We start from the raw sequence: 144,179 nt of genomic DNA on the forward strand, positions 1-144,179 counted from the left end.
AGTGTTCTAGCTGTGCTGAGGTATTAATAGTGTTCTTTATATGCATACACAAATGTGTTGCCTTTCATTTCTATTTTAAACTGAGTTAGTTGTTTTACAAGGTGAGGGTTTACATAAACTTTAACATACAGCAACTGAGTAACAGTTATCTTTTTTTCCTTCAAACTGCTATAGACTAATGAAAAGTGAACACTTACATGCCGGGTGTGCTCCACCCGTAAGCAGCGAATGATTGGGCTCATGGGAGAAGCATCTCGCTCTGTCTTTCACCCATGTTTGCATACAGTTGTAACAATTAGGGGTTAGGTTGCACAACCCTTAATGTCTTTTGCCTTAAGAGCTAGCAGTGATGTAAGCTACTCTTCATTGCATAACAATCTTGATCCATGTAATTTCTCAACCATGTTGTACACCTCAGCTATCTTTATACCTCTGCGTGGGTAAACTTTTTGCTCCCTTTCTCTTTCATGTTCAGATCTCTGATCAATGTTACACGCAACATTTATGGTGGTGGCTCACTGATGTTTTGGGGGTGTTTGAGTTCTAAAGTCATGGGGAATCTTGTGAAAATGTATGGCAAGAAGAATGCAGCATGTTATCAGAAAATACTGGCAGACAATTTGCATTCTTCTGCATGAAAGCTTTGCATGGGACGCTCTTGAACTTTCCAGCATGACAATGACCATAAGCACAAGGCCAAGTTGACCCTCCAGTGGTTACAACAGAAAAAGGTGAAGGTTCTGGAGTGGCCATCACAGTCTCCTGACCTTAATATCATCGAGCCACTCTAAGGAGATCTCAGTCATGCAGTTCATGCAAGACGACATAACACTTTACATGACCTGGAGGGATTTTGCCAAGACAAGTGGGCAGCTATACCACCTGCAAGAACAGAGGTCACTTCATTTGTTTATTTGTTGCAATGTTTTGTTTTATGATTGCGCCATTTTGTTATGATCTACACTTGAATATGAATCCCATAAGAAATAAAAGAATTGTGTTTTGTCTGCTCACTGTTGTTTTCTTTAACACTTCAATACAGGGCACTTTCACCCTCTGCCTGCCCAGGCCAATTTTCCGCTGTCAGCACTCTCATACTTTAAATGATAATTGTGAAGTCAGGCAACACTGTACCCATATTAAATTTTAATAATTTTTTCACACAAATAGAGCTCTCTTCTGGTGGTATTTAATCACCACTGGGTGTTTTATTTTTTGCTAAATAAACACAAAAGCCCGAAAACTTTGCAAATAAATAATATTTCTCATAGATTTGGGTAAAAATGTATTCTGAAATATTTATTTGGTATAAATAAACCAAATCAGTGTGTATTATTTAGTCTGTTGGAAAGTTATAGAGTCCACAAACTATGGTAAATATACTGTATATGAAAATTGATCAGTCCTGATGTACTGATGGTCTCATTTCTTGAGGCCCAAAAACCCCAAGACAGTATAAATATCCCCCAAAATACCCTTTTTTGGAAAGTAGACAGTCCAAGGTATTTAGCAAGAGGTATGGTGAATTTTTTGAAGTTGTAATTTTTTGTCATAATTTTTGGAAAATGAAGAAGCTTTAAAAAATTGTTTTTTAACTAGTTTTTTTATATACTGTCACCAGTGTAGTACAGCATCATCATATAACTGGTGTGGCAATGATCAGGGAAACTGACTGATTACAGTATCCAAAAAAAAAATGTAATAATTTCTTTGAGTCTTTCATTTTTTTTTTTATTACATTTTGTTTCTTTTTTTAAAGATTTTTTTTATATAAAAATATACTGTGATCAGAGCAATACAGTGTTACCATGATAAACTTCACTGGTATAAGTAACCATTTTTGCTGAATGAAATGGATAAATTCAGTATTTACTATTGTTGTTAGCTGTGATTTGCCACAGCTAATCACATGGTACAGCTTGACTGTAATTGGCCCTATCTGTACCATGTGATCACTGTGACAAATCACAGAAATCAATACAATAGTACACAATGGTTGGCATGAGTGAACGCTATCGATTGTGTACAATTGTCATGTGATCTGCTGTGACTGGTCACAGTAATCACATGGTACTGGCAGCGGCCAGTACACTGATCAGTGTCTGGTGGACACTGTGGGTGACAGATCACACCTGAGCACAGCTCATGGATCATGCGTGAGGCACTTTCCAGGAAGAAGTCATACGATGTCCACCTGGAATGACGAGTGTCTCGTCCAGCCGTCATTTGACAGGCAGGTACTGGTTAAAAATGGTACTGTATATTACCGATTCTCCAAGGGTATGCAAACTTTTGAACACAACAGTATGTAGGAGAGGAGGACAGAGGGGATGAGAGAGGGCACTTTGTGAAGTAAAGTAGTACAGAAGTTATGAAAGTGGGCAGAATACAGTATGCAGGAGAGGGGTGTAGAGGAATTGACAGCAGCCAGTATGTGCAGGAGAGGCATGCAGAGAGTATGACAGTGGATAGTAAGTTCAGGAGTATGTGTAGGAGAGGAGTATGGAGGATATAACATACGGCAGTATGTGCAGGACAGGTGTGCAGAAGGTATGCCAGTGGACAGAATATGTTGGAGAAGAGTGCAAAGGGTATGAGAGAACAAAGAAAATGTAGAACAGGTGAGCAGAGATAATGATAGTGGACAATATGTGCAGGAAATGTTTGTAAAGAATGGCACTGGGCAGTATGTGCAAAAAGACATGCAGAGGGTATGATAGTGTACTGTATGTGCAGGAGGAAAGTTAAGAAGAGTGTAGAAATAGAGGCTTTCCAAAGTTAAATGCCTATTTCAAGTAGAAATGACATAATCACATCCCAAAGCAACATGTAATGAATTTTACATTTTGATGGGAACATTATCATGTGAAAACACTCCCTGATATTTGCCTTGCTTGTGTTCAGTTTTTTAAATTCCCTAGCAATGTACTGTGTTTGCCTGTATTGTATAATGTGTAGGTTTTTTTTTTTCATGGGTTAGCCAGAGCCCACTCTAATGGCCCAAAAGTATTTGTTTTTCTTCTGTTTCTAATTTTTTAACTGTCCTCACCCCATCATTTTGTACCAGTCTCACATATTCACCGTCTGCATCATTCCAATGCTTTTTTTTTATTACTCCATTCTTTTAAGTTTTTTTTTTTCCATTTTTTTATTGGTATATTTAGGGAGTATAGCAGATCATTTCAATACAAGAATTTTTTCAGCTTTTTCACTTTTAACTTATATTTATGTCTGGGAATGATGTACACTAGCACTTATAAACTGTATATTTCTTTGCATTTTCTTTGCTATAATATTATAAATTATTGCACTTGCACTTTATAACACAATTGTAGCTGCCACTTTTGTAACAAACATGCTAAAAACAGACCCAAAACTTTCTAGAGAGAATATATTTCCCACACTGGGGTGTCTGTAAAACACTTTATCTTAACGTATTGTGGCTTGGTCTCTTTAAATCATTTATAGTTGATTGGTAGTTATGTACTTGTATTTTTGCCACAGTATAAGTAAATATTGTTATTTGAGATTTGTCTGGCTGTTGCTCTACTCAATAGAGAAAAATGACTCCCTTGTTTTTACTGAGTTTATCTCTACCTATATTTAAAAGGTCTACTGATACATTATGAGAAATGCAGGCCATTCTGGTTTTCCGAGTATCTTTGTGCTTTTTTTTTTCTTTACTTCGCTTTCTAAATATTGTCCTACTTTCCAGCATCATTCATCTGTTCCTTGCGTTCAAGAGACCAATGACATTTTTGAAATGTACACTTCTACTAGACATTTGTCACTGCAAGTTGTAGGGCATATTTGAGAGAGCTTACAGATGCCTTGACAAATGAGCCCAAGATCCTTTATAGTGCCTGCAATCATTCTAGTTGTTCACTAGGTGGTGGCCTGGTGCTACTTTTTCTTTTTTTTTTCTAGCCATAAATCAAGACACCTTTTTTCTTTGCACAGTATCAGATATCACTAAGGCCAAGTTCACATTTCTGGTGATCGTGTGCAAAATCACGTACGTTCCCAGCACATGCAGAAACACACTGCACTTTGGTAGACGTGCAGGGGTGCCATCTCTGCGGATTGGCACCCATGGTGCAGTTTTGGGCTTGCCAAACTGTATGGTGCTGCATCCAAAACTTTTTTCCTAGTTTAAATGGAGTGGGGAAGTTATCCCTGTCAGGTATTTCCTGCTATGGGGACAGATTCCTTGCCAGATTTTCTGTCTGTGTCCCTGTTGAATATACCTCCCAGCATTAGAACTTGAATTTCTCTTACTTCCTGTATACCTCCCAGTATTAGAACTTGAATTTCTCTCACTTCCTGTATACCTCCCAGCATTGGAACTTGAATTGCTCTCACTTCCTGTATACCTCCCAGCACTTGAACTGGAATTGCTCTCACTTCCTGTATACCTCCCAACACTGGAACTTGAATTGCTCTCACTTCCTGTATACCTCCCAGCACTTGAACTTGAATTGCTCTCACTTCCTGTATACCTCCCAACACTAGAACTTGAATTGCTCCCACTTCCTGTATACCTCCCAGCACTTGAACTTGAATTGCTCTCACTTCCTGTATACCTCCCAACACTAGAACTTGAATTGCTCTCACTTCCTCTATACCTCCCAGCACTAGAACTTGAATTGCTCTCACTTCCTGTATACCTCCCAGCACTTGAACTTGAATTGCTCTCACTTCCTGTATACCTCCCAGCACTTGAACTTGAATTGCTCTCACTTCCTGTATACCTCCCAGCACTTGAACTTGAATTGCTCTCACTTCCTGTATACCTCCCAGCACTTGAACTTGAATTGCTCTCACTTCCTGTATACCTCCCAGCACTTGAACTTGAATTGCTCTCACTTCCTGTATACCTCCCAACACTAGAACTTGAATTGCTCTCACTTCCTCTATACCTCCCAGCACTGGAACTTGGAGCACTGGAGCTTGAATTGCTCTCACTGCCTGTATACCTCCCAGCACTGGAACTTGAATTGCTCTCACGTCCTGTATACCTCCCAGCACTTGAACTTGAATTGCTCTCACTGCCTGTATACCTCCCAGCACTGGAGCTTGAATTGCTCTCACTGCCTGTATACCTCCCAGCACTGGAACTTGAATTGCTCTCACTTCCTGTATACCTCCCAGCACTGGAGCTTGAATTGCTCTCACTTCCTGTATACCTCCCAGCACTGGAACTTGAATTGCTCTCACTGCCTGTATACCTCCCAGCACAGGAGCTTGAATTGCTCTCACTGCCTGTATACCTCGCAGCACTGGAACTTGAATTGCTCTCACTTCCTGTATACCTCCCAGCACTGGAACTTGAATTACTCTCACTGCCTGTATACCTCCCAGCACTGGAACTTGAATTGCTCTCACTTCCTGTATACCTCCCAGCACTGGAGCTTGAATTGCTCTCACTGCCTGTATACCTCCCAGCACTGGAACTTGAATTGCTCTCACTTCCTGTATACCTCCCAGCACTGGAACTTGAATTGCTCTCACTTCCTGTATACCTCCCAGCACTGGAACTTGAATTTCTCTCACTTACTCTATACCTCCCAGCATTGGAGCTTGAATTTCTCTCACTTCCTGTATACCTCCCATCACTTGAACTTGAATTGCTCTCCCTTCCTGTATACTTCCCAGCACTAGAACTTGAATTTCTCTCACTTCCTGTATACCTCCCAGCATTGGAAGTTGAATTGCTCTCACTTCCTGTATACCTCCCAGCATTAGAACTTGAATTTCTCTCACTTCCTGTATACCTCCCAGCATTGGAACTTGAATTGCTCTCACTTCCTCTACACCTCCCAGCATTAGAAAGTGAATTTCTCTAATTTCCTGTATACCTCCCAGCACTGGAACTTGAATTTCTCTCACTTCCTGTATACCTCCCAGCATTGGAACTGGAATTTCTCTCACTTCCTCTATACCTCCCAGCACTGGAACTTGAATTTCTCTCACTTCCTGTATACCTCCCAGCATTGGAACTGGAATTTCTCTCACTTCCTCTATACCTCCCAGCACTGGAACTTGAATTTCTCTCACTTCCTGTATACCTCCCAGCATTGGAACTGGAATTTCTCTCACTTCCTCTATACCTCCCAGCACTGGAACTTGAATTTCTCTCACTTCCTGTATACCTCCCAGCATTAGAACTTGAATTTCTTGGGCTTACCATTAACAGTGGTGAGCCTGAGAAGCGATCCAACGATCCGGCCTGCTGAAGATGGAGGTGGTGAAAGACTCTATTGTCTTTGATCTCCTCTATCATGATGGAGGACCGGAGCAGGGGCATGTTGTTACATCCGGTATGCGGCGGAAGTAAACTAATTTTTTTCTTTTTTAAAGAAAAAGTTTAAAAAAAATAGTTTTCAATCTTTTGCTTTTAAAGGTAAAGAAGAGATTTGGGGTAAAAAAAGACTCCAGATCTCTTCTTAAAGACCACTTATGCTTATTTCTATTACAAGGGATATCTACATTCCTTGTAATAAGAATAAAAGTGATTAAAAAAAATAAAGGAGCAGTGTAAAAATGAAAAAATATTAAAATAAAAAAAAGGGATTTTTTTTTTAAAGCACCCCATTCCACCGTGCTCGTGCGCAGAAGCGAACGTATACATAAATTGTGCATAGAGATGTAAACAGGGTTTGCAGCACACATGTATGGCATCGCGGTGAGTATTAGAGTGAGAGTAATAATTCTAGTGCTAGACCTTCCCTGTAACTCTAAACAGGTATTCTGTAAAAAAAATTTAAGGCATCGCCTATGCAGATTTTTAACCGTAGTTTGTCACCATTCCACAAACGTGTGAAATTTTAAAGCGTGACATGTTAGGTATCCATTTGCTTGCCATAACATTCTCTTTCATTCTCTTGTGTTTGAAAAACCACTACGCAAGTACCACAGTGAAATAAAAAATTGCAACAATAGCCATTTCATTCTCTAGAGTCTTTACTAAAAAAAATATATAATGTCTGGGGGTGTTACATAATTTTCTAGCAAAAAATATTGATTTAAAATTGTAAACAAAATGTCCCATAAAATGCTTGGTCTTCAAGGTCAGGTGCAATGCTTTGGCCAACCACAGCACACGATGATGTCACAGGTAGCATGGTCACCCAGTTGACATCACTGGATGGGCCTGCCCGCCCACTCCTTAGATATTTAAGAACTGTCAGACCAGTGCAACTATCAGACAGCAGGAGCCAGTATCGAGAATGGAGAGGGTTTTTTTTCTTTTGTCAGGTTGGTGGTGGTGGAGGGCATCGTGATTGATGTTGGATCTATTTCAGGGGACATTTTTTTAAATGTTTGTTTTTAATAAAGGACTTGTCAAAGACTGTCTCCTGTCATTTTTTATACTACATTTTTTTTTCTTGTGAATGAGTAGCTGTACCATTTACCCCATACTCATTCACATGGGGGGATCTGGGGGTCACCTTGTTAACCGGTTCCCGCTACTAAAATACCGCATGACTGAAGAATATAACTCTTTAACTCATGTGGTATTTTAGTAGCTGTGCAGTATCTTACTGCATACTTGGATGCGGTAACATAAAACTTAGTGAATTGTCCCAGTTTGAAGTTCGACCATGAACCAAACAGGGGGCTGTTAGGCCTATCACTAGTAATAGGGCTGCTTTTACCAGCAGATAGAAATTTACCAGTAGTTTGCTGGCTTTATCCCTGTCCTACTGGCTAATTTTGATCAAATTTTCAAAAAGAATTAAGACACCACAGAGTTTAAAGCAGTGTAAAATTGGCCAGCGACAGGAGAGTTTTAATGAGTGAACTTGGCTGCAATGAGCCAGAGACACAAGCTGCAGGCAAAGTTTTACTGCAAAAGTTAAGAGACCAGCAGGGGCGGACTGACAACTCATAGGGCCCCCAGGCAATAGGGGATCATGGGGCCCCTGTGTCCTTGCCCAAACAAAAAAAGCCTATGAAAAAGGTACCAGGGGCATCTCATGGGGCCCCCTACTGAGCCCAGGCCCTCGGGCAGTGCCCGAGTTTCCAAATGGTCAGTCCGCCCCTGGAGACCAGAGATAATAAAACAGAGTAAAAATTGGGCAGCAGCAGGACAGTTTTAATGAGCAAGACTAGGTTGAAATATACTAGGAGACACTAAGGACAGGCAGGTGTTTTCATACAGGAATTACAATTAGTTGATAATGTATATGCTGTAGCTGTGAAAAAGCATATAATAATAAGCCCAACTAGTGTATGCCTAACTTTTACTGTTCGGATAGGGGGTACAGTGAATATTAATTAGGTGTTTTAAGTGCATGCTGTTTTTAACTGTTTTTTTAAGCAATGCTACAGCACACTATTCACATTTTGTTGACTAAAAGAAAGGACCACAGCTCACCTTCTCTTTCTAACCTTGAGAGCTGGGTTCTGCTTTGTACAATGTGCCAAGAGTTTAACATGCTTTGCTGTGCCCCTTGCTTGGGGATCAGAAAGTGCAAGTGAGCTGTGATATTTTCTTTTGGTTAGAAACAAGTGAATGCTGCATTTCGGGCACCCAAGCATAAAAACACAAATAGTAGTCCCTATAATGACTTTTGATTTCAATGAAGAACTGTGAACATAGATTGGGGGGGGAGGGTAAACATCCATTGTAGTTTACAAAAGTAAAGTAAGGTTTACAAAATGACAATATTAGCCCTTCTATACCCACTGACCCTTGTTCAAAGAGCATGCATTGCATTGTGATGTAAACAAAATTCATTTGGATCGCATATAAAATCATATATGTAAATAATTCCTTATCCCAACTGTAGATCAGCAGTGTAAACAGTAGGGCCCATTGATTACTCTGAGGACTGAAGAATTAAAGTTGGAAACAATTTTTTCTGGACTTCCACTTTAATTTTTAAATGTCGTGGCATTGAAGAGATAGTCTGTTGGGGCTTCATGTCATAATAAAATTTAAGAAATCCATACTTTGATTGGCTTCCTCAATTTAAAATAAATTTTGAAAAGCATCAGCAACCACAAATCAATTGCATTTGGCCACAGCTTCTTGTATGGATGTCAGAACTCATCATCCCTCCTCTTCTGCACAGGCAGATACTTTTGTCAAAGAACTATGCAGCAGAATAGCTACAATAAAATGGAATATTATCCAGTGACAGTAACAAGATCAAAATGTTGTATGCAGTATCTTGTATTATGCTGCAACATGCTGGATACATATATTACATTTTTGAAGGGCTATTCCAGCCACCATGGTGCAAAGTTCAATGTTTATTCCAGATAGAGCTCTGAACTCAGGAGTATAGGTCAATGTGACATAAACACATTATATATGCTGGTGTTACTCAGGAAGCCAAAATCACTTTCCCACTAGTGAATAAAGGTGAATTCGTTCATATCAAAGGACCAGTGCCGTGACTAGGTCATCCAGTGCCTGGGGAAAAGATGCCAAACTACACCCCCCCTTCCCATCTCATGATATGCAAGCTTAGGGGAGCCTACGCCTAGCAGTCACTCGCCTGTCAAAAGCACTGTTGCTGTCACTACGCCTGTCAGACTTGTGACAGAAGAAAGGCACCCATCAGCAACAGTAAACCGTTGCACCCAGGGCAGCTGCCCCTCCTGCCCATCCCTTGTCCCAGCCCTGTAAAGGACCATTATCATGCAAAATATTGTATATTGATAGCTGTATGGGTTTGAAACATATAATGAAAGCATTTAGTATATAATTTTATCAAACATAACTTAAACATATTTTTGCCTTTCACCCAACACTGCCCTCTGATCCCCAAGCTCTGTGATATTTGAGGGTAACCTTGGTCACCAAACCCTGCCAGGACATTGGTCAAGGTCCCTCAAACATTCAGAACTGAGTCTCTTCCCCTCCTCCGCTCCAGAAGGTTCTCAAAGTTCCTGGAAGGGTAGGAGGGCTCCAGAAGCTCTGACCTGCAAAACCTCCCTAGCCTGTCCTGAGGTGAACTCCTGCCTCACTCAAAGGCTGACTCATCCCAGGCTGCTACTCAGCCTCTATCTAAAAAAGAAAACAAGAAAGCTATCTAGCTAAACCTTGAGGGTGTTACAGTAAGATTTCAATAGAATATAATATGACAAAATAATAAACGAAAAAATTTCATGAGCTACCACTATCCTGTGACTCACTTAACTTAGTGTTAATATAAGCTGCTGCAGACACCAAAATGTGTTCCCACATCAAACACAAATGAAGAAATAATTGATACGTGCAGCACTGCTCACATTATAATGTCACTAACTACCTCAGTAATCACAAAAATATATGCAATAATATTTTGAACAACCATAATGAATGAAAAAATATATATAAAAAACAATTATAAAACACAATCGTAAAAAATGTTTACAACAGAATCTAAAATAATAAAAAGTCTGAAACATCTGTGACACAGCAAAAATGCTTTTAAACTGTTCTAATTGGAATAACAAGTCCAGAGACTCATTCACTTTTGGTTCAGCTTTCAGTCATGAGCGTTCATGTCAGTGATCCACTGCACTCCAATACCACAGTGCTCCACCACCATTCAGATTGCTTCCACATAAGACCCATTCCAGATAGAATCCCACTATCGATTGCTACAAGAGGTACCCAAGAAGAGGAAAATTGCTTAACAGTGTAATCACTTTTTGTTAGTCAAACATGATAAAAGATAAGAAACACACTAACTAATTGCTCTGGTTTAGTCATAAGAGATGAAAGGCTGTCCTTTGATCTACATGTGATCTTAATTATGCAGTTCAGCAAGTTAAAAAATAAATACATAAATATATAGAATGTGCTCCTAATTAACCCCTTTTAAACCTTAGTTAATACTAATCAGACCTAAATAACTAATTTCTACCCTTTTCCTCTATTATTTTGCTGCTGATTTTAAAAATGTGCAAAATTGTGCATGACAGCAGTAATTTTATTTGCTAATAACAATAACTATGCTTTGTAATAGAAATGTTTTTACAGTCATTAAAAATGGTACACATTTTAGAATAAAATGTATACCTTTCACAGTCACCCTAGTTTTATTTTCATTTCATTAAATTTTTTTCTCTATAGGCTGCATGGAAAAAAAATATTTTTTGCAAGAGAAAGCCTTGTTTGTACCAAATAAATACCATATGTATTTCTTTATTATCTTTAGAAATGAAAAAGTCATTGTAGAATCAATAGTTTATTATAGAAATGTGAAAATTGATCTGGTCCATAAGGGGGTACAGGTGCAAGAGTTGAAGTATTTATTTAAGCATTTCTTGCATGTCCTGTCTCCAGATGTCAAGCATGTAAAATACTACAATAGCAAAATGAAAATATAAATGTCAAGACATCAAGTACATGTACTTGTAAATATAAAAATTTAATCTACCACATTGTGATAAGATAATTGCATCATAAGTTTGAAAGACATTTTGTGCCACTCCAAGGGATTGTATAATATAAGATGCATGACCATTTATAATGATTGTAATTAGGATGACAATCACAAGATGCTTCACATCTTGCAAGTGTATTACCTAAAACTTAGTTTTTAGTGTATCCCAGTGCTGGATACAGTTACACCACCATGTGCACATCCAGGGGCGTATCTACCGCAAGGAAAACAAGGAGTTTGCCTAGGGCGGCAATTTTTAGGGGGGTGGCACCACCCCCCCTCCCCCCGGAAGAAGGGACCTTTTGAGCAGCAGCGGACAGCAGGAAGATCGATGTGGTGGGGCGTGGGGGAGGGCAGTTGCAGAGCGACGGTCGTGTACCTCTCTCTCCAGCAGCTGACAAGCCAGGACCAGGGGACAGCCTGGAGCAGGAAGAGAAGCGGCAGAGAGGAAGGTGCCCGGAGGAGGTGAGCTGTGTTGTTTTCTGTGGGCTCTCCCTCCTATCATCCATCCAGCACATTACACACAGTGACAGATTGTACGTGACTGTACACACCTCCCCCCCCCCCATCCTGCTGCCCAGAGATCAGCAGCCCTTGGAGGGGGGGTGTGGTCCCATAGATCTGAGGAAGAGGGGGGGAAGAAAGGGAAGAGAGAGAGAGAGAAAGAAGAAGGAAGAGAGAGAAAGAGGAAGGAAGAGAGAGAGAGGGAGAAAGAGAGAGAGAAACAGAGGGAAGAGAGAGAAACAGAGAGAGGGGGGGAGAGAGGGGGGAGAGGGGGGGAAGGGGAGAGAGGGGGGAAAGAGAAGAGGGAGAGGGGGGATAAGGAAGAGAGGAGAGAGGGGGGAGAGAGAGGGGGGGGAGAGGCGAGAGAGGGAATAGAGGGGGAGAGAGAGAGGGGGAGATGGGGGAGAGAGAGGGGGGAGATAAGGAGAGAGAGAGGGGGGAGAGAGGGAAGAGAGAGGGGGAGAGGGGAGAGAGAGGGGTGGAGAGAGAGGGAGAGACGAAGGAGAGAGAGAGATAAAGAGAAAGGGAAGAGAGAGGGGAAGAGAGAGAGAACAGAAAGAAAGGGAGAGAGAGAATCATATATACATACACACACTTATTGAACTCTCTCACTCTCTCATTGGGGAGGGGGACACAAAATGTTTGTGTTGCTTAGGGCAGCACAAAATCTAAATACACTACTGTACACATCTGGATTTCAGGAAAGGTTACAAGGACCATACCCAAGATACCAAAGTTTCAGTACTTCCCCTTCACTATGTTAATGCATGTAACCCATTTCTAAGCTTGCACAAATAACACAAATGTCTGTTATAAAGTCTACAATGTGACTGTGTACATTGCAGTCACAAGAACTTGTGGTCATAAGAAAAGCTTAAAAGAGTGGTTTGGATAGGGCACATAATTGAAATGTTGCTCTTTCCATGTGACTAACCCAGGGGTGGACTGACCATTTGGAAACTCGGGCACTGCCCGAGGGCCTGGGGTCAGTAGGGGGCCCCATGAGATGCCCCTGGTACCTTTTTCATAGGCTTTTTTGAGTTTGGGCAAGGACACAGGGGCCCCATGATTCCCTATTGCCCGGGGGCCCCATGAGTTGTCTGTCCGCCCCTGGACTAACCATAACAGCAGTTTGATGTATCGTGTCCTCTGTTCTTGTATCCATGACTTGGTTAACAGCTCTGTACTCTCTGACACACCTGGCTGGACTGAGGATATAGATGCAGACATCTGAGCATATAAATGCCCCCAAACATAGCCATACATATAAACCCAAGAATGACACGGACTCGTTTAAGTAGTAGTAGAGTATAATGCAATTGGAGGAAATAAGAAAAACGGTATACAGGGATCAGGGATATATCAGCCAGGAAAGAATATACTGAGTTGGTTCACCATCAAAAATTATAACACAGAAGTTAACAAATCAAACATCAGCAAATAGTTGTATCATAGCAATTAACTGAGATAACTAGCAGGCTGCAAAGTTTGAACATATAATAGTCCACTTCTTTCTTTAACCTACACAGGGTAGCTTAACTAAGGGGAAGGACCCATAGGTGGTTTCCACAGCAACAGTCAGCAGTCTACATGTGCTAATTCTGCTGGCCAGCTCGTCGGGGCCCAAAACCTTGCATTGCCACACACTGGGTAGTGTCCCTTTGGTGCATACAAAGGTGAAGTGTTCCTACCCAGCAAATCTGTCCCTTTGTTAGGCTGCAGTGTATGGTTGGCCAGCAGCTGCTCACCAGTCCTATGTAAGCAGAAGTTTTCCATCCAAGCACCAGGCAAAAACGGATGCCCTGTTTCTCTTTGGTGGAATCCTAAGTCTGCAGCTTTTTACTGCACAGCAGGCTCTTCACAGTCCAGGCTCGAGGATAGTGGCTGCTCTGCTTCCCCTGCACTCAGAGATTTCCAGCTCATTGTCCTCACTGAACTCAGGTGTGTTATGGTCTGTATCAACACTGATCTCCTCATAGAAATAGAGCCTTCCTCTTCCTTTAGCTTTGGAAAACTATTCCTGTCCCTCCCTATTAATGTCTCTAGCTAAGGAATTGTAGTTTTCCAGCCAACCTGTGGTCTTAGCTCAGTCTCTCTTGTAATCTATGTCCTCCAGGAGCCCCCTGAAGTGTCTTTGTTATGGTTGTGTCAGTGTAGAAGTCCTGGGCACACACACAGATGCAGCAACAGCACGTTAAGACTGCAGCTTCTCCCCTCCTGCCAGTTAAATACAGGGCTACATATTTATTGTTTTCCCTCTGCTTTAGCCTCACTGCCTAAATAATGTTGTTGCTACTACCTCAATATATCGCAAAAGATGAAAAAAATGTGGCTACCATGTTGCAACATGGAGACTCTCAAAGATTAGAGCACAGGTGTCAAACACAAGGCCCGCGGACTGAATCCTGCAGGTATCCCCTTGTCTCCACCCCCACCCTGTCTCATCAGTCAGCAGCAGAGAGGAGAATAGAACTCCTCTGCCAAATCCTGCACCTCTCAATGAAGCTACAGAAGCCCCTCATCTCTGTCTCCCCTGGTCTCAGCATTCAGCAGAATCTGGTAACTAACTCAAATCCTCCTCTGGTTCTTCTCCAGACCCTGCACTTTCTGCTTTCCAGCTCTGCCCCCAATGGGGGTGCATGGTGATGTTAGGGAGGGTGTGGGATTCTTGACATCTGATGTAATGGGGGGTGGGGTGCTCTAGACATCTAGTCTTACAGATACAACTGGCCCTTTGAGGGCAACCATAATGCTGATACAGCCCACGATGAAATGCAGTTTGACACCCCTGGATTAGAGATAAGACCATGCTACATATGTACAGCTTGCTTGCTTGCTAGCTGATAGGTATGCAGTACAAAACCATTACATGTGAACCCTACTTAGAGATCTAGTGAAGAATTGGAGTGAGTGATTTCCATTTTTGTTTAGTATGCTGGAATTGGTATGCATTGGATGACTTCAGCTGCAATTGTAATTTGATGGGTTTTTGGTGTGTTCCTTTACCGGTGAGAAGGAATAGGTTGTCTTCAGGAATACCTGCCCTTATTTTATCCATTGTGCTTGAACATGGAGACTCTCAAAGTTTAGCATTAGGACTGCACTACACAAAGGGGCCTTGATGAGGCAAGGTGGCTTCCAAATAAACAATGTTGTGCAACTAAAATCTCTATTATTCATGCATATTGTTAGACAAAAAAATTGGAGCTAGGACAGCAGTTTAGGAGGAGTCTTGATGAGGCAGTGTGGCTTCCACATATATTTGCAAATGTTATGCTGGCTGACTTATAAGTGTGATGGGGAAAGATTTGTTTTTTTTCCTACTTGGAGAAATCTATCATCTATATACCACATTAACTAAAACTAGGAAACTTAACAAAGGAAATTTGTCAAAAAAACAATTCTGTCAACAAAACAAACTTTTTCCTGATGTATTTTCACTTAAGCACCTTTCCTTCTGTGTGTTCTAATCACCAGTGTGGAATATGTATGAGATGTATAATTGTTCCACCCATCCCTGTAGTCTAGTCTTACATATTTTTGTTAGTAAATCATATAGCTAACAACCCTGACTTAAAATCACGTGGAAAGAGAAATAGTCTTCTAAAACTGTTTGTTTTGGTCTTTTAGAATCTTAATGAAAATCTTTCATGACTAGTGATGATAAAAGCTGAAAGAAAGCACCTGTTATGGGTAAGAAAAACCTAAACTAGCTAAGTAACAAGTAGAATTGGTTCCCATATATAATTCATGTATAACAGGGAAAGTTGGATCAGATTAAAGCAACACAGGACGGTACAGCTTCTCCATCTTAGGAGTCAACAGGAACCGCTAGAGTGAATAAAGAAGGATGAGGTTGGTATCAGGAGAAAGTCTTTTATTCTGGAAGACAGGATGACCAGTGGTAGTTATTTGAAGAAAAGGTACAGACAAATCTTTGGCAGACAATTAACAGAATTTGAATTACTGCAAGATACTGTAGGAAAGCAAGTTAATATATTCTGGTTTAAAGTTAAACACTAACAAACTACTTAAATGACAGTGATAAAAGAGGGGCAAGATACATTTTATGAACATCTTAGAATGAAGAGTATGCCACCATTGTTGTGGGGAACATGAAAACAAAAGTCAGAAATTGCAACACCTACCATGATGCTGCCATAATTAGCAATAGCAATGGCCTATCCTGCTCTGGGGTGTAGACAAATTTCTCCCTGGAACCTTGAATATCCAACAGTGGATATTCTCAATCTGGCATTGCATTCACCCAATGAGAAACTGAAACCTGCTTGATTACCTACTGATCATTACTACCTAGAATGTATCATTGCTTGATTGCTTGATGTCTAGGTCAGAAAGAGAAGGTGATGTTGGTGGGAGACCACAGCTATTCATCAGTTTTTGTGAAAATTAAACAAAGAAGTGATTGGCAAAGAACCAAAGTACATGGTCACTTTGATGCTGTGAAGTTTATAGACTCTAAAATAAAGACCGCATTTATTCTTTAGCTGAAGAGCAGGTTTCAGGCACTTCAGAACACAGTTTATATTAACCCCTTTGCGCCAACGTCACGCAAATATGCGGCCTTACAGAACTGGGCTTTTTTCCGTGGGGCCTCATATTTGTGAACTGTCTTTCTGCTGGGTGCGTGCCGCAGGGCACGCTCCCAGCACAAACACCAAGGTGTCACTGAGTTTTAATGATCGGGACCTGGGACTGCCAATTCTCTAATTGGCTATCACAGTGATCAGTCAATGCATAGCCCTCCCCCTTGATATATTGTATCTCTCTAACTCCTTGCATAGAGAAAAAAAATTTGTTAAAAAAAAAAGATAAATAAATAAATATTAAAATAAAGAATAAAGAAAAATACCTAGATCAAAGTTTGATCTAGTTCAGTGTCAGGGTTAGTGTTTCGGTCAAGGTCAAAAGGTCAGGAACAAAGGGTAGGATTTTTAATTTTTTTAAAATTGGTATCAGTGTCAGTGTGTTTTTGGTAAAAAAAACAAAAGAAAAACAAAATGCGCACTATTGTTTCTGGCTTGTACTACAGGTACAAACAACAAATAACATACACATATATGGTATCGCTGCGATAGTCAAGACTTGGAAAATTTATTTTGGGTTGTTCTTTGGTGGTAGGTTATGGTAGTAACAAGAAACACACAGCTAAATTAAAAAAATATATTTTTTATTACTATTTTGTGCCAGTTTTCCTTTGCTAATAAAAAAAAAATCAGGAGATATCCATTACCATTTACCACCAAATGAAAGCCCAATTTGTCCTGAAAAAACAAGGCATAATTTACCTGGATGTACAAAGTAGTTGTGATGGTATGTATGGTTTTACTAACACGTTAACATTGCAAAATTGTGCTTAGGCATTAAGATTTGTTTTACCCTTAGGCGTGAACGGGTTAACAAGAAATTGAAAATATGGTTTTGGTGTACATCTAGAAAGTTGACACAAATTAAGCTGCGTAATGTGTTTCCCAGATTACCAAAATAATTCAAACAATAGTAAAGTACAAGGGAATACTAAGAAACAATAGATTAATGGACAACATTGCAATGTCCTTATAGCAAGCAGCTATTAAAGAGAGCAAGAAGGAAATGTGTACAAATTTAATTCTTTTGTGAAAAAAGAAAACTCACCTCATTTACCCTGGTCAAAAAATAAAAAATAAACATGGCATGCCTTTTTACAACCAAAAAGGAACAGGAAGTCAGCTAGATGGACGATTTAAAATAAATCTTAGACCTCCTGCATAAATCTTAGACCTCCTGCTGAAGAAGAAGAATACGTGCAATATGTGGTGTTTAAAAATGTCTTGGGTTTAACATGCAGGACCACCATCTTTTTTTTAAAGACTATATGTAGATTTGGTCCTTCTGTTTTCAGAGGCGATGGCCCACCTATGTTCAGGGAGTACCTGAACCCACTGACACACTGGCATTGGGTACCTTGTGACTCTGACATTCAGGATGGATCCAAATGGAATGTGAGTCACCACAGCTGGCTAAGGTCATTCTCTTCTTTTAACTCTGCCTTGTGTCACTCTGTCAGTGAAGATATCTGCAATCTGTCTCTGAATAGGGCACAGCAACACACTCCCCCTCTCTTGGAGTGCTCCACTGCAGCCCAACAGAGCACCTGTAATCAGTCTCTGGCCAGTGCAGCTCTGCAGCTCCTTTTGCAGCACTGCTTTTGCGCCAGAAGTGATGTCATACCAGCCTGGGATGTTGGCGGCGGACATCTTTAGTGAGGGGAGACAATTTCTCCCATCCACTGAGTGTTTGATTACTTAATGAGCAACTGGTGTGCTTTTTCATTTAGTGTCGCTGATCTCTAACGGTTATATAAGCTGTTTAGTCCTAGTTCACTTTCGGAAAGTGGGAGCTGTAGCTGTAGCGGTTCTCTGGGCTGTTTCCATCTTGGTATAAGATAGAGGTATACTATCTGTGACTATTAGCCTGTTGTTTGATCTTTATGAATAGCTACATTTCGTATCTTATTTTTTGTATACCTTCTAGAGACCATCTGTGAAAACATTTTGTTGGTCTACACTTTGATACCTTATGCAGGAGAAGCTCATCAGTGATCTAGTCCAGGTATATTTATTGCCTTTATTGACTCATCTATCTGTATACTTTGGATTATAGATTTCATCTAGGACAAGGTTGTTTTTTTATATTTTTGCCTCTCCCCATATGGATATGTCCCTTTGTTTTAGATGTCTGGGTTGATCTAAGTGCTTTATAGAGGGGTGTGTTACTATTTTCAATTTCCTATTGACCTCCATTAGACAATTTTATGTGAGTTTCTTTTCTCTTTTCTCACATATATTACATAGAATGCCAATAAACTTAAATATGTCTGATCTATGGGTTTTATGATCATGTTTAGCATTCATTCACTCAGTTGGACCACTGAGGGGTCTGTTTGCATAGATGATGCCTGGAATTAACCAGCAAGGATACTTTGAATTTCTGCTTTTATGAATGGCGATGTGAGTCACTCTTCATATGGTGTGTGTGTGTGTTTTTTTTTTCTCTTCACTGAATTACTTTATTATTTTCTAGAATATTATTTATGGCATCTCACCTTTTACCCTGAAGAAGATTCAAATCATAAATTAAATTAATTGAAATGCGTAGGAGTTTTTATCTTTGGTGATATATAGCCTAATCATCGCCATCCACATCAAAATTATGTTTTATGTATTGTGTCTATGTTTTTTCATTGATGTACTATGTTCAATAAATTTGTATTTTTTATATAAGATCTTTTTTTCCTTTGTAGTTTTGGTGCTTAAAAAGTCCCTTTTTCTTCTCTGTATGTTTTTTATAGCTGTTTAATCACTGAGTTTGTTTATTATTTGCTAACAAAATGAAAAATATACCAAAAATTAAAAAAAAACATTTTTCTTAGTTTCTGTTGTAAAATTATACAAATAAATAATCTTTCTTCATAAATGTAGGCCAAATGTATTCTGTTACATTTCTCTGGTAAAAATAACCCAAATTAGTATAGTATATTATTTAGTCCATGTGAAAGTTATACAAGTCTCCAAACTATGGTATATATATATATATATATATATATATATATATATATATATATATATATTTGAAAACTGATCAATCCTGATGTACTGACTGACCATCTCATTTCTTGAGGCCCTAATCATTCCTCACCCCTCCCTATTCAAATTACCCCTTTTTGGAAAGTAAACAGTCCATGGTACTTAGTAAGAGGCACGGTGATTTTTTTGAAGTTGTAATCTTTTGTTTTTTTTCCTTACAAAGTTGTCATTTCAACAAGTTATGTCTCACACACAGCATAGCCATACTTATAATTACACCCCAAAACACATTTTGCTATGCCTCCTGAATATTGGGATACCACAGGTATGAGACTTTTTTCACAGCCTAGAAGCATAGAGGGGCCCAAAACCCAAGGAGCACCTTTGGACCTTCAAGGAGCAAAAATTCCACATAAATTAGACATGTAATTACTTGGCTACGTCTACTCAAATTTTTCTGGGGGCCCTTGAACACCAGTACAGTGGAAACACCCACAAAATGACCCCATTTTGGAAAGCAAATACTCCTAGGTATTTTCTAAGAAGCATAATGAAAATGTAAAGTTTTTGGAAAATGTAGGAAAGAAAATGAACATTTTTTTTTTTTTTACACAAAGTTGTCAGATATTTCTCACATATAGCATGGGCATATTTAGAATTTCAACCCAAAATACATTCTGCTACTCTTTCTGAGTATGGCAGTGCCTGGACTGGTTATGTACCAGACATCATACCCTGTGCATCACACAAATCAACCAATTGTACCAAAAGCAATGTACTGTAATGGGCGCCTCCATACAAGTGGTCAGGGAATATAGCTTAGTGCAGCATCACCTATAGCATCCCCAATTACTATAAGCCAAGCAAGCCTAGCCTACTGGTACTGGTACAAGGAATGTCATGTTCACTGGCCAGAAAGTATAGGAGGCTGAAGAAAGAATGAACAAAAGAGTTCCTGTGGTTCTATGAGCGCAGTTGTCCGCAAGGGATGGCTGGGACTGGTGTCTTGCAGGAACATAGTCAGTGCAGATGGATCAGTACATGTGCAGGCAGAGACAAAGGATTGGTCCAGGTAACAGCCAGAGGCATGGTCAATAAACAGGCAAATCAGGAAAATCTGATAATAGCTGCATTGGTCTGGTCTGGGTTCATTCGCACATGAGGATGCAGGTTGGGTTTTTACCACCCCTTAACTGCTACCCCCTTCACCTGCAGAGGAAGCAACTGGGGGTGTATACCTGCCATGGTTGTGATGCTTTGCTTCACAGCTGCGGAAGAAATGATACTCCTTGTACGCTTGCCGATCGTGCCCTATTTAAGTGAATGGGATTGTTTGTGCAGGGTTTAAGAGATAAATGCAGGTAGGGAGGAGACAATACACTACCTCCTCACTGCCTGTCAAATGCTCTCTGAAGAGCGATCTGAACATGTAAGGCTCTTCAGAGAGCATTTCACATGTGAAGACGTCCTTATGGTGACACATTGACAGTGACAGTGATCAGGAACCATGTGACTGCTGTGGCAGTGATCAGGGACAATCTAACTAGTATGGCGTTCATCAGGGATGCTGTAGATGGTGTGGCAGTGATCAGGGACACTGTAACTGGGGTGGCGGTGATCAGAGACACTGTGACTTTTGCGGGGGTATTAGGGTCACTGTAATTGATGTGGCTGTGATCAAGGACACTGAAACTGGGGTGGTGTTGATTAGGAACACTGTAACTGGGGTGGCAGTAATTAGGAACAATATGACTGGTGTGGCAGTGAACAGGAACACTGTAACTGGTGTGGTGGTGATCAGAGGCACTGCAACTTCTCTGGGGGTGTTTAGGGACACTGTAACTTATGTGGCAGTGATCAGGGACACTAACTGGTGTGGTGGTGATCAGGGACACTGTAACTGGTGTGGTGATGATTAGGGACAATATGACTGGTATGACAATGAGCAGGAACACTGTGACTGGTGCAGCAGTGATTTTTTTTTTTTACAGTTTTTTTTTACATACTGTCACCAGAGTAGTGCAGTGTCACCATAATGACATTGTACTACTCTGGGAAGGTGATTGGGATTTTTTTGTCTTTTTTGCACTATGATTGCATGTACAGTGATGACAATTGTAAAAGCAGATGTTTTAAATGTCATGAAATGCTTTCACTAAGCCTCTATGGTTCTCTTCTCCCTCACTCCCCCCCCCCCTTTTCCTTTTCTTTTCTTTCTTTTTCGTTTATGTTTCTCTGTTTTTTTATTTTCTGCTGACTGCTATCCACTCTTTCTACCGGATTGGGGAGCTCCCATTTTTACTTTCCCTCCCGCAGATGGCTATAATTATGCAGTCGTATGGTTTCATCCACTTGAATTTAATTATCCCACTACTGTGCTTATCACAAAATGAAATCCAAAAATTCAAAGTATCCAACACCATAGAAGCTTAAATATGAAATTCAAGCAGTCAATCACAAGGATAAATCTTAATTTCCAGCTCGCCAAAATTGTAGCGAATAATGCCTTTAAGGCTCCATGCACACTAGCATTTTTTATTAGTTCAAAAAATGCTAGAAAAAACTCTGGGTGAAAAATGCTAATAATAGCATTTTTGTGCTGGCTTGTAGTAGCATTTTAGTAGCATTTAGGAGCGTTAGTGTTTTATTAGTATTTTTACAGGACATGAAGATAAAAAAAGTGCTAAAAAAAATGCTAGGAGCATTTTAGTAATGTTTAGATATGTTTCGGAGCATTTAGGAGCATTCAGCGTTTTTTTCCTGCCAGGAAAATGCTCCCAATAACTCTACAAAAAATAAATTTTTCTGCTCCTAAACGCTGAAGTTTGAAAAGCACTTCTAGGATAAAATACTGTTCATGGACACAGAGGGGGTGATTTACTAAAACTTCATGGTGCGAAATCTGGTGCAGCTCTGCAAAGAAACCAATCCACTTCCAGGTTTTATTGTCAAAGCTTAATTAAACAAGCTGAAGTCAGAAGCTGATTGGCTACCATGCACAGGTGCACCAGATTCTGAGTGCTCCAGTTTTAGTAAATCTACCCGATAGGATAGCACTATTAGCTTCTAAGACCTTAAAAAATGCTAGTGTGCATGGAGCCTTAATTCCCACTTATTTCACCACCACAATGTGCTTATCTATTATGTTCACCCAGCAAATAACCTTTGTATTTACAGAAGATCAGATAGGGCTTAATGACATAGGAGATTCCTTGGAATGAACAGCACTCTAATCATAGCTTAATCATTAAATTAATTAAAGGTGATGTAGAGCTGCTAATGAACATCAACCAGTACTAATTAACAATACAGGTGGATAAACTGTGCTCATAATCATAATGTGAATAAATGACCAAGAACATAAATATAAATAAATAATGTGAATATAGATACTAAAGTGCTTTCAATAAATCAGTTCATAAATTTCCAAATATCACATGATCCGAAATATAAATGAATGAATAATGTGAATAAAGATACTAAAGTGCTTTCAATAAATGAGTACATAAGTTTCCAAATATCACATGATCCGACACCGTAACTACAATTCCACGGTGAATGTGAATTTCCATGCTAATAACAGTGCCACCCCCAAATTCACATTCACCATGGAATTGTAGTTTTGGTGTCGGATCATGTGATATTTGGAAACTTATGAACTCATTTATTGAAAGCACTTTAGTATCTTTATTCACATTATTCATTCATTTATATTTCGAATCATGTGATATTTGGAAATTTATGAACTCATTTATTGAAAGCAGTTTAGTATCTTTATTCACATTATTCATTCATTTATATTTATGGGTCTATGTTCTTGGTCATTCATTCACATTATAATTATGACCCAGTTTATCCACCTGTATTGTTTATTAGTACTGATTGATGTTCATTAGCAGCGCTACATCACTTTTAATTAATTTATTTATTTATTTGATATTGTGGGAACACAATTGATGTCAGCAGCAGCACCTATTTGTTTTTTTTTATATTGTATAGTAGGCACAGAAGTTCACTTCACTTATCCATAGTTTAATCATCCATCCCTCCTTGTCCCTGGATACTTCCAGCCTTGATTCCCGGTGTCAGGGATTTCACCTCCACAGAAACACCTTCTCTTCAGTAGGAATACAAAAAAGACAGGATCAAATGCTTGCTGCTAGATTATAATAAAATAAACCTTAAACACATACACACAAAGGAGATAAGGATGTGGCGCGTGTAAATAGAAATGACTGCAACTGTATGTATTGCCATACAGGACGTCCTTTTCCACTACAATTTTTAAACACTGAAAATCAAGATTTATCCTTGTGATTGACTGAGTTTTAAATTTGGACTTGTATGCTGTTGGGGACTTTTAGATTTCACTTTGTGATATGCACAGTATTGAGATAACAATATTTGAATCTTTTTTTCAGTGATGAATATAGATATATTACTTTTGTGTTTTGCACTATATATTATTGAAGCACTGCACTTTTTAATTTTTAGATATTTTGTCTTGTATGTGAGTGCTAGCTAGCTCTTTTGTTAGGGAAAAGGTATATTGGCTGCTCAGTGACACTGTATACGTTAAATTTTTATCTAAGCACTTCCACCACTGTTCTGAGATTCCCCAAGCTATCAAGTAAGCTTGAGTGTGTTGGGTGTTAATTCAAGTCTGCAGATCTAAACTGAAAATGAGCATAGGGTTCCACCAGCTAGCTGGGAAAGAAATGATATGTTATATTAATGGAGAATTGGCCATACATTTGAGGGTTTACAACCACTTTAAGGTAAAAACCATAAGGCTTTAGAATCACTTTAATTGCAAAAGGAAAATAAGGCAATATGTCCAATGCTGGATTTTAAACTTACCACAAGAAGCATTGGGCTAAAGGTAGCACCTAGAGGCCCACCTCTATCACCTGCTTTTATGGCTTTACTCCCTTGCTAAGTGAACCAGCAGGGTGATACACCAATGCTACTCCCTTGCAAGACATAGGAGCAGGTGATTGTTTTTTTTTTTAGTGAGCCCATACCTGGAAATTTGCCTCCATGGACAAGATCACAAGTATGTCATAGTCCTCCTTCAATAGTCACCAGTATATTAATTAAGTAGTTAGAAATGAAATTGCTGCACTATTCAGAGGCATTAATGGGTGATCAAAGAATGGGACGTGTCCATAATTAATACAGTTGTGGCCAAAATTATTCAACCCCCACTGAAATTGAGTGTTTTGGCCAGTTTGACATTGCTTTTGATCATTCAGTCATCTTGCTTACATTTACATTAAAGAGGCACTTGTAGGTCAGACAAATATAACATAACAGTTATAATGAAATAACCACAAATGTCTTTTCTGTGCTCACAGCATTATCAGTTTTATTCAACCCCCAAGTGACATTCAATCTTAGTACTTAGTACAGCATCCTTTTACAGTTATAACAGCTTTTAAACGTGAAGCATAGCTTGACACAAGTGTCTTGCAGCGATCTACGGGTATCTTCGCCCATTCTTCATGGGCAAAGGCCTCCAGTTCAGTCACATTCTTAGGCTTGCGCACTGCAACTGCTTTCTTTAAGTCCCACCAGAGGTTCTCAATCGGATTTAAGTCTGGTGACTGCGATGGCCACTCCAAAATGTTCCAGCCTTTCCTCTGCAACCATGCTCTAGTGGACTTGGAGGTATGCTTGGGATCATTGTCCTGTTGAAAGGTCCAACGTCTCCCAAGCCTCAGGTGTGTGACGGACTGCATCACGTTTCCATCCAATATCTCCTGGTACTGAAGAGAATTCATGGTACCTTGCACACGCTGAAGCTTCCCTGTACCTGCAGAAGCAAAACAGCCCCAAAGCATGATTGACCCTCCACCATGCTTCACAGTAGGCAAGGTGTTCTTTTCATCATAGGCCTTGTTCTTCCTCCTCCAAACATAGCGTTGATCCATGGGCCCAAACAGTTCTAATTTTGTTTCATCAGTCCACAGAACACTATCCCACAACTTTTGTGGTTTGTCCACATGGCTTTTGGCATACTGCAGTCGACTCTTCTTATTCTTTGGAGACAGCAAGGGGGTACGCCTGGGAGTTCTGGCACGGAGGCCTTCATTACGCAGTGTGCGTCTTATTGTCTGGGCTGAAACTTCTGTACCCACATCTGACAAATCTTTTCTCAGTTCCTCAGCAGTCACACGGGGACTTCTCTCCACTCTACGCTTCAGGTAGCGCACAGCAGTCGAAGTCAGCATCTTCTTTCTGCCACGACCAGGTAGCGTTTCAACAGTGCCCTTTGCCTTGAATTTGCGAATGATGCTTCCTAAGGTGTCTCTTGGTATGTTTAACATCTTTGCAATCTTCTTATAGCCATTGCCCTTCCTGTGAAGAGAAATCACCTCTTCTCTTGTCTTCCTGGACCATTCTCTTGCCTTCACCATGTTTGTAACCACACCAGTAAATGTCTAGAAGGAGCTGAGTATCACAGTCATTTTAAAGCTGCCTAATTGGTGCTTATTATGCTTGATTGCTGCTCGGTGACATCCACAGGTGTTTTCAATACCTGATGGAAAGCACCTGTATGAACCTCTGTTCTTCAGAGTGGTAGTCTTTAAGGGGTTGAATAATTGTGGCAATGAAGAAACCACATAAGAACCATTTACTACTGTATTACATAAACAATTGATGTCATTTTAGTTGCATTTGGGTAGTTACAACGTCCTTGTAGGATTTGATTCTGAATACAATTCCAAATGTACACTATAGTCCCTAAACCCCTTTACAGCATTGGGGGTTGAATAATTTTGGCCACAACTGTATACCCAGTACCCATGACAACCAGTGAGAAGTCATTTTGTACTTGTCTGCATTAAGAAACTTGACTTCTGATTGTAGTTTGGGAGCAGCGCCGTGACTTGAGGGCCAGTGTCTATTGGTTGGGCTTAAGGTACAAAACTTTCTGTGCCTGAAGACTTCAGTTTCCCTTATGTACTGGGAGGAGGAGCAGTTCAGGGTCTCAATTTGTGTTCAGAACAAGCAGCTATGCAGGTAGCATAGAGTGGGAGCATGTTCCCCTCTGGGGAAGAAATGCCATGAGGCCTAGAGTCTGAAGAAGAACTATATGGAGCACTTTTCTAAAGTAGGTGAACACCATAGCAATCCCTCCTGAATAGTTTAGTTAGACGTTTAAAACTTATTATCCCCATGTTGTGGAAGTTTACATTATGCAGCTTGGACTCTGAGCGATCACCAAGGCTGCTTTCACACTGCCACGCTGCAGGTTGGCCACAGCATGAGTGCAGCGTAGTGTAACCGCAGTTTTCAAGCAGGTTACCTGAGTTTTCCCATAGACTTCCATTACGTCCCACATTTTTGCAGTGATTTCCCAAAGCGCTTTCAGAAAGCACGCTAAAAACATGGGGCATAATAGAAGTCTATGCAAAACCAGAAGTAAACCACACAAAAACCTTAGGTTTACTGCCCTACACCTCAATTTAGTCAAACTGTGAAATAGCCCTAAAATTGCCACATGTGCTGGACTGTTATGCCAATTACAATTGTTTTACTCTAAACCATTTTAAAAATTTTAGTGAAAGTTTGCAAAAGCCACTGTAATGTCTCGTGATTATTTACTTTGATTATATACAGTACCTAAGCAGAGTCAAGTAATGTGTGCAGGAAGCTAAGCAATAAACCGCTAAGCCAAAAGCAAGCATGTGAGCAGCCAAAGAAATTCTTTATAGTGTGGAGTGTAAACCTAAATGGTCTTGTAGCTGGTGGTGGTTAGAAGTGGTCGCTCTCCTGGCGGTGCAAGAGTAACTTCTCCTCAGTATGTTATGAGCCAGGTGGCTTGGGCACCCATGGTTCATTGTTTCTGCAACTAAAATAATGGTCAAGATAGAGCTAAGATTGTCCATCATGCACAAGTATAGCAATTTTAGGGAGTCTGTGGTGAGCACCTGGAATGGAACAGAAACTTTATTTTGTTTTGGAAGTTTCCTTTTAATGGAGGTCCCTACTGCACAGTTCAACCATGAGTGGCAGCTAGGGGGCACTTACATGTTCTGAAGTCTGAAGTTTATATATTGCCACTGATCTAAGATCTGTAGTACAAGCTGTGGGGTATATCCAAGGTGTGACGTGCATGCACTGAGACTATTCTGGGGTCTGACAAACATAGCTTTTAGGGCTGAAATCTGAAGTGCATGCTTTGTGGTTAAATATGTTTTGTGTGTGCACCAGTTAATCAATTTTATAGTTATATTGTTTATAACAAGTCCAACTCACAAATTGTTATATAATAATTAAATGTTTTTTAATCCTCTCTTATGGGAAAAGCTTTGGCTGCTGCTATTGGTGAATATACAGTTATTGAACTTATGCGAATGAAGAATGGAGGATTAAACACTTATGAGCAGGGGCGGACTGACCATTTGGAAACTCGGGCACTGCCCGAGGGCCCGGGGTCAGTAGGGGGCCCCATGAGATGCCCCTGGTACCTTTTTCATAGGCTTTTTTGAGTTTGGACAAGTACACAGGGATCCCATGATCCCCTATCGCCCGGGGGCCCCATGAGTTGTCAGCCTGCCCCTGCTTATGAGTATTATACGACTGACAATGGTGAGATATTATAAGGTTCAAAAATGACTTAACTTTTATGCCACATAACAAAAAATTGTAAACAACCTGTCAGATTTTATGAACACTATTGCACAGGCACTTTAGATACCAAGCATCCACCTATAGCAAAATCAGCAGGTTTGTACAGATAGGTTTGCTCATCCCCAGCAAAGGCTCCTGATTAGAAGGGTTCAAATTGGTCACAGTGATGGAGATTGTACAATCTATTCGAGTATCCCTTATAAATTATTAAGAACGCTTGCTTCTAGAAAACTTTGCCCACTGCAGATTACGCCACTTTGGCATGTGGGTTAATGATTACATTCCCTGTCTGCTTTCTGTACTTGGACTATACTCATGCTGGGACATGACATCACCCGCACATTTCAGTCATCTATAAAACTTGGCTCTGTGATCTTTAGCATCACTCTCTTAAAAAGGTACATGAAGTCCCCTCTTCTACTGTGGAAACCATGCCTCTATAGTGGTATAGTCTGTGCAATACAGCTATCAAAATAGTACATATACCTAGTCAAAAAGAGAAGCAAATAATGAATCCTCAACTCTAACATTACATTTTTTAGAAGTTCCATACATCCAGTTGTAAAAAGAAAAAGTGGGCACCCCATGAACCTATATTATATTATAATCTCTCATGTAGGCACTATCTTCCAAATATAAATCATTGTAAGTGATCCCTTTAAGTGCATAATAGTTTAAATCATATTGTCCAAAGATTAGTCCCAAAAAACAATCCATATAAAAAGTGCAAGAAAGTTGAACAAAGTCTTCTCCCATGCCAAAACACCAGTGTTCAGGATCACTGTCACCAAGAAAGAAAGCCAAACTCCTAACCAGATAGTTTGACCCCTTTAACAATGGAGGTGAAACAGCAGCTGCTACTATATCAGCCACGACCCACAGACTCCATGGGGTTTATTTACTAAAGCTGGTGAGTCCAAAATCAGACTCCCTTCTGCATAGAAACCAATCAGCTTCTAACCTCAGCTTGTTCAATGAAGCTTTGGCAATGAAACCTGGAAGCTGATTGGTTTCTATGCAGAAGGGAGTCTGATTTTGGACTCTCCAGCTTTAGTAAATAAACCCCCATGGGTCTCCAGACCCATGCCGACAGCACATGGATGACTCACAGAAGACACAGGGGCTTGCTCTGAATCCACTTCTCCAACTCTACAATTCACTCAGCTCAAATCATAAAATTAAAAAGGAAGCACACCACACATAGTGTAATGCTGCTCAATCATTCCCATTTATTGCTATCAAGTGCGCTTTCATAGAACAAAACACATATGCAAACAGTCCAGTATACTTGCAACAAACAAGATGGTGTAATCGGGATCAGTATCTAGCGTGCATGCGCGAAAATGTAATGACATCACAATACGCGTCCTGCTCAACATATTTCATTAAAAATAACATCAAGCATGGAGTCTGACCAGAATGGACCACAATACTTATAACCTACAGCCACCAATCAATTGTGAGACCACTCCTTCATACCATCTAAGATCCAAGGATGTAACAGCACTGATCCAATCATTCAGAAAAGCCAAATTAAAATCACAAATAATCACAATCAATATTCAGTCCAAAGGGTGTATATGTTCTCTTTGGATCTATTTCATAGATCCACTTAATTTCCATCTTAGAAATTTCCCTCTGGCAATCATTACCTTTCCTGGTGACAGTGATCCTGAACACTGGTGTCTTGACATAGGAGAAGACAAACTTTCTTACATTTAATGCACTTTTTATATGGATTGTTTTTGGGACTGTTTTTTGGACAATATGATTTAAACTGATCACATTGGTGTTTGTTAAGCACTTAAAGAGATAATACTTACATTGATTTATATTTGGTTGATAGTGCCAACATGAAAGAGTATAGATATTTTGAAATATCTGTGTGTGGGTATTTGTGAAGGCAGCTTTCCTTTTAGTTTCTTTTATTTTACATTAAAATCGAAAACGTGTTTCATGTAAATAAGAAAAAAAGTTGTTTTTCATGTTGTAAAATGTCACTAGCATAGAGATTTCTCTGATTTATTTATATATTATAATTTAGGCAATAAAAGTCTCTGGCAATAGTCCATAACACTTATGGCAGCTGTCCCCAGAGCAGAAGCAGTCTCTGCAATTTAACAAACAGGGTAAAGAGGGAAGGGCCTCCTAAGAGGACTGTTTATTAAAAACACAGAATTGGCAACACATATTGTTCAAAAGGCCAACAGGCTCATCAATAATAAAGAACTCTGTTCTATGTGTGATGTTTCCGTCCCTCCATGTGCTGGCTGGCTTTATGTATCTGGATAGATGGTGGAAAGATGGCACCTCAAACTTATGGCTGAAGTGGAGCTCTGTAATTACATGTTCGGCTCTGGCGCCATCTTAGACACACACCCACACACACAGAACCAATATTTAAGCTGAAGCCAACAGTGACAAGAGCAGCTGCAGCTGAAAGATCTGTTCCGTATGTTGTATGGCTCAAATCGCACTGCAAAGCACACCGCACCACAGGGAAACCGCATGTAATTTGGACAGGAATCTCACCGCATTTCTGTTCAAATCACATGCAGTGCTTTGCAGTGCAGTTTGAGCCCATTAATTTTGTATGGGCTCAAATCGCACCGCAAAGGTATTGGTAATCGCTCTCGGCGACTACCTGAGCACAAGTATCGCTACTCGCCAATAAAAAACGGTATCATGCAACCCTACAATTAATTATTTTTTGTAAAAGGACAACTTAGCCTTTAAAGTGTTTGTAAAGGCTGAAGGCTTTTTACCTTCATGCATTCTATGCATGAAGGTAAAAACCTTCTGTGATCAGCAGTGCCCCCAGGCCTCTGAGACTCATCACGCTCCAGGGATGTGACTGACAGCCTTGGTCTCTGCCTCCTCATTGGCCTTTGGCTCCTGCTGCTGTCAATCACAGCCAGTCAGCCAATGAGGAGAGGGGCAGGGCCAAGCCACAGCTCCGCGTGTGAATGGATACACAAAGCAGCGGGTGCCCCCATAGCAAGCTGCTTGCTATGGGGGCACCCGACAGAAAGGAGGAGCCAGGAGAGCCTGCGGAGGACCCGAGAACAGAAGGATCCAGGCTGCTCTGTGCAAAACCACTGCACACAGTAGGTACGTATATCATGTTTGTTATTTTACAAAAAAAATTAACCTTTTCGCTTTAGGTTTAGGCTATTCTTACTTTTTTCTCACCTTCAACTTCCTGTCAAAGGTTGTCTTGATGGAGGAGCAATGGAGACATCCTTGGACAGCAGCTTTGTCTCTTTGGGGAGAGGGTAGTGTGAGATGCGCTAGTAGATTTAGATGGTTTTGACTAACAAATTAAAGCTGAAATCCAGCTAAACCATTTTAAATAGTGACAGCAACAGTTTATTTTTCCTGTTTGAAATTCATTACTAAATGACAGGTATATAAATACAGTAGATAAAAGCTGACAATTGTAAGCACCTCTGTTAGTGGCAAGTGTTTGGCGCAACCCTCTCATTGCTATTCTGTCTGGACAGCTTGGTCTGTTAACAGCTTCCCCTTTGTCCTATAGCACAAATACTTCTACAGGGCGGCAGGGCTACGCAAAATCACGTATATACAGTATATATATATGTGTGTGATTTTGTATTTGCAGGTAGGGGACGCGCGTGCGCTCTACCAGGCCGCCATTGGTGGCTACAGCTGTCAATCACTGAGATTCCTCGCTGGGACCTAGTGATCACCGACTATCACTGAAGGGGGAGAGGTCTGTATGTAAGCTGACCCAGCTGCCCACCACTCTCACTCTCCTCCTACAGACGGACACAGACGAACTCCACCACGGCGTGACAGACTCTCCGCATCATCACGCCCTGATGTGAAACGTTTCACCTCCCCCGATTTGACCAGCACTCCGCTCACCCTAACATGTCACCTGCACTCCTCCTCCTCGTATTCCTCTCCTCCTTTCCCAAAATAGCCTCCCTCTACCCCCCTACTCCCCCAAAACAGCTCTACATTGCTCCTTCACTTCTTCCTTCTCCCCACTACGGCTCTCACCACCTCCTGATACTCCACTCTCCCGCCGACCCACACGCCACCACTAACAGATCCTCACGCTCCTGCACATCCCGTTCCCATGTCGCCTTCCTCACCCTTCTCCTTCTCCTAACCGCCAGGGACATCTCCCCGAACCCTGGCCCCCCACCTCCCTACTCCCCCTCTAGGCACCCTCCTGCTCCCACCAGCCGCCACAACCCCCTCAACCTTATACCCGTCCCCCTCCTCCCCGCATTCCACCCCTCCTCTCCTCCACTCCTGAACGCCCGTTCGGTTTGCAACAAGCTCACCGCCATTCATGACCTCTTTGTCTCCCACTCCTTCAACCTCCTGGCGGTCACCGAAACCTGGATCCAAGCCACTGACTCCACCTCCCCTGCAGCACTCACCTGTGGAGGCCTTGTCTGGACCCACTCACCCAGACCGAGCGGTCGCAGAGGTGGTGAGGTCACCGCTGAGCACCTTCCAGGTCCTCACTAACCCCCCCTCCCTATCCTTCTCCTCCTTCGAGGCCCACTGCATCCGGCTCTTCTCTCCCACCCCTCTGAGGATTGCAGTAATCTATCGGCCTCCTGGATCCGTATTCTGGACGTCTTTGCCGCCTGGCTTCCCTTCTTCCTCTCCTCTGAGCTACCGACCATCATCCTTGGGGACTTCAATATCCCCATCAACGTCAACAACCCGACTACTTCCCAACTTCTCCTCCTAACCTCCTCTTTCGCGCTCACACAGTGCACACAGTCCCCCACCCACACCGATGGGAACACCCTGGACCTCGTTTTCTCCCACCTCTGTACCCTCCACAACTTCACTAACACCCCCTTCCCTCTCTCTGACCACCACCTCCTCACGTTCTCCATCTCCCCCTCCTCTAACCCCCCCCCCAAAGCGTCAAACCAACACCAGCCGCAACCTCCGCAACCTGAACCCAGCCCCTCTATACTCGGCAGCTGACCATCTGTATGACAGTATCCTTCCACTGTCATGCCCTGACCTGGCCACTACTGCGTACAACGACTCACTGTCAGCTGCCCTAAACTCTCTGGCACCCCTAACCACACGTAACATCAGACCCCGACCGCTTCAACCCTGGCAAAATGACCATACATAATGTATCAAACGACGCAGTCGCGCACTGGAGCGATTATGGCGCAAAACCAAATCCCCTTGTGTGTTCTCCCTCCCTCAAATCCGCCTTCCTCACCTACACCTCCTCCCTCCATGCCGCCAAGCAAGCATACTTCGTAACCCTCATTAACACCCTCTCCACCTGTCCTCACCGGCTCTTCTCCACTTTCAACTCCCTGCTCTCTCCCCCCCCCACATCCACTCAGTACCCACTCACCGCCCACGAGATTGCCAATCATTTCCAAAATAAGATTGACGCAATCCGAAAGGACATTGTCAATTCACAATCTACCTCTCCACCTAGCCTTCCTCCCTCCATCACCCCCTCAACTCTCCCCTCCTCTGACCTCTCAACCGCACTGCCCCCCACCACACCTAACGTCCCGCACGCTATAACCTCCCCAACACTCCGTTCCTTCAGCCCTGCTACCACTGAGGAGGTCACTAAGGTCTTCACTGAAGCCCGCCTCACCACTTGCCCCCTGGACCCTATCCCCTCACAACTCCTCCGGTTTGCCCCCCTCCTCCATCATTCGCTCCCTCACCCACATCTTCAATCTCTCCCTCTCTACTGGCGCATTCCCCTCCCCCCAAAGCACACACACATCACCCCCATACTCAAAAAACCCTCCCTGGATCCCACTGATCTGAACAAGCTTAGACTAATCTCCCTGCTGCCACTCACTTCCAAGCTCCTTGAGTGCTTAGTCTACAATCGCCTAAGCGCTCACCTCACTGACAACAACCTCCTTGATCCACTACAGTCTGGCTTCCGTCCCCTACACTCCACCGAAACTGCCCTACTTAAAATCACTAACGACCTGCTAACCGCCAAAGCTAATGGCCACTACTCAGTCCTCCTACTCCTCGACCTCTCCGCGACCTTCGACACAGTCGACCACCCCCTCCACCTTACTAAACTACACTCCCTTGGCATCAGGGACTCTGCTCTCTCCTGGTTCTCCTCTTACCTATCCCAGCGCTCCATCAGTGTTACCTATAACGCTGCCACCTCCTTCTCTCTCCCCCTCTCTGTTTTGGTCCCCCATGGCTCTGTCCTCGGACCCCTTCTCTTCTACATCTACACCTCCTCCCTTGGCAAACTGATACACTCCCACGGCTTCAACTATCACCTCTATGCCGATGGCACACAAATTTACCTCTCCACAGCCCACCTCACCCCCTCACTCTCCGCCTGCATCTCCCACCTCCTAAACGACATATCAGACTGGATATCCCTCCATTTCCTCAAGTTAAACCTGTCCAAAACTGAGCTCCTAGTTTTCCCCCAAGCCCGCGCCCCCCCCCCCCATCCTATCCATCACGACTAACAACGCCACCATCAATCCCACCCCACAAGCCAAAGTCCTAGGTGTCACCCTGGAGTCAAACCTTTCCTTCCAACCTCATGTCCAATCACTATCAAATTCATGCAGGCTCCACCTCCGCAACATCTCCAAGATACGTATGTTCCTCACCCCAGACACCACTAAACAACTCGTACACTCCCTTATTATCTCACGCCTAGACTACTGCAACTCCCTTCTCAACGGCCTACCCCGACAAACGCTATCCCCGCTTTAGTCTATCCTGAACTCAGCGGCTAGACTCATCCAGCTCACCATCTGCTCCACTTCGGTCACCCTCCTCTGCCAATCCCATCACTGGCTCCCGATTGCCCAACGCATTAAATTCAAATTACTAACTCTGACATACAAAGCCATTCATAACGCTGCCCCAAACTACCTCACTGACCTGATACCCAAATACCACCCTACCCGTGCCCTTCGCTCCTCACAAGACCTCCTACTCTCTAGCTCCCTGGTCTCCTCCTCCCACGCCCGACTGCAGGACTTCTCCAGGACTTCCCCCATCCTCTGGAACTCCCTACCCCAATCCATCAGACTGTCACCTACCCTCTTCACCTTCAGGCGCACCCTGAAAACCCACCTCTTCAGGGAAACCTACCCCACCCTCACCTAACAGCCATTCTCCTCCACTCCTCCCATGACTCCATCCCCCACAGCCACTTCCTCCTGTACCTCTACCCCCTCCCTCCTAGATTGTAAGCTCGAAAAAGCAGGGCCCTCGACCCCTCATGTATTGTATTGTTACTGTATTGTCTCATGTACTGTCCCCCCACTTTAATGTACAGCGCTGAGCAAACCCTTTGGCGCTATATAAATACTGTATAATAATAATAATAATAAGCAAAACAGATCTCTCCCCTGTCAGCACCACCATGCTGCTTTGTTTTGCTCTGCATAGCAAAGCAATACAAAACAGCATGCCTCCCTAGTAAAGCACACACATAGCACACAGTAAAACAGCATACAGCACTCAGTTAACCCTTTGATTGCCCCAGAAGTTAACTCCTTCCTGCCCAGTGTCACTAGTACAGTGTCAGTCCTTTTTATAGTGTCAGAATGCTGCCATTACTAGTATTAAAAAAAATTCCAGTATATATACCATTTGTAGATGCTATAACCTTCATGTAAACCAATTAATTTACATGTATGGGCATTTTTTTTCACAAAGATATGTAGCAGAATACATTTTGGCCTAAATTTATGACGAAATTTGATTTTTAAATTTTTTTGCTGGATATGTTTTATAGCAAAAAGTCAAAAATATTGTTTCTTTTTCAAAATTGTCTGTATTATTTTGTTTATAGTGCAAGAAATAAAAAACGCTGAGGTGATCAAATACCACCTAAAGGAAGCTCCATTTGTGGGAAACAAAGGACATCAATTTCATTTGGGTGCAGTGTTGCATGACCGTGCAATTATCAGTTAAAGTAACGCAGCACCGTATTGCAAAAAAATGGTCTGGTCAGGAAGGGGGGTAAATCCTCTGGAGAGCATGTAACAGGGCAAGTGGTTAAAGGAAGTAGAAAAATAACAGACTTATTGGCTGGATCACCAGGTAAAAATAAAAGGAAAAAAAGCCTAAAAATAAACTCAGCAACCATACCTAAGAATTTGTTTTTTACTTTAGATACTCTTTAATGACTAAATGATTTAGTCACCACATTTCACAACAGACCTATGCAATAGAATTGATTTTTAAACTAGAAAACATTACATAGTGGGTTTATTTATTTGTTATTTATTTATAACAGGTATTTATATAGCCTTGACAATGTACAATTCTTTATATATATATATGATACATTTATGTCAGTCCCTGCCCACAAAAAGCTTACAATCACTTGAAATGATTATGTGCAGTAGAAATGACAAAAGCAGGATTCTGCCTTGTACCTGGTCAGTTGAAAAAAGAGAGTACAGCTTAACTTTTGAAGTGAACATCTTCCAGGGATTAGTGAGTTAAGCCCATTAAGTTCATTACTGTGAGTTTTGTCTTTTACACAACAGCTGATGAGGAAATAATCTTAGTGAATCACCCCTTCCTATGTAAACAGTAGGGCAGACTAGAGCACAGCACCCACTTTTCCTGACAGTAATGGGTATGGCTGAGAAGACAGGGAGGAGTGGGAGGAGGGAGGCAGTGACAGTCTAGCAGGTTCATGTGCCTTTTAGTCATTGAGCCAGCAGCAGATCTGAAGCAGTGCATGCAGATAGGTATGCAAACAATACTGCTGGGAGGGTGAGCTGCCTGTAACTGCAGCACAGACAAGGCACACATCAGGGCACACTGGCACAAAGGCTGCTGCAGTGAAAGACACACAGGGAAAGGAAGGAGGCTGCACTGATCTCTCTCATGCTGGAGCAGATGCCTGCAGTGTGACATACTGACATTCTCACACCTCTCTGCATTGTCTCCATCCAGATCTCCTCTATCCATCCCTCCTGCACACATTCCCCATAGACGGAGTACTGCAACATGGGGAAGAAGATGAAGAAAGGCTGTGACTGCAAGAGGATACTCAAGAACAACTGGCTGCTCATCGTCACCGTGGTGGCAGTGGTTTTAGGTCAGTGATTGCCATTTCCAAAGCCTATGTGTTGCATCCAGCATTATTTTTAAATATGCGTATTTGCTATCATAAAATTGGCAGGCAGTTCAACAGAGGGGTCAGTTTTCGTGGAGCTGGGTTCACATCCAGCGCAGAAATTATATTTTGATATTCCTATACAGTATATTGCTTGTAGCTAGCAGCAGAATGCATGTCTCTTGGGTTAGATCAAAACCAAAGCTGACCTAATGTGGGGGGAGGGGAGGTATCTCCATATTAATGTGTGGTATGGATGCTGGTGCCTTGGTAACAGATACAGGATGGATGAGCATCATATCATTCCAATTAAGAGAGACTACATCTATCTGACTGCTGGTTCTGTTGCAGCTACTTTATCTGCTTGAGATGTCTTCAAATGGGCTGTAGAATGCAAAATGTGGTGCAGCATGAAATACTCAATTTTTCATTAGAGAGAAAGCGATTGTATACATTCTAGCAGGTGTGCTATGGTTGCTATTAGGAAAACAATATTGAAAAATCACTCAATGTTCATATGAGTGTGTAATGTTTATAGTGCTCTGTGCTGGCAATACGTTTAAATATTTTTGTGCTTCAAATCCAGCCTAAAATCATTTTCAGCTCTCAGAGAACCACTGCTGAAATGACTTCATTGACGGTCAGTGGGAAGAATGCCCCTTACATCGGGGGTCAGTGGGAAGAATGCCCCTTACATCGGGGGTCAGTGGGAAGAATGCCCCTTACATCAGGGGTCAGTGGGAAGAATGCCCCTTACATCAGGGGTCAGTGGGAAGAATGCCCCTTACATCAGGGGGTCAGTGGGAAGAATGCCCCTTACATCGGGGGTCAGTGGGAAGACTGCCCCTTACATCAGGGGTCAGTGGGAAAAATGCCCCTTACATTGGGGGTCAGTGGGAAGAATGCCCCTTACATCGGGGGTCAGTGGGAAAAATGCCCCTTACATCGGAGGTCAGTGAGAAGAATGCCTCTTACATCGGGGGTCAGTGGGAAGAATGCCCCTTACATCGGGGGTCAGTGGGAAGACTGCCCCTTACATCAGGGGTCAGTGGGAAAAATGTCCCTTACATCGGGGGGTCAGTGGTAAGAATGCCCCTTACATCAGGGGTCAGTGGGAAGAATGCCCCTTACATTGATGGTCAGCAGAAAGAATGCCCCTTACATCGAGGGTCAGTAGGAATAATGCCCCTTACATTGATGGTCAGTAGGAAGAATGCCCCTTTACAGTGATGATCATAATGCCACCCATACAGGCAGGTAAAACGATCATTGTTGTCATGCTGCTGGCTCTACCAAGTGGCATTGGACCAAGAATCATCAGGTCAATCAATCACAGATCAAGGAACCAGCAACCTCTGGAGAAACCCTAATTGAGGATGATGAATCTAATCTGACAGATGCAACATACATAGAGTGATATAAAGATATAAAGAACTTATTTTTACCTTTTTATCAAGCTGTGGCTCATACTTGAGTTATATAAGTGATAATTACTCATCTAGATATCCTGACCCTAGCCTCAAAGATGCATAGGTCCTGGAGTGCAATTGGAGAAATGGCTAGCGTCCTTTTAGTGAGCAGAGATTTTTATATCCTGAGGCAGCATTTTGGAAGATTTACAAGGCCAGCATACCATAACTCCTTAACAATCAATGATAGATCCAACATATATCTAGTAGAACTCTTAGCATTAATGTGGATGGCCTTATTTACTGTTGATTTAAGGCACGTTTTAACATTTCCATCCATTTATTAAACTTTGGTTAATAGCAAAAGCGCGTATTGCCATTTTAATTAAGTTGCCTATTTCTCAGATCTCTATAGTGTCTCAGATAACATTTTGGATGTAGCCCCCAAGGACTGCAGTGGGCAATCACTGGGGCAAACTTATTAATCTGAAGTGAAGTTACTGTATATATCAACAAAGTGGATTCAATGGTTGCTGTTATTTAGAGTAAAAGTTTATAACTCTGTTTAACTCAGCAGCTCTGTTTTTCCTTTGCTCTAGTGTTTATAAATCAGTATTAAATAGGTTCAAACACTCATACCAAACTAATTCCCAAGGATAAATCTGTTCTAAGTCAGTGTTATGGCACACAGGTGTTTATTAAAATTTTGAAATAAAGTTAAATACTGTGTGCTATATTGATAAACATATTTAAGGAAAGAGTTGACCTGGTTGTTGTGGGACAGACTAAAATTCTTCCCTAATTCATAATTCAGGCATTTTACCACATTCCAACATATTTTGCCAGTTCAGATAGCCATTTACTAACCAGTGACAGGTATGCAGGTAGAGAAATTTGATGTGGTCAATACATTCTATTAATAGTGCACCTAATGGGGTACATAAACATTGCTTGGTGTTGGAAAATCAGACTGATATTCCTTTAAGATCCTTTTATAAGGCATGTGTGCATCCTTACAAACAAAAACACTGGTGGTGTCCTTATCTATATAGAATGATAATGATCCCCAGGAAAAATCCAGCTCAATCAGTTGGTACCCAGCGTTGGATAAAAGTTGCAGGGCACCATTAGCATAGCTCTCTTGTAATAAAAACAGAATGCATAGAATATGTCAGTACTTACATATTCTGAACAAGCAGTACAAGCACTTTAAAATAAGCTCTTATTCATTTGTCTATCTGTCTATTGTGGAGAAATTGAAGTCCACAACACGGGCAGTGAAATCTGCATTTTTTTTTATGAAAACAGAACCTTGGCAGACCACTAGACCTCTAGTTCAAACAACCAGCAGGTATTTGGCCCCTTTATGACAAATGTTTCATCTGTATGTTTTCTATACCAATGTAGATGGAGTGCAATGTGTCTCTATATGGTGGCAGGTATGTTTATATTCTATCACAAAATATTAGGTCAGCAAAAAAAAAAAAGAAAAGGTTTGCCTCCAATTTGCCTTCAATTTGTTGCAGGATGAATCGGACGAACGTATCTGCTCCATCACATGGAGGAAAGATTGGAACAGACCCAGATGCCACAAATGACATCTGTCCTGTTCTGATCCGATTCAGCAGGGTTCTATTTACACTCCCCCTACTGACCCGGAACAGGTGGTAGTGTGAAACCTGTTCTAAACTGTTAAAAATGGATACAAACTCAGTTAAACTTGAGTCTTAGTTGCCATTTGTGAGGATCATTGGGAATGAATAACTTCACTTTAACCACTTTCCTATTGCCCCATAGTATAAATACTGCTACAGGGCGGCAGGGCTGCATTAAATCATGTATATATACGTAGTTTGCATTCCCGGGTAGGGGGTGCGCTGCTATTAGTAGCTTGAGATGTCCTGGACGATCAGGAAGGGGGGTAAATTCTCTGGAGGGTGTGTGGTTAAAGACACATAGATAAGTTAGGGAGCCTGGGCTTTTAAGAATATGTAAACAGTTTAATGTTGATAATTTGGACACAGTTGCATTTTAACAAGTTAGAAACCTTCTTGCATTGCAAGGTGTGCTATTGAGAAAAAAAAGGAAACTAGTAGTAAATAATAAAGAGAAAAAAAATCACTACGTGAGAAAATGCAGAGATTGAATCTGCATCTGCTAAAGCCATTTTATATAAACTCTAGATGTTTAAAATGTTAGTTAATATGTGACTGCATGGCAAAAAGTAACTATGTATAGGTTACATTTTTCTTTTTAAACCTCAAAGCAAATAAAGTACATATAACCCCAAGAACAAAAATGTAACCTATTGCAGTCAGTTTACCAGTCTTAAAATGTGGTGGCTGCAGTAGTATTCTTTTTCTCAGGCTAAGTACATTTTCTATAAGTACAGAAAAATACATGTTGATCCTGATAGAAATCCATTGTCCTTGCAACTTCTTGTATATTGAACTCATATCTAAAAGCAATACTATCTTCTTTGAACTATATTATGTGAGATTTCATTTTGCTTAGGACTATTGCTATGTCTAGGAGGCACAGGCACCATGAAAAAAACAGCTAGTCTGTAAGCACCAGCATAGAGTGATAACTGCCTGATTCACCACTTTGGGATGTGGCTCATGTGCAATGAGGTGTATGTTTCCTCTTCTGGTACGCAAAGGAAATAATTGCTTATTCAGTTATTAGATTCTCCAATGCTCAAAATTCTCTTTTTATCATGCCAAGTCCTTCAGAGGCACAAAATCACTCCTTACCTCACCTCTGGTTGTTGTGGTTTGTACTCAAGTCTTTGATGTTTTATTTTGTTGTGTAGGACTTTGTTGTACTGCTTCAAGACGTTTGTGGGTAACAGGGACGGACTGACCATTTGGAAACTCGGGCACTGCCCAAGGGCCTGGGGTCAGTAAGGGGCCCCATGAGATGCCCCTGGTACCTTTTTCCATAGGCTTTATTTAGTTTGAGCAAGGACACAGGGGCCTCATGATCCCCTATTGCCCGGGGGCCCCATGAGTTGTCAGTCCGCCCCTGGTGAGTAATATAATGTTATCATAAGTCTATTTTTCTTTTATGAACCTTTCCTGTAAATCAGAAATTGTATCACAAAACTCCATCCTAGATCTAAATTTGTCATAGGAACCACTAATGGTTTCATCTATTAATGTATGCGTTTGGAGTAGAAAAAATATGGCAGTCTTGCATGTACATGTGACATAGTATAAAACAGCTATTTTGTGTAGTCTTTACTGCAACTAGATGCTTCTATGAACTTCACAATGATTTTGGAAGGGACCACTGAATTTAGGTACACATAACTGCCTATGGTTGAATGTTGAATAATATAAAACAGCTGGAAATTCTCATTACAAATTAATATGCCTTTTTTACTATTCGGTAGTAATCAGGGTTCCGAAAAAAAAAAATCAGTGCTACATTTTGTCAGAAGTGCAGTGTTATAATCAACAATCAGTTCTTCCTTTCAAGCAGCCTTTCTTTTATCTATCTTTTTTTTATCTATCTTTTTTTTTCTATCAGCTTTTCTCAGATTACAGAGGACATTATTTATTAATATTATCATTATCAATATCAATTTTATTATAGCTAAAAGCTAATTTTCCTGATCAAAAGCATTTGTATCTTTTGGCCTCATTCACACTGACAGTGATACATTTATATGCATTTAGAGAAAATAGAAAATAGAATTCTGTGTGTCCAGGGGTAGATTAGATATTCTGAACATGTCAAACACACTGATTTGGAAAGCATAAACTTTGTTTAAATAATTTCTTCTTCATTTAAATATACCATATCCAGGAGGCTAGTAAATGTTGATTGATTGAGCATTGCGAACCTCTATTGAAAAACATTTTCATGAAAACATAGAGACAAATGAACATGTATGGGAGCCCTAGGCAACTGTTGTAAATAAATAACGTAGACAGGTACCCCTGGCTTGCATTGCATTTTTTAATTGAATTGCCAGATTAAGCATATATGCGTATGTATGCCAAGCTTTAATTGTATTGTTTAGAAAGCACCAAGGAAACAAAATAATGGAGCTTGCAATCTTTCTTTGTCACAGTAATTATATAATTATATTGTTCATTTGCAATAAATCCAACAATAATGCAAGCTCATTCACCCTGCATAAAATAATTAATTTTCCATGCACCGCTCCAATGACACCATTGTAGATATATTGTTGGCTTAACCCCTATAATTTGCATATCATATCACACTGTTCATAGACTTGAATTTGATATAAGTATGCTGGGTATCTTTGTTACTCAAAGACAGGAGATGTTGTTCTAGTAAACTTAATAACTGCAGCAAGAGCTGCCAAAGCTGTAGTTTAGTATGAGATTCCATCGTGTCATTTGTGGTAAGAGACAGGCAGCTCCTACAGTGCCTTACATACACTTCTGGAATTGCCTATCGATACATAGTTAATCAAGCTGAAAAAATATATATGTCACTCAAGTCCATCCAATAGAAAAAAAAATTAATTAAAAACCTACACAAAATCATAGACCCACAGTTATTCCAGAAAAAAAGCAAAAAAAAAAAGTAAGGTATGGCTCAATTTGCTCCAATAAAATAAAAAATCTTTATAATCTCCATAAGGTGCTTAGACACTCTCTGGATCAACAATCTACGGTGTGCTTACTTATAAATAATAGCAGCACATTTTATTCTGTTCATTTAGGAAAACATCCAACCTTTTTACGATGTATTGATATAAATTGACAATGTTGAAGCCATATCTTATGGAAATTACACAGCTGCTTGTAGTGGTCATTAATGAAAAGTCAACAGGGCAGGACATAAACATACTATAGTATGCTATTGCCATTGCTAATGTATTCTTATAGCTCAATGTAGAAGTATATATAGTATATTTCAGATTCATCCAGCCAATTGCATGATGGAAGTACAGTACAAGTCCTGTCAAGACGTAGAAAGATCTAAAAGGTAAAACCTGTATATACAGTAGAGTGTACACAAAGTTCTATCCATACAGCACAAAAAGAGTTATTATTAGTTTTAAAGCACTTATACAATTGAGCATCATAGAATCTGATTATACAATCACTGAACAATCTCCTACATTCACCAACTACTATTTTGTGTGAAAGCCAACCCAAAAAGCCACAGAATTAATGTGCATTCAGGTACACCTTCACACTACATAGCTGCTGGTAAATCAAAAGAAGATTGTGTAGCCAAATTATTACATATGTGGCCAGCTTGGGCTATAGACAGTTCATTTACAGTGCAACCACAGTGCAGATATTCATTTCCTGTATTCATAGGTGATATTACTGGGTCTAAAATGTAGGAATTAACCTACTATTTATATCTGCCATTAATTATTCTTGGCAGCATGTATATGGGAAAATCAACACCCCGGCTTTGTCATTAAATAGGGAAGGCAGTTTCCAACATAATTTATATGTTTTAAGCAATTAAACCTACTTTTTGTATATGTGTCATAGCTTTCTATCCACACCTAGTATTAACTCACAGAGTACAATATCACTACCTGCAAGATTTGCAACATGCTTGACTTCTTTTTAACAATCTTTAAAGGTTCCCAAATTCACTCTAAAGATACCCCTTATATAATATATCTTAATTGTGAAATATCTGTGATTTTCACAGCTTTACATGATAATCATTAGGTATAAAGAAAATTAAGAGTTTTCTTTTTCCTGAAATATCAATGAAAATCAGATATTGGTGAACTCTCATTACGTCAGCATAATACCTTTTCTTACTCCGTAACCTTTCATACTTAGAGGTCATTGAAGCCTAGATGTCCAGATCAAAATTTAACAACACCAGTTAACTTGAATATAACTTTAGACTAATTTTCACACTGTCATTTTTTTTTCATTTATTTAAGGACATATGGGGATTTCATTTGATACCAGGGGCGGACTGACCATTTGGAAACTCAGGCACTGCCTGAGGGCCCGGGGTCAGTAGGGGGCCCCATGAAATGCCCCTGGTACCTTTTTCATAGGCTTTTTTGAGTTTGGGTAAGGACACAGGGGCCCCATGATCCCCTATTGCCTGGGGGCCCCATGAGTTATCAGTCCGCCCCTGTTTGATACACTGTTTTAATAAAACCATTAGACAATTACAGCATAGTGCAATCTACTGAACATGCTATAGTAGGTTCCACAAGCTGAAAGCAGAGTTGTCTAAACAAAGCATTCAGCTTGTGTTGTCATAGTTATTAAACGATAACTACCCTGATTGGTTCCCGATCCTTTTTAGAGACTATAGCTGTCAGCCTTTTTAGAGACTATAGCTGACACCTAAAAGCCACATGGCTGGTAGCTGTCAAAGAGAGGATATTCAATTACCTATGCTCAGCATGGGGCATTTTATGATACAGATTGTGAACAGAAAGATGTTTTTTTCATTATCTTGGATCTGTTCTTGAGCCAAAAAAGAGGCTCTTCATTACCTTCATTATTTTTCTTGTTTTTCACAAGATAAAAAAAAATCTGAGTGAAAAAAATTAAACATTTTAAGCAGGAATAAACAAATGATGATTAAATACAAAAACAAAAAGAAAGAACACTAGGTGAAATTAACTAAACTACACTATAAACACATCTACCCAAAAAAATTAATAAATAAAAGAACACTCTAAATAAATAACAAAAATGTAGATTTTTTCAGGCAGACTCAAGCAACTAAAACAGCAAAATTAAGCGTTACCACTTTCGTGAACCTTCCTTGACTACTTCTCTTCCTTATTTACCTTTTTTTGCCATTGCATCTATTTTTGCAGTCTGTTACCTGCAGTGCCTACCTGTTTAGCTCAGTTTTTAAATGTTTATAAATGCATACATACCTACATTATTAGCAATAAAGAATCAATGCAGGTGTTGAATCCACAGCGTCAGGAGAGAATGAGTTAATGCCCAAAAAAAGTCTACAGCAGTTAGGGACTTCTTGATGGAGCCACCTTAGCAAAAATATATCAAATGAAAATGTATTTTACACTTTATATTGAGCAGAAAAGCACAACCACAAATCAGCCCATTTAAGGGGACCTACCTCATTTATTATAAAACGTAGCCACGATGAAATAGCAGGTGGCAACAGATCCACTTGCTGTTTCCTAAAGCCTATTTTTTTTTTTATCAAAAATATGGTGTGGAGTTTGTCTCCCTTAAATGAAAGAATATTTGCTGCTGTTTTTAATTGAAAATAGAGTGTCTTTAAATAGTAGGAATTACTGTACAAAGCTAAAACATAGTTTTACAATCTAATTGCTATTTACTTAGGATTTTGTATGGAAGAGATCAAAATTCCGATTTATCTTGTGTTTAAGGAGGAAGTGTTCAAATGCAAATTGTGTGGATTATCTAGTTTCTGTAAAGAAGTAATAATTGCTTTATTATGACACCTGCCTGTTTGTTGGGTTAAGCTTGGAAAATGTTTTAGTTATCTTAACAATATATATTCCATGCTTGGCCACCCTAGTTAATTTTCCTGTAAAACAAGATCTGTGAAATGATCTGTAATAATCTCCATAAAACTCCTGTAGGCCAATTTTAGAATTTTCACTTAAGCTTTTCCTTTGGTTTCCTACAAGAACCGGGCCTTTTGCCAAAGGATTTGTTTAGTATACGTCATTGTGGTTTTATTTTTATTTTTTGCAATGTCTACCACTTTATGTAAGTGTTACCTAAATTACTCATGTTAAACTATACAGCAATAAGGTGATTACATTTTAAAGGAGAGCTCCATAGAAAAAATTATGTAGTGGAGAAAACAGGAGTTGGGGTCCTTAACCAAACTTACTGTGTCCCCAGCAGTGGAGTGATGGGGGTGTGACTTGTGCCAGTGAATGAACATTTGTTGCTTCCTTCTTCAGTTCTCTCCATTTGGGTGTCTGCATACCCTATGGATGTCTATGTAACTCTGCTTTTTAGCATTCTCAAGCAACCAGTGGGTAGTAACATAATGTAAAGGGGAAAGCACTGTGGGCTATGCAAGTGAATTATTATTATTATACAGGATTTATATAGCGCCAACAGTTTGCGCAGGGCTTTACAAAATGAAGGTAGACATTACAGTTACAATACAATTTGGTACAAGAGGAAAAAGAGGGCCCTGCTCTTTAGAGCTTACAATCTAAGAGGAAGGGTTGAGTGATACAAAAGGTAATAGCTGTGGGGGATGAGCTGATGGAGGAAGCAAAAAGCAGTTTACTAGTTAGAAGCAAGATAGGCTTCTTTAAATAGATGGGTTTTCAGGGATTGTCTAAAGGTGGATAGATTAGGAGATAGTTGGACAGAGTGGGGTAGGGAGTTCCATAGGATGGGAGAAGCTCCGTAGAAGTCCTGGAGGCAAGCATGAGAGGAGGTGACAAGGGAACTAGAGAGCATAAGGTCTTGGGAGGATCAAAGAGAGTGATTTGGTTGATATTTTGAGACCAGGTTGGTGATGTAGCTGGAAGCAGAGTTATGGATGGCTTTGTAAGGTGTTGTTAGTATTTAGAATTTTATTTGTTGGGCGAGTGGAAGCCAGTGGATGGTTTGGCAGACTGCCTTACTCAAACTCTCCAATGACCTGCTAAGCGCCAAAGCTAATGGCCATTATTCAGTGCTCCTACTCCTTGACCTCTCTGCGGCCTTCGACATAGTCGACCACCCCCTCCTCCTCAAAAAACTACACTCCCTCGGCCTCAGAGATTCTGCTCTCTCCTGGCTCTCATCCTACCTGTCACAACACTCTATCAGCGTTACCTATAATGCTACCACCTCCCCCTCACTCCCCCTCTCTGTTGGGGTCCCTCAAGGCTCTGTCCTCGGGCCCCTTCTCTTCTCCATCTACACCTCCTCCCTTGGCCAACTCATACACTCTCACGGCTTCAACTACCACCTCTATGCCGACGACACACAAATCTATCTCTCAACCCGCCACCTCACCCCCTTGGTCTCCGCCCCGAATCACACACCTACTGAGCGACATATCAGACTGGATGTCGCTCCACTTCCTTAAACTGAACCTCTCCAAAACCGAGTTTCTTGTCTTCCCCCCAGCCCGGACACCACCCCCCATCGACTTCTCCGCCACATCCAACAACGCCACCATCAAACCCGCCCCGCAGGCCAGAGTATTTGGTGTCATTCTGGACTCCAACCTATTCTTCCAGCCCCAAGTCCAATCTTTAACAAACTCGTGCAGACTCCACCTCCGCAACATTGCCAAAATCCGCACGTTCCTAACCCCAGAAACCACTAAACAGCTCATCCACTCCCTCATCATATCACGACTCGACTACTGCAACTCCCTCCTCACTGGCCTGCCTCGCCGCTGGCTATCCCTGCTTCAGTCCATCCTGAATACGGCTGCCAGACTCATTCACCTTTCCAACCACTCCATCTCCGCCACCCCCCTCTGCCAATCCCTCCACTGGCTTCCGATTGCGCAATGGATCAAATTCAAAATCCTAACACTGACGTACAAAGCTGTCCACCATACTGCCCCATACTACATCACTGACCTAATATCCAAGTACCACCCAGCACACACACTCCGCTCCTCACAAGACTTCCTTCTCTCTAGTTCCCTGGTCTCCTCCTCCCATGCCCACCTCCAGGACTTCTCCAGGGTGTCACCAATCCTCTGGAACTCCCTGCCCCAACCCATCAGATTATCACCTACTCTCCTCTCCTTTAGGCGCACCCTGAAAACCCAGCTCTTCAGGGAAGCCTACCCCACCTCCTGCTAACCTGCCAACCTCCTCCACTCTTCCTACCACTCCATCCCCCACAGCTATCTCCTCCTGTACCACTATCCCCTCCCTCCTAGATTGTAAGCTCAAAAGAGCAGGGCCCTCAATCCCCTCATGTTTTGCATTGTATTGGTATTGTTCTGTCACATGTTCTGTCCCCCTTTGTAATGTACAGCGCTGAGCGAACCATTGGCGCTTTATAAATACTGTATAATAATATAATAATAATAATAAGATAAAGCCTTCTCTCTGTTTCAGTGGTAATGGAAAGTTAGCCACATTCAATAATAGCTCATGTTCATGTACTCAATGTATTTATCAATTTATCAGTGTTATGTATTATTTCTTTACCCAGTAGTGGACATATTTCACCGTCTGGGATTCGTAGGTAATATTACCATGGCAGCACCTTTAGACGCATATTGCAACCATAAATTGGTTAGCAAAGGTGGAGGCATACTATGTGCTTGCCACCTTCTATGCATGTGCTTGTTATGTGCTTGTTATGTTTTGAACAAGTAGGACTGTTACTGAACACTATGATGTTACACAATCAAAGACTCTAAGCCCCTGTTAAAATGGCTCATTACAAGAACTGAAGGAGTTTATAACCTAACTTTGTGGGCTGATAATACTGTATATGAAAACCCTTTTTAAAGCATGGAGTCAAGTAGAGTTAAAGCCTAACTCCAGGTTTCCTGTTACTTTAAATAGTTTGTTTGCCCCAAGCTTGTGGGCAGGGTCTCCTCGACCTGCACGCAGTGGTACCATTCTCCTGTTGTGCACGCACTCATCAATGCCTGGGACCATATGGTCATATTAAAGTCATCATTAAGGGGTACCCTGACTTAGAGATGAGCTAAGTGTACTGTGTGCAGTTATGTAGCCTACAGAGTTCTGTTCCATGTCACTACACACCTCCATGAATGCTCCATGAATGCTGTATTTAAGAGGGTCAACGCTGAGCCTATGCCCTTTCCACCAGTCCAACGCATCTCTGCCACCCCACTCGCAGTGATGGAATGGGGCCCCGCTCTGCACTAGCGTGGACCTTATGCGTGCACAACAATTAACTCCTTACATTCTTCTATACTATGTGGCTAGGTATATCTGCTGGTTCAGTCCTGGATACTTTTGGGGAACTGACCGCTAGAGAGGGAGTCAGCGCACTGACCCCCTTGCTACCTTATGACCTGTCACCTACGCCAGGTACCACACTTTGTAGACTGGCTGTTATACAGTCCCATCAGTCTATGGTTACCTGTGGCAATGACTTTCCTTCTCCGATTCTTATGCTGAGTTAACCGTTATGTGATAATGACTTTCGTCCTGTACCCTGTGTGTGCTTTACAGGCTCTACGCATCTGATATACCATGTACCACCATGCACCCCTTTGAATTACTTCATACTAGGCTTTGAACTGTTAAAACACGTTACTGAAGCTCTTGTAGTGCAAACATCACAGTCTCATGGATAATATCCACATATTTTTCCTAACTAACTATCTTGGGTTGCCTGAGCATACCTTTGCAGGTAGAAATCTATATATGGTATAGTCCTTGCAGGTGAATCCCCTTAGGGTAGTAGTTGAACATTGCTTTGGTCTTCATATTCTTTGTGATCTGGACTGTCTCTATCCCGCTGGCGGCTCTCTGAGCCTGGCCTTCCCCTATCTATATGAGGACAGTGGAGGTCAGAATCTAAAAAGCCTGGGAAACCAGCAGACTCAAAGCTTAACTCTTCCCTTGCCTGGGCAGCTCATACTTTCTAGCTTTACACAATCTTGCCCATAGGCATCTGCCTACAAGCTGGTCCAAAAAAAACATTTTTCTTCACAGTATACAGCACTGTGTTCTGTCAGTGGGATGGGGATTTCTCATCCCGCTACCAGAACAAAATGGAGTTGGACTGAGTGCTGCTCAGCCATTCAGAAGAAATACTGTATTTCAACAGTGAATTCAAGGTTTTCCTGTGAGTGGCGGTGATTTTGACATTATCCAGCCACCTCTTCATTGCAGCCAATCAGAGGAAGCTATTTTCACTAATATTAGTAATTATCTGTTGTGTTACACAAAAAAAAAAATTGTGTAGCGCAACAGAGGACAAGGGGGAACTCTTTACGTCTGGAGGATAAGAAATGTAATCTCCAAACACAGAAAGGTTTCTTAACAGTGAGAGTTGTGAAAATGTGGAATAGACACCCTCAAGAGTTGGTTCTGGCCAGCTCAGTGGATTGCTTTAAAAAAAAGGCCTGGATTCTTTCTTGGATACACAGAATATAACTGGATACTAACATTTAAAGCTAAAGTTGATCCAGGGAATATCCAATTGCCTCTCGGGGGATAAAGAAGGAATTTTTTCCCCTGCAGGAGCAAATTGGACCATGCTTTGCTGGGTTTTTTTTGCCTTCCTCTGGATCAACTGTGGGTATAGGATTATAACTTTTTTTTTTTTTAATGGTTGAACTGGATGGACTTTTGTCTTTTTTCAGCCAGACTAACTATGTAACTATGTAACAGATAATTACTAATAATAGTGAATTGATTTTACTATGATGGTACTCATGGTACTGTTGCAGCTTCTAAATATTTTTTAGCTGTTTTTACGTACAAGCACGATTAAGGCTTTGCTCTTTTTGCATTAGTTATGTATTTATTAATAAAATACAATGCTTCCTGTGAATGTCTGTCAGCCACTTCTACAACACTCTCTGAAAAGCATTCCACCACAAATCGCTTTTCAAAGGGTGGTAAGCAGTATTATAAATGTGAAAGAAACCTAAAGGTTATATAGGGAGGTAAAGAAAGGGGTGAAGGAACTATGCCAGCACTGTTTAGACACTCCCAGAAGAGGAGAAGGCTAGGATGTGAAAGGAGTGAGGGGGCTATGCTATTGATTTCCCAGAAGTAGTCTCAGTTTTTTATGAAGCTCAAAGGCACACGGCAAGTGTCAGTTATTTATGGGAAAAAAAGTAAAGGTTTAAAATATGTGCTTTTTTGTGCTTTTACCTGCATTTTTTAAGTTGATTACAGGGTCTCTTTAATGCTGTCCTGCCCAACTCCAGGATATTGCAAACCCCCCCTCTAACTAGTCCCTAGTATGAAATTAAAAAAAAAAATATCCAAATGCCCATTTTACTTATCCGAAGCCATGGTCAACATAATCCTTCTCTCTTCTTCTATTTACTTCAAGAGGTAATCCTTTGTGTGCTTGCATGATATGGACACCTCCTATTGGAGGAGATAACACTTCCAGCTGCAAGGTTCTCTTTCATAGGCTCCAGAAGCAGGAGAATTTACATAATTGATGCACAATGCAATATTTAGACTTCATTTTGAGTTGGGCTTTAAAGTGGGTCTCCATATGATAAGTGGTTCTAAAAGCAGAAGGTGTTTCTTTTTACGCATTCTCTGCAGAGAGTGAGGCCATGTTGCACTATGTATATCTATGGATGCACACAGTCCGGCTTGAGAGCATGCCCTCAGGAGTGCCTCATAGCAAGCAGCTTGCTATGGAGGGACTTGGAGAAAAGAGGTACAGACAGCACTGGCAGGGGACCCCAGAGGTTCCAGACTGATCTGTACGATACTATTGCACAAACCAGGTAACTAAAAACATTTTTGCTATTAAAAAAAAAAAAGATTTAGCTTTACAAGTTTTACAAACTTTAATGTGACTCACAAACATTTGCCATTTTTGGATGTGGCAACATTTCATAACCACTTGTGGACCATGTACTGCGGACAGGCAACCTATACAGGCACAATGATGTACCTGTGCATCGCTGATTGTTTCTGGGTACAGGATGCACGCGCCTTCGCCCACCTTCTCCCGCTGTGATTGTACACAGCAGGAGTTTGCCAACAGATCCCAGCCAATGTGTCCAAACACAAGGCTCTGTACAGAGGGATCAACTTCTTTGTTTCTTCTCCCTGCAAAGCAGGGAGAGATATTTAGTAAAAAGCAACACACAATAACACTTGTTAGGCACACATTTATTCCCTTGATCACCCTAGATGTCAACCCAATCACAGCCCAGAACCCTGTGTTGACAGTCAACACATGACTCTGTGCAGAAGGAACAAATTCTGTTTCTTCTCCCTGCAAAGCAAGGAGAAGAAACAAATAGATATTTAGTAAAAACAACACACATTAACACTTGTTAGGCACATATTTAACTCCTTGATAGCCCTAGATGTTAACCCCTTCCCAGCCAGTGTCATTAGTACAGTGACAGTATAGTATTATCACTGATCACTTTATTAGTGTCACTGGAGATATCAGTATCAGTTAGTCACATCCCACTCAGTGTCAGTTAGTGTCAGATTACCCTATCACAGTCTCACTATAAGTTACTGATCACCGCCCTTACTACTATAAAATATTGCAGTTTGTTTGTAGACGCTATAACTTTCACACAAGCCACTCAATATACACTCATTAAGAATGTTTTCACCGAAGACATGTAGCAAAATACATTTTGACCTAAATTTATAAAGAAATTAGATTTTTTTTTATTTTTAATGGATAAGTTTTATAGCAGAAAGTAAAAAATATTACTTTTTAAAAAAAAAAAAGAAAATTATTTTTTTATTTATATAATAGAAAATAAAAAACCCAGTGGTGATCCATTACCACCAAAAGAAAACCCTATTTGTGTGAAAAAATCATATAAATTTAGTTTGGGTACAGTGTTGCTTGGCCGCATAGTCATGAAGGGGATAAAACCTGGAGCTAAAGTGATAAGATGAGCTGGAGGCACAGTCACCAACCTCTGTAGGTAACAACCACAACATTAGAACAGCTTCTGAAAATGTATTTCCTTTGTCAATTTTTTTTTCTATCTGCTGTTCCAGTTAATTACTACACAAATCCTATTTGAAATAGATGATGCGATCTGCTCTACCTGAAATATTTCCCACACGTGGATGACGCTTAAATACTGTAATGTCGGTGGTTCTTCAAAAAATGTAATCTATGGGAAAATGTTGTAAACTAGCCATCACCCATTCAGAGTGTCCATGTGTCATTTTCAGAATGGCAATCTGCGGCCAAAGGTTGAATCGTGTGGATCAATACATGTTCCGTGTTGAAGTGGTTAGCTCTTGAATGACAAACATTAACATGAACACATCATTTTCTAGCACCTAAAAAGGTAAAATTTAACTTGTTTATTTAGTCATAGAGAAAGTCAATGTAGTGGAGACAGAACACTTTCATAAATTATAAACCTAAACACGGAACAAGAATGTGGGATGCTTTTGAGTGTGAAACTTCTCACTGGTGAATAATGACTTGGAATTAATGAATTATTAAAGCTTGTTTTGACAGAACAAACAGATATTTCAGCTTACCCCAGATCAGACACTGATGTTGCAACCCTTATTGTTCTTGTGGTATTCTTCCTTTTTAAATAGTGACTCACCTACGTAAACAGGGATTTGGAATTCAGCTGCAAACACTGTAACATTCCTAAACTCTACATGTTATATGGTTAGAAAAAACATAGCCAGTCATACAACTCGGTCATAAATAACCGAGATGAAAGTATTCTTGTTTTGTTTTTTTGATGTACTGTTAGGCGAAAATAAATGATTTCAGAATAATCTAATCCCCACCATAGCTGCTAGTAGCAGCATATTTGCTGAAACAGTCCTGATTTTAACCCTTTCCCTGCCACCAACAAAAGACTTATGTCTGCTGCTGCAGGGACCTTTTTCTGCAGGGATGTCGGCTTCTTAAGTGTTACTAAACCCACAACAGTAAAATCAGTCTGTTTATGCAGTAAAGCATGCTTGTTATACTCATTGTGGAACCAAAAGGGTTAATCCTCTGCATTGTGTAAAAAAGCTGTTTGATTCTGTCTTCTCTGATCCTCCCCTTCTTTCACATTCCCCATTTCATCCCTTGATAGAACACGGCCTCAGGGACACTCTGCACATGCTCAGTTTGGTGTGTATTGCTAGAGAGTTTTTTCTTTTTCATGTGCTCGGCACAGGGCCAATCAGCACTGTCCAGACAGAGGGTTAGGGGTTATGCAATCTCATAGGACAGTGAGAGGAGAATGAAAACTCCTCCTACAAGCTTTAACATGTGCTCAACTGGACACTGATAGAAGTCACAAGATTGCTCTAACTGCTGATGAGAAAAAAGGTATTTAGCAGTTTATGTTTACTAAAATAATTGCACTTCCATGTAGTATGTACTGTGGGAGACCAGATATAGTGGATGCAGGGTCCTGGGTTTAGTAACACTTTAAGCAGGCCATAGCTTATTACATTTTTTTTTCCTTCCATCACAGGCAGAAAGAAAGAAAATTGCTCGATTCCCCCATGAACACAGTCACTCCTGCATCGCTATTGTGTTCTGCCTACCCTGCTGGTAGAATACAAAGGGTTATATTGAAGTCGATCACCGGATAAACTTCAGTACAACCAGCATGCCCATACATTGATCAGATTTTGGCCTGTCCCTGATGAACTGGCTGAAATTTGTTCCATCTATGGCCAACTTTACTAGAAGTGATTCAGGCAGCTGTAAAGTCACATTATCACTTACACAACCTGCAGAAAGTGCTTCCCCTCCCCCTTTGCCTGACCACCCCTTCCACAGGAGATGCCGCTCCTGCCTGACCACACCCCTCATGCATCCCAGGCTCCGCTGACCCTCTTGGGTGCTCATGACATCCATGGTAGGTGTCAGCGAGAAAAGCAGAAGATGCTGAAGTGATATTTGGCTTCATACATTTTATTCCCCAGCTGCTGTGGCTGGAGAAGGAGCCAGCCAAGCACATTATGTGCTTAATTAGCTTCCATAGAGTGCAGAGCTGACATTAGGGGTCCAATAGATCCCTAATGTCTCCTCAAAAAGAATCTGTCATTTTCACTGTGCTATCATATACAGAGCTTGTTAATTCTCTATGTGCTAGCAATAAAGTTAAGTTTAAAAAAATTAACATTAAATAAAATTAATACAAAAACACTCCCATAAAATGTTTAAACCGTACTGCCCCCAAGTACAATGTACATGCACATACTAACACATACACATACATCAGGTGCACCTATGTATGAAATAAACATTGGGTCACACATATAAGGTATTACCATGCATTATGGATTGGAAAATAATTCTAGGGCCATATTTCCTAGTAAACTCTAGATTGATGACCTATATAGGCTTTTAGTATCTCCTATGGGCAGTTTTTATTTATTTCAGGTACTTATATAGCGCCGTCAATTTACGCAGCGCTTTACACATATATATTGTACATTCACATCAGTCCCTAACCCTCAAGGGGTGTACAATCTAAGGTTTTGGGTAGTTTGTTACGGTTTTATTAAGTCATGCAATTTTAAGGCTTGAAATGACCGCATTTTTGTAATATATTGCAGCTTAGCAGCCAGTAATGTCTACATTAGTAAGTGTGCTGAGACTTGCTTTTTTTGAGCATTGTTTACTATGGCTCTAGTCACATAATATTATACTGAGATCACAGATACATTGTAAAAGTCAGTGTTTTATCTGTGCCAGTAACATAGATCTTTAGGCATAACTATCTCTGAGTACTAATGGACAGCAACTGTAATGCTTTATGATTTTAGTATGATAATCTTAGTACGGTAGTTCTGTGTTGGCTAGGTGCTCAGATGTGTTTAAAACATAAGCTGTATCAACAGTTTTATGAGTTCAATGGGAGCTTGACAAATCAGTCCTGTTGCTACGAAACTAATATCGAAGTACTAAGGAATCAGAATTGTACCTCTGACCCTATCATTATAACTATGTTTAGGAAATGTAACAAAGGGCATCCTAAATTTTATACGTATTTCTTTTGGTTTCATTACTGAACTCTCTAAATGTAAGACTCAAAGGGATGCTACCCAGCAATGCCAAGTATGTGAGATACACAAAAGCTAATGTTCTAATTATTATCCTAATAATGTGGCACTGCGCTGGATATTACCACCTGTAAAGTGTAGTCACTGCTAGCCGCTGGAGAGTAATCCCATCTGTTCTGCACCTGATGGTGTGCAGACAACTTGTTTAACAGAGCATATGGGAAATAACAAAAATTCCCCACCTATATGCCTTAAAATTAAATTGAGGATACACATTGTCAACATTGAATAAATGTGTATAAATAAAATAAATGTTTTGCGCTATCTGGAAAACACAAATGTGCAAAAAAAACACAGAATCTGCTCAAAGTGTATGGAAACACCCAAACAACGACATAAAGCAATTAAGTGTAAATGGTGGATCCCAGAATACAATGATATAAAATGCATAAATGAACATATGTGTATAAATAAAGAGTGCGCTAATTACTCACAAAAAATGCAAGGATAAATAATAGAAATAACAAATAAAATCCATAAATATAAACATAAGTCCAGCCACCATAAACAGTAATCCAATATCAACTTAATGTCAATCTTGAAACAAACACCCATGTGCGAATCTGACACCAGATGAAATGAATACACTCACCAGAGCTATATGCTGATTAAATTATAAACCAGCATGATAGCATTTTGCTCTGGGAGCGATGATCTGCAGGATATCCCAGTAGAGGAACAGCAACCAATAGTGATCCAATCAGCACATATGGAACAGCTAGGCAGCACATATGGAACAGTTAAGCAGCAAACGGTCTTCCAATAACATGGGCAAAGCTCGAGGAATCAGAAGAGATATGATGGTGCAGTACGCTTAAAACCAGTAAAATTTTATTAGTAAAGTATAACACTCACAAGGAAGGTGTCTAACCGACACCAGCAATGACAGCCTCTATAATAACTCATCCACGAGGGAAAAAACCAAGGGACGACCCTTATGCACCACGATCTCACAGCCAACAGCTGGGAGGACTGTCCCGACGTCACGTCCACTAGGCCACGCCCAACGCATTTCGTCACTTGACGTCTTCAAGGGGGAGTGAATGAACATATATTTTGTTTTAAGAAACAAATCCAATATTAAAACAAACTATATACTATGTGTGAATTCTGCCTTCTGTTTTCATAACACCATACTGTGAATTTAGCTCCAAAATGCCAGTGCTCTCATAGGTGATTCACCAGACGATAAAGACCTTTGAGATGAGAAAGGTCTGAAGCCCTTTCCTAAAAACACCTATCTGTTCCACCTTCTCCACAATTAGGTAGTCTACTCAGGAGTGCCATGAAAAAAATAATATAAGGTTTCCAGATAGTTTGATATTATTTAAAGTGGAACTCCAGGAATCCTAGCAGAGGGGATGCACTAGACTGGTCGCTGCAGCCGCTTCTCCCCTGCACTCCAGCAGTCTAAGGTCCTCTGACATCATCAAGACTAATGCAGGGTTCACAGCCCTGATTGGATATGAGGATGTTGTGGGGCAGTCCACCACCAAAGCATGAGGGTGTTCCATCTGCCAGGTGAGTGGAAGATCAGGTATGTAAAAGAGCTTTGACTGTACCCTAGGCTAAACAAGCAGTTAACTCTTGCACTGTGGGTGTAGTCCCAATGCGAAGGAGAATATTTAGGGTTCTTGGAGTTGGGCTTTATACATAACTCTTTATTAAAAGCTAAAACACATTAAACTCATTTGTATCTGTGTTACTCACAGCACTAGTTTATATAGATTATATATCCTAATGACATAAAATCCACCTGCTGCTGCTAGCACTTGCTTTAAGAAATCATTCAGCATCTCTCGCCCTTCTGACAGTTGAACTAAATGTCCCCTACCAGTGCTTGTCTGAAATCTGAATGGAAACCTCATGCGTGTTAAAAACAAACAAAAATTCCCAGCTCACTTACCAGCCAGCCTGCAACAAAACCGGATTGACCCTGTTTAACAGTTCACATTAAAAACAAGGGGTTTAGTTGCACACATTTGCAAATATATGTGTAAGCTGCAGTGGCCACATCAAGGCACACCAGTGTACTGCAGTCCTAACTCTATAATTTCAAGGGTCTCCCAAGGTGGAGCACCTATACCTGTAGTAATAGATAGGTTGAGGGCAGGTGTAAATGGAGGGTGCCCACCTCTCCCTAAAGGTACAGGGATGTACAGAACACCCAGCAAGAGCACAATGGTAGCTGAAGGTGTCCAGTGCATCCCTGCACCAATTCACCAACTATGCAAACAAATGGCAACCATCCCAACCTATAATTTCCCTTTGCAGCAAGGAGCACATGGAAGGACATCGCACGTCGCAAAACAAACAAAAACCTCCAGCTCACTTACCAGCCAGCCTGCAACAAAACTGAATTGACCCTGTCTAACAGTTCACATTAAAAACAAGGGGTTTCGTTTGAACACATTTGCAAATATACTGTATGTGTAAGCTGCAGTGGCCACGTCAAAGAACCCCATTGCATTTTAGTCCTAACTTGCCTGAGCCTTTAGTTCTTGTGACTCATTTCTTCCAATGGACTTTGTCAAGGAACTAATGCACACCAAAACTCCAAATGCACACCAAAAACCCAAATAAATCCCATAATATCTTGTCCAATCAATCCATATTAACTTCACATTACCCATATTTGTCAGTCTACTTTGCAATTTGTGTGCTTGGAGCGTGTGACTGCAGAGCGAGGAGTCTCTACAGAGGAAACTAGAGACTGTGTGATCACGAGGAAGCATGAAGCAGAAAGAGCAGTGCATGTGTGCCGGTGGGATCTCTCTATGAAAAGGCTAATCTTTGCCCTGTACCTGAAAAATACATCAACGGAAGGTTGGAAATGAGTTTTTTGAACCATTTGTATCTGATCTAGCCCCAAAATACTGATGGATTATATTTGTCAAGCAGTACTTTCAGTAACATTGCAGCCTATTACCCAAATGTGTCCTTTTTAAAAAAAAAAATAGATAATATTATCTGTGATTTATGGTCATATGGTATAAAATTCAGTATTCGGTATATTGTATAAACTAGTCATTTCCCAATCCTACTGGCAGTGAATGTCTGATACGTAGCAAAAGACTGACTATAATGAGAAATTACCAAAGCAAATTGGATTTGTGATTGTGTTTGCCAGTTATGTGGCAGCAGTCTGAGTTAGGCATTGTGTGGTAAAATGTTGTGTACTATTTGCAAAGCTAAAACCAGTGCCTGGGACACTGGTTAAAGGAAAGCTGTCATGTTCAGCATTTTTTACAGAATTAACATCAGCAGAATTTAGCCATTGGAAGTGTGAATACAGGCCTACCATACAACAACCTTTTTTATGTTTTCCGCATTAAAATTATATTTTAAGCATGCACATGTAGCTAAGAAGGGCAAAAGGAGAGCTGTCAGTTTTAGCTTTATTTTGGAAAAATCAGTGGATTTATGGCCAAAAATATCTGTTTCAGTCTATCACTTATCTGCTTGAAACTGTGGGCCTAAAAAAGTCTGCTGCTTATCATAGACATGGCCATCATTACCATTGCACAGCTCTCATATCACAAGTGTAATAAAAGCTCCACACCCTTAATACTTTAAAGCAGCAATTCCACCTCAAAGAAACCAAATAAATTTCTTAGTGCTGTAACTTAAATAAAGGGGCGGCCCCTTGAAGACGTCATTCATGACGAAACTAGTAGGGCTTGGCTTGCTGGATGCTGACGTCTGTGGAGAGGATTGAGTCACGAGCGCTGTAGTGAGTGTGAGGGGAGCAGGAGACTGCTATACCATTTGCTGTTTTATGCTGTTATACTGGTGTCGGTGAAGACACCCTTTTTGTGAGTGTAAATCTTTATTAAATTGTTGGATACTTTTATAAAAAAACTGGCTGCACCATGATTTTTTTGCTTTCATTCCCAAACATGACCTCGGTGGAGAGATATAAAAAGAGAGAGTGATATAATGCTCCTGGAACCGTTATATTGAGTTGTGGATACCTACCTTATGGATGATTGTGTAGCTATTGATCATCACACCTGAGAAGTTGATTTATTGCATCTGCTCCCAGAGCAAAAAGCATTTTTTGCTGATCTAGAGATTGATCAGCATGGAGCTCTGGTGAGTTACCCAACTTTACTTTGGTTGTGGATTTTGGCACAATTTCTTGGAGAGCACTTGAATTTGAAAAGGATTTGTTTGGACATTTGAAGAAATTCAAAATTGGACAATCTTTATATTCACAATATTTAATTATTTAAATTACTTATGCACTAAAAAATAGTTTTGCACATAATTTTGATTTTTTTTTATATTAATTGAGAATAGATATATATATCTTTTGCACTAAATGTTTCTACACTAAATTAAGAATAGTTTGTGGTTTTAGCGCATTCCTTTATTTAAGTTATAGCACATCTCTCATATGTTTCATTGCCTTTGATAATAGTCAAAACAATGAACTGACATAAAAATACATACTAATCCTTCATTTATTGCCAGCGTCTTCCTCTTTTGTTAGGAAAGCATTGGTTAGACTGTCATCACTATAGAACCACACCGCTTTCTAGAATTAAAGCATATAGTATGTCTCAATTTAAAAAGAAACATATGGGGTAGATCTCTGCAATACATGCACATTTCTCCACATTTTTCTGTTTGAAAACACTAAAAGTACAGAAACATACTTGATGATTCTGCAAGATTTTATAAGCTTGTTGATGATGATGTCACAGGGAGTTAAAAAGTTGTTTCTCTATTCAGAAACCATGTAAAATAAAAATAATACTGGGACCTGATCTAGAAGGAGAGAGAGGTTTGGGGATATGTGTCTTGTCTATAAAAATGTAATTTAGTATAATGGTTCACATTAAGGGAGAGTCACTCTCAAAAAAGTCAGTTTAACAGAGAACCGTCAAAGTATCCTTTATGCCAGCCCCTCGCTTTTTATTATTGTCTCACCATGCACCATGTTAGGTATTAACATTGTAGCTTTCAATGAAAAAGAGAATTATTATCTGTACATGATCTGACATTATACAAGTTTACTAGTTATCTTGATTCTGACCCCAGCTATCAATTAATGTTGCACTAGTTTTATTTATTTTTCATTACTAGAGCCACCTAAAAAAAGAAGTGTTGTGGGGGTATAATAGATTACCTGGTGGTCCCTTTATTCCTCTGTAAATCCTTTTCTGCACTTTGGATAGGAAATGCTGAATTATTCTTAATAAAGGCCCATCTTTATCTAGTCTATTATTGCCTGTGAGCTCCAACCCCTCATGAATATGGATTTTGGGTGCTTCTGTAGCAGAGCTCAAACCAAGCCCATTAACTTACACCCCATTTGCTTTGAGCATGCCTGCCTTTCAGTCAGTGCTATGTCTGTCTCCCAGTCATGGGCGTCTGCCTGCTGCTGGAGGCAGGTTTTGTCCATCTCATCGATCAGAAAATCATGTAAAAAATATAGCTTTCAAAGTGATCATACGATAATCTGATTGTTAGTACACAGCTTTCGTCCAAAATTATCTGAAGGGAAAAGCACAAACATTTTTCTCGTACAATACCAGATTAGCACAGTTTTCATCCAAAAATACAATAGACATATACTACAATACATTATATCACTATGGAATTTTTGTCCTTTTGTGACTTCAGTAACCTCTTCATTTACAATATCAGACTAGCATGCAAAAAAAAACACATAATCATTCATCCAATATTCTCATCGTGTGTACGAGACTTTACTCTGCAGTTTTGCTTTATTACTGGCTTCAGTTTTGAATAGATCTGCATCAGGAAACACCACTTGTACACAGAATGCTGCAGTTCTGTACTGTACTAGCTGTCTTCAAATTGAAGATCTGCTACTACATGTCAATCGTCCCTAATGAATCCCATCACATCCATACAATTCCTTTACTCAACATTGGATGTAGGTGTTTTGCTCTGGTAAACAATTTGGGTGCTGCCATTACCATCACATTTGCTAATTACCTATCTATCTTACTCACTCTTAGCCAAGCTGCCCATGTTTCTGGATCTATTGATTATTTTGATATGCGGGTTTCAGTAACCTCTGTATGGACTCTTTTTCATCTTATGTAGAGTTTGACTAGTCCATGTTTGTGACAGGTATATGTTACACTGCCATCATTCAGCTATAGACAAGTTGTATAAACAGCAGGGAAGCCTGCCTTGTGCCTATGTTCTATGTTATAAAAACAAAGGCAGCACAATGTATTATGGCCAAAATGCAGACATTCTGCGCAGAAAATGTTGATGTTTTTGTATCTTACATACCTGTTTTTAGCTTCAAGTAGCTGTCGTGTGACCTGTTCATGCCGCTTTCACTTAACTCTGCATCAAAACTGGAGGAGGGACCATTGTGCACTGCAATGTCACCCCAACATAACATTAACCTCTCTGAGGGGACCCCTTTTTTCGAGCATTTCATATGTCCCCATTGAAAGAAGGCCTGACAATCATTACCGACTGTGATTACACTGGAGGCAGGATGCCGAAAACATGTCCTCAGTGAACATGCACAGGGAGGATACTCAGCACCAGTCCTAGTGTCAATCTAAGCCATAGCACTGGTGTCGCTGCACTAGCTATACAAAATTTTGACATTAGATATGGATTTTTCAGAAGATATAAGAAAAAAATCTTAGCAACAGTACAAATGTAAGTACTTAGTAACTAGTCTAATGCCATGAAAATCAGGGTGCCTGGAATCCAGCTTTCAAAGGGTTAGCAGAATTTTATTAATAGCTGAACACCATATTAAAATATACAGATTGCTGTAAACTTAATGGCACTAACAGCAGCACTTATTATGATTAGTTTTATAAGGTACTGGAAAAGTCAGAAAAAAATGCTTTACTTCGGTTTCAGCAATTACAGTACTTTAGATGTCCAAATGAAAAAACATATTTCATTGTAATCTGGGATTCGTGCAATTCTGACATTGAGTCTGAGTGTGAATGATTCCATTCTGAATATATCCTGTGCCAGTTATGCTTGGATGGTCCTCATTTGTGTATTCTGCACATTCCTCGCTTTTATCCATTGTTGTTGTGCATCCAGATTCCTTCCAGTATATAGGTAGCACTTATGACACATAAGCGTAGCAGCAGTGCAAACTTTTAAAGTGATGATGCATTAGAAATAGTAATAATTCACATTTCCTTTTCAAACACATATCTAATTCTAGGTTGTAGAAAGCAGTCATACATCCTAAAGCTTAACTCCAGGAAAAGGAAAATGCTCCCTTGTGGTGGGGCTGCCCCTTCATTGCAAGAGCTAAATGCTTGTTTGCATTTAGAAAGCAATTCTACTTAAATCTCTGATGAGGGAGCACGCATGCTCCGAATGTGCATCAACCCCTGCCATCACGTGACCGGAAGTGATGTCTCAACTGAGGGAATCCCGGAACTAGGAGGACGTGCTGGAAGCCACCAGGACCACCGCCAGATGCCGGAGACCACTATCCATCCAGAGACTTCACATTCCTTCACTACGGCGAATACTTATTAATTTACAAACTCAACCCTACTTATGTTTTGTGAGTGGCCTGTAATACTACACTTTTTATCCATTAAAAGCTTTCATGCTGCGCTTAGAGGGTGTCACCTCTTTCTTCTTGTTCTTCTAGGCTTTAAGAACAGTTACCGCCGCCTCTGGTGGTTACAGGTCCCCTGATATCCTCAAGTACAATGCAGAGGCCAAAGCCCTGTATTGATTGCGAGGATGTCGAGGGACAGTCAACTGCTGGAACATAGGGGAGAAGAGGGGAGCACCAGGTGCCAGGGGAGTGGAGAATTGGGTGATTAAAACTGCTTTATGTGGCCCTCTAAACCTAAACAAGAATTTAAACCTTGCTGTGCTTGGGCCGCCCCACTGCAAGGTAGCATTTTTACTTTTCCTGGAGATACTGTAGGCTTTAAGTGGTCTTTACCAGTTTCTATTTAAAGTATTGAAAATACTTTATGCCTACACAACTTTATGGCAGACAAAGAAAAATCCCTGCCATGCCCCAAGTTACATAGGCTACACAGACATAATAAGAAAAATATAATTCCGTAAGCCCACCATTAGTGTAGAATAACACTTACGATAGTTATATAGTACAGTTTTTATAGAGAGCAATACATTGGACCAAAAAAGCAACAACTGAGGAAAAAAGAGGGACACAAAAATTTGTTTCTAATAGAGAGACAGTTGAGAGATATGCAATAGAAGTGTGGATAGGGGTGTTGTGAATAAACTTACCTCTCAGCCCCACTCCATGGCCTAAACGCAGCATCAGGCAAATGTATATGTATTTTTAATGAAGTTGTCTAGCTGCTGGGGGTGGGGGCCCCTTCAGCACTACAAAATGCAAGCAAACTGCACTAATGTGAATAGATCTGTACATTGTACAGTTATCCCCCATGCTATCTGGGACAGCTGCTTTTGATGACACACCTTAGTTCCAAGTAGGGATTATATGGAACTCTTAAGAACATCTTTTTACAGTATTACACCTCTGTCTTTCAGATAGCAATCTATGTATTCTTTTTATGGTGAGTTAATCATTGAGTGTGCAGATTATACCTGTGCTTATTATTACATTTAAAGTATTTGTAAACATCCTGAACCCAGAAGTAGATAAACACCCCCCACCCACCCTGGAGCCCTCATTCAGTGGTACTGCCCTATCCAGATTCCTGGTTGAGTTGGGTTGATCCGATATTGGAGATTGAAATACCCTGATACTATCCAAATTTCTTGTTACTCCAAAACTCATGAGTTGCTATCCTGTATAGATCTTTTCCTGGGATCAGCCCCTGCTATCAATCTGGTATCCAAGATTCAGTATACTACGAGAGGATTTTCAGATCACTTACCCTTGGTTTGTTGGCTCTCTGCCAAACAACATAGTGCTCTACCTAAACTCCCCTGGCGCTTGAGTGCATTTTGGCTGACATTGCTGCCCACTAACAATAGAGCAGAATAAGGTTTTTTGAGGCTAATGCGCTATATGAGGACTGGTTGCTCAAGTGGAACACCTTTAAATGTGTTTTCTCTGCCATAAATGCAGTCAAAACAGACTCTAAAAACCATGAATTGCTCTTGACTTGGCACATCCAGAGACTTGAATGGGAATATATATTTCAACCTTCTGACTCTTCCAGGACTGCATTTCTCTCAGAGCAGGACATGTTATCTAACCTGTTTAGCCTGTTTAAAAAGCAGAAAAACAACAGTTCTTCTCCAAAATTACTTTCTGAAGAGGGGGGAGCTGACTTGTCATCTCCTTGCCAAAATTGTGAATGTTAGACCCACATCTCCTGTAATAGGGCTTTAATCTGCTGAATTGTGGCCTTGCAAATTCCCCTGCATCAGTTATGTCTGATTTTATTCGGATCTCTACGTTTCATATACGCAGGAAGTTCTGATGAGCTGCTTACAGTCTATGTCCTTACCTAAACTTTCTGATTCCCCGTTTGGATGCCCCTTTCACATTAGAAGAACTTCAGGTGTTGACCAGCTCTTTTCCTATCTCCAAAGCACCTGGAGATTATGGGTTACCCATAAAAGTTTATCAGCAGTGAGCCGAGATTCTTTTTCCACAAATACTGGAGGTTTTCAATGAGGTGAGGGACTGTAACTGGTTTCCACCATCCATGTCCAAGGCCAGGATTATATTACTTTTAAAGCCTGATAAATCTGCTACTGAGTCCAATTCTTATAGGCCCATATCCTTGCTTCAAACTGATATCAAAATACTGGCTAAAGTACTGGCTAGGAGGTTGAATAAGGTAAATGCTACTATTATCAACTTGATAATGGGGGAGCTAGGGTTCTACTGTTGCTGGATGCTAATTAAGCATTTGACAGCATGAAATGGCGGTATCTGTGGATAGTACTAGAAAGGTATGCTTTTGGAGACACCTTAATTGCACGGGTTCTTCTACTATATCACCATCCACAGGCTGTCATAAAGGAGGGAGGTAGGATCTCCTCAGTCTTTGAACTGGTATGTGGTACCAGACAAGGGTATCCTCTCCCCCCCTTTCTATTCACCCTAGCTATAGAACCTCTGGCTGCCAGTATTCAGGCCAACGACACTATTGTCGTTTTTCGATATGGTGTTTTGCAGGAAAAAAACATTTTTTATGCAGATTATATGCAGCTGCTCCTCGGTGACCCTGATTCCTCCTTGGGAGCTGTAATGCCTACAGTTTCTGAATCTAGTGAATATTCGGCCTGGACCATTAATTGAACAAAGTCTTTAGTGTAGTTAACTCCATTTTCTGCTTTCTGCTCTGAAAGAGTGGCACTGCTAGGATTAGACTGGAACAGTTGAACCAGGCTAAGAAGAGGGGTGGTTTTGCCTTCCCAAACCCTTGGTTTTATTATTTGGCAGCCCAATTACAGCATTTGATGGGTGGTGTCAACTAGGAATCTGTTGGGATTGGGGAGGTTAGAGACTCTATATTAGCAGTGATGCTCCATTTTATTGGGGCAAGTTTTCACCAACCATTCTTGATGTAAACCTACTTGTGTGTCCACTTATACAAGATGTGCATGAGGATACTAATTGCTTTCCAAACGGATTCCCTGAGGCTTTACAGGAATGGGAAGTCTTTCTCCACCTTTTACAGGAAATATCAGTAGATTCCCCTCAAACATTACTTATCTCTGCAGTTTCTTCTATCTTGTCTATGAAGAATTACATGCACATGATTCTGAAATCCTCTCTATAACAGTTTTGCCTCTGTAGGGATTTTATCACTGAAGAGTTCCTCTTTTTTTCAGTGTGCCCTTTTTGTACAATCTTTAGTACTGCATTTCAAAGTATACAGAAATACAAACCTTTATACCATGTATAATTCTTCTTTATTCATGGTGTATACTTTGTGAAAACCTTAAAATATCATGTGAGAAATGTTATCTTCATTTGAAAATACCAGTCCATTTATAAAATTAAATTTTTTTGAGGAGCTCCTGTATATTCTAAGTTTAAAGTACATTTTGATGGTTATGATATATAGTACATAATAAGTCTCCTACAGTCTGACTTATTTAAAGGTAACCATAATATTTTATGCTTTGTACAAACGAACAAACTTTTAGTGGACACAACTTTATTAGAGTCTTTTTATATACAATAATTATTTAAAATGTGATGTATATTTTTACTTTTCCATGTTTTAATGGAAAAGTAAAAAAAATGGAAAATCAGGTAAGGAGAACAATCCTTACCTGATTTTCCATTTGTTTTCCTTTAGGTACTGTCAGGGCAGGGCTGTGGAACGGACAGGTAGGCCTAGTGGCAGGGTAACGCACTGGCTGACGACAACCACCACCAACAGACCGAAGTCCCTCAGGGCGCGGAGTCTAAGTCTCAGGCTGCCCTTCACCAGGGCCCCTGATGGTGGGGATGGACTTGACGCAGCCAGGAACCAGGTCGCGGCCCCTGAGACACCCCGGCTGCAGTAATGGCCGCCGCCAATGGCGTGTAGCTGGTGAGAATGACAATAGCGTAGTCAGGCAAGCCGGGTCGACAACAACGGGACAAAACGGTACAGAACAGTAGACAGAGAATAACAGGTCACGGCCGGGTTCAGCAACGGAGGGTCAGATCGAAGGAAAACACAGAGAATGGTCTTAGTCACAAGCCAAGTCAAATACCAGAAGAGTCACGAGCGTATACACAGAGCTGTAGCAAGACAAAGACACAAGTGCAAAGAGCATGTGCGGATCACAGGCTTATATGTACTCAGCCACACCCCTCTGGGGGATGGACCTCAGAGACTTGAAGGCATAAAAGATTCCCACCATGCTCAGCAGAAATCCAAGATGGATGCCAGCACATGGAGTAACATAACCTCTGGGAAAAGGTAGGACCTTGACAGGTACTGAAAGGCAGGAGGTCCAGTGTTGGTATATACAGTATTTTTAAGTATTCTTTGTATAACCATCTAGGACTAGGGAGCAGTTTGTTATTCTGTAGTTAATCCAAATGTATATAATATTGCAGTAAAGTTTGCTAGAAAATTAGCATGCTGTTGACTTAACTTTGTTTATGTTCTTGGAATAACACATATGAAGATTGGCTTGGCATGCCCCACCTATGGAATGTTCAACAGCTAGGCATGATCAGCTCACTTTGCATGGAAAGCTTGAGCTTGCTTTCCTGACTCTGGTAATGATGCCTTATTTGGTGGCCACATACAAAGGAAGAAAAGAAATTGAGTTGCTGTCACATCTCTGTGTTTGTCTTAATACATATAGAAATGGCAAGGACAGGACTGCTTGTGACTGAGGTTTGTCAGTATGTAAAAATGATTTTTGTATATGTTTGTATATCTGATGCAGGCTCAGCGATTGCTGCTTATACTATATAATTTCCCCCTGTTAATGAATTAAAAAGTTATGATTCCATCAGCATTTATAAATGTTCAGGGAGCACAGTATGTGAAGATCTCGGTCATGGCCTCATTTCAAGTCCAGTGAGATATCGCGTAGTGATAAGACATGTTAGTGAACAGCATCATCTTGTCTATGAAGAATTACATGCACAGGTTTCTGTAATCCTCTCTATAATAACAGTTTTGCCTCTGTAGGAATTTTATCACTGAAGAGTTCTTTTTTTCACTGTACTTTTTTGTATAATCTTTATTACTGCATTTCAAAGTATACAGAAATACAAACTTTTATATTTTGGAGGGAGTTGCACAAAAATGAAAATCGAAGATAAACAATCGGCATACATTTCCCATATGTTTACATAGTACCAGTAAGCTAAATAAAAAAGTTGTCAAATCCTATGTGGACAAGAAAGATATTGTCAAAAAGGCAACCTGCACAAATGTAGTGTGAAAGTATCTCGAAATCAAATGAATACTTAGCAGCAACTTGCATGTACAGCGTTCTGCAGTCTTCTTCCTCCCCACTAGGGGATAGAGTAAAGCCAACCATACAAGGATTGAAATGCGTCCAGTTCAGCAAAGACCAGCCGAATTTCGGTCCATGTATCGACAGGGTGGTTGTACAGAAGTCTGTCTACTAATCAACTTCAGTACAATTGCCCTGTTAAATTTTTGCTATTCAATCAGGCTATAACCTGCTGATCAGTGTATTCTGACAGTGGGGAAGTTGCCCAATTGTCAGAATGCAAAGGCACAGTGGGAGGAATCCTCCATCCACCTCTGTGTGGATGGGGGATTAGAGTCATGTTTTGTTTGTTTAGCCCACTGATTAAATTAAAATAAATGATTCATCTATGGGCTTCTTAAGTTAACAAAGAGTAAGGTGATAAAGAGAATAATTTAAAAAAAATCAAAAAACAAGGAGAGGGAGGGGGGTACTGTCTGAGATCAATTGTCCTAACAATGAAATCCAGAATGAGCCGCAGAGCAGCATTGGGGAAGAACAAAACTCTTACCACCATTTATCTACAGCAGGTATACCAAGTGATCAAGAGATAGTGGGCCAGTCGAGTAGATAGATGCAAGCAGCCATATCTTTTTAAAACTTACCATATTTGTTATGACAGACATATACCAATTCTTCAGCTTCCACAATGTAGCCTACTAATCCAATCATCCACTCTGGGTACCTATATTTGCTTATAAAACAGCCTTTTAGTTTTGTAGTGAGCCTGAAAGCTTATTATTAGTCATAATTCCATAGATAATTATTTCCCATTATCATTAGTCACTTAAAGCTGAACTCAAAGAAAAGGAAAAATACACCAATTAATGCAGTTATGTATTTAGAAATATAATTACAATTATTTTTTGTAATGAAGCTGGTATTAGACTCTTACATTCCCTTGAACAACAATACTCAAAATGAGAGAGAAGGAATGGGACTAGGACCCAATTAGATGTGCAGTGACTACATATGTGCCACAATGGAACATGCTGTCAAGGATCACTGAGTTGCTGCTCCTTCATTGTCCAATAACAGGCATGGGGCAGAGAGGTGACAAAGCTATATAGTACAACTATAGCAGAGAAAAGACAGATCACCAACCTGGCTATTCTGTCTGACAGGAATGTGTAAATCTCAGGGCTATGTGTACAATAATACAAATCCTTCAAATCCTTTGACAGAAAGTTTAAATATAAGTATTTTCGCTGTGCATTTAGCTGTTTTCTGATGAGAAAAGGTATTTAGCAGGTTATATTTACTAAAATAACTGCATGTCCATGTTGTGTGTACTGTGAGAGACCAGATATAGTGAATGCAGGGTCCGGGGTTTAGTAACACTTTAAAGTGTCTGTATAGCCCAAGCTTTTTTTATTTTGGGAAGAGAATGGAAAGGTTAAAATTCCTGCCAGCTTCTTTTTTGGTGTCTGGGTACCACTGGGGAAATTTCCATTCACATTCTGTCCCAGTGGTGCAACAGAAAATTAGAAGCTGAGGGGAATCTTTCTCTTAGACAGTTGTCCCCAGAACAGGTGTCTCCATTTCAATGTTTTGCTTTACCTTTACAAAATGTCAAATTACAGAAATACATTGAAAAATATTGTAAACAATTGTAAAATGGATGCTCGGTATTTTGTTGGATTTTGGATTTGTATTAACTTAAAAAAGGTATATTCCCCTTATAGACCTATTCCTATGGCTGGAGGGCTGTGCCTAACTTATGACCTTCAGCACTATGAGGATGCTTTATAATATAAGTTTGCCAGTCACAAATTGAAATCCGTATTAAACAAATTATCGTTTCCCTGCACTGGTTTAATAAATAGGGAAAGACCCATTCTCTGTCTTTTTTTCTTGCAAAATCCCATCAATTGTTTATTGCAGCCGGGATGTAAACCTGTCTCACATCTGCAGTTTCAAGCCTTAAGTTGTAGAATCTATCTTTCTAATATAGAGTGACATAATAACTGGACAGAAGGGTGATGGAAGATTCCCACAGTCCATTTTACAACCATTAACTGGTCAGTTCGTTAAGTAAAAACAAATGCAGTTACACTGTAACCACAATCAATAATGTTGAACAAGAGCAGTCATTAACAGTGCTATTGTGGAAAGCGGACAGTAGAAATCTTTCATGATCCCTTCAGATAAAACCTCTATGTACACACAGTTTAATTTTTTCTAATTAAAAAAACGTAACTTATGTGCATTGGATTCAACAGGAAAGGCTAAGTGATGATGGTTTTAGATATTTTATAGGGTTTTAGGGACTTTTAAATGACTTTTGGGTGTTTTTGTTTTTTGAGTGTAGTTTTTTAGGTTTAGGGTTTAGGGACTTTTAAATGACTTTTGGGTGTTTTTGTTTTTTGAGTGTAGTTTTTACTTTTTTGTGTTACTTTTTATTATTTTTTTGACAACTTGAAATAAAGCAAATAGCAAATTAAAAAAAACAGTCTATTAATAATGAAATTAATTCATAAAAATTGATGTATGTATCAATGAGCTGTATAGTAAACAGAACACATTGATGAAGCTATGACTAGGTAAAATGAGGATGTGATGATGATTCATTATGTTGTTATTTCAAAAAGTGGCTTTGATTTAAAAAAAATCATTCACTGAAGCTGGTGGAAACAGAAGCTTTTGCTTGCCTGACAAAGGCTTCTTCTTGTATAGCAACAGGTGAGACATTGGTGGTGTGTACATCTTTTTTAAAGAATTTTATCAGCAGCTTTACATTTTGTTTTTTAGATTTCTCCTTGGATTTTAACAAGGCAAAATTAGTGGACAATTTTTTTTATTTCTTTGAAACTGATAATTTAGCAAAATTCGTTTTCAGGATTTTTAAAATTTCACACTCATTCCTACTTATAATATTATTGTAATAGTGAAAATGACTAACACAGAAAGCAAATGGCAGTGAACAGGCATAAATCTATCTAATAGCTGCGGCAGTTTATAAACGGATTGAAAAAGGTCAACTTGAACTAACAAAAAAGTAGAAATATTCCTATTTAATCCCTTTATAAGGAGTGCCGAAATAATGTTTAAACTTAAAAGGCAGCACTATAGCAAGTGGTGAAGATATATAGATATATATATATATATACAGTATATATATATATATATATTGGATACTAGCATCAAGGGTAGAGCTTTTACAGCACACAGCCACTCGCTTTCTTTTTTAAGTTCCATAAATCTAAACAAATGATTTCCCTCATAGCTTCCTGGCTTATACATACAGTCCTGCTGCTCTGGCCTTCCACTTCAGGCTCACATCTGTCTCCTGCATACTCTTTTCTGAATGGCTGTTTTGCACACAGCTAGCAGCCCCTTGCTGCCCTGGCTCCCTCCTCTCCTAGGTGGAGCCCTACTGACTCCGGGGCAATGACCTCCTGTCTGCTGGGGTGGAGTCCAGAACCATGGTTAGGCCTCTACAAAAGGCCTGCACATACCTGTGTAATCAGTGTGCTGGATGTTCACAAAACATAGACCCAGGATTGGAGATTTCATCCCTCCCAAATCACTTTGAAATCTCCAGGCCCCAGGTCCTGAAGCCCCTCAAGCTGTTTAGTTGAGAATCCTGGGTTATAACCTTGATTTAGACTGTGGCAGGATACCGCATTGCCACAACATATATATATATTAAATTTTTTATATATATATATATATATATTATATTTTTAATGCATGACAAAGGTTTCTCAGAGGCCTATGGATTAGTTTAAGGGAAAAGAAAGTAGATGCAGACTTCTTTGAGGCTCCAGTTGCCTAACTGAAACTTCAGACTGAGCTGTCCATTAAGAATTGAGTCACTTTTCTGACACACTGTATTCCCATTTGTGTAGTAAAATGAATTGGAGCTTTATCAAAGAAGCAATGGTAAGGCCTGTAAAAACCTAAATCAAGAAACAAATATATACAAAACCACTATTCATTTTTATAATGAAATTTTATGTTAAAATCAAAAGTAATTATGTACCTAGCTAACTTACTATACTTACTATAATCGTTGGAAAGAATCCATGAAAGCTAAAAGTTGTGCGTTTTGTGGAATACTGTTTAATAACAATACCTGAAATTAAAAAAAAACTGTAATTATATTAGGAGAAAATGGTACTGTGTGCACTTACCAGCTTTTGCACGACAGTTTTGGCAGATGTACATAAAATTGCCATGTTGTTGAGTTTTACAGAAGGTATTTGCATTTTAAATGGATGCTCTGTGTTTTAGCTTTTAGTGGCAAGATATTTTAAGGGTTATCCTAGGTAAACAGTCAGCTTTATGCTGACTGTTTACCTGCTTTTACTTTTTACATATTTATGCTTTTTACTTTTTACTGTTTATGCTTTTACTTTTTTACATATATGTTTTGTGTGCAACGGTAATATATTTTAGAACATATGATGATGTATTTCTTCTAAAATGACAGGTATCGGTCTTGGTGTTCTGGTACGGGAATATGGAAAGCTTTCAAATCTGGACAAAGTTTATTTTGCTTTTCCTGGAGAGATTCTGATGCGGATGTTAAAACTCATCATTTTACCATTGATAGTATCCAGCATGATCACAGGTATACTTTTGTCATTTCTGCATACTCCTTTTTCTTATATAACTATATTGAACTTCTTGAAATATGTGGTTATATGGTCAGTGTAGAGAGCTTTGGTGACATGTAAAGTTCAGAAACCAAGAGCAGCCAAGGTAAACTTTGAATTTATTGTAATCAGATCATTTAGGAGGTGAAATCTAAATTCATAACTATGGGTTATTGCATTTATACATTCTTATTACTCTTTGCCATGTGTAACTGAATAAGTAAGACTGTATAACCTTTACATGAACTCAGCTTTATGTACGGAAGTCTATAATAGTAGCTTTCTCTTGTGGATTTTTTATATTGGTCTTCCTGCATGCTGCTGTTGCAAAGGCTGTTTGCACATTATTATTTATTTCACATATTATTGATTATTTAGGGTAGATTACATTTCATCTCAGAAGTCCATGATAGATAACTGGTCCTTTCAAAATAGGAACATTAGTGTACTACAAAATGCTTTTCACCACCAGCTTTTATGGGGGATGGACTTAAAACAGCCCTGGGCAGCTCTTTCCTAAAGCAAACAGTGGTGGACTTTTTTCCTGTGGAAGTGGCTGGTAAAGCTTTCCAATGTTCCTCTGTTTGTTATGCTCCTTATAAATTGCTCATGATTGAGCATATGATGAGCTAGTGATTTTTATGCTATATGGGGTTTAGTACACTGATTGAAGGGAATTTTCTACTACTACACAGAAGAGACAGATGTCTAGGTGAAGCAGAGAAGTTTTTTTCCAGACTTATAGAAAATAATAATTATTATTATTATTATTATACAGGATTTATATAGCACCAACAGTTTGCTCAGCGCTTTACATTATGGTGGGAGACAGTACACGAGACAGTACAGTAACAATACAATTCAATACAAGAGGGGTTTGAGGGCCCTGCTCCTTGGAGCTTACAATCTAGGAGGGAGGGGATAGTGGTACAGGAGGAAATAGCTGTGGGGGATGGAGTGGTTGGAAGAGTGGAGGAGTTCAGTATTAGCTGAGGGCAGGGTAGGCTTCCCTGAAGAGATAGGTTTTCAGAGTGCGCCTAAAGGTGAGCAGAGTAGGTGATAGTCTGATGGATTGGGGTAGGGAGTTCCAGAGGATGGGGGAAGCCCTGGAGAAGTCCTGGAGACGAGCATGGGAGGAGGAGACAAGGCAGCTGGAGAGTAGGAGGTCTTGTGAGGAGCGGAGAATACAGTTTGGGTGATATTTTGAGACAAGATCGGTGATGCAATTTGGGGCATGAACGGCTTTATACGTCAGTGTTAGCGTTTTGAATTTTATCCATTGGGCAATTGGAAGCCAGTGGAGGGATTGGCAGAGGGGGGAGGCAGATACAGAACAGTTAGTAAGGTGGATGAGTCGGGCTGCAGCATTCATGATAGAATGAAGTGGGGATAGCCTGCGGTGAGGTAGGCCAATGAGGAGGGAATTACAGTAGTCGAGGCGTGATATAATAAGGAAGTGAATGAGATTGCTTAGTGGTTTCCGAGGTTAGGAATGGTCGTATCTTGGAGATGTTGCGGAGGTGAAGTCTACATGAGTTTGTCAGCAATTGGACCTGGGGCTCAAAGGACAGATTGGAGTCTAGGATGACACCTAGTACTCTGGCTTGAGGGGTGGAACTGATGTTAGTGTTGTTGGTCTTGATGGAGAAGTCGGGGGGGGGCACGGGCTGGGGGGAATACTAGGAGCTCAGTTTTGGAAAGATTTAGTTTAAGGAAATGGAGTGACATCCAATCCGATATGTCACTTAGTAGGCTTGTGATACGGGCGGAGACTGAAGGGGTGAGGTGAGGGGTAGAGAGATAGATATGTGTGTCGTCACCATAGAGATGGTAATTGAAGCCGTGGGAATTTATCAATTGGCCAAGGGAGGAAGTGTAGATGGAGAAGAGAAGGGGTCCAAGGACAGAACCTTGAGGGACCCCAACAGAGAGAGGGAGTGAAGAGGACATGGCAGCGTTATAGGTAACACTGAAGGAGCGCTGTGATAGATAGGAGGAGAGCCAGGAAAGAGCAGAGACTCTGAGGCCAAGAGAGTGTAGTTTTGTGAGGAGGAGGGGGTGGCCAACCGTGTCAAAAGCTGCAGAGAGGTCGAGGAGTAGGAGTACTGTATAGTGGCCGTTGGTTTTGGCGGTTAGCAGGTCGTTGGTGAGTTTGAGTAGGGCAGTTTCGGTGGAGTGTAGGGGGTGGAAGCCAGACTGTAGGGGATCGAGGAGGTTGTTGTCGGTGAGGTGGGAACTCGCGATTATAGACTAAGCGCTCCAGGAGTTTAGATGTAAATGGCAGCAGGGAGATGGGTCTTAGGTTGTTCAAATCGGTGGGATCCAGGGAGGGTTTTTTAAGTATGGGAGTGATATGCGCGTGTTTTAGAGGGGAGGGGAAGGTGCCAGTAGAGAGGGAAAGATTAAAGATGTGAGTGAGGGAGCGTAGAATGGAAGAAGAGGGTGACCGTAAGAGTTGTGAGGGTCCAGGGGACAGGTGGTGAGGCGGGATTCTGAGAAGACCTTAGTGACCTCTTCAGTAGTAGCGAGGTTGAAGGAGTGGAGTGTTGAGGGGGTTTTAGTGTGAGGAATGCTAGGTGGGGTAGAAGTCTGAGCAGTGGCGATGTCCCTACGAATTGCGTCAATCTTGTTTTTGAAGTGGTTAGCAATCTCGTGGGCGGTGAGTGAGGTACTGGGCGGAGGTGGGGGCAGAGAGAGTAGAGAGTTAAAAGTAGAGAAGAGCCGACGAGGACTGGAGGAGAAGGTATTAATGAGGGTAACAAAGTAGGTTTGTTTGGCAGTGTGAAGGGAGGAAGTGTATGTTAGGAAGGCAGATTTATATCGGGTGAACGCTTGTTGGGATTTGGTTTTATGCCATAGCCACTCCAGTGTACGACTACGTCATATGAGATTTTTGGTGTGGTCAGTCTGCCAGGGTTGTAGCGGTCGGGGCCTAATGCTTTGTGTTGTTGGGGGTGCAAGCGAGTCTAGAGCGGCTGACAGCGAGTTGTTGTAGACAGTAGTGGCCAGGTCAGGGCAGGACAGGGGAAGGATACTGTCGTAAAGTTAGTCAGCTGCAGAGTGGAAGGGAGCAGGGTTTAAGTTACGGAGGTTTGTGCTGGTGATTGTTTGACGTTTGGAGGGATAGGTGTTTAAGGACGAGGAGACGGAGAAGGTGATGAGGTTGTGATCAGAGAGAGGAAAGGGGGTGTTCGTGAGGTTGTAGGGAGTGCAAAGATGAGAGAAGACAAGGTCTAGAGTGTTCCGTTGGAGTAAGTGGTGGACTGTATACACTGTGCAAGTGCAAAAGAAGAGGTTAAGTGGAAGAGTTGAGATGTAGCCAGGTTATTGATGTTGATAGGGATGTTGAAGTCTACAAGGATGATAGTGGGTAGCTCAGAGGAGAGAAAGAAGGATAGCCAGGCGGAGAAGTCATCGAGAAAGCGGGACACGGGTCCAGGAGGCTGATAGATCACTGCAATCCTCAGAGAGATTGGAGAGAATAGCCGGATGCAGTGGGTCTCCAAAGAAGAGAAGAATAGAGAAGGAGGGTTTGGGAGGACTTGGAAGGTGCTCTGTGGTGACAGGAGCATACCAACCCCACCACCTTTCCGACCGCTGGGTCTGGGTGAGTGGGTCCAGATGAGACCTCCATAGGAGAGAGCCGCGGGGGAGGCAGAGTCTGCTGCTTGGATCCAGGTTTCGATGATCACTAGGAGGTTAAGGGAGCGGGAGACAAAGAGGTCGTGGATGGCGGTGAGCTTGTTGCAGACCGATCTGGTGTTCCAGAGTGCACATGAAAAAGGGAGGGTGGTTTTGGGGAGCAAAGGGACAGATATGAGATTGAGGGGGTTGCGGCAGTTCACTGAAGAAAGAGGATGCCTTGTGTGTGGGCGAGGTAGTGGAGGACCAGGGTTCGGGGAGATATCCCCAGAGGTTAGGAGAAGAAGCAGGGTGAGAAAGGTGGCATGGGAGCGGGATGTACATGAGAGCGTATGTCTACCAGTTATGGCGTTTGGGTCAGTAGGAGAGTGGAGTATCAACAGGAGGTGATGAGAGCAGTAGTAGGGAGATGGAAGCAGTGAAGGTGAGATGTACAGTTGTTTGGGTGGAGCAGAGGGACAGAGAAAAGAGATTTTGGGAACGGAGGAGAGGAATATGAAAAGGAGGAGTAGAGGAGGCATTTTAAGAAGGTATACGGAGTGGCAGTCAGGTGTGGTAAAATGTTTCTCAGGGTGCTTGATTGCAGATAGTCCAGCATGCAGTAGAGTATCTCATTGTTGTCTCTTCCTGCAGCTAGAGTTTAACCACTTCCCGACCGGCCGTTGTATATAAACGGCCGGACGGTGGCACTGCAGGGTCGGGTGGCCGTCTATAAACGGCCTCCCCGCACCCTGCTTGTGCGCGCTCCCTGGGAGCTCGCAGCACCGCGATCCGGTGCCCGCTGTGTCCTCCGGACACAGTGAAACACCGATCGTCGGACAAGACCTCTGTACGAGGTCCCAATCATGTGATCACTGATTGGCCAATCAGTGATCACATGCAAAGTAGTAAGCAAGATGTCACTTCTGACATCATTGCTTACTATGTGTGAAATCTGTGAATGATCACAGAGGTCACATGGTACAAGGCTATTCACAAAAGCCTTGTACCATGTGACAAGCTGTGACCAATCACAGCTCACTCTGTATTTCTCAATGAGTGCAGGTATGCACACAGAGAGAAAGAGAAATGATTGATTTTACATCCTATATGGGTGTAAAAGCAATCAGTGTAAAAAAAAAAAAAAAATCTTCATCACCCCTCACAAGTAGTACAGTGTCACCATGGTGACACTGTACTGCTAGGGTGACAGTATGTAAAAAAAAAAATAAAAATAAAAAATAATAATATAAAAAAATTAAATAAAAATGTAAAAAAAATGTTTAAAAATTATAATTTTTGCTTATAAACTAATTTGGATTTTTTTTTTTTTACTAAAAAGATAACGGAATAAATTTTGGCTAAGGTTTATGATGAAATATTATTTATTTGCAAAATTTTATTAAAAAAACACTTTTTTTAAAAATTTTTGGACATTTCATTTACATAGCAAAAAAAATACAAATCCCAGTGGTGAATAAATACCACCAAAATAAAGCTTTATCTATCTAAAAAAAATGGTAAAAAATTCATTTGGGTACAGTGTTGCATGACCGCGCAAATGTCATTCAAAGTGTGATAGCGCTAAAAGCTGAAAATTGCCCTGGTCAGGAAGGGGGTAAAAGTGTCCGGTCTGGAAGTGGTTAAATGATGGGCTGGAACAACATTTACTTCCATCTTCACGTCAACATTAAAATGCTCAACCCTTTGGTAAAGCCAGTGCACCAACCCCCATACTGTCTGGCCCATGGGAGCATTCCTCTATTAGATTTCGTAGTACATGCAACCATTCTTTAAAGATTGATAAATACCTAAAATGGTGCAGCTTAAAAATTCTACTTTGATATTCTGGTTTCTCTTCAGACTGAATAAATGTTTTGCCTTTTACTAAAGATTTTCGTGGAGAGGAACAACTATGAGTTTATTCCAATTTTGTGAGGCTTGGGAACAGAAAAAAAATCTACTTTGGCAAGGTTGAACAGAGATTGGAGAGTTCATAGTGAGATTTACAGTATATAAAAACATTTACAAACTATTTTTATACTGTTCTATATTTAATTAATTGTAAGCTTTCTCTCTTTGACCTGTCATTAAAATTCACACTTAACATAAATCTTAATGATGTGCCATTATTATGAAATTACATTACTATAAATTAAATTTTTTTTATATATATATATATATATATATATATATATATTAATTATAACAAGGTTTTTAAAACAGGAATGTGCCCTTGTAATATTATCCACAACAAATTGATCTAGTTAAAATATGTAAGTAAAATTTTTTCCTTACTTTAAATAGAGCAGGGAAGGGTTAGAACTCCTGTTGTGTTTATTGCCATCCAGCACTTCATCAACCACTTCTCAACAGCCCAAATCCCTGTTGCAGTGTGTGCAAACCTGGTCAAGAACTACAGGAAACGTTTGACCTCTGTAATTGCAAACAAAGGCTTCTGTGCCAAATATTAACACTGATTTTCTCAGGTGTTCAAATACTTATGTTCAGCAGTTCAAGACAAATAAATTCTTTACAAATCATACAATGTGATTTCCTGAATTTTTTTTTTAAATCTGTCTCAGAGTGGGAATGCACCTACAATGTGAATTTCAGACCCCTCCATGATTTCTAAGTGGGAGAACTTGCAAAATCGCAGGGTGTTCAAATACTTCTGTTCCTCACTGTATATATATATATATATGTGATTTTGCATTTCCGGGTAGGGAACGTGTGTGAGGCACCCTGTCAATCACTGGGTCCTGGCCGGTGATTATTCGCTGGTGCCCGGTGATTGCTGACCATCTCTGATGGAAAGGAGAACTGTTTGTAAACGAGACAGTTCTCTTCCCTGTCAGCTATTGCACACTGCTTTGGATGGCTGTGCACAGCACAGCCATCCAAAGCAGTGTGCTCACAGTGAAGCACACGGACACAGACACAAGTAAAAAAAGCACACAGTTAACCCTTTGATTGCCCCTCATGTTAACCTCTTCCTGCCCAGTGCCATTAGTACAGTGTCAGTGCTTTTTTTTAGCACTGATCACTGTATTGGTGTCACTGGGGATGTCAGTGTCACCAAGTCAGTTCCCCCCAGTGTCAGATTGCCAGCCGCAGTCAGACTATAAGTTGCTGATCGCTGCCATTACTAGTAAAAAAAAAAAATCCCAGTATATATACACCACCATTTGTAAATGCTATAACTTTCACGTAAACCAAATAATTTACACGTATTGGAACATGTATATATAGCGCAAAAAAATAAAAACGCACAGGCAATCAAATACCACAGAAAGAAAGCTCTATTCGTGGGAAAAAAGGACATAAATTTAATTTGGGTGCAGTGTTGCATGACTGCGCAATTGTCAGTTAAAGTAACGCAGCGCTTTAACGCAAAAAATGGCCTGGTCAGGAAGGGGGGTAAATCCTCCTGTTGACAATAGCATCACCTGACAGGAAGTAAGGGTACATTTGAAACAGGAGCACAGGCAAAAATACAGCTCTGGTATGTGTTCTAGCCTTTTCATACTCTGCTAAAGAACTAAAAATATTTGTGTTGCTGTTAAGTACTCTAACCTTCTATCTAAAAATAATGTCAGCAGGACAGGAAATAATAGTAAATCTCTCCAACAGTCACAGATAGCAGTAAAACATGCAAGGGTTTCAAATATACCCCACTCCAAATCTGACATAGAAAGTTTTGGCTGGAAATACACTTAATATATTAGACTGATTTCCCCATTGTATTCTACCATATTAAATCATGCTTACAGTGAGCCTGTATCTACTGGCTGCTGAAATGAAAGATAAGGCAGAGGACATTAATGAGTGATACTTGTTAAAGTAGAACTATAGGCAAAACCTTTTTTTTTTCATTTTGGATAGAGTAAGGGAGGGTTATACCCGTTAGATATTATTTACCATCTGTGTCTCATTGCAGAGATTTACCTTCACATCTTGTGCCAAGCAGGAAGTGAGGGGAAATCCCTGCAAATTAAGGGAATCCCTTGGAGCCTCTAAGGTCTCCAGAACTAGTGTCTCCATTGATAGATTTTCCCTCTATTACTTTTCTGGGGACAACCTGAAATTTGGGATTTTATTTTATTTCACTTTCAAAGATAATGGTAAGGGCTCATGTACACTGCAGCTGCTAAACTGATGTTCAGGAGCTGTTCGGTGTTTTTTTCAGCAGCCGCTGAACTCTCCCTAAAGTTTTCCTATGTGTCCATGTACACATAGTCGTTTACAGTCATTTACAGGTAGTTGAGTTTACAGTCAGTTTTTTTAAGGCACCAAAATTGTGTTCAGGAGTAGATTTTACCGGTGTTTCAAACGTCAAACACGTGTAAATGCTTGTAAAAGTGGTTAACGGCGTTCATAAGCATTTGCGTTTAGAAGTGTTTTTTGACTGGTCCATATCCAGATGCTGTCCAAAGCCTTTTTTCATCATCAGAAATGCATGCAAAGCCTTTTCCATGTATTCAAATGGACCCGGTACACTAGCGCAGTCAGTTCCAGGTTTCACGTGAAGGACAGAAAAGACAGGTCATCTCAACACATACTGCTCTCTCTGCTTCTGCTCTCTCTATTTCTCTCAAAATGTCTGAAATAGTTAATTATTTACTATTTTTCAGTGCATTCTGGGCATTTGGGAGGGTCTCCTGAGGTTATCTTTTAAAAACACTTCTAAACACAAACGCGCATAAACGCGGTATGCAAACGCGGCTAAACTGATATTTTTTAACCTACGTTTTCCAGCAGTCAGTTTCCATCATTCAGAAGAGTTTTCCAAACCCCCTGTATACATGAGCCCTTAACAGGACAAATACGAAGGGTTACTCTCCCCAGCGAGGACACAGACAGCAATAAAAACCTAATAGGTGATCTAATCCATCTCCACTCATCATGAAGCAACAAATTTAGAAACTTCAGCTTTGTCCCTCGTTCCAAAATAGGTGATAAACTCATAAGAGATGTTGCAGGTTGGCAAAATGCAGCATAAATGATTAGAATGTTTTGGGGGGTTTTTTCAACTATGCTGCACTACTTTTTTAGGAGGCATCAGCCTCTACATTCCCATAATTATTTAGAGGCTTACTATATTATGTACTTTTCTTTACAGCAACATAAATACAGCTCTAATCTTAAAGGTCACAAAGCAATAAATGAAAACATGCACTGTAATTCCTTCACCATATCAAGGATGTGAATCCTCAGCTATCTTGCCATGGAAAAGTACAGATATGTTCCTCCAATAGTGAATAAACACCTCACCTTGAGAATGAAGAGCTCAGTACTCCTAACACATATCTTTCTGCACAAACTTTCTGATAAGATATGCTGGCAGACATTTATTTATTAACTTCCTTATGTAACCTGACCTTGCCTTTAATTGTTGCCCTTACACATTTTTTAGGAACTTTTTTCATTTTCAAAATATGTCATTATGTAATCAAATAAAGAAAAGGGAAATATAAAGAGTGAAGGGAGTTGCTGTTCCAATTTTTGCTTTTTATAGCCATTATACTGTATTTGACCTTTTCTACCTACATGTCAAGGTAAACCTAACTTAAATTCCCCCTAAAAATTGTATCATACATATTTTCGGTTGCTCTTTCTGCTTCATGCTTTTAACTTTGTACTATTTCGTTTGATGTGATCAGCTTGTAAACCCTGTCATCCTGGAAGGTTGTCATCCTCATCCCTTCATTCTCAGTCCTTCCAACCTTCTGTTTACCAATATTCACTGAATTGAGTAGCTCTAGAAATGATGGCATTAAAGTTCAAATTAAAAATGTATAAACAATTTACAGACCAACAACCCCGCATATATAGAAAAACTTCACATGTGTGCAAGTACTGATTGCTACATATTAAACATCCACACGAAAAAAACATATTTTCACATTTATAAAAATTTTATTAGCATTTGTGAAAATACCATGTTATTTTTTTAATAGGACTACATAATTTTTATTTCATAAGTCATCTTATAAGTTATGGGGGTCTTTGGTAAATTTTCAAGTGAATGATATACATTTTAGCAAGTGTGTGCAAAAAATGAAAAAAGTTGGCTCGACAATGAAAGTGTTGTTAAGGTTTGTTCACAGCATAGTTTCTGAAAACAGTGCATTAAATTATCATTTGTTTACATCCACAGGTGTTGCAGCTCTGGACTCAAACGTATCTGGAAAAATTGGTCTTCGAGCTATTGTGTATTACTTTTGCACCACAGTCATAGCAGTTGTTTTAGGTAATCATATTGAATTGTTACTTATTAGGGCTTTGCTGTAGTCTTTTCCACAACTTCATTTGAAAGGATAAGTGCACCTTAAATTGTATGTCAACTTTAGCAATAAATTCTCTTATTTGCTCCCTTTTGTTCTATTAAATATACAATTGAAAGCTTTTTTGACAAGTGCGAAAAATAGATTTTCATCCAGCCAGAAAGTCTTCAAATTCTTCTAAGTCCTGCACCTTGTCCCTGTCCTAGCCCGCACTCCATTCCATTAATTGGGAAGCCTGTCTTCACCTTGACATGCTATTGACAGGCTCTCCACTTATGTGAATACATTTTGACTACACATGTGTAAGGGATGAGGTGCAGGACTGAGAACATTTTGAAGAGTTGTTCTGCAGCACCGGACTGAACCTTGGCAAAATTGACTTTCTGTCACTGGCATCAGGATCTGAAATTGTGCGTTGAACCATTTGCTAAATAAATGGATTCTAAATGTATATGTTTGGTATACCCTGTTATAGGAGAGAATGGCCCTAGAGTGGATAGAAAAGACCCTTATTTGTTTCAGCATGACAGTGCATCTGTTCACAAAGTCAGGTCCATAAAGACATGCTTTGACAAGTATAGTTTGGAGAAAACCAAGTGGCCTGCATAGAGCCCTGAGATTAGAAGAAAAGAAGGAGCGCCCGATGTCCAAAAGAATGCACTTTTGATGGTAGATTAGGAGGCATTTATTGAGAGTAATGACAAGTACATCAAGCCAACGCATTTCAGGAGAAAAGACTCCCCCTTCTTCAGAGCTTTTTTTAAGAAGTTTAGAAAAAAATGAAGGATCCTTTCTCAATGGTTTGGATACAGGGCTTTACAGACTAAATAGAAAATCTGTAAAGCCCTATATCCAAACCATTGAGAAAGGATCTTTCATTTTTTTTTCTAAACTTCTTTAAAAAAAAAAACCCTGAAGAAGGGAGAGTATTTTTCTCCCGAAACGCATTGGCTTCATGTACTTGTCGTTAATCTCAATAAATGCCTCCTAATCCACCATCAAAAGTGCAATCTTTTGGACATTGGCACTCCTTCTTTTCTACTATTCCAAGTATATGTGTGGAAACGACCTCAAGGCCGTACCAGAAAGGCAGCAGCCTAAACCCTAAGAGGTTTTACCGCCAATATCCACCATTGGGTACAACTGACTGGAAATCTGCAAGGCAGAATGTCTTATGCAACATCAGTCCCTGACCTCAAAACATTTTTTGGCTGAAGAGCTACAAATTTTTTACAGATGCACTTTTGTGGAAATCCTTTCTAATCCTTTATAATCAAAAAGGGGGGCCAACCCCATTTAAGCTCATTGTTTTGAAACAAGATGTCCAATGACTTTGTATACAGGTGTCTTGGTCAGGTACTGTATACACAAACCTTTTTTCATGTCTTTATATTGATAGGACACATAGCCTTTGTTCAAGAGAAGAAATGTTTTCATCTATATTCTAGCGACATATTAAGCAAAAAGACAACATTATTAAAAATGTGATGAATTGCTGTTGTGAATATACTGCACATTTTTCATTTGATGCACTAGAAGTTTATTTTAAATTTTTACTTACACCCTTAAAATCAACATGTATATTTATACAGGAATTGTACTGGTGGTGAGCATCAAACCAGGTGTGTCTCAAAGTGCTGAAGATATCGACAGAACAGGAAGTACTCCAGAAGTAACTACAGTTGATGCACTACTTGATCTGATTAAGTGAGTTAAAAACTTTATTATATGCTCAGGGATACTATTTATTAGAAGTTTTTATTTCATCCTATTCATCGTTTGCAGAAAATAGTCATTAATCTTGTCTAATATATTTAAAGAGACCCAGAATTTCATCATCTGTAAAACATACAATAGTAATACCCAACAGCAAAATGTTGGCTTTAGATAGACTTTCATCATTCACAAAGACTTTTTAGCATGTTTAAAATCTCTAAAAGTGAGGAACAGTCCACACAAAATTGGTATTCACAGTTTTGGTAGATGTTGATGAATTCAGTTTAGCTTTTTACCTTTCAAGAACTGTGTTGTTAAGATCTCTGTGGGCTAATTAAGGCCCATTCACACTTGGCAATTTGGAATCCCTGGCAGACTGGCCTCAAATCTGTCCATGATTCCAAATTGCAGTAAAATGCATGACATGTGTTTGGGTGCCGTAATTCTTAATAGAACCCAAATGCTGTGTGATTTTGCCATGATTGTCACACAACAGAATGGCGTGGAAATTGCGACAAAACATGTGAATCTCATCACGTGTGAATCTCATCACCCAAAAAGGAGCAGGAGCTTCTTTTGGGTGACAAGCGCACATACGGCAGCCCATTGAAGCGAATGGACTGACCTATGTGCAACATGCGTACACACGTATGAATCACACTTAGAAAATTACGAGCAAGAACACTCATTCCAGCTAGAGGGGATTTGAACAGGGCCTAACACCAGCCCATTGGGCTGGCTATATGCAGTTCCTATGCATAGACAAGGCAGTTTACCTGATGTCCTATTGCTTCAGTTCAAACCAATGCGTTGAGTTGGTGTGTAATAAAAAAGCAATAGGACATGTTGCATTTTTGCAACCCATCACAACACGCTGCCACGTAGAGAGTTTCACAGAATTTAATGTTAAAGTTATCCAAAGGAAAAAAAAACAAGCACTGCAATGTGTTTTACCAATGCCTTGTCAAGTGTGTACATAACACACACCTTAACCTGTTGGTGTGATTGTGCCCTGTATTGGGTGGGAGTTGTTTGTTCCCTAAGAGATTTGAGAATCCAGTGGGATTCTTGCTCTTCAATATCTGATATATGAACTTTGGGTGATCTGACCCCTGAAAAATGATCACTTTATATTAACCATAGTTGCAGGAAGATTGAAAAGCGCAGCGCGGCAGTGCTAGGGTTATTGCTAGGATTGATTAAAAATAAGATCCTGGTATGCTTTGATTTCACTATTGTGAGCTGAAAGGAACAAACATAGTTTGTACAGTCTTTGTTTATGTACTCTTTTACTGAAGAAATCTATTTATTATTTGTTTTGGAATAACGTGTACTTTTCCTTTGTATTAACTACTCTGCTTTGCATAGAACTAAGGCAATATTCCAGGTATTAATCATGGTATAATTGCTTCATATTGGTTACCAGCTCTGTTTACTGTTGCTCAACTGCAACAATTACAGTAAATGGATACAGTTCAGATATATTGATCCCTTCTTATTTGAATAAAGATTTGGGCATATTGATGCACTGTTATGCTGACTTGAGTTGATTTCTCATTCTGCCTGCCACCAAAACATAGCATTATGGGCAATCCGCATTCAAACACTGGGCATATTTACATTTAAAGAGCATCTATAGTCTCGGGTCAATAGGGCTGAATTTACTATAGGCAGTTCACTTAGCAGGGGAATTTTCCCCAAAGCTTAGTGAATGAGGTGAACCTCTGCCGACTTTCATCCACCAGCCATATGCAAGCAAAAATGCTGGTTTTTTTTTCATTTGTGATTGGGTATTCTTTTCAAAGTGAAATTCCACCACGATCACTAAGCTCTAGGGAAAATTTCCTTGCAAGTCACAGACTGCGCAGCTTTGCTTAAATATCATGGCACCAAGACCCTAAAGCTAAGATTCCTTGACAGGTACTAGCATTCAGTCATATGACTGGCACCAGGCATTAATCTAATGCTGAATTGCACACAAATATAGAAGACACACATAATAGCAGAACTCCAACCATAACAAAAAAACAAGATACAATGAATTGCTCTTTAAAACATAAAATAATACAGGCTTTTTCTGCAAAAAGAGAAGTATGACCAAAGTTGGTTGTGGCCATACTTCTCTTCTGGGTCACAAGAGTGCACTTATTTCTGCACTCTTGTGACTTAGATTCAGCCGACTGCGGGCTAAAGCCCACTCTCAGCTGATGTCACAATGTCACAGAGCCAGTTCAGTCTCTGCAAGGATTCTGACAACAATGACTGGATCCATCTAGATTTCTGACGCATTTAACTGAGAGCCTGAGCCAGCCACTCCTGCCCCCTCCACAGCCCGGAGCTCCAGTGAGCACTGGAGGGACAGAGCAGAGAGCAGGTGACTGTCCAGCCTCTCCATTGGGAGTCAAGCCTGAGAACTGAGTGATCAGCTCAGTTCTTGTTCTTTAAATCCTGCTCTTCTTCTTTAAACTTGGAAGCTGCAGGATCATCATGACAGCCTGTCAACTAAGCAATTTATTTTTTGTCTCAGTTACACCCTTTCTTCTTAGGGCTCATTTACACAGGCACTCAGCCCAAGACAACATGAAGAGCCCTTTGTTTACCGTACTTTTTTGTCCTAGCACTGAGCTGGACACGCATTGGTTTTACAAACTCCCAGTCATTATGACAGGGACAGGTGCGCAGCCCTAGATGTTCAGATTTTGCATTGGGACAACGCTAGAATAGAAAAAGTGAACAAAGGACTCTTCATGCTGTATGCTACTGTGAATGCATGTGAATGAGTTCTTCATTTTTTTTCCAGATTAATCTGTGAGGGTAAATCTCTCCACTGAGTTCACAAAAAGCAATAAAACCTGACACTCTAACTGTTACCTGTGCAATTTAAAACTAAAAACATTCTGTCTGTAGTTGAGTGTTAATGCTTAAACAAAACGTTTTCGTACCCATTATGGAACAAGTAAATAGAATTATTGTCAGTGCTTTAATGACAAGAAACCACTATAAAAATGTAGGAGGAGAATATTTTATTGTAGGCAATGTCCATCCTAAACTGCTTTTCTTAGAATAAAAGGTACATAGCATCATAAACTAGTGTACTCATTTTATCTTTGAAGATTTAGATATTTATGAAAAGATTATCCACAACATCTAGAGATATTACCCAACTTTATGACTTTAACTGTTGATGAATAACAGGGAATGTGTGATAAATTACTATGTTGTGTGAAACATCACCTGTACAGGTCAATTCAGGAGCTTTACATACAGTTTAAGGAATGTTACAGACTTTAATTGGGATAAAAATAACATGGTGTGAAATAACGTGATCATTTTAAATGATAGTTATTTTCCAGCAAAGCAGAATACTACCAATCCGACTATAATTTTCACTAGATAATTTTGACTTCTCTGTCATCTACTAGTGTAACATTTTGTTGACATCTCTAATCACAGAGGGGCTAATTTACTAAAACTGGAGAGTGCAAAACCTGGTGCAGGTCTGCATGGTAGCCAATCAGCTTCTAATCTTGTTCAAATAAGCTTTGACAAACAAAAACCTTGAAGCTGATTGGTTTCTCTCCATAGCTGCACCAGATTTTATACTCTCCAGTTTTAGTTAATTAACCAGAGTGTTTCAGGGCTCCAGGGGTTATCTGTGTTTATTGGATTTAAATTTAACATATAATACATTTTTGTACATATCTACAGTTTAACAATGTTTCATCCTTATAAAGACTTTTTCTATACATTTAAATGGTAGTGAGCCAAAGTAAAGGGGCTGTTGTCTAATATTTAGTCTAAAGTCTGTGAAATTACTGGTAAATCCTCATTATGTTACACACATAGTTACAGCAAGGCAACGTTTCGGAGTCTCGCAGGACCCCTTCATCAGGCATGTGACTATGAAGGGGTCCTGCGAGACTATGAAATGTTGCCTTGCTGTAACTATGTGATCATTCATTAAAACTTTTGGACCCATATTGGTGATCCTCGGTGTGCTGGTGACATTCTCCCTTGCTGATTCTGTTCGGTTCCAGCCGACAGTTGCTGCAGCACCCACTTATACACACAGTCATTTTTAACGCAGGAACGTGTGCATTTAGATTGTACACTTGCATCTAGGAGAAGGTAACACCAGTTTTCTTGTACTACAAGCTTAGCCTTAGCAGATATTGTCTTATTAGAGATACTGTAAATCTGTGATCATGCATGTTACCAGAAAGATGACTACACATGGCTTGTTTTTCTTTTCATTCAGCCAGCAGGCTAAACAAAATAATTGAACTAATGTGCAGTGGGGAAGATTCCCTCCATCCACCCTGATTGTGTGGATGGGGGGAATCTTCCCCACTGCACAACTGTATTCTGAGATCAGGGAGACTCCCCCACTGCCAGAATACACAGATAGGTGCTGTAGCCTCTGATCAAGAGGCTTTTATCCAACAGAACTGTTGAGCATATGTTGGTTGGTAGATCGACTTCTGTTCATGTGCAGTGGCCACACATGTATCGTCATTCGGTTGGTTCAGCAATAACCATTTATTATCCAGTTGCCCCTCTAATGTGCCCACTGGCATCACCTGCACCTTTGACATCATTTTCTGTGATAATACCAGCCTCAATGGACTTAAAGGAGAAGTATAGAAAAAAAGTTTGTTTGGCCCTACTTCTCCTGTGGATCACAGGAATACAGCTGCTCCCACCCCCTCCACAGTTTGGTGCACCAGTGAGTGCTGGGGGTGCAGAGGAGAGAGCCGATGACTGACTGTCACATCGGACCAATGCTGCATTCACCTAGGTGAGTATGATATAAAAAACTCATACTTCTCTTTTAATGTATTCTTACAGTCCTCAAACCTTTTTGAGTTTTGTTCTCTATCTGAGGTCCAAACAATCAGAAGTGAAAGGATGCTCCATCACGACCAACCTGACCACTGTGTAACTGCTCCTGTGTGCCTACCAACATTTCTTGTAGGCAGCTGTACCGAACATACCCAAATTATATTTACTATGTTGAGTTGGAAACTGAATGCCTTCTCTGCCTTATCCTATTGCTTTCTTTCTAGGAATATGTTTCCAGAAAATCTGGTCCAGGCATGCTTCCAGCAGGTAAAAACAGCTGCTTTCTTCTATTGATATTTATATAAGTGTGGTCAATGAGTTTTAACTATCTACTTTTATTTTATGCACAATGTAACATACAGATGTTTAAACTTAATAGAGCCTCTAGATCAGCAATTACTTATATGAATTGTAAAAGGTCTATTGGCTTATTTGGCCCCATTAGTATGAGTGATCAAAACTGAAACGAATAATCTTTGCAAAATAAATATTTTGTTGGTGAAATCCACCTTTATAATATTGCACAAGGAAAAGTACTTGAAGCTGGATGTTTACAGTTTTATAGTTTAAATGCTGTACAGCAGGCATCACTAAATGGCGGACCGGGGTCCAGATGCAGTCCTGCCATTTAAGAGCCTTTTCTTCCCCCAGCTGTCTCATTTTCATCCTCACAGAGCAGGCAGTGGGAGGCAGGGCAGTTCTGGATGGAGGGTGGGAGCTGCCCAAGGTTAACAAGCAGGTGATTGGTTTCTAGGGTGAAGGGCAGTCCCAGGAATCAAACACTGTCTGTCAATCACTGTCTGTGTAAGGTAGGACAGTGGGGGGGGCTAAGTTAAAGGGGCTAAGGACATTAGTGTGAAGGGGGGCCAAGGACAGTAATGTGGGGTCTAAGGACTGTGGTGTTTGGGGGCTGAGGATATTAAAGTGGGGGGGAACTGAGGACAGTAACATGGGGGGGCTGAGGACAGCAATGTGGGGGGCTGAGGACAGTAACATGGGGGGGCACTGAGAACAGTAACATAGGGGGTCTGCGGACAGTAACATAGGGGGCTGAGGATAGTAACATGGGGGGGCTGAGGACAGTAATGTGGGGGCTGAGGACAGTAACATGGGGGGGTCTAGAGACAGTAATGTGGGGGGATGATGTAAAAAGGGGCAGAGTATTTTTCAGTGAAGGGGGCACATGACAGTACTGCTGGGGGGATGTGAAGTCAAGGAAGTGTGAGAACACTACTGTGAAAGGGGTGGAGGGGGGTGATGTAAAGGGGGAGCTGAGGACACTCATCAACAGGGATCTTGCTGTGAATGAGGAGGGGACTGTGAAGTGGGGATTGAGGACACTGATGTGAGAACAGGTTCAGATGTGTACATGTGCATTTGGTATTGTGGGTAGGTCAGCACTACCTGCTATAAACCTGAAGAAGTTCCTGACCTTTTTCCTTTTTTTTCAAAATCGCACCGCAGTAACACGTGGTTTGGCATGCACAAAAGTGCACCACATGGGGCCTACATGAGATTTGGACCTCTGATGCATGCAAATTTTACCTTAGTGAATTTTGATTCAATACCTCTGCTGTACAGTTTATCAGTCATAATAACTGTTCCAAAATAACTTTTGTATTACAGTACAAGACCAAGAGAGAAGAGGTGAATCCAACAAAAGATCCTGACAAGAACAGTACAATTGAGAAGAATAGCACTCTAGATTTGTTTGCGACAGAACAACAGGTGATGTGCTGATCTAAAGTAATGACAAAGTATTATTATTATTATACTTTTATAGATTATAGATTTATATAGCGCCAAAAGTTTACACAGTGCTTTACAACATAAGGGCAGACAGTGCAATCACAATACAATTTAATACATAGATTCTCATAAAGAGAACAGGTTCAGCACTATGAGAGTACATGTATTATCAGGTTTAGGCCAATATTCCGTTTAAGAGTATGTATGAGAAAAATAAAAAAAAATTGAAAAAAGTATATCACTGCAATTCATACACATAGTCCCATGTTTTGCCTATTGCTGCTAAACTGCAAATACAGATAAAATACCTATTGATTCTGCCAGATATCCAGTAACCCCTCTAATTTTCTGTTTGAGCTGACAACACAGTGCTTCTGTTGCATTGAAGCCCCAAGCAATGTTGTCAACTCTGATTAGTTCAACTATGTGGACTACAGATTACCCCAGCCAGGGCTATCAATGGGCAAACTATGCAGCCGCTTAGCACACACTGCCACCTAGGGCACAGCCACGGCTGCTGGGAGGGAGGAGGTGGGGAAGCATCCAGCAGCAGTGACAAGCCAGCGGGACAAGCCTGCTGGCTGCAGTGGCATGGATTGATTGGAGTGTATTATTGTAGAGAACAGTATGGCAGTCTATATTAGTGGAGTGTATAGGGAGGTGTGGTGAGGCAGTGTAGAGCAGTGCTGTTTGTCGGTCCAGTAGTTCAGCAGGTAGCAGTGGTGAGGAAAGAGGGTGATGGAGGGTGATCGGTGAATGGAGGAACAGGGCTGGCAGTGGAGTAGTGCCGTGGATGGAGTTGTGGATTGGGGATGGCAGATCCTGGTGATCGGTGCTGTGCCCGACTCTCGGTGACAGATATGGAGTCTGTGTCCCTGGATTCCTCCCTTGTGTCCCGATCCCCGGGGCCGATTCACCCCCCAGCCAAACGGATGTACTTCAGGAAGAGATTGGTCTCTGCTGCGGCCCAAATCGTGATCACCAGGTGCCCCCTCTCTGCCTGACTCCTCCCGGCTCTGATCAGTACAGAAGGCTCTGATCCATGGTCAATGTTCACCCTGTCCCCACCCCATAGAATACTACACCCCTCACTTTACACCCCACCTCATAAAACCATGCACCATCACTGCTCACCCTGTCCCAACCTCATAGAACCCTGCACCCCTCACTATACACACTGCCCCCACCCCATAGAACACTGCACCCCTCACTATACACTCCCCCCCACTTCATAGAACCCTGCACCCGCCACTGTTCACCCTGCCCCCCATAGAAAACTTTACCCCTCTCTGTTCACCCTGCCCCCACCCCATAGAACCCTGCACCCCTCTCTGTTCACCCTGCCCCCACCCCGTAGAACCCGGCACCCCTCACTATACACACTGCCTCAACCCCATAGAACACTGCATCCCTCACTATACACTGCACCCCCACCTCATAGAACCCTGCATCCGCCACTATTCACCCTGCCCCACTCCATAGAACCCTGCACCCCTCTCTGTTCACCCTGCCCCCACCCCATAGAACCCTGCACCCCTCACTATACATACTGCCCCAACCCCATAGAACACTGCACCCCTCACTATACACTCCACCCCCACTGTTCACCCTGCCCCACTCCATAGAACACTGCACCCCTCACTGTTCACACTGCCCCCATCTCATAGGACACTGCACTCCACACTGTTCACCCTGCCCCCACTCCATAGAACCCTGCACCTCTCAATATAAACCCCACCCCCACCTCATAGAACCCTGCACCTGTCACTGTTCATCCTGCCCCCACCCTATAGAACCCTGCACCCCTCACTATACACACTGCCCCCACCCCATAAAACACTGTATCCCTCTCTGTTCACCCTGCCCCACCCCATAGGACACTGCACCCCATACTGCTCACTCTGCCCCCACCTCATAGGACACTACACCCCATACTGTTTACCCTGCCCCCACTCCACAGAACCCTGCACCCCTCGCTCTACACCCCACCCCCACCTCATAGACCCATGCACATGTCACTGTTCACCCTGCCCCCTCCCCATAGAACACTGCACCCCTCACTTTTCACCCTGCCTCCACCCTTCACTATTTACCCTGACCTACTCTATAACGGTCTGCTCTGCTCACTATTCACCTAGTCCCCACACTGTATAACATTGTACCACTCACTATTAACCCTGCCCCCACACCACACTTCCCCAGATTGTATAACACTGTACCGAAACTATATACTCTTCTCCAACCCTATACTGATCCATTCTGTTTAACACTGCACCCTGATTGTAGAAAGGAGCACCGATCATCTCTATATATAACGCTCCACCCATTACTATGCACCCTTCCTCCCACCCTATGCAGCTGCTTTTCATACTGGGAAGGCCCAATTTGTATAACACTGCACTTTGGTATGTACCCTACTCCCTTCTTTTACTGGGGGACCCCACTTTTAAATGCTGCACCCCTTTACTATGAGCACTGCCCCATCATAGTACTAGGGAGCCCCATTCTGCATAACCCTGCACCCCCTTACTCTGTACCCAGCCACATGCCCTCATTAGTACTGGGGATCCCTACTCAGCTGTACTACCTTATGTACCCTGCCTCATCTCATTCTGCTCACTAGTAGCACTAAGAAGCCCCACTCTCTAGAACACTACACACCTTTCTACTTACCCTGCCCCCACCTCATACTATTTTTTCTTGGTACTGGAGAGACCGATCTCTTTAACACTGCACCCTGCTGCAGTACACCACATCCTTACCACAATACTACTTTCTCATCTGCTCCAGGTATGGTGGCCCCACTCTTAAAAATACTGCACTAAGTAATATTTCCTTTTCCCCTTCTATAATACTTTGTTGGGGGTGGAGATGAAGTTACATTGGTGGGGGGCCCAAGAAAATGTTTTCCCAAGGTCCAAGCAATATTAAAGATGGCCCTGGACAACAGTGACAGCTGGCGGGAGAAGGATGTGAGGAGCTGTCCGTCTGGCCGCAGTGGCAGGGATGGATGGCAGGGTTGTTTTTTACAGGAACGGGAGTGGTGCTGGCTGTGGGAGCAGAAGTACTAATGGCGGGGTGGGAAGGAACATTGAAACAGCACTGCAGGAGTGGAGATGATACAACAGCGATGCTGGAGCAGGAGTGATGCTGGCGGGGATCAGAAGGAAAACTGAGGAAGCACCAGGACACTGTTTGGTGGAGAGGGAATCTTGCTGGCTGGTGAATAGGAGGAGGATGGTGGTGAAGGCTGTAGGGAAGGGGAAGGGAGTATATCTGAGTGTAGGCTATGCTAGCTGAGGCAGAATTAAAACACAAAATTGGCGCCGCTGGGTTTACACTTGACAGGTGGGTGTGGCTGAAGAAGTTTTTATTTATATATTTCAGGTACTTATATAGTGCTGTCAATTTATGCAGCACTTTACATATATATTGTACATTCACATCAGTTGACAGATTTGGTGGCAGGCTAAGTCGCTGTTTGGAGGATATGACAATGGATTATAGGGGTATGTGAAAGGTGACATGATGGGGGGGGAGTTTTGGAAGGGGGGGGTGCACATAGCTGGCCTTTCCTAGGGTGCAATATAGTCTAGCACCGGCCCTGCCTATGTATAAAGATGAGGATGGGGGGTGTTCTGCAGTGTTACCGCATCCCCAGTCCTAAGGTGATAATGCTGTTCGTCCATAGATACATTACATTGAGCATTGTGAGCATTATCACTCTACATCAGAAAGTATGTAATTGGCAGGATCACCAGATGAAAATAAAGTTTAAAAAATATGAAAATAGAAAACTAATGCAGCCACCTCTTTTAAGGGCTGGTAAGCTGCAACATATTACATTTTGTTTTCAGGTTATGACACACTTTAAATGTTAAATTGTAATTACATTTTAAACTGTTTGCACTCAGTGATGATGTATGTGAAAATTAAGAAGCAATTGTATGATTTTTGTGGGGGGGTTGGCACAGAATAGTACACTAATCAATATTCTGTGAGCTATACCTATGTATAAATAAAATCCATTACATTAATATGTGTATAATTTGAAACATTCTTGATGCATGCCACAGAACCAAACAAAGGAATACAAGCTTGTTGGCGTCTACACCGATGGAGTGAATGTCTTGGGTCTTATTGTCTTCTGCCTTGTATTTGGGATTGTCATTGGGAAAATGGGAGAAAAAGGTCAAATTCTGGTGGACTTTTTCAACGCATTGAATGAAGCGACAATGCAAATAGTTCAGATTATCATGTGGTAAGTATTTTATTCATGATATGAAATGGAAACTTTTTCACACTGCAGTACAGCAAGTTTTATGAAGATAGTACACTCAACATCGTACTCTTGTTAAAGTCTTTTTTGGAGTGAATGGTAATAAATGTGGTTGTACTTGTTTCCTGGCCTACTGCTCCACCCTCCCCATCATGTCATAGTAGACCTTTTAGAAATTAGCTGCAGCACAACAAATTTAATATTGCCGTAAATGCCCTGCTGTACTTTATCCAACCGCAGTCTGAAAAGCCACCAATTATTTTGGTTTGATTTTTTAAAACTGTCAGAATGGTTGGAAGGGAAACTCCCACCAAAACATTTTTACTTTTAGCTGGACTGTGTAGGGTTTAGAACCTCTGTCTGGTTCATAGAGCTACACATGAAATAAATTTGGAAGGATAGTGCTGGAACCTTATACATATCCTAATGTTATAGGGGGTAAAAGGTTTTTGACTAGAATGTCTGGATTCTTAGGACTGACAGCTTCCCCACACTAAAGAACCTCCACAGTCTCCTTTGTTTATGACTGAGGGAATTTGAGATTGAAGCACCACATCGCATTATAATTATCCAGACACATTTATTTCAAGGTAAGATGAGATAATTTTTTTCACACAGCCAGGCTGAACCAGCTGCTAGCCAACTTGGTTTTTTAACAGTTGGGTCATAATTTTTGTTACATTGTAAATATTGTCCAGCCTCTCTGTGAATTAAATGCCAGCATTTTAGCCCCATTGAAGAGGGAGTGTTGAGCCTCTGCAATGCGTTGATTTTGTTTCAGAGTTTATCTCATCTTACCTTGGAATAAATCTGTGTTTGAACAATTAAACTTTGGTGTGACACAAATTCCCTCTTATGGCTGCCTGTTACTCTGCTAGAGAGAGTTTCTTTGATTTACGGTCTCAAATGTCAGAGGACCCCCCATTGTGAAGAGCAATCCAAGCTTTCACAGCTGTCACCCGAATAGTCCCATGCGAAGACTTTCCATCTATTTCACCTCTGATGACTTTCATAAATATTAGTATTTCTCTTAAAGTGGAACTTTAGGCAGAAAATTAAATCCTGCTAGATGCCTTTAGGTTGACCCCTTTTGCAGGTATAGCTATTTAGAACATTAAAAATAGGTGTCTATACTGTTTCAAATCCAGTAGTATACTGCCCCACCCAGCTCTGCACATGCTCAGTTGCTCTCTATTTTTTGACACTGCTGAAAATGTCTGATCTGCTGACAGCCTAGAAATTTCCTGCTGCTCATGGGCTTTGGGCTTCAGCAAATCGGCAGCCTCCAGCAAGAAAAAGCAGGACAATGCTGGAGCAGATTTATAGCACACACTAATTTTGGTAGCATAATTATTAATGTGCAGTTACTTGCTAAAAAACATAATTTTTTATCAAGTTGTTATGGGTAAAGTTCTGCTTTAACTTTTTGGCCTGGTGACAGTTGCCACTATGGAATATATCCAACTGAGGCAATAGCCCTTGAAAAAATGGCCAAATAGCATAATATTCCACACAAAACAAAAAAATGCAAAAGTTACATGTGGACACATAGGAGAAAAAGTATGCAGTCTTGTGTATACTGTATGTAAATGGAAGTGTCACAGTTAAAGCATTATTAAACCCACAACAGTAAAATCAGTCGGTATAGGCATGCTTGTTATACTCACTTTGGAACCTAAGGGGTTAATCATCTGCATTGTGTAAAATGGCTGTTTGATCCTGTCTTCTCTGATCCTCCCTTCCTTCTACTGTCCCCAATCCATCTGCTGATAGTACAGAGCCCTAGGAGTCATTCTGCACATGCTCTGTTTGGTGTGTATTGCTAGGGAGGTTTTTTTTTTTCTCTTGGGAAGATAAATGTGATCAGCACAGTACCAATCATCTCTGTCTGGTCAGAGGGCCAGGGGTTATGCAGGTTATTGTCATAGGACAATCAGAGGAGAATAAAAACTCCTCCTACACACTTTAACCAGTGCTCTGCTGAACACTGATAGAAGTCACAAGATTGCTATATACTGCTGATGAGAAAAGGTATTTAACAGTTCATATTTACTAAAATAATTGCATGTTTCCATGTTCTGTGTACTGTGGGAGACCATATATAGTCCTGGGTTTAGTAGCACTGTAGGTCAATCTTTCTGTTTAGTGTTATGGCTAGCTTATAGCTATTTAGTAGATATATGATGTGATAAAGGGGGTCAATCACAAGTTAAGGAGGTTTAGCTTTGCACAATATGCTTTTTACATCTATTGTTTTTTCTTTGTATGCTAATTCAATCTTTCTAGCATGGCTGGAAAAGGAACGCTGGGTACTCTATAACAATATGAGTAGTTTCTCATAATTCTTTAGTCACACGCTATTATCAGTGTCATATCTGTAGTCATTTTCTGCCTTAAAGTCACATTTTAAATGCTACTCTTAAATGTATGCTAGGTACATGCCCCTTGGTATCTTGTTTTTAATTGCGGGGAAGATCATTGAAGTTAACGACTGGGAAATATTCCGCAAACTAGGACTTTACATGGCAACTGTACTCAGCGGGTACGTATCTCTATGAAATATGATGTTATGTTGCATTGTTACTTCACATGTAAATTAATATGCTTTCAATTTTAATATACATTATGTCATCAGACCTGGACTGGTAGATTATGGAATTTTCCAGAAAGACTAGGGCATCCTAGCTCACTGCACATTTTGCACCCTAACACTTATGTGGTTTCTATAACTTATACAGTTGTGTCCAAAATTATTCAACCCCCACTGAAATTGAGTGTTTTGGCCAGTTTGACATTGCTTTTGATCATTCAGTCATCTTGCTTACATTTACATTAAAGAGGCACTTGTAGGTCAGACAAATATAACATAACAGTTATAATGAAATAACCACAAATGTCTTTTCTGTGCTCACAGCATTATCAGTTTTATTCAACCCCCAAGTGACATTCAATCTTAGTACTTAGTACAGCATCCTTTTACAGTTATAACAGCTTTTAAAACGTGAAGCATAGCTTGACACAAGTGTCTTGCAGCGATCTACGGGTATCTTCGCCCATTCTTCATGGGCAAAGGCCTCCAGTTCAGTCACATTCTTAGGCTTGCGCACTGCAACTGCTTTCTTTAAGTCCCACCAGAGGTTCTCAATCGGATTTAAGTCTGGTGACTGCGATGGCCACTCCAAAATGTTCCAGCCTTTCCTCTGCAACCATGCTCTAGTGGACTTGGAGGTATGCTTGGGATCATTGTCCTGTTGAAAGGTCCAACGTCTCCCAAGCCTCAGGTGTGTGACGGACTGCATCACGTTTCCATCCAATATCTCCTGGTACTGAAGAGAATTCATGGTACCTTGCACACGCTGAAGCTTCCCTGTACCTGCAGAAGCAAAACAGCCCCAAAGCATGATTGACCCTCCACCATGCTTCACAGTAGGCAAGGTGTTCTTTTCATCATAGGCCTTGTTCTTCCTCCTCCAAACATAGCGTTGATCCATGGGCCCAAACAGTTCTAATTTTGTTTCATCAGTCCACAGAACACTATCCCACAACTTTTGTGGTTTGTCCACATGGCTTTTGGCATACTGCAGTCGACTCTTCTTATTCTTTGGAGACAGCAAGGGGGTACGCCTGGGAGTTCTGGCACGGAGGCCTTCATTACGCAGTGTGCGTCTTATTGTCTGGGCTGAAACTTCTGTACCCACATCTGACAAATCTTTTCTCAGTTCCTCAGCAGTCACACGGGGACTTCTCTCCACTCTACGCTTCAGGTAGCGCACAGCAGTCGAAGTCAGCATCTTCTTTCTGCCACGACCAGGTAGCGTTTCAACAGTGCCCTTTGCCTTGAATTTGCGAATGATGCTTCCTAAGGTGTCTCTTGGTATGTTTAACATCTTTGCAATCTTCTTATAGCCATTGCCCTTCCTGTGAAGAGAAATCACCTCTTCTCTTGTCTTCCTGGACCATTCTCTTGCCTTCACCATGTTTGTAACCACACCAGTAAATGTCTAGAAGGAGCTGAGTATCACAGTCATTTTAAAGCTGCCTAATTGGTGCTTATTATGCTTAATTGCTGCTCGGTGACATCCACAGGTGTTTTCAATACCTGATGGAAAGCACCTGTATGAACCTCTGTTCTTCAGAGTGGTAGTCTTTAAGGGGTTGAATAATTGTGGCAATGAAGAAACCACATAAGAACCATTTACTACTGTATTACATAAACAATTGATGTCATTTTAGTTGCATTTGGGTAGTTACAACGTCCTTGTAGGATTTGATTCTGAATACAATTCCAAATGTACACTATAGTCCCTAAACCCCTTTACAGCATTGGGGGTTGAATAATTTTGGACACAACTGTATACTTTAGTGACATAAACCAAAAGGTTAATGTGTATATAAAGCCAAAGTCTTTTTTATATAATATGAAAGGGTTAGAACCTCATTCACTTTGCCTGTCTGTGTCCCCGCTAGGGAGATTCTCTCTTACTATTTGTCCTGGTGGTTCAATACCGAAAGCAAGAGGAAATCCAGCATTTTTGAGTTGTCACCAGAAAAGGAATCTTCTAATGGGGAAACCAGCTCTGATGGGGCCTAATGGGGGATTTTCTTTCACTTTTTGCTGTGTCTTGGAGATAAGAAGTGAAGGAAAATCTCCATGATGAGACAACCAAAAAAACTGACATTCCCCACCATTCCATTTTCTGTACAAACCTGAACATTTTTTTGAGTTTGAATTTTATACATTTTAAAGTATATGTATAGCGAAAACCTTTTTTAAGATAGAACATTAAATAGTTCAAATTCCGTACAGTTTGCTTTAGGAGTTGATGCTCCATCAGGGAGATCTCCTGTGTTCTGGACACAACAGGAAATTAGAGGAAATCAAAGTGAGAGGATTCCCCTTTTATGCAAATAAAATAAACAGTAAAATAAGCTGATAAGAAAAATATTATTGAATTAGAAAGAAAAGTAAGTATCAGTTAGAGCTCCCCTGAATAGTTTAAATATAACATCTAAAGTAGAAGAAGAATAACCTACATATTATAATGACAACAAACTTTTCATTAACCAGTGGATCTTTTTTTCCAGACTTGCCATCCATTCTGTTGTTATTTTGCCACTAATATATCTTGTGATAGTTCGAAAGAATCCTTTCAAATTTGCAATGGGCATGGCTCAGGCTCTACTGACAGCACTCATGATATCATCTAGGTAAGTATTACTCATCTTTTACTATTTCAAAGCATTTAAACATTAAAACAAATATGAACACATGCGTGCATTACAGCTTATTGCCTAAAACTCACTGCTTGTCTTAGGATTGTTTGCTCCAGTCATGTAGATTCTTTACATAACACATCTCTGCAACTGAATCTTGATATCAGCCTGCTGCAACCCCATATACAGTACCAACAACAGGGGCTAGTGTTAGGGGCTAGTGTTAGGAGCTTGCATTTCTGTTAACAGTAAATATGCTAACAGGAGGAGGCTTCATTAGAGTGCTGATGTTCCCTTTGTAGGTATGTATTCACCTGTGTTCTTTGCCAATCTGTGCTGTAACTCCAATGGAGGTCAGAAATCAGCTTTGCTGTCTGGCAAGTGTTCCCAGATTACATAACTAGCTGCACAGAATTACAAATGATTTAGCAGGTAAGGGTATTCCAGTATATGTATTTTCCCTGTGTGCTAGTAGTACCAGTATGAAGCAGTAGCTGTTTGTACTAGCCATGATACATCTATATCCAGTGTGGTGCTTAGCAGAAAGAATGGGGCTTAGCCAGAAGTAAGGAGCTTGGCAAAAACACAACTGCAGAACACTCATGAAATGTAAGGCATTATTAACATGTACTTGAGAGTCTATCTCAAATATAGCATCTGGAGGTTATTATAGGACATTTCACATAGCTGAGCCATCATCGACCTTTAAAGCCCGGGTTAGAAGACCCAGCATGCCCATGAAGCTGCCCATTTTGTAAATATGATATTCCCATTCTAGTTCAATAATTAATACATTTAATTTAACCAAGAACTTGGTAGTGCCTGGACTACCATTTTGGAAAATATGATGTCTTGATTAGACTGACTATGATGGAGGGTGAATGTGTTTTGTAAAGAAGGAAATCCACATAGAACCCGAGGGATAAGAAACATAATTTATATGAGTTTAAAGGGCCAGCAACAGAAAGTTAGAGATAGTTGTCATAGAATGGTGTGCAGAGATCTTGCTTTGTTCTATGAATAAATGGATTACATGCAAACTTTGTGAATTCTGATTTGAACTGAGCCATGGAAAGTTTGCATGACAAGATTGTGCAGCTATATAGGATTAATCATCAAAGAAACAATTAGAAATTGTGTACATCAAAAATCAGAAAGAAAATAACTAATAGGTAGTGTAAAATTACAATCTGACACTTGTGTCTTCTGATATTATAGGGCTAAACCTTCACCCTGAAGTCAAATTATTGGGCAGAGAACTTAGACTTTGACAAACCTTATTAATATTATTCTGTTTTTGTTTGACAGTTCAGCAACGTTACCTGTAACTTTCCGCTGCGCTGAAGAAAAGAATAGGGTGGACAAAAGGATCACAAGATTTGTTTTACCAGTAGGCGCCACAATCAACATGGATGGCACAGCTCTGTATGAGGCAGTGGCTGCAGTCTTCATCGCACAGTTAAATGACATGAATCTAGATGTCGGTCAAATTGTCACAATAAGGTGAATATGTGTACAATGTAATTTAACAGAAGTTTACATGTAGCAGTGCAAGTGTTCCCATCATTAGTAATTGAAGTGACTGAGTAGTGATTGGAACCTGAATGGCTTTAGTGCTTTCTGAGGCAATGACATGAGACAAGTATTCAGATCAGGAGTGTTGACTTTACTTCTGACTTTCTAATTTGATTGCATGTTCTGGCTCAGTGAATCAACAATTATTAAAGTAGGGCAGCTAATATTTTTATTTAAAATTTTCTCAGTACAGGTTTCCTTCACAAAATGAACTCTAATCCAGCCCTCTTTACTTTCTTAATCCTCTGTGTAATGTTAGTACTGAGCTTAGATGCAGATTTGACCCTCCTAAAATTGCTGCAGCTTGTGGAGGGCATAATAGGGTTCACAAAGCTTAACGTCCTGGTATCTCTGTTTCTAACTGCACATGCGCAGAGGCCTGTACAAGTCGGTTTAAAGAGGTTTGAGCTTGCATTTGAGGTATGTTACTACACAATATAATGAGGGGGCAGAGAAAGGTCGGACATGGGTCATAGTTTTAAATATACTCTTACAATTTAGGAATATGATCTTATTCCCCATAGCAAAACCCTTAGGGCCCCTGGCTTTCTAGCGTTCAGCAATCCTACTACTGAGACCAGTGGACCTGTAAAATGAACATAGAGCAATATGTTAATTGCTTCCCTAGCACTTTTATAGAGGTGCTTGAACTCTTCATGCATGTCATAAATCACTATGAGGGCAGACCATATTAGACCTAGTGCTAGGTAATATAGTTACATAGTTAGTCTGGCTGAAAAAAGACAAAAGTCCATCCAGTTTAACCATTAAAAAAAAAAGTTATAATCCTATACCCACAGTTGAGGAAGGCAAAAAAAACCCAGCAAAGCTAAATCCAATTTGCTCCTGCAGGGAAAAAAAATCCTTACTGACCCCCCGAGAGGCAATCGGATATCCCCTGGATCAACTTTACCTATAAATGTTAGTATCCAGTTATATTCTGTGTATCTAAGAAACAATCCAGGCCTTTTTTAAAGCAATCCACTGAGCTGGCCAGAACCAACTCTTGAGGGAGTCTATTCCACATTTTCGCAGCTTTTACTGTAAAGAAACCTTTTCATGTTTGGAGATTAAATTTCTTTTCCTCCAGACATAATGTTGGACCTTTGTCAGTTTCCTGGTCTGCTATGGATATGAGTTATTCTAGTTTAGGAAACATTTGCTCTTTTTGTGTACATTTATCACATGACCATTACCTTTGTTAGCACCTTTTTTAAAGCAATCCACGGAGCTGGCCAGAACCAACTCTTGAGGGAGTCTATTCCACATTTTCACAGCTCTCACTGTGAAGAAACCTTTCCGTGTTTGGAGATTAAATTTCTTTTCCTCCAGACGTAATGTTGGACCTTTGTCAGTTTCCTGGACTGCTATAGATATGAGTTATTCTAGTTTAGGAAACATTTGCTCTTTTTGCATACATTTATCACATGACCATTACCTTTGTTAGCACCTTTTTTAAAGCAATCCACGGAGCTGGCCAGGACCAACTCTTGAGGGAGTCTATTCCACATTTTCACAGCTCTCACTGTGAAGAAACCTTTCCGTGTTTGGAGATTAAATTTCTTTTCCTCCAGACATAATGTTGGACCTTTGTCAGTTTCCTGGTCTGCTATGGATATGAGTTATTCTAGTTTAGGAAACATTTGCTCTTTTTGTGTACATTTATCACATGACCATTACCTTTGTTAGCACCTACAAATTAATCAACTCATTTAGTTTAATCACTACTTCCCAAAGTAAATATTTGAATATAACATGATAAACACACACAGGGAGTCATGAATATTGCATTGAACTACAGCTGTTAATAATATACTTTAGTTTGCTGCCTCCTGCCTTTGCATTATCTGCAGTAAAGCAATTTAATTAAAGGGTTCTTTGCTGATCTAAAGAATGTAAGAAAGTGTAATGCAAATAAAAAATGAAAATGTGCTATGATATATTGGCTCGTATTCTTTATTAATTCTTGTCTCATACTTTACAGTGTAACGGCAACAGCAGCCAGTGTGGGAGCTGCAGGAGTACCACAGGCCGGCCTGGTTACCATGGTGATCGTTCTGAGCGCCGTGGGTCTTCCAGCTGAGGATGTCACTCTTATAATAGCTGTTGACTGGCTTTTGTAAGTAGTTCTTGTGTGGGAGAACATGTTTTCATATCATTTGGTAGATGGGAATTGTGTGTTATGAATAGGTTCTCTCTATATATATATATATATTATATTATGACATGTTATGCAAAATATATTACCTAAAGCAGACCCATAGTCAATACTACCCTGACCTTGTCATCAGAACATATCCTCAGGAGAGTGCTGCTGTGACACCCTCTGGTGCTGGTATGCGACCTACTAAAGGGATGTAGTCATGACAGAAGAATGTAAAAAACGCTGAAGTCTTTGAGGAATATATATTTGTTCCCATTTATAATTAATTTAAGTGTTACTGAGAGTACCAGCATTGAAAATTCCAACAGTTCCAGTAACCGTTTCCAGGTCTCCCAGCAGAGGGTGAGTTGTCAACTTGAAGTGGTAACAAAATGGAAAGCCAGGCAGTTGAAACTTCTCTCTAAATGCACACATCAACTGCAGAGAGGTGAATGATTTTGGATCAAAAAACCCAAATAGTTTTGCAGCTTCTGCAAAGAAATAAAGAAGCCTTGGGGAGCTCATGACTCTCCTCAGCCTATGCACATCCAGGCAAAAGATGCAATACCCAAACAGAGGTCCCCGTATTTTCTCTGTATTAGGTCTATGATATCCGACCTTTGGATGTTGCTGTATATATTGCAGCTGTCCATGACCGTACCTGGGCCTAGATGGTCAATCTGGTAGGCCTTTTTTCACTTATTCGTAGCCCCAGTTTTCACACCTTCAAAGTTCTCCAGAAACACAGACTCACAAATACTTTACAGTTGTACCAGTTCACTAGTCAAACACAGCAAATTCTTTACTCCTGCGCTGGGGATGGACTCAGCAGAGGCTAGGATGACAATGTAAATGTTCTGGAATATGCACTGCTTGCTGCCCTCAACGGACCTAAGTCACTAAATGCAAATGAAAAAGCAAAAAGAGGGCGCATCGGCCTAGTGCATTATCGTTTAAAATATTTATTGAAAGAATAAAAAAGTAGGTATCATACTCACAATAGACATATAAAACATAGGCTGAGTCCTCAAAACACGTCAGACAGTTGGTCATCCAGGGTTCCATCGTTGCGGACTCAGATGCTATATGGATTGAACACCTTTGTTCATTGTGATGTGCCTATGTTTTTTATGTCCATTGTGAGTATGATACCTACTTTTTTATTCTTTCAATAAATATTTTAAACGATAATGCACTAGGCCGGTGCGCCCTCTTTTTGTTTTTTCAATTACATTTAGTACCAGTTCACTGGACCAGACTCATCAGAGACTGGCTGGATTTCTAAATATCTCCACCTGATCTAAACTGAATATATGCCACATTGAACCAAGAATCACTAATACAGAATACGATGGCAACAGTCACGTTTACAGCATGACTCCTTAAGTACAGTGGACACAAATGGTTAGTCCAGATATCTAGTTGAAAAGATTGGTTAATTTAACCACTTCACGTCCAGGAACTTTCACCCCCTTCCTGCACAGGCCAATTTTCAGCTTTCAGTGCTATCACACTTTAAATGACAATTGCAACACTGTACCCATATGAATTTTTTAGCATTTTTTTTGAGACAGATAAAACTTTATTTTGGTGGTATTTATTCACCACTGGGATTTTTATTATTTTTTTCTATATAAATGAAAAAGTCCAAACATTTGGAAAAAAAGTGTTTTTCTTATAACATTTTGCAAATAAATAATCTTTCTTCATAAATCTTAGCCAAATGTATTCATCTGTCTTTTTAGTAAAAAAAAAAATAACCCAAATGAGTTTATAACCAAAACATATAATTTTCTAAATTTCTTTTACATTTTTTTATGTTACTATTTAAATGCTGTAAAAGCAATCATTTCTCTTTCTCTCTGGCTGCATTCTTGCACCGTATCACGGTGCCGCACACTCCCAGGGAGTGCGCACAGGCAGTGAATGCAGGTGACGTTTAGAAACGTCAACCCGCTTTGGCCGTGCTCCCGTCTGGCCGTTTATAGACATGGGCTGGATGAGAAGTGGTTAAAGGACTCTCAAGTTCTCACATTTTCTTCTGTTTGTTAAAAAATTACATAAAACATCAGGCTGCATTTTTTTGTCCAATACTTAGCCTTTTCGAATCACTCCACCTTCTCTTCTTCTTCTAATATTTATCTGAAAGGCTCATAAAATCAACATCACAAGACTAATTTTTCTTGCCATGTCATATTTTTATTAGTCATTTGGAATCTCAGAACATAGGTGGAATTGCTTCATGTCAGACCTTTATTTGCTATGTACAATTCTAGCATATGTTTATTAAATACACATTTTTATTTATCTTTGTAAACTTTACCCTAATTATTTTTATGATGTGACACATGCTGAATGTGTTTTTGTGAATGCTATTTGCCATTTTAAGAGTTGTAGGTCTTTTGAGTTTTGCAAGAAAATAAAGATTAGTAGCACAATCTACAGATTTGTAGAGCATTCTGTATGTCTAATAGTGTATTCAATATCCTATTAGAAAGAGACAAAATAAATAAATCTCATAGACACATAGACATCATTCAAAGTTGAATAGATTTCTAGAGTTATGAAAATTCTTGTATACAAAATACAATTCCCGCAATGATGTAATATTTTGTATTGCATTGTAAAGTATTTTTTTGTTTTTCGAGCATGGGCAGTCTTGCTCATTTGATTTTTTGTATTTCAATGTTTTTATTAATTTATAAACAGTTTAAGACAGGAGCAACAAAACACGCCCACTCAGGGGCTATCAATTGTACATAAAAAAAAAACAGTGCTCTAACACCAACAGAGCAAAAGGTGCACCCACACAGGGGCTATCAATGGCACATAAATGACAAAAACATTGCTATAACACCAACAGTAACTCAAACCAAAGGCAGCTATCCACTTCCATACCAAAAACAAACAAAAAAAGAAAAGGAAGAAGTGCAAAAGGAAAAAGATAACAAGGCCAAGAGCAGGGGTCAGAGAACAGCTCATTTGATTTTTTAAGAATGAATACTGTACTGATTAAACGAAAAACATTTGTTCCCACTGTCATACAAGAACATTTTTTGTTGTTGTCCCTTTGGATAATTTTGTATAAACTGTTGTGATCGGCTCTCATAAGCTGTGTACTAACAATCAGATTATTGGACGATCGCTCAGAAAGTGGTATTTTTCTTACGATTTTCTCATCGTGTGTACTAGGCTTAGCTCACTCTGTTCTAGCAGATTGATAGAGTTGTAATTAGACAGTGGAATAGGAAAGTCCAATTATCGTTCGCATGAAATGAGTAAGTATAGCTGCCTCCGCTAAATATACATAGGAGGCACATACAGAGAAATGTTTTTATGACATGCTTGCTCACGGATTAGGGTATGTTTTCTTTGGTCACAGTCAATGTGTATAAAAAAAAAACTCTAAAAAGATTTTAGATTCACTTTAAATAATGATTTGTGACTCCTCTGCTAGACAGATGATTTGACCAGGTTTGTATGCCTACAGCACAGTCTTTCCCAAACTGAGAGGTGGAAAGAAGATTAACAATTAAACTGCATAGCTTTTCTGATATAGGCTTGTCTGATAAAACTGTAATTATTCGTATCAGCTGGATGTGTTTAATGAGTAGCTGTGATCATAAACTGGGTTTTACATGTCTGTCCTAGAAAGATTGATGATTACATTGTTGGCATTATCTTATCTATAACTTTCAGGGTTTTGTATGCAAAAGGCCATAAATGGGAAAGGTTGCCTCCTCCCTCTCAGACAGCTACCACACCAAATTACCGGATTAATAAACCATGAAAGGCCAGTCATGGCCAACCATAGTTATGAAAAGATGATAAGTAAATTGAGACCTTTTGCCCTTATTCCAATGCAATGATGATCTATTTTTCCCTAATAGTTTCATATGTTTAAAGAGAGGAGCTTTAGCAAAAAGGTCACACCCATCAATTACTTATTAGATCCTTTCTACATCTTTCCTTTCCAATTCTGCAATGTTAACAAAATGCCAGTACTGCAGTAAAAATTGCTTTTCAAACAACGTCATTCATAGCTTATGTCACTGAACAGGATGATACCCAAAACAGATAATTTGTTGTTATTCACCAGATTGTACATCCTTGACCCCTGGCTTGCACATTGTGTGTTGCCATGTGGTTTATAACCCAGTGTATTACACCTTGTAATTGCAGCTATTTACTTGTAGTACAGAATAAAGAGATAAAAAGAAGTTAAGGAATGACACAACTAACTAGAGTAACTACAAGAAATTTATTAACCTAGACTGTGCTTGAGAATACTAGCACATTTAATATATTTCAGAATACTTAAAGCTGAACTTCATTCAGATATAAAATACATACAGCTCTGTTTTAATTATTCAATCGATAAATAAATATATTTTTTCTTTAGTTCAACTTAAGTACCAGAATTTGATTTTCCTTTAGTCTCTTGCAATTCCCTGTAAAATAGACTGGGAGAGGGAGGAGCAGGTCTGAGAGCCAATCAGGCCTGCTGCATACAAATGCCTTTTCACGGATCAGGCCGATAGGAGAAGGTAGCAAAGGTTGTCAGTGCAGAGAGAACACCACTGTATCTCTTAGTGCCAGTTCACATAAATGCGGATTGAATGCAATTTGAACCAGATCCAATCCGCATGACATGTGAAATAAAATGGCTTCTCATGGTGCCTGGTCACATATGTCTGGTGCCTTGCCAATGCAGATTCAGTGTGGATTCAGTGCAGTTTAAAAAAGAGTCATGTACGATTTCTGAGCAGTGCCGTCAGTTTCAGGTGCGGATTACAGGCTATGGACTTCTATGGGAACCATTTCTAAACCTGACATGTGTGAACAGGATAAAAACCTGAACAGATCCTATCCTGAACCTGATGTAAACCTGACCTAAACCGGTGAACAACTACTGTGTCAATTAGCTGTGAAACCTGAGCTTCAATCTACACCGCACATGTGTGAATCAGCACGAAACTGAAGTGGTATCATCAAACAGCCTGTCCTGTGTAAGGTTGCTATTTAAATCTCAGGGCCAAAAAACTTTGTAAGTCAAAACAGTAATAGTTTATAAATCCTGAATATCTTTCATCCAAATGAAATGTATGTCCTTTTTTCCCCACAAATAGAGCTTTTTTTGGTGGTATTTGATCGCCTCTGCTGTTTTTAATTTTTTGCACTATGGAAAAAACTCGCTGATTTTGAGAAATAAACAATATTTTTGACTTTTTGCTATTAAACATGTCCAGTAAAAAAAAATTTAAAATCAAATTTCCCCATAGTTTATAAAGCTTTAGTAGCTGTGGTGTTACAACAGTAAAAAAAAAAAACACTGAAACACTGAACGTCAGTGTACTTGACCCTTTTCTTAACCCTTAATCTGGACCTTATCCTAAAGATAAAGTATATGTAAAGCCTTAATCAGTTTTTGTCTAACTCCATTCCCTTTTTTTTTCTAGATTTTAGGTGTAAACACACTTTAATCTTATACTATAAACCAAACCTTTATCTGCATTAACCTAAGCACACGTCTTTACCTAATCCTAATACTAAACACACACTGTTTAATTTACATGTATATGGATGATGGCACTGTGATTTTTTATAATTATGAAAAAAAAATGTCCTAATCGATATACAGCTGTCCCATGACCCAGCTCTTTCCCAGACTGCCTACAGGGAAATATAAGCAGGAGGAGCTTCTAGTCCTCTGCTGCTAGTCCCATGTTCAAACTAAAAAAAACAGCCTTTGGAATACAGAGTATAAAATAAATAATTATTATTGATAAACTGTTTTAAATCATCATATAAATATATATTTGAAATCAAATCTTTATTATATTTTGGCAATAACAATTCTATGTCTTAGAATAAGAGAGAGGTGAAGCCTTCATCAATCAAGATGTAATATCCCACCCCCCCCCCCATTGTGTGTAGCTGGTTAGTGGGCATGGAGGAGGAGGGAGGGAGTGGGCTGTCATTTAGCACTGTGTATGCGCCCACATGTGTGACTCTATAGCCACATGGACTGCTCATATGTGATAGGGAGGAAATGCTCATAGAACCTCACTGAAAACTGAGCATGTGCAGAGTTTTCAACACTGCTCTTCAAAATCCCTAGCTGAATTGGGGACTTGGACAGAAGGGGGGAGATAGACAGCAGGATCAACCAGGTTTTTTACAGAATATAGAAAATGAATCTCATAGTGACCGAGTGAGTATGAACAGCATGTAATACAGCATTTATTCATAGTTTTTTATGCTGTAGGTTTAGTGACACTTTACAGTTAACATAACCCTAAACCATAATGTCATTTACTGTATATTTAGATCCACAGTGAGAAAACTTTTATAATGAACTCTGCCTAATTGCCAGCTGCAGTTTAACATTACTTTTAATACTATATTTAACAAATACTTATCTATATATTGGTTAATCAGGGATGCTTTATGTTAAAAATATCACAAAATGCTGAAAGATTGTAAGAGGACTCATTATGTTTGCTATCTTTTCCAGGGATCGATTTAGGACCATGGTAAATGTTCTTGGTGATGCTTTTGGAACTGGAATAGTAGAGAAGCTCTCCAAGAAAGAACTGGAACAAATGGATGTCTCATCACAAGTGAACATTGCTAATCCCTTTGCCATTGATCAAGGTATACTTTCAAATGAAGACGAAGACGATGAAGGGAAGAAGTCCTATGTGAATGGAGGATTTGCGGTAGATAAGTCAGATGCTATATCTTTCACCCAGACATCACAGTTCTAAAAACACTGGGAATGCCAGTTGTTGCAGGACATTAAGGAACATTGAATTGATTGACATTTGAAGTAAAGACAGCAAGTTGAGATTTTTTTTTAACTTTTGGACCGAAGAGTGTTTTTTTTTATTGCTCATTGTGAGCAAGCAAAGCATAAAGAAGAGTATAAAATATTTCACTTTTATAATACTGTCTTATGGTATCTAAATACCAATATTTGGAATGTATTATCAGACTTAGCATGTTCATTGCCTGGGGGTTTTCTTTTCCTGGCCAATAATGTGAACCTTGGATAAGCTCTTCTGAAGCACAGCAACACATTACTAGGCTTATTCAACAATGTAAAGAGCAAAGTGAAATGTGCAGCAACCCATAGCAAGCAGTCAGACTCTTTCTTTTATCGATTACACTAAAAAAATCTGAAATCTGATTGGATCCTAGGGATTAATGCTCTTTCCACATTGTCATAGCTCTATGTCCTGTTTAACTGAAAAAGCCTGCATGTTCTTTCTGTTTGGTTAAAGGACCATTAAACTTGAAATACAAACATGTTGCCTTATATAAAAGGAACTGTTGTTGACATTTACTCACATTGGGATCGTAAGCATTTCAGGGATTTATGAGAGCCACAAGTAACAGTGCCAACACTTTTTCATAGGTAAAGCATTATTATATTGAAAATCGTTGGACTTGTATTGATGGGCAAATACAATGTGCTTAAACATCAGTTTGAGTAGCTACTGAGATCATTTAAAGGTACACAACCTCCTTGGGGCCTACATTGCATTTGACCTCTTTCAGTCTGCCTTTGCAATTCCATAGACTTGTATAGGGAAAGCAGATGAACAAAAGCTGTCAAAAAAGGCCCTTACTAATGACAGGACTTATTGTCACAACAGAGGTTCACTTTAAAGCCTACAATGGCATATCACAATGAGCAGTGATTTGTAGTCAGCAGTATAAGAATTATCTTCAGTGTTAGTTATGCTGTTGAATCATGTGTGTGTTATACAGTTTAATATTGTATTGGGTCATATTTCATGGCTTAGTGGTCCTTTTTTACAGTATAACATTTGTATTGGATAATATTTCATGGCTTAGTGGTCCTTTAAACAACGCATACATTGTAAATGATTGTGTACAGCAGGAGTTATCTGTATATTGTGCCAAATCTATTTCCAAAAACCTACCATTTTCCATTTTTTTGTCAAAATGAAAAAGATTTACTTTTACAAGTCTTCCAGAGGACATCTGCATAGTAAGATGATGTTTCAGCTTGCCTTAGTTCTGAACTCATGCAATAAAGGATATGTAAAATGCAACACTATTTATAAAGCATGTAAGCATTGTTAAAATTGCAAAGCATACCATTTTGGTAGGCAAAGGGTTAGGAGGCTTTCCTTTTCTTTGAGAAGCAGTGTTCTCTTGATATATCAATGTGCCATTCTTTGTCATTAGCAAGAGGCCTCAATAGACATCATTTTCAAAATAAAATCTAATTGATGCTGAGAATTAAGTATTTTCATAGTCTAATAAATAGTCCAAACATCTTTGCTCATTATAAGCAATAGATAATTCGTGAAATACAACACTGAATTATTTAGTATATCTCAGTTGAATGCATACATATTTAATCTTTTCTATTAATTGCCACTTTGGGTCTCAGTTGACCTCTGCCCATGTGTTAGTTTGTGGTAAGCTGTATATCATTGTAGTTTTTTTATTTTAATTGAAGATTTGAATCTATATGATTTAAATAGCTGGTCTATACATTTAGTGTTAACCTTTTTTTCTTTAAATGCAGTCACATATGGTTTATGCTGGTCATAAACAGGTTCACAAAAATGTTAGTGTCTCTTATCTATAAGGGTAACAATTACAAATCAGTGCTCCTGAACAATTTAAATATGCTGAAAAATTAGTGAGTGAAGTTAGGAAATTGGAGCTACTAGATGATCTATTTATATATTTTTTCATGGGAGAGTCACACAACATTAGCAAAGGTTTCACACATTTTTCAATTGGATTCAATTGGGAAAATGTTTGAATCTTGAGTGTTGTGTGAATCTTGTATGGAAAAAAATAGCCCCTAGGTGTCAATCAGTTATTTTAGGGTGAAACTCCAGGCAAAATACTTTTTTCTGTACTTTAGATAGAGCGGAGAAAGATTTCAAATGCTGTATTATCATATGTATATATTTTTATTGCTCTCTGTGTCCCCATTGAAAAAATTACCTTTTATTTCCAGTGATGGTATTTTCCAGGGTGGGAAGAGAGGGAAATCCTAGATATTGGGAATCAGCAACAAAAACACTTTTTACAGTAGTGGGAGGGGAGAAATGCCAAACTGGGAATAAAAACATAAAATCGGGGCCTTTAACCCTTTCAATCCTTATCCAAAATGAAAAAAAATGGTTTTATTTCCACTTTAATACAAATAAGTTGCTGGTTTTCAGTTGGTTCAGTTTATCTTAGTAGTCGCATCAAAGTAGGGAATTATACTGGGTCAAATACCCACAAATTACTTGAAGATTTTTTATCAACAGGTATCTTTAGCTACCATAGCCTTTCTCCTTTTGGTTAATTGGGTTCTAAATGGCTTTCAATCATTTTAAGTGTAAATTCACATAAAACGTCTAGGGTTGGATGGAGTGAGGAATAGAGTAGAAACTCTTTCAGGTTTTTTATTGTTTTGTTTTTTTATGCTGTCTGAGAAGATTTTGTCTCAGTTCCTTTCAGGTGACAATGTTTCTACTAGGCATAAAGTATTAGAAAACCTGCAACAGAGAGAACCTGCAACAGAGAGAATCTGAGGTTCTAACACTTCTCAACTCTATTTAAGACTACAAAAAGGTTTAGAGTGGGGATGCACTTTAAATTAGGCCAATGCAGACCTTGAAAGTGTATTTCCATCTTTCCAGCCAAATGGGATAACACCTACTTTATAATTGATACACATTCTCATTTACTTAGCATAGCTTAAAAAAAAATAAAAATTGCTGTTTATATTTTTACTTGCTCTCTTTCAAAAACTCCAAAACTGAAAAATCTTTCCACTTCTGTGTAATTTTAAGAAGGGCCTGGGGAATTATGTTTACCATATAATTAACCCTGTCTCTACTGCAATGGCAGATCTTCATTATCAAATGTAAACTAGATGTGCACATGGCCTATTCTAACTAAGGGTTAATGTACTTTTAAACCAATCTGTCCTAATAGAGTCCTGTGTACAATTCTGCTCAAAAGAAACCACTAAAAAAGGTACAAAATATTTGTTTTAAAGATCCCTACCTTTTGTTGCTTTAATGAAATAGCTCTTTGATTAACTAGACTGATCTCACCAAAACATACATTTTTACTGCACAGGATACTTAAAATGTGACCTAATGCCTAATATGTCTAAGTGCAGACTTCTGGGAAAATCATTGAGCTAATCACACAAGCAGGAATGACATTTTTGGAGGTATTCTGTGTACAGAACACCTCCACATTCCATTGAATTTGACATAAAAATTTTAGAAGTGCAGATTGAAAAGGAGAAGTACATTTTAATAACATTCAATGACAATATGACTTGCGTAGCAATTGTATATGCTATAACAGTTTTTAATTTTTTTTTATATCAAAAGCGGAATTACCCTTTAGGGTATTCTATATGAATGGAAACATCTAAGAAACATATAGCGGGTGCTCCTCAAATTTGGCCGCAAAGATGGAAATAAACTTTGAATCAAATCGCAAAAAAAAGACAAACATTTTGTATTTTTTTTCACTTGCTTTCTACATTGGATTCTACTTTTTTTCATGCCTACCTTTTAGATGTCAACAGGGATTCGCAAATATAAGGGAAATTTGCTCCTCCAATAAATGCTTTCTGCACAATTTTATCAGGATATTTAATTTTACTGTGATTGTCCCAATATTTTATGGTTTAGGAATGGCAAACGTGAGATGGAATAAAATAAAAAAACAGGAAAAGCCGCTCAATATTTCTCAGTTTTATTAACACTCACTGTGAAATACACTGTGTCAAAAAAAGGATCACAGCCTTGAGATAACAGCAAAGCACTTATACCAACACTGAAAAGGTGAAGCAACCACAGATATAGCAAGTATTTATTGTTGTGCTCTCCCAGCAATCTCTGCGAATTTAGTATGGAGCTACTTCAGATTAGTAGTTTCCAATGTGACAGTTTGGGCTCAGAACTTGTGGGTGTAGATGCTCTGTCCCTTTGCTGATTTGAAAAAAAAAGTTGATTGTAACTACTTGTAAATTGCATAACAAGACACTAAATGCTAAATGGTTGTGGAATCTATTCAGTGTTGAATGGGGCAGAACCCCTCTCAGGACCAGACTGAGATAACATTACAAAGCTGTATGCAAGATTAAATACTGTATCATAGACTTAATTTTTTAAGTAACTTGCAATGGAAATGTGCCTAAATAACATTACACGGATCGCCTAATAAATTTATTATTAAAAAAGCTTTCAGAGCATTGTATATGTGAGAATTTTCAAATTGCCTATAAAGTATCAAGCAAATTAACAAATATTCAAAACTGAATGAATATTAAAGCGTCACTCATTAAATAGAGGAGTATATAGCAATTGTTAATTCAGTTTGGTTCTGAAGCTTTAAATCATGTGCCAAAAATAGCTGCCTCTAAATTTACTCTTTTGAGTAAGAGGATACTATGTTTTAATAAATATGTCATATCTTTGAACTGTACATGTGTAATATAAAAAAACATTGTAAATCTACAATATAATATATCCTAATAAAATGTGATCAGTTGCATAAATTAATAAATTGCTTGTGTTGTGTATGTTTATTTATGTTTACCGTTTCAGTATTAGGAGCAAAAAAAGGTTACAAACCTTTCCCTTCAAGTAGCATCACGTGAACACAAGGTAATCAGGAAAAACAGACATTCATACAGCACCTCCAACATGTAAATAAAGATAGCACCCCTTTCTTGCTCTCAAACTACAGTTCTTCAACTGAATGTTATACAATTCCAAAGTGTTGTAAACCCAAACATTGTTTAGATTCATTATCAATACTCTCTGCCCAAGCAGGGACTTAGATTTTTTTTTACCTGGAGGATGGGGTTCAGCTCTCTCACATTACATGATAGTGTGGAGCTAATAGGACTGTAAAATACTTGAGGCACTCCTGGGTACCCAGGGGACCAGGGGAGGACTGACAACTCATGGGGCCCCTGGGCAATAGGGGATCATGGGGCCCCTGTGTCCTTGCCCAAACTCAAAAAAGCCTATGGAAAAGGTACCGGGGCATCTCATGGGGCCCTCTACTGACCCCGGGCGCTTGGGCAGTGCCCGAGCTTCCAAATGTTCAGTCCACCCCTGCAGGGGACATTAATAAAATGGTGCACTCCAAATTGTGGGTATGGTAAAATTGTACTAATAATAGGAAGGGTTTAAACTTGATCCTACTCACTGTGTACATGGTAACATGTCCTACAGTCCATATACCCACAAAATATGCTTTCATTGCTGTCTAACAGCCAAGAGTCTAATAGACGCATACAAACCTCAGCATAATCATTTGTAAAAAAAAAATTGAACCCTTCAGTTACGTATGATTTTTTTGTACACACATTCAAAGTTCACCTCTACCCTCCCATGTCCACAGCTCACCTCTTTACCCCTGTTTCCAGCTCACCTTCTGTACCCCCATCCACAGCTCACCTCTGCACCCCCATCCAAAGCTCACCTCTGCACCTCCATCCACAGCTCACCTCTACACCCCCATCTACAGCTCACCTCTGCACCCCCATCCATAGCTCACCTCTGCACCCCATCCAGAGCTCACCTCTGCACCCCATCCAGAGCTCAGCTCTGCACCCCCATCCATAGCTCACCTCTACACCCTCATTCACAGCTCACCTCTGCACCCCCATCCATAGCTCACTTCCATCTACAGCTCATCTCTGCATCCCCATCAACAGCTCACCTCTGCACCCCCATCCACAGCCCACTTCTGCACTCCCATCCACAGCTCACCTCTGTATCCCCATCCATAGCTCACCTCCGCACCTCCATCTACAGCCCACCTCTACACCTCAGCTCCTCCTTTGGGCACATGCCACTGCCTCCTGCCTGTACAGCACAGTGAAACCTGCTTAGCGAATCTGCCAGAAGTAGGTCTTATTCACAACAGCTAAGTAAAAATGGTGAGTGGCAGTGGCCTGAGCAGCTGGGGCACCAGTAAGATGTGGTGTGAATACTCTGGGGGCTGGACTTTCTTTATCCCCCCCCCTCCCCTATCTATGCCCGAGCCTCAGGTCTTTTTCAGACTGGCCTGTTTTTTTAGAAAGAATTGTATTTGACTCCATAAGGTTTGTCCTCATTTCTTAACTAGTTTCTTAGTCCCTGCCTGTAAAAAGTATGCCTGACACTGCAACCATACTCCACTTGTATGTAGGTCATGGTGTTCTCAGGGTTATGAACGTTCTAGGATTTCTTCTGCACAAAGCATTTTATTCCAATCAGACCATAGAAGGTATCTGTAATTTCAACATTAAAAATAACTCATAATTTCATAAAGTCAAACATTGCGGAGCATCCAGGTAATATTTCCTGTAGACAGTTTCAGCCATCTTTTGTAGATCTCTGCAGATCTTCAGATTCATTATTGGTATTTTGGTTGTTTTTCTGACTAAAGAACGTTTTTACATGAGTTCTGGTGGATGGCATTCCCCAAGCAGATACATGATTGTGGAATATTATTTATTTTATCTATTTATTACAGGCATTTATATAGAACTGACAGTTTAAGCAGCGCTTTACATACACACATATATATATATATATATATATATATATATATTGTACATTCACATCAGTCCCTGCCCATATTATTTACATCATCAATTTGAATTTAAAGAGTAACTCCACTTTTGTTGAGAAAAAAACATTCCCCTCTGCGTGATCTATATACATTGAAAGGAGTTTAAAAACTTTGTAGCAGATTCCTGTCTTTTGTTATTCTGAAGAAATAGCTGTTTGTTTGTCTGCGTCCATGTGCAGAGGTAATCTATATGGGAGTGGTAGCTGCAAAACAGTTCTCCTCTCCGTCGGAGATCCTCGGTAATCACCGGGCACTGGCGAGTAATCACCGACTGGGAGCCAGTGATTGACAGCCCGCGCCACGAATGGCAGCACGGGTAGGGCGCTTGCGCGCCCCCTACCCAGAAATGCAAAATCATAGATATATACGTATATTGATTACAGTTGTCTTTAATGGAACTCTGGGGGAGATTTAAAAACTTAAATTGTTTTTAACACAGCATCTCACAACCTTCACAGGTGTAGAACACTTCAGTGCCACCAGCTTGAACTTGTAAAATCCAGTCTTCTTCCCAATTACTCTTTCATAAGTCCCCCAAAAGTGGGTCCTCATGTGGTGTTTGCTTCCCAAGCCTAGACCCTGTGGGCCTGTTAGTCTTCCTGGCTACAAAACTACATGTTGTAAGTCAGCGGTAGCCAAGTCCCATCCACCTTCTGCCCAGTGTCCCACCCATACATGAATATAAAGGACACCATACTCCATCTACTGACATCCCCAGAGAAGTGGCTTCTCTAAAGCTAGTACTACCACCTGCTTACAGGCATTCCAGAAATAGGTGTGTTATTTATGACACTTTAATTGCACACAGCTTGGCTTTATTCACCTAAGCATTACAAAATGTGGAAAAGTCCAAGGAAAATAAATGCAAGGCATTGCATTTTTTCAGAAATTTTTGATGCCATTGAGTTTAAAATATAGGGTTTGTGTTGATTTATTCCCTTTGTTATTTATAGTAGTAGCAAATAAAACACATAAACAAATGTTTTAAAAAGCCTTTTTTTCATTTGGTAATATCTCCATTATTCCTTATGCCAAAAACATAACTACTACTGGTTACCAAAACCATTTTCAAATGAATGACAAACTTCAGGATTCATCAATTAAAATGTGTACTTTTTAGCTTCTGGAAACAGATGGGAGACATCGCTTTTAGGTTGACAGGTGCCAGTCTGGGAGATGATCTGGCTGCTTTTATCCTGCATTTCGCCCCACTCTCAACAAAACAGTACAAAAGAACTCTGTTGCTCTGCCTACTACATGCTGCAAAAGTTTGTATCTCTGTATTGGAAACAGACAATTGCTCCTCTGATTAGTCTGTGGTATCAGAAAGTTAATGAGATTCAATTTACAGAGGAAATATTGGCATCTGCCAATTGGAAAGAGTAACTATTCTGTAAAACTGGGTTTTATTGGTTTGATTTTAATTTTACCTTTTCTTTAGATTATCCCTCAAGGCTATCTTCATGTTATCTCAGTACACAAAGCCAAAGATAGGGTGAAGGGTTTATGTTGGGCTTGCAAGTTGGCCTAGTTGTAGTGCTCCTCAGTGGCTCCCCCCCCCCTATTTTTTTTTCTTCTTCCCCCTCCCTCCCCTCTCTCTGCTAGATCATTCTTTCGACTTTTATACTCCTATTTCTATGTAAGTCCATAAGCTTTCTAACTAACAGGGTGCTAACCTAATAGCACTTGCTACAAGTGTTGAAGATACCATTAGGCCTGGTTCACACCTATGCGTGTTGCAATCTACTGCAGGAAAAAAGTTCTTGACTTTTAACAAAAATACAGCACCTGAAAACACATATATGTGAATGTGTCCCATAGGAAACCATGTTAAATGGACTGTAATATGTTTCTGCTAAATGCAAAAAAGCACTAAAAAATGCATAGGTGTGAACCTTACACACATTGTTATGTCCCTTGTGTTACTAATTGTATTGAACACCTCATATGACCCTGAATTATTGTTTACAGACTCTTATTTTCTCAACAGTTTTGTAAAATATTATTATTTGTCTACAAAAATGAATATATAATTATAAAATATAAATGTGTACTTTGTATCCATAGTAACACAAGCTATTTTCAAAACTATTACTAGTTAGAAAGCTTGTTTTCCAATTTTTTACTTATTTTTCCTTTAAAATATATTGCAGCATCATCCCCTATGAATTTAAAGAAAACAATAGTGCAAAATGTTGATAGGGACTGTTAGATATGCACTCCAGGAAAGTATTGTATTCAATATCAGTATCATATTTTCATATAAAACCATATTATTCTTATTACAAACTGGTAATCCACCATTCACAAAGTAAAAAATATTGAATCACATAATACACATTTAACAGTTCAAAAACCCCAACAATTTATTGTTTAATAGTCTATGCTTTTCGTAGATATTCCTCTTTTTTCAGGTTTTAGGACATACTTTCATATAGATCCTCAAAATACCATCAACCCATCTACAGAAGTAAATAGAATTAAAAAAAAATGTCAATAAAAACCATTCATCCAATTTATACTTTATCAACACTGAATCAAAAACAAAAATATTTACCATAATCACATTAATTAAAAAACTGTGCCCCCCCCCCAAAAAAAGAGAAAAAAAAGGAACCACACGATCATTCACCCAATTACATTGGCTGTGCTATCCCACCAAAATAGATATATACAAATATTGTCTAACCGTGGAATAAATACTCACAATAAATATATATAAAAATCAATTCATAATAAGAAAGTTATATACACAAAATTCATCAGTTCTCAAAGTGACAAAATGTCTTCAAAAACCTGAGGGTGATTGTGACCCGTGACTTCCGCAAACTTCAAGATTTTGAGTTCCAACAGTGAAGCACCAGACAACCGAAGGTAATGTGGTGTACTTACCAGACCATATACTTGCCAGATAGAGAAGAAATAAACCATGCTTTTATAATTATCCCCAGGATGGATGAATACCACTTCCACCCAGATCTGCTGCACCTCATGTGACTCCCTAGCCTTAGTGCAGTGTTTCTCAACTCCAGTCCTCATGGACCCCCAACAGGTCATGTTTTCAGGATTTCCATTATTTTGCACAGGTGATTTGATCAGTTTCACTGCCGTATTAATTACCACAGCTGTTTCATCTGAGGGAAATCCTGAAAATATGACCTGTTGGGGGTCCATAAGGACTGGAGTTGAGAAACACTGCCTTAGTGAAACAGATCCTGGAGCCCTCAGAATAAAGCCACATCCCGCTCAGTACAAGCCACTCGGTCTCATCGCATCCTTAAGGGATAAACTGAAGCTCTTATGGTGTAGTATATTAAAAGCTGTATTCACATAAAGGCTATACAGTGAGGAAATCTGTACGATGATAAAAATCCATTGAAATTCCAGCTGAATCCCTTACATGGGAGCCATAGCTTGACATCATCCTCTGCTGTCTGAGAGAAGGATGTGGGAAACTGGAAAGAGTGGAACATATTTTCTGGCAATGTGGGTTTGCAAGTGAATGCTGATGTCTATTAGGTAATATATGAAATGATGATGTACGGGCTAAATAAAATAAGGAGGCACAAGTGTTCTCATATTTGGTTAATTACGTGAAAGAGAGTCTGGGTGTGAGAAATATTTAAGCGTTTAGAAGGGAATGTGGAAAACCAGCATCAAATTGGCATGCAATCAGTGCTGGCATCCAATGGTTATTCTTTCCGCGGAAAAAAAAGTGTTTTCGTGTGAGGGTAATATGTTAATGCAGATAGGGAGTGGCGTGGGCTTTGTGGAAATGTTATGTGATGAAGTCACGACATGTGACGTAACGCGTAGAATACGCTGGGGACGTCAAGCCGCAATACAGGAAGCACACGGGCCGCCATCTTGGTATAGGAAAATAGCATTCGAAGATACAAAGAGTTTATCCTGCAGTGTCCCAGTTGGACACTATCAAATGTGAGTGGAAATTTTTGTATTTTAATAAAGGTGTTTTATTTACAATACTACACTATGAGGAGTATCTTTTTCATATGTATGGAGTGGAGTTGGAGGAGATAGTAAGCTGACGGTGGAAGAGCAGTAATACACCTGATAGTAAGCGGATGGTGGAAGAGCAGTTACATCTATATACTGTACCTACCCGCTCAAAAGGGAAGAGCTCAGTTTGACCAGGGATACAGGTCAGACATTAAGGTGAGCACAATAGTGTGTCGGGGGGGGTGTGGACACTGAAGAGGGACACTATTGCACTTCAGTTGGATTTGAATATCACATGAAGCACGGCAGTATTAAAGGCACAATTCACTATAAAAACTGTTTAATAGCGTATGGTGAACTTCAAACACAGCATACAGCAAGTTCACCATGTGGCTGTATGAGTTATTTATGATGAATTTGAAACTTAATATGTTCTAATTTTTTTTGATGGACATATGTTTAATTTTGGATAATTTCAACGCACATTTGGGCACATGCGTTTGTCACTTATGGCACAAGGATTTGCATGTTTTTGTATGTATATTTGGTATTTATTGGAGAATACCTGTTTACTAAGCACAATTATATATGTTTATGGTATACATCTACTTATAACACTAATATATTAGAGCATTATTTGTGCGCTGCATATACACTTTTTCATTTGCATTGAAAGTGTTGACCCTGAATTTTTGTATTGTTTGTATTTTGTAAAATTAAAAGTGAAAGTTATGTTTGATTACCAATATTTTTAATAAAAAAAGTAAAAACAAATTGGGGGGGGGGGATTTTTAGTGCTTAGACACTATGGTTGCACTTCAAAATGTTTTGATGTATTCATTATTACACAAAGCCTTGGTCAGTGGCTATTAAAGTGTATTCTATGCATGAAGGTAAAAAACAATTTTGTGCAGTGGCCCCCCAGGCCCCCCCCCAATCCTTACCTTAGCCCCCTCCAATCCAGAAACGTTCTCGGCAGCCTCTGCTGTCTGTGGACTCTTCCTCCTCATTGGCCAATGGGCTCCTGCTGCTGTCAATCATAGCCAGTGAGCCAATGAGGATAAAGTGGGGGGGGGGGGTCTGAGCCACGCCTCTATGCATCATATGGTTGCTTAGAGCAACAGCTCGAGGATGAGCATGCAGCTGTTCCCCCAGGGCGAACAGCTTTCCCTGGGGCACTGCTCGAGGGTGAAGAGCCAGAAAGAAGACGATCAGGGCTGCTCTTTGCAAAACCACTGCACAGAGCAGGTAAGTATAGACATGTTTGTTATTTAACATGTCCACTTCAAATACTAAATTTAAAAAAAAAAATCTAAATAAATAAATAAATGCAAAATATGCATGTCAAAATGCATGTCAACTCATATAGTAAATGGACATTGACAAATGTCAATGCATCTCACTAATACTACAAAAAATATACATGCATAATTCTCAATGGGCATTAGGAATTTCTAACTTTCCCCACAACATTAAACTTATTTTCATTACTATCCTTGTTAAAGTGATTTCACATTACTTATGAGACGTGAGGGGGAGGGGCTCTGACAACACGACGCTTTAAGGCAACTACACAGCAAGTATATTGTGGCAAACACATTGAGGATCCTGTATTTTTGTATAAAAAGAGATTTTAATTCATATTTCATGTGAGTTCACTACATTTGTTTAATAAATATTTTAAAAAAGAAGGTAAGGCACTATATTCTATTTTTTAAATTACATGGTACTTATGCATATGGAGAGAAAAATCTGAAGGGAGTGAAGAGACCCCCTAGAGGGAAGAGGGATAACTCCATCCGTCCATCCGCCTCCAGAAAATAGGTCTCTAGGAAGTAGCGAGACCCCCTGCTGGGAAAAGGAAAACACTCCACTCATCCATCCATCCATCCATCCGGGAAACAGGGATACATTCATCTACTCATCTCTGAGTCCAATTAAAAGGACACAAGCTTTTTTGACCTCACTTCATGGTTTGGTCATATACGTCAGTTGAGAGCACAACTGGTGAAGGAGCACATAAGTTAAAGATCAGTGGACTATACGATACTTATTTTTATTACACCATTGAAAGACACATTATAGTCACGGTTTATTTAAAGACACGCACACAGCATCAGTATGATTGCAATATCATGCTGCTGAATTAATGTTGGACTCACTCACGTTATTTTATGACTTAATTTAATTTATATATATATATACAGTTGTGGCCAAAATTATTCAACCCCCAATGCTGTAAAGGGGTTTAGGGACTATAGTGTACATTTGGAATTGTATTCAGAATCAAATCCTACAAGGACGTTGTAACTACCCAAATGCAACTAAAATGACATCAATTGTTTATGTAATACAGTAGTAAATGGTTCTTATGTGGTTTCTTCATTGCCACAATTATTCAACCCCTTAAAGACTACCACTCTGAAGAACAGAGGTTCATACAGGTGCTTTCCATCAGGTATTGAAAACACCTGTGGATGTCACCGAGCAGCAATCAAGCATAATAAGCACCAATTAGGCAGCTTTAAAATGACTGTGATACTCAGCTCCTTCTAGACATTTACTGGTGTGGTTACAAACATGGTGAAGGCAAGAGAATGGTCCAGGAAGACAAGAGAAGAGGTGATTTCTCTTCACAGGAAGGGCAATGGCTATAAGAAGATTGCAAAGATGTTAAACATACCAAGAGACACCTTAGGAAGCATCATTCGCAAATTCAAGGCAAAGGGCACTGTTGAAACGCTACCTGGTCGTGGCAGAAAGAAGATGCTGACTTCGACTGCTGTGCGCTACCTGAAGCGTAGAGTGGAGAGAAGTCCCCGTGTGACTGCTGAGGAACTGAGAAAAGATTTGTCAGATGTGGGTACAGAAGTTTCAGCCCAGACAATAAGACGCACACTGCGTAATGAAGGCCTCCGTGCCAGAACTCCCAGGCGTACCCCCTTGCTGTCTCCAAAGAATAAGAAGAGTCGACTGCAGTATGCCAAAAGCCATGTGGACAAACCACAAAAGTTGTGGGATAGTGTTCTGTGGACTGATGAAACAAAATTAGAACTGTTTGGGCCCATGGATCAACGCTATGTTTGGAGGAGGAAGAACAAGGCCTATGATGAAAAGAACACCTTGCCTACTGTGAAGCATGGTGGAGGGTCAATCATGCTTTGGGGCTGTTTTGCTTCTGCAGGTACAGGGAAGCTTCAGCGTGTGCAAGGTACCATGAATTCTCTTCAGTACCAGGAGATATTGGATGGAAACGTGATGCAGTCCGTCACACACCTGAGGCTTGGGAGACGTTGGACCTTTCAACAGGACAATGATCCCAAGCATACCTCCAAGTCCACTAGAGCATGGTTGCAGAGGAAAGGCTGGAACATTTTGGAGTGGCCATCGCAGTCACCAGACTTAAATCCGATTGAGAACCTCTGGTGGGACTTAAAGAAAGCAGTTGCAGTGCGCAAGCCTAAGAATGTGACTGAACTGGAGGCCTTTGCCCATGAAGAATGGGCGAAGATACCCGTAGATCGCTGCAAGACACTTGTGTCAAGCTATGCTTCACGTTTAAAAGCTGTTATAACTGTAAAAGGATGCTGTACTAAGTACTAAGATTGAATGTCACTTGGGGGTTGAATAAAACTGATAATGCTGTGAGCACAGAAAAGACATTTGTGGTTATTTCATTATAACTGTTATGTTATATTTGTCTGACCTACAAGTGCCTCTTTAATGTAAATGTAAGCAAGATGACTGAATGATCAAAAGCAATGTCAAACTGGCCAAAACACTCAATTTCAGTGGGGGTTGAATAATTTTGGCCACAACTGTATATATATATATATATATATATTTGTGTATGTTTATATATTTCACATTTTATTTATTGTCAGTGGCGCGCGGCACCTTTTGTTTTGATTGATTTCACATTACTTCTTCTTTGTTTGAATCTTTGTTACTGGGACAGGAAGTGTGGAGAAATGTTCCCAAAGGACTTTTCACACCCTATCCAAAGCAAAACAAAAATAAGTCTTGTCTCAAGTTGTCTGTCAAGATTCTGTCACAGTTTTAAAGGTAGCTTTGATTAAAATCAGCACAGATAGAGAAGTCGTATCAGATTGAGGAATGAGCCTAGATCAACTTGAATAAAAGAAAATCTATGAAAACTGTCAGTAGCAGAATGTTTAGTACTCAGAGTCTGGTACACTGTTGGGTACAAAGTTGGGCAGAATTGCAGCTAGTTCCTCTGATTTTCCTTTTTTTCATGGGATCTCAAAGTGGCCTTTCACAGAGGAGGTATAGTTGCACCCTGTCCATCCAATTAGCCATTATGTTGCTGTTTCTAATTTTCATTCTGCTCAAATGTAGAGGCAGTTTTTTTTACAGCATCCACACTATAGTTACAGTTTACAAGTGGTTAAAAAAGGAGGCAGTTACTCTATTACAATAGGTTACATTAGTAAAACAAATATTTTACTTGGGTTCCTAAATTCGCCTTCCTGGTGTTAAAATATCCTGACCTTCAAGCACATTGGCCAGTTATATGGAAACAAAATAATGAGCATGAACCATTTTTCAGAGCTAGCCCAAATTACTGAAAAAGCCACACTGATAAGTTTCCAGATTCTAAGTACTGACTGAAAAATGTCTTCCATTTATTTGGTGACAATAGTCTATTCATGCTTAACAAACCATGACAGAGCAATGGAACATAAATATTCCAAGATGTATTGCTAATTCCAGGCATAGGTCAAACTTTAAGAAAGATGTACTTTTTGTATGTTACCTATGCATTGTTATTTTTAGCATTATTATGGTAATTGGAGTCAGTCCTACCCAGGTATTTCAATCAAATACCTTTCTTTTTCTTTTACCCTTTGTTGTACCATATATTGTATCTACTTGTGATAACAGAGTTGCCACAGGCTGATGTGCAAGTTCTGGATGGAGCAGAATGAGGGAACATAATGTCCCTGGACACCAGCTTATCTGGGAAGAAAAGAAGAACATAGGACAAAAAAGTGTTCCTTGTCAATCACTTTGTCCCCAAAAGTGTTCGGCCAAATTTAGTTAGATGTCATAAAATATCAAAAGACATACAAACAGTGCAATAAAAAAAGGTATATTTTTAGTACAGTTATCATTTATTGTACCCTCCCCCCCCACACACACACACCAGCACCCCACCACAATGGGGTTATCTTTCCTTACTGTATGGACCATTGGGAGCCTGAGAGCACTACAGCATCTTCTGGCCAAGGAGCTTTCTCTTTTGCACATGCTTACAATGAGGTCTTCTGCCTGATAACCACATCTCTTGAACTCTTTCCTGATGTTATGGCAAGAATTGGTGATCTGGTAATGCACATTCCATTAGCCTGGTACTTCAGAGTCTCAGAGGGGTGAGGTGTCTTGTTTTTATATCACTATCGTGTTTGCGGAGAGTTAGTATGGTTCTTAAGTTACCCATATGCAAGCTAATTATCTGTAGACTATTTTACTCCCAGGTCCTATATGGATGGAAATTAGATAAAAACTCCAACTTCAACAATATAATTTTGGTAAGTTTTCTGTCCACCTATTTTGCTCCTAGCACATATAAAAATGTGATATCCTTTTGGAATTTGCTCTTAAGGCTGGCCACACACACTTACTTGTTTGGATGGAGGAATCCTGGCTAAACGATAGAACCAAATTCCCCCATTCACACAAATAAGGAGCATAGAGGACCCCTCCTTCCCCGCCAAGACATTGTATTCTGAAAGCAGCACCTGCTACTGCCACAGCAGTCACTGATAGTCTGCATTTTCTTACATGTCCTTTCAACACAAATCAATTTAACCAATTCCCGACCGTGCTAAAGCCAAAAGACATCTACAGCGCGTGCCCCCTAGAGCATGCACTGGGCATGATCTGTGATTGATCGCTGTGTCCTTTGGACATGTAAAGAGCCAATCAGAGCAGCCTTTTACCATGTGATCAGCTGTGTCCAATCACAGCTGGCCACAGTGTAATTAGTTAAAGCCAGTTATCGGCAGTCCTCTCCTCACGCTGACAGCACATGAGGAAAGGACAGCCAGTAAGTAGCATTTCTTTTAGGGGACATCTGCACTGATCATCAGGGCACTGATCATCAGTGCCCTGATGACCAGTGTAACCCCATAAGTGACCATCAGTGTGTCTAATAGTGCCCACCAGTACTTTGCATCAGTGCCCATCAGTGCTTTGCATCAGTGCCCATCAGTGCTGGCTGTCAGTACCCATCAGTGATGCCTGTCAGTACCCATCATTGCTGCCTATCAGTGCCCATCAGTGCCGCATATCTATGCAGCCTCATCAGTGCCTCCTCAACAGTGCACATCAGAGCAGCCTCATCAGTGTCCATCAGTGCAGCCTATCAGTGCCCATCAGTTCAGCCTCATCAGCGCACATCAGTGAAGGAGAAAAATTACTTATTTAAAAAACTGTATAACAGAAACTACGAAAAACTTTTTTTTCAACAATTTTAGTTCTTTTTAATTTCTTTAGCAAAACAAACCCAGTGGTGATTAAATACCACCAAAAGAAATTTCTATTGGTTTAAAAAAAACATGAGAAAAATTTAGATTGGGTACAGTGTTGTATGACCGTGCAATTGTCATTCAAAGTACAACAGTGCTGATAGCTGAAAATCGGCCTGGGCAGGAAGAAGGTAAAAGTGCCTGATAGGCAAGTGGTTAATCAGTGTATGGGAAGCTTAAGGTCTCCATATATAAAGACAGCTTTATTCTTCCAGGTTTGTGGTAGCCCTGAAGTAGGATTGTTTTCCACAGCAAACAAAATGGTGTGGAATGGTGAATGAGCTTAGCAAGCATTGTATGATATCACCTGTTTAAATACTGTGATGGGGTGATTAAACTCATGGTGAGGGTTTTTTAGGGAGTTCATGTCAGTCTAAATTGTTTTTTAAAGAATTTATGGCCCACTTTTATTAAAAGGAACAGCAAACGAAATTAAAAAGTTCACAGTTTTCCACACAGGGGATTTTCTCCAGTAAACAGATAACTAAAAAATGCCAAGCCACGTGGATCTCTTTTCAGCCAAACCTCTGCTCCTGGCACTAGTCCCTCAGACCCAGCTCTCTGGCTCTCCCAGTTCACTCAGCCTTTGTTACAGCACCTCATTGCACGGGCTCACTACTAGCCCCTAGATAGGGGATGTTTTGACACCCTGGGCTATCTAGCTCTTCTGAGACGTACAGACGCCTTCTTGTCCCCTTGACTCGCTAGTCGCCTCAGCTCTCTCAGTCCTGCCTACGCACTCAGCAGTCTTGTCTCCTTAGTGGACCACCTCTCCTGGCTGGAACACACACCTATCTCCAAGTAAGGGCCCTTAGCTTATAACGAATATGCACTCTTGTACATTTACACAGTCTGCAGGTCTACAACAAGACCTGGACAGACTATTGAAGGATTTGTCTCACCCAAGATATTTTGAAGCCTTCAAGCTCCAGGCCCTAATAGATTACCAAACCCAGAAAAATCTGAAAAAATAGTTTTTTATGCTCACATATTCTGGAGCCCCAGACTCTGGATAAGAGGAAATCCTGTGTAACATTTTTCTATACTCATACTATTATGGGTCTAACACATACACATACAATAACTGTGCAAAAAAGAGTAATAACATATAATAGAAAAAAATGATGATAGAAAAAAGAGTAATAACATATGATAGAAAAAATGATGGTAGAAAAAAGAGTAATAACATATGATAGAAAAAAATGATGATAGAAAAAAAAGAGTAATAACATATGATAGAATGACTTGGGTGCCGTACATATATGACATATTATACGTTTTCTGAATTTGGATGAATCTTCCTTTCATCATCTCATGGTCAGGGATTTCAGACCAGTGTAATTCTTCTGCTCTGCTGTCTGTAGAATTAATTGGAAGTGCATTGCTAAAGGGTTTTCCACATCTCATGTTATAAAATAATATTCCTTTATGTGGGAAAGGTATGTCCAGTGGCAAGGATGCTAAGACTCCACCAATCAACTGATTGGAAGCTGTTCCATATTTGTGCAGTTGTTATATATATACTATGCATATTTTTTTTCAGCCACACATTTTAGTGAATTCAGACATTAGGACATATTTCTAATGCAAATTTCAAGGGGATGTACCTCAAGTGAGCAGAAATTACATTCTGGTTCTGGCAGCACTTCCAATTCAAGTATTCAGCATTGGGTCCACTATACAGGGCTCATAGTGGTGGTTTTGACACTCTCACTAATCTCTTATTTGGAATTTACCACTGCCTAATCTCTGCTTTACTGTATCTGTCCTCACAGGCTAGTTGACAAACAAAGCAAGACACATGGTGCTGCATGTACACCAGTGAGTGCCCCCTAAGATGGCTAGGAAACACCAAAAATGGAAAAATTATAAAGGGAAAGGAGGTAGCAGCCAGACGTGAGCTTTTTTTCTGGGTATATAAAGGAAATGGTACATACCGAAGACATGGCTGCAATTACACCTGGAAGCTCCCACAAGACAGACAAATCAAGCTTTATTTGCTTGGTTTGTATCTAAATAAACCTTTGAGGTAGGTAACTATCATAAAGGATGCAGTGGGCAAGCACACCTGAACAGCTACAAAAAAAGCACATATTGAAAGACGTTTCAATTGCAGAGCAGGAATGTAGTTCTTCTATTGCACAATGAAAGACACAGAAAGATTCAATCAGGCAAGAGGTAATTTTTGTCAGGCATGGCTCAAAAAAAGTCAGGGAATGAATCTAAAGTGATATATAAGATGTAGTTTAGTTCTTAAAACAAAATATGCATAGTTTAGTCCACATGAAAAGCTAACAATCTGAACATACATTGCATCAAATATCATTAAAATTGTGAGAGTCTTGCAAAACAAATGGGATAATACAAAAGAATATATTGAACAATTGCTTCTTTATGTGGGAAAGATATTTTTCTCTGTTTTTGTGGTACAGAAGGTACACAGGGTTCTAACTCACTCCCTTCACCTAGAAGTATGCCAAGACTGTTATCAGTAAGGTTCATAAATTATCAGGACAGAGATATTATTTGGAGAAAACCACATAGTCTTGAAGTTATTGCAATTAATGGCACAAAGATTTTACTGCAAGTGGAATTTTCATCAGAGGTTCAAGAAAAGGCTAAGTTTCAAAAAATTCAAAAAGCCTCCCAAAGTTGAAAGTGTTATATGCAATGTTCATTCTGGCACGGTTGAGGATTTTTGCTAGTTGCTGGTTGAGAAATAATTTCTTCAATACACCAGCTTTCTTTAAATAATAAGTGTTGCACTATAACAAAAAACTATATAAGAAAAATAATGAAAAACAATAACTGTGAGAAAAACAGTGTTCAAAGTGTAGTAATGAAAAGACCCAAGTGAAAAAAATAAGTAACAAGAATAAAGTCCTGCGAAATAAATGTAACAGTACCGTTTAAGAGGAATACTCCAAGATCCAAGATCTTCTCCCTTTTCTTCACAATCACCAGTGTCACCCAAAACCACAGTGAAGGCAAGATGTGGGTTTAGCAAATATACCAACCCCTTTATTCAGAGTGGTCAGTAAGAGCCTAAATTGCTATATCACAATGACAACTCTCCAGTGCAAATGCTGATATCTAACACTGCTTCTCAGATGGAAGATAATTATAAAAAGGTTGATACACTCAAATGAAAACAAAAAGATAAACACCTCTCATAGTGCAGATATCATAAAACACCATTTAAATAACAAAAGCTGCACTAACAAACATCGAAAAGCATATTCATAACAACATATTCACCAAGTGTCAGAATTTGTGTCAACTTCCAGTAAAATGTACAAGATGACATCACGGGGAGGCTCTGCAACCTTCTTGATTGATAAGAATGAAAAGCATTTATGTTACATATGTAATCAAAATGAATGGCTGAAAGAAATCTAATGAAAACATAATATATAATGATTGGTAGACTGCAATATATTACATTTTTGTTTTTGGGTTTAATACCTCTTTAAGTATTTGGATAGGTTTATTCTACACCAGGAGTATTTTTGTGTTATTCTTTATATGCTTGTGTAGTTTGTTTTCACAGGCCAACATACCGTATTTTTTGCTCCATAAGATGCACTTTTTTTCCCCCCAAGAAAAGGGGGGAAATCTGAGTGTGTCTTATGGAGCGAATATGGAGCGGCCGATCTCTTATTTCTGCAGCCGCCACCGTGTCAGAATACCAGGCCAGCTGCTCAGCTCTTCTCTGCAGCAGTGCCTTACCTGTTCCTCGGTCCAGCACTGTACAGTCTTCCCGCACCGGCAACTTTAGTGTGACAGCCGGGTGTCCACTGCACATGCGTGAGAAGCACTGTGCTTTGTGAATGGTCCGGCATCTTCAGGGACACATGACAGCCGGGTGCCCGCACTAAAGGGAGGACAACTCCGCTGGCCATTCACAAAGCGCAGCGCTTCTCGTGCCTGCACTAAAGGGAGGAAAACTCTGCGGAAGTGGGAGCGGGTACCTGTCAAATTCAGGTACCTGCTCCCCCTCCCTCCCCAAAGGTCCACAGTCTCTGGTCATCCCTGTACTGTCTGCAGTCTCTGGCCATCTGTACAGTACTGTGTCCGCAGTCTCTGGTCATCCCTGTACTGTCTGCAGTCTCTGGTCATCCCGGTACTGTGTCTGCAGTCTCTGGTCATCTCCGGTAGTGTCTGCAGTCTCTGGTCATCCCTGTACTGTCTGCAGTCTCTGGTCATCCCCTGTACTGTCTGCAGTCTCTGGTCATCTCCTGTACTGTCCGCAGTCTCTGGTCATCTCCTGTACTGTCCGCAGTCTCTGGTCATCTCCTGTACTATGTCCGCAGTCTCTGGTCATCTCCTGTACTGTGTCCACAGTCTCTGGTCATTCCCTGTACTGTGTCCACAGTCTCTGGTCATCCCCTGTACTGTGTCCGCAGTCTCTGGCCATCCCCTGTACTATGTCGGCAGTCACTGGTCATCCCCTGTACTGTGTCCGCAGTCTCTGGTCATCTCCTGTAGTATGTCCACAGTCTCTGGTCATCTCCTGTAGTATGTCCGCAGTCTCTGGTCATCTCCTGTAGTATGTCCGCAGTCTCTGGTCATCTCCTGTAGTATGTCCGCAGTCTCTGGTCATCTTCTATACTATGTCCGCAGTCTCTGGTCACCTTCTGTACTGTGTCCGCAGTCTCTGGTCATCTCCTGTACTATGTCCGCAGTCTCTGGTCATCTCCTGTACTGTGTCTGTAGTCCATAGGTTCAGAATATTTTTTTTCTTGTTTTTCTCCTCTAAAACCTAGGCGCGTCTTATGATCAGGTGCGTCTTATGGCTTTTGATGTTTAATCCTTATGCTGCTGGCATTAGTAAATAGATAGGAATGTATTCTATATTTACTAGTTTTAAAGTTTTTTTTTACATTTCTGCAGTTAGTTCCTGATTTCCCTGCCTAAGCAAATGATGTCAACCATCCAAGCAGTCTTCAGGAGGGAAGGAGGCGTTTTCTCAGCTAAGCCCAACCTCCTGCCTGCATGCCTGAGCTAAAGGCAGATAGATTGCAGAAAATAAATGCTACATGAATCTTCTGCAATTACTCAAGATGGCCATGGGCAAAAATGCTAGGGCGGTGTTTTTCCAAGTGATTTCTTAGCAAAATAAAGTATGGGGAAATGGATGGATGGGGGAGTTTGCTGAATAATAGTGTTTTAGTTCGTGGTGCTCAGATGCAGTGTAGTTCTGTTTTGTTTTTGTTTTCTTTTTATTAACAGTTGCGTTTATTGAAATCGTACAAAAGTATAACAAAGCAAGGTACATAAGAACAGGCAAACTTTTGACAATCAGTAGAGATACAATACACATGGCATTTCAATGCTAAAGATCATACGTAGTCAACTGGTCATCCTGAATAAATGCAGGGGGGAGAAAAGAGAAAAAGGGAAGACTGGGGTGGGGGGGAGAAGAAGAAGAGGGGCAAGAAGGAGAAGCGAAGCATAAACATAAACAATAGCCAAGCAAATAAACAGTACAAACTGGACATACCCGCAAGAGAATAATCCAAGTGTTATACCGTAAGGCCCTGAGCCTCCACCCACCCAGCCCATATTCTATCAAATTTAGCTGGATAATTACGACTCATAAGTAAGTTTGTACAACGGAAGCGCCCAGTTGATTGCCGATTTCCATCCCGAGACTGTCGGTGGGACCGACTGTTTCCATTTCAACAAAAGTTCTCTCCTAGCATAGTAGAAAGCATAAAAGATGAACAGTCTATTATGCTTTGGCATCTCCAGGAGATCCAAGAGACCCAGCAACATAATCAGCGGATCCAGGGGAATAGACAATTTACTAATAGCGTTAATAATATCTAGCACCACGACCCAGAAGGGGAGAAGCTTGGAGCATTCCCAAAACATATGGAGAAATGTGCCCACCTCCATATCACAGCGCGGGCATGTGGTCGATCTATCAGGATATATCACAGCCAAGCGGGGTGTAATATACTGTACTCTATGGATAAATTTAAGCTGTGTGAAACGGTTCTTGGCTGAGATCATGATAGGGAGGCACTGTAGAAGACAATCCTCCCAGTCATCCTCTGAGAGCAAAGGGAGGTCTGCGTGCCATTTATCAAAGAGCACCTGCATTCTAGGGGTAGAAAGGGGTATCAACAGGGAATATAGAGAGGACAATGGTTTAGGCAAGTCCTCCAATAGCGATAGGTTTTCTAACGGATCTGTCTGAATGGTCAGTGGAGAAAGAAATTGAGTGGCCACCGCATGACGCAGTTGTAAAAACTGGAAAAACATTTGGTTAGGCAGGCCATGATTGTGTTTGAGTTTGTTAAATAGAAGCAGTATGCCACTAGGCATAATATGATGCAACGTTTTAATGCCATAGCGAGCCCACAACACTGGATCATATTCAAATGGGGGAGGACAGGGTTGCCCCAGTGCGGCATGTGAGGGGAGTAAGAGTTATTTACCCGAAATTGAACTCTGGCCTGACTCCACACCCTCAGGGTTGTCAGCATAGGAAGAGTGATGGCTGAGTTGGACTTTGGACCTCTATGAATTAGGTTACAAAGTTCAGCATATGAACCCAACATTGCCACCTCCAGGATCACCACATCATTATCCGTAGGCTGGGAGATCCACCAGCACACTGTGACCAGAACAGCTACCCAGTAATATAAAAGCAGTTTAGGAAGTGCCAGGCCACCACGATCAATAGGTAAGTGCAGCGTGGAGTGAGAAAGTCTAGGGGCCCTTCCAGCCCAAATAAACCCAGAAATGATGCCATCCACACAACAGAAAAAGGATTGCGAGATCTTAGGTAGAAATATAATTTTAAAAAGATTAACCCGCCAATGGTGCTAATCGGAAGGGAAGACCAAGCAGTACATTTAGTCTGCAACTGTTGCACAAGGGGATGAAGATTGTCCGCTAGATACTTCTTTAAGTCACGTTGCACCGTTACACCCAAGTACTTAAAGTAAGAGACCGATCTAATAGGGGCAAAGGAAATATCAGGTAAGGGCTCCGACGCAAGAGGAAACAGTATGGACTTCTCCCAATTAATACGAATACCGGAGTAGCTACTGAAGCGATTGATAAAACTCAGCACCTCTCTAAGAGATGAATCACAGTCCCTCAAATATAAGAGAGTGTTGTCCACATACAGGGAAACCCTATCCTCCCATTTTCCCACCGGTAGGCCATGTAAAGAATTGGAAGAGCAGATCAGGCAGGCCAAGGGCTCAATTGCCAGGGCAAACAAGCCCGGAGAAAGTGGACAGCCCTGCTGAGTGCCCCTATGGAGAGAAAAAGGGGGGGAAAGGATATTATTAGTATGTACTCTCGTAAGTGGCGCACTGTAAAGGCACCTAATCCATGAAATTAAATGAGGGCCAAATCCGAAAAGATGCAGTGTTTCCCAGAGATACTCCCACTCAACCGAATCAAAGGCCTTCTCGGCGTCCAGGGACAGCACCACCCCAGGGTCATCCCTGTTGCAAGCTGCCGAAATATGGGTGAGCAGTCTCCGTATGTTAATATCTGTACCCTTCCCTGGCATAGAACCCATCTGATCATGATGCACCACCGCAGAGATAACCGAACCCAGTCTTGCAGCCAGCAGCTTAGCAAGTACCTTCGCATCAGTATTTAGGAGGGAGATTGGCCGATATGAGGAGCATTGAGTTGGGTCCTTCTGGGGCTTTAGAATCACCACTATCACCGCTTGAAGCATGTCAGAGGGCAGAGTTCCTGTCTTAAGGAGTACATTAAAAAGTGTTTGAAAATGGGATGCCATTTGCTCAATGTACGTTTTATAGAATTCAATTGGAAATCCATCCGGGCCCGGCGTTTTACCCGACTTCAGAGTTCCAATCGCCTGCTGGAACTCCTCCAAGGAAATCGGTACCTCCAGGAAGGAAATCTAGTGAACCCTTGCTAAAAGTGCAGGTGTAACATAACAAAGGTCAATTCTAGACAAAGTTCTATGTGATGCTGAGTGACAAGTGTATGCCCTGGTCTCAGCATTTCTCCACCTCCATATATCCGTGAACTGGTAAAGCTCTGCCCATTTGGTTTCAGGATATAACTTAGAGACACTAGGGTCCGTGGTAAGATTAAAATCACCAGCAAGAAGAACATGGGATGTGGGATAGGAGGCCAGGAGCGGGGTCAAGGCAGCCAACGAATGCGCGGAGGCAGGAGGCAGAAAATAGAGCCCAAGAATTACCATTTCAAAGCAGCTAATCATCACATAGATCATAACATATTTTTTTTCAAAATGAAAGTCTTTCCAAGTAGCTCAAATGGAATATAAACATAGACTGTAAACATAGACTGTAAGGAGAAGATCTACTAAAACTGGTGCACACAGAATATGGTGCAATTGTGCATATCAACCTATCAGCTCAATCTTGTTCAATTAAGCTTTGGCAATAAAACCTAGAAGCTAATAGGTAACTATGCAGAGCTGCACCAGATCCTATGTGCACCAGTTTTATTAAGTCTTCCCCTAAATATCCCTAGGTTTAAAGACATTATTCACCAAGGTGATAGGAAGTCTATTAAGGTAAAGGACTGGAAAGTCTACAGAAGGGTGGGATCAACTGTTCCAGAATTCCCTATCCATGAGAAATTACTGACTCGAATGATCAGGCAGGAGTCACAATAGCATAGGTAGTTTTCCAGAAAAAAAGGTACAAGGAAGGTTAGTATAAGCCATAAACGAATCTACACCTGGGACGGGAGACGGGACTCCCATAGGCATGGTCATATATACAGTGCCAATCAGATTCGACATAACATAGAGCCTGTCAGATTCACTAATGACCCAATTAAAAACAGACCCCACAGAAGTAGACTGTGAAGGTTGGGAATCAGAGTCATAAATAAGGATAGGTACCTCAGGCATACTTAAATGTGAAGTGCCACTAGGCTCAGGTGTATGTGCTGCCAAGGTAGCACTGGAAAGTTATGAATGTCTGCAAGCAGACTGAGTCAATAATAAGAAGAAGCCTATGTTACAAGGTGGCAACATGTTCTTCTGTTTTCCCTGGCACCATCCACTTGTTTCAGCACATCACAGATCTAATGGACTGGTGTTTGATGAGGATATACACCTGATTCATTAAGCCCTTTCCACCGAGCTTATTCACATATACGGCCTCACTGAAGTGATTCTTCTTCCATGGGGTGGCATATGTGTTTACTTTGTACTGGAATACTGAACAGGGGAGCTACTGTTGTAGGCCTGGATAGGAGGCTAAATTGTACCATTCAGTAGCAATATTGAATAATAAAGGTCACATATCAAAATGTGCTAACCATAGCAGACATGTAGTGATACGGTCAGTGTTCAGAGATCTGGATATACAGGAACTGTGTCAGCAGTTTGAACGCTGTGCTCTGCCAATAATAAGCACAGCACAAGGAATGGAGGACACCACGGTAGAATGGATTGCCTAAAGAAGAAATACATAAATTGCATCATTCATTCATTCGGAAACTGGATATACTGAAGGTAGTATCTCTGCTCCACATAATGTGTATGCTCCACTGACTAACAGACTCAGAACACACAGGTATGGGAGATGCCAGTATCCAAAGGTAACATATTAGTATGTCTTCATTTTTTCCTGAGGTAAAATTTCAGAGGCTGTGTCACACCAAAAGTTATACCGTTGCACTAATATTTGGTTAGCGCTCTGCAACAAATTAATCAGTGAACACAGATTTGGAAAATGCCCAATGCAAAGATCATAGCGGAGCTAGCACTTACCAAAATATCTGTGTCATAGGGGGACACTAGAGACTGGGTACCCCAGAGGTTGTGCCATTGCTTTAAAAATGGAGAGCGCTTCACAAATAACAGACACAGTGCTCACAGATCTAGAAGGTGTCATAATGCAGAGCTCAGTGCTCAAATGTCCCATTCCAGTATATCTTCTCCTCATCCATGGGCTTACTTACAGAGTCAATCTTCAGAGACATCAGAGGCTGTGACATGGCTCTGGACTTGTAAGGCACTCTACCGCTAAAAAAAACAGTACACTAGATGTCTTGCCATGTCCTGGGAGTGGTGTACCTGCCACCCTCACCCAAACCCCGCACCCCCCACCTTCCACCCCTGGATAGATCCCCACCCCACTCTAGGGCACCGGGGACCACAACCACCCACTCCTCCCTATATTCCCCTGGATCCCCTATCCTAAGAAGGCTGGACAATGTCCCCCAAAAGTTCCTTCTGGAGCAGTGCCTACACTTATTAATGTTGGTAAAAGTCTTGAAATGATATTAATGCCCAGCTGTAAATCACTCATATGAGAGATGCAATCAAATATCCCAGTGCTATTATGCCAAATATCACTCCACTTGAGGGGGAAAAGAGCAGAGGAAAAGCGTCAAGATCCTGTTTGGAATTAGCTTGTATCCTGGTTGTGACGGTATGTGAGCAGCCGCTCCAATCCTGTCATATACAGCTGCTCTCTCCAGACAACAGTGAAAGACTCAAAGTCCATCCAGGTTAATCCCCTGACAGGTGCCAAAGAGTCCAGCCTACAAATGTATACTGTATGAAGGGTAGCTGATTGACCCATGGATCAGCCTACGTACCACAGGTGGATGCCTCAGATACCAGCACAGTAGTAAAGTAAATTATCCTTAGAAGTCCCCCTTGACGATGTCCCCCCGCTCTTTTCCTCCTCAAGTGGAATGATATTTGGCAGAATCTAGCACTGGGATATTTGATTGCATCTTTCATACAAGTGATTTACAGCTGGGCATTAATATCATTTCAAGACTTTTACCAACATCAATAAGTTACATAGTTACATATTTAATCTGCCTGAAAAAAGACAAAAGTCCATCTAGTTCAACCATAAAAAAAGTTATAATCCTATACCTACAGTTGCTCCAGAGGAAGGCAAAAAAAAACCAACAAAGCATGGTCCAATTTGCTCCTGCAGGGGAAAAAATTCCTTCCTGATCCCCCAAGAGGCATTCGGATATTTTTTGGATCAACTTATCTATAAATGTTAGTGTCCAGTTATATTCTGTGTATCTAGGAAAGAGTGCAGGCCTTTTTTAAACCCACCTACTGAGCTGAACAGAACCAACTCTTGAGGGAGTCTATTCCACATTTTCACAGCTCTTACTGTGAAGAAACCTTTCTGTATTTGGAGATTAAATCTCTTTTCCTCCAGACGTAAAGAGTGCCCCCTTGTCCTTTGTGATGACCTCAGGGTGAATAACTCTACACCAAGTTCACTATATTCTCTGTATTTTTTACAGTTCCCCAATATTCCTTTTGTGAATTGGTGCCCAAAATTTAACTGCATATTCCAGATGAGGTCCTACTAATGATTTGTACAGGGGTAAAATGATCTCTTTCTCTGGAGTCTATACCTCTTTTAATACAAGAGGGGATTTTGCTTGCATTAGAAACCACAGCTTGGCATTGCATGCCACTATTAAGCTTGTGATTTACCAGAACCCCCAGATCCTTCTCCACCATTGATTCCCCCAGTTATACTCCCCCTAGTATGTATGATGCATGCATATTCTTAGCTCCCAAGTGTATAACCTTACATTTATCAACATTAAACCTCATTTGCCATGTACATCAATATTTTTATGGTACATTTTTACGGCCAAAATAAATACTGCTGTTGTTAGTCTATGATGCGTGATAACCTTTTGATGTTTTTTTGTTTGTTGAGAAAAAAACATCCATGAAGGACTAAGAATGTTGATAGAGGAGAAAAAGTAGTAAAAATATAGAAAGAGAAAGTGTTCAGCCTCCTAGGACACTAGCAAAAAACTGAGGCTTGATGGTTAAGCACAGAGTTATATTGGGCTGGCCTTTAATGGCTTTTCTATTTGTCAGTGTCTACCTCTGGAAGACAGCTGCATATAATCCACATGAAACCCATGATATCCCTGTGTTCCTCAACAGACAATAAAGACATAATTTTCTTTCTCTAAAATGCATACAACTTTGTGTAGAAAAGATTTAGCAAATATCACTTAGCAGAATACTTTTATTTTCAGTATATAACTTCATAGTCAGCACACAAGCAAATACATTGATTAGAAACCAACAGTAAAATGTGCATTTCACTGAAAAATATTGTTCACTGATCATTTGTTTGCTGTGCAGTATCTTTAGCCTGGGTTCACATATATGCGGTGCGGTATATCGCATGTGATTCACACAGGAACCGCACCTCATTCCTGTGCAAATCAGATGCAATTTGTGTGCAGTGCGATTGGAGCCATACATTTTGTATGGCTCTAATCACACCACACCCGCACCAAAAACACGCAGGACCCTTTTTTGGTCCGCACTAGAATTGGATCGCATAGGTATTCACACCTATTCGATCCAATTCTGCACATCGCAGCACGTTTTGTGGACCGCTTTTGGGGTTTTCTTAACTTAACATACACACACGCAGCAGTTCACATGAATGGGGTGCGATTCTGATGCGGTGCAGAATTTGCACTGAAAATACTGCAAATTCTGCACCGCATCAGTGTGAACCAGGGCTCATAGTAAAACTCACAGGTTGAGCAATGTAATTATTAGATGTTAGGAATTTATTTTCTACCTTTTTCAATCACCATGCACATTCAACATGCGATTGGCTAATGAGCAGTGCAAATGAGCAATGCTCAGTGTTCTCCTTCCATACTGGCTGGAAATAAGAGGATATAGTCTTAACTGATCTTGGCAACAAATGCAGGTTACTTGTCCAGCTTCAAGGTTAATGAAAGTCTTATTTTAGATCATCCTGACAGGCACAGCCCAGTGGATGCTCACCGTGGTGCAATGAACTGAAAAGAACAAGACACAGTGCTTTCTTGACTACTGCTGCTCCATACATCACCTACTGTAATGCTGATTGTGCAAACTCTGTCACACTAACAGCACATCTCCAAATGAAATTAATTTGCTCATTGTCCAAATGCTTGACCATAACATCTATTTCAATAACCTCTTAAAGAAACAGAACATTCAGATATCCAAAGAATATTTACCACCTTCAAATTTAGACGCCTGAAATGCCTAAAACTACACACTGCAGTGGAGAGATAAAGAACTATGTCGCTGTAAAGCAAATATACAAGCACCATTGAGTGTGCAAAGAAAATACAAAATGCTTCAAACACAACAGCAATCCTGCAAAACCAAATATATATCATTGCAGAAAAAATCTACAAAAGAATAATCTTTATTCGTGTATATAAAAAATATATCCAGATGACAAACACCTACAGAATACCAAATGGGCAAATATAAAGCATACATTAAAAAAACATAGATTAATCTACTTCACCTTAAAGAAGAACTCCGGGTAGACAAAAAATTCACCCATTAGTATGCCCCCCTACACAAAACACTTAATAAAATTTTGAAAATCTTACCATATAAAAGTCATATTGAATTTTCATGACCACATTCCTATAATTCAAATGATAACAGCATCTGCTCTGCCAAGGAGATGTAACAGCAGGGATTACATCATATCCTCTCCTCTTTCTCTGCAGTAAAAGGAAACTACAGTTCCCATCAACCACAGGGAAATGTAGTGAATGTGGGCAGGTAAACCAGGCCCGTATAGGTTGAATGTGACTAGGAGTCTGAGAGTCTTGGTCCGCCCACCACTGCAAGTAGGGCTGAATTACATCACTGCTCCTGGAGAAAGAACTACAGAAGGGATGTGCCAAGACCAGTGTCTGGGGGAATAGGAGGATTAGCAGCCACCAGTCTTACAAACAGGAAACCAAAGAGAATTCACAGTTTGATTTGAAAATGAATAGGCTCTTTCAGAGCAACTACTAAGTGAACCAGAAGATGGATGACATATCCAGTGAAGGTAGGAAACAAGGGTATGTAAAGATGTTTTTGCTCGATGTTCTGCTTTAAACATTCATTCAATTGTCTTAGCAAGTATCTATTACAAAAAATCTAGAATTTTCAACCTATTTTTCATTACATCTTTCAAGTTTATGAATAAGTCACAGAAAAGCACCAAATGAAGTAGATTTAATTTAGAATTGAAACCTTACCTCCACTTTCCTGTATCAGCAGTTTTGCAGTGTCTTAATATGGCCGTGCAGTTTAAGTACCAGAGCTAGATCCAGTGCTCTCATTGATCAGTACTCAGTAATCTGGTCAGGCATATCTCCTCTCCTTCTCTGTAATACAAGTTTGTGTGAGGACACTTGTCCTCAGAGGTTTGCCTGTGTTACTCAGATGTGCCAGCATAGAGTACTTGAAAGTAAGTCCAGGAAGCAGCATTTTCACTGAATCAAGCTTGGCTCTTTTAGTGTATATATGACATAATTTGGCTCATTTATTTTGTTTTGCAGTATGCTACACAGTTGATAAATACCTCTGATTGTTTTAAAACATATTGAATGTAATAAGCTCTCATCAAAATCTTTGATTTCCCATTTGCCTCTTGTTGAGTTTTAATTATTGTTCTCTATAGTGGACCCTCCATGTCCATGCCTATTTGTGCCATGTAATACACCTTCATTCTACGTCCAACAGAAAAAATGAGGACTTTTTGCCCTGCCTGTGTTATCTTTTAACTCTCTGATCCAATGGCAGGTTCGTGTTATGACTAAAACTAGCTTACTGAACAAATGTCTAGTAAATGCTGATTTTGGCCCAGTTCACACTACATGCGTTTCAGTTGCTTTTTTTTCAGCATCCAAAATGCACAGAAAGTAGGTTATATGTTTGTCTGTGACTCTATATCACAGTTCACATCAGTACTTGCAGTTCCAGTGCGTTCCAATTGCAGAACAAAAAGTAGAA

General features: G+C 40.2%; 1 protein-coding gene and 1 non-coding gene across 2 annotated transcripts; both read left to right on the top strand.

The window, feature by feature from the left end:
- Nucleotides 1-36,745: 36,745 nt before the first annotated feature.
- SLC1A1 (solute carrier family 1 member 1) lies at nucleotides 36,746-116,801 on the top strand. Its single transcript, XM_089656698.1, has 13 exons — nucleotides 36,746-36,855; nucleotides 37,064-37,208; nucleotides 73,636-73,776; nucleotides 83,583-83,675; nucleotides 85,302-85,416; nucleotides 90,492-90,534; nucleotides 91,894-91,995; nucleotides 96,093-96,277; nucleotides 98,730-98,837; nucleotides 101,381-101,503; nucleotides 102,818-103,012; nucleotides 105,069-105,203; nucleotides 111,745-116,801. Exons 2-13 carry the CDS (start codon nucleotides 37,118-37,120, stop codon nucleotides 111,995-111,997), a joined length of 1,584 nt encoding a protein of 527 aa, XP_089512824.1. The 5' UTR covers nucleotides 36,746-36,855; nucleotides 37,064-37,117; the 3' UTR covers nucleotides 111,998-116,801.
- On the top strand, nucleotides 79,266-79,384 carry LOC149441968 (U5 spliceosomal RNA). Its single transcript, XR_016307257.1, has one exon. It is a non-coding gene; the product is annotated as a U5 spliceosomal RNA (small nuclear RNA).
- Nucleotides 116,802-144,179: the final 27,378 nt, after the last annotated feature.

This window comes from Staurois parvus, unplaced genomic scaffold (assembly GCF_062004578.1).
Source record: "Staurois parvus isolate SC_StPar_1 unplaced genomic scaffold, SC_StPar_1.0 ptg000929l, whole genome shotgun sequence".
NCBI classification, from domain to species: Eukaryota; Metazoa; Chordata; class Amphibia; order Anura; family Ranidae; genus Staurois; species Staurois parvus.

Bases quoted from the DNA above. Each gene is read 5' to 3' on its own strand.
- SLC1A1 (XM_089656698.1), top strand. From the start codon at position 37,118: ATGGGGAAGAAGATGAAGAAAGGCTGTGACTGCAAGAGGATACTCAAG. The intron at 73,777-83,582 runs GTATACTTTTGT...TTACATCCACAG, and splicing joins AGTATCCAGCATGATCACAG to GTGTTGCAGCTCTGGACTCA. The intron at 103,013-105,068 runs GTGAATATGTGT...CATACTTTACAG, and splicing joins GGTCAAATTGTCACAATAAG to TGTAACGGCAACAGCAGCCA.